The sequence below is a fragment of the Chionomys nivalis genome, chromosome 5 (assembly GCF_950005125.1).
Source record: "Chionomys nivalis chromosome 5, mChiNiv1.1, whole genome shotgun sequence".
Classification (NCBI taxonomy): Eukaryota; Metazoa; Chordata; class Mammalia; order Rodentia; family Cricetidae; genus Chionomys; species Chionomys nivalis.
In genome coordinates, this window is record NC_080090.1 from 20,157,781 (window position 1) to 20,291,268 (window position 133,488).

At 38.6% G+C, this 133,488-nt stretch overlaps 4 protein-coding genes and 1 pseudogene across 4 annotated transcripts; 1 reads left to right on the forward strand and 4 right to left on the reverse strand.

The window, feature by feature from the left end:
* Positions 1–7,860: 7,860 nt before the first annotated feature.
* Positions 7,861–8,817, reverse strand: LOC130874547 (olfactory receptor 10X1-like). The gene has a single exon (XM_057769926.1). The coding sequence runs from the start codon at positions 8,815–8,817 to the stop codon at positions 7,861–7,863; it is 957 nt and encodes a 318-aa protein (XP_057625909.1).
* A 14,306-nt stretch (positions 8,818–23,123) lies between these two features.
* On the forward strand, positions 23,124–24,071 carry LOC130874549 (olfactory receptor 10Z1). Its single transcript, XM_057769927.1, has one exon. The coding sequence runs from the start codon at positions 23,124–23,126 to the stop codon at positions 24,069–24,071; it is 948 nt and encodes a 315-aa protein (XP_057625910.1).
* A 3,192-nt stretch (positions 24,072–27,263) lies between these two features.
* Positions 27,264–99,154, reverse strand: Spta1 (spectrin alpha, erythrocytic 1). Its single transcript, XM_057769928.1, has 52 exons — positions 99,131–99,154; positions 97,736–97,972; positions 96,107–96,232; positions 93,471–93,611; positions 92,598–92,744; positions 92,103–92,236; positions 90,641–90,785; positions 87,604–87,758; positions 86,628–86,763; positions 86,414–86,515; positions 85,163–85,300; positions 84,030–84,140; positions 82,374–82,451; positions 81,632–81,787; positions 79,147–79,351; positions 77,605–77,786; positions 76,839–77,082; positions 75,927–76,049; positions 72,851–73,068; positions 71,950–72,042; positions 69,973–70,110; positions 67,822–67,973; positions 66,596–66,782; positions 65,667–65,768; positions 65,031–65,122; positions 63,899–64,043; positions 63,119–63,300; positions 62,663–62,762; positions 62,371–62,568; positions 61,124–61,267; positions 58,553–58,656; positions 58,142–58,304; positions 57,790–57,921; positions 56,863–57,000; positions 56,582–56,686; positions 55,375–55,583; positions 53,501–53,621; positions 52,809–52,930; positions 51,422–51,554; positions 43,402–43,500; positions 42,001–42,163; positions 41,424–41,500; positions 38,333–38,542; positions 35,927–36,223; positions 35,029–35,141; positions 33,945–33,962; positions 33,162–33,213; positions 31,981–32,168; positions 30,185–30,238; positions 29,561–29,707; positions 28,727–28,871; positions 27,264–27,653 (listed from the first exon to the last, which is right to left on the reverse strand). Exons 1-52 carry the CDS (start codon positions 99,152–99,154, stop codon positions 27,528–27,530), a joined length of 7,251 nt encoding a protein of 2,416 aa, XP_057625911.1. The 3' UTR covers positions 27,264–27,527.
* Positions 99,155–110,077: 10,923 nt separating this feature from the next.
* LOC130874551 (olfactory receptor 6K2-like) lies at positions 110,078–111,043 on the reverse strand. Its single transcript, XM_057769929.1, has one exon. It carries the CDS (start codon positions 111,041–111,043, stop codon positions 110,078–110,080), a length of 966 nt encoding a protein of 321 aa, XP_057625912.1.
* A 50-nt stretch (positions 111,044–111,093) lies between these two features.
* On the reverse strand, positions 111,094–119,719 carry LOC130874552 (olfactory receptor 6K3-like; annotated as a pseudogene).
* Between the last annotated feature and the right edge of the window lie 13,769 nt (positions 119,720–133,488).

The following is a 133,488-nucleotide window of genomic DNA, read 5'->3' on the forward strand; positions in this document are numbered from 1 at the left end:
TTTTCCTTCTTTTGCACCTCCAGTTTTCTTGAGTCATATTGTCTCAGTAGCTTACTATATGTGAGTAATCATTTCTCAGTTCTATTCTAAGTTTATGATATTGGGGATTGTATTTTAGGAAACCTTGGGCTTCCTTGTCTGTCATTTGGGGTAAGCCTCCTTAATACTGAACTCACTGTGATTCTTCCTGATTTCAAAATTGTCTTGAAGGTGATTGTTCCAGTCCCCCATAATTCGTTTTCTGTATTACTCTGGGTTTTCACCCATTACCTCAGGGAAAATTAAGTCCTACTAATGACCTTCTGCTTTCCCAAATATAAGAAACCTCATTTCTTCCGTCAGTAGAACATCTTACAGACCAAAGCCTTTAAACTTTCACTTTAGAGCAACTCTGTAAGTCAGTTCTAAGTATTCAAAACCAAAATGGTTAAATTATTGTACCAAAGATATACTAGAATGTATTAACAGAACAAGAAGCTGATTTAGTTTCTTGTGTATTTAGGACAAACTCTGTGATTATTCTATAACATACTATGTACAAGTAAATGTTAGATATCATTCAACATATATAATTCCCTTCCAACACAATCAGGGAATAGGTGTCTGCAAAGCCATCATTAATTTTAGAATTTTGAGATGAAAAGCCAGGCATGGTAGTATGTGCCACTAATCATAGAATTTAGGAAACCAACCCAGGGGTTGCTCGAGTTCTGTGCCAACTTGGGCTACAAAGTAAAGTCCAGGGTAGAATGGATAGAAAGCACTACAGTATGAAATCCTGTCTTTCCTCCCTCCCTCCATTCCTTCCTCTCTCTCTCCATCCCTCTCTCCATCCCTTCTTTCTTTCCTTTTTGTTTTTTAAGACAGGATTTCTTTGTGTAACCTTAGCTATCCTAGAATTCACTCTGTACACCAATTGGCCTCGAACTCACAGAGATTCACCTGCCTCTGCCTCCCGAGTGCTGGGATTAAAGGAATGCAACATCATTGTCCAGACCTTTCTTTTCTTTTCTTTTCTTTTCTTTTCTTTTCCTTTCCTTTCTTTTCCTCTCTTTTCTTCTCTTTTCTTTCTTTTCCTTTCTAACTGTAGCTTAATTTATTGCTCAGTGCTTATGAGCATTTTCTGCTATTCCAAGGGACCAGAGTTATGTTTCTATCGTCCATACAATGCAGCTCACAAATTCCTGTAACTCTTGCTTCAGGAGATCTTATTCTTACTTCTGGCTTCCTCATGGCGAGTCACATACCATGGCACACCACATTACATATAAGTAAAATAAAAATAAACAACAAATCTGAAAAATAAGAAATAAGAAAGAAAAATAAGTGAAAAGAAAAGAAGCAGTTTGAAATATTTTGCAATGTAAAGAATGACCGATACATATTCCACAATGTTGTTTTCCATATCTGGTCATTATCTAACTTCATGCTAGATGTTTTCTGGGTAAATCATTGATACTACAGTATGGCTTTCAGATGTTTGCTCTACTACAGGCATAGTCTGAATTAGGATGTGGCTATTGGATCCCACCTCATCTTCATCTCTCTCTGAAGTTAATCAACATGTGCCCATTCTAATTGTGTTACCAATCTATAGACAAAAGAATCGCATATTTTTTTCCAACTTCAAAGAGGCATGATGAGTGGGTGAAGACAATTCATTATTAATAAAAGAGAGGCACAGGATGTGAGCTGTGTCCTACCTTGGTGCTTCATTAGGTTACTAAGCAAATCACTTCCACTTCATGGCTTTTGTAGAAACACACGCTGTTCTTCACTCAAAAGAAATAAAAACTGAGTTATAAAAATCACTGATCTCAGGGTCTGGATTCTTTTATTACCGATTGTTTGATAACCTTAAGAAAGTTGCTCTACCTTTTGCATTTGAATATCTGCATTTGGCAAGGACAGAGTTTTCTGAGTTGGTGCAGCTTTACTTTTTCTGTGGCTCCTGAGTTGTGTGATATGAGGGTTAAGTGGTGAAGTAGCCTGAGCTCATCCCTCTCCATCCACTAAATGACTGCGGATAGAGCCTTGCTTTCTGACGCTGTGAGAAGCTGTGTGATTATTATCAAAGGCTGAGGCCCCCAGCTCTTGAGGTTTGTGTGGTTCTGGTTAGGAGAGCCCTGGAGATCCCTGTAGTCTTTCATCAGAGAAGGAAGAAAACTTTTCTTCCTCAACTTTGTAATTTGATCTCATTAGTTTTAGGGCTTTGTGTATCATGCGGCCTCTGAAACATTCCGGCAAATCCTCGGGGGGTTAAGGTATGCAGAATTCATCATGCTCATGAAAAATAAACTTTCAGCTGCCTGTACATTTTGTTTTGGCAAGAAGCCTAAATGAGAGTTAGAATACTAGTGCTAATTGAGTTCACTTTCATTGACAAAAATGCTGCCCTGAACTACACTTTATGACAAGACTTTAAAAACACTTACAGAATATAAGTCCTTGAAAGGACCTTCAGCATTGTCATCCACTAGCTAAATGAAAATTTAACAGTGTGACTCTACTAAATGACTATGTGAATGGCTAAGGTAAATAAAATGGTATGCAAACATTTTAACTATCTGTTCATCAGTTGAAGGCTCTCTAGGCTGCTTCCATTTCTTGCAATTGTGATGAGAGTAGCTATCTCTGCTGTAGGGTGTTGAGTCCTTTGGGTATAGGCCAAAGAGTGATACAATTTGGTCATATGGTAGATCTATTTTTTAGTTTTTTGAGCATCCATACTGATTTCCATAGCGGCTGACCAGTATAGTAGCATAACCAGTGAATCAGGCTTCCCTTTGCCCACCGCCTCATCAGTACCTCTTTTCAGTTGTTTCCTTAGTCTTAGCCATTCTGACTGGAGTAAGATAAAATTTCTAAGAAATATTAATTTTTGTTTACTTATTTTTTAAACTCCAGTTTACATTCTAACTAGAGTTTTCTTTTCTATCCCTCCACCAACCTCCCACTTGCCTCCTCCCCAACCTATCCACTCTTCCCAATGGGAAAGGGCTCTCATGGAGAGTTAACAAAGTCTGGCACATTAAGTTGGGACAGGTTCAAGCACCTTCTCCCTGCATTAAGGCTGAGTATGGTATCTCTCTGTAGGGAAGGGGCCCCAACAAGTAGCTCATGCACTAGTGACAGATTCTGCTCCTACTGCCACGGGTCCCTCCTATAGTCTAAGCTTCACCACGTATGGAGGACCTAGTTCGTCCCATGGAGACTCCACAGCTGTTTGTCTAGAATTCATGAGTTTCCACAAGCTTGGTTCAGCTGTTTCTATAGATTTCTCTATCATGATCTTGACCTCCCTTGCTCATATATTCCTTCCTCCCTCTCTTTGCTTGGAATCCCAGAGTTCAGCCTGGTGCTTGGTTGTACATCTTTGTATCTGGTTCTGTTAGTTGCTAGATGAAGACTCTGTGATGATAGTTGGGGTATTCACTAATCTGATTACAGGGAAAGGCCAGTTCAGGCACCTTCTCTACAATTGCTACGAGTCTTAGCTGGGGTCATCCTGGTAGATTCTTGGAAATTTCTCTAGCACCAGGTTTCTCCCTAAACCCATAGTGATTCCTTTTATCAAGATCTCTCTTTCATTATTCTTCACTCTGCTCCTCTCCCCTCTTGACCACCCCATTCCTTCATGTTCTCATTTCCCATCCCCTCCCTTTTATGGGCCCACTTGCCCCCAGTTTACCTAAGAGATCTCATCTATTTCCCTTTCTCAGGGAGATCCATGTGTCTTTCTTAGGGTCTTCCTTGTTACCTAGCTTCTCTGGAGCTGTGGATTATAGTCTGGTTTTCCTTTGCTTTACGTCTAATGTCCACTTGTGACTGAGCACATACTGTGTTTGTGTTTTTGAGTCTGGGTTATCTCACTCAGGATGTTTTTTTTTCCTAGTTCCATTCATTTGCCTGCAAATTTCATGATGTCCCTGTTTTGTTTTTGTTTGTTTGTTTGTTTCTCAGTATCACCATGCACAAAACTCAAGTTCAAATGGATCAAAGGACCTCAAAATAAATTCCAGTTACATTGGTAGAATAGAAAGTGGGAAGTAGCCTTGAACATACTAGTACAGGAGGACACTTCCTAAATATAACACCAGTAACATAGAAACTGAGAATAACAATCAATAAATGGAACTTCCTGAAACTGAAAAATTCTGTAAGGTAAAGGAGATGGTAAATAAGGCAAAACAACAGCCTACAGAGAGGGAAAATATCAACATCTGAAAGAGGGCTAATATTCAAAATACATGAAGAACTCAATAAACTAGACATCAAAATACAAAACAATCCAATTAATAAAATGGGGTATAGAGCTAAATAGAGAATTCTCAGCAGAAGGATTTCAAATGGTCAAAAGAGATTTAAGGAATCACTCAACATCCTTAATAATCAGGGAAATGCAAATCAAACAACTCTGAGATAAGATACCATCTTAAACCTGTCAGAATGACTAAGATCAAAAGGACCGAAGACAGTTTATGTTGGAGAGGATGTGGAGTCCGGAAACACTCCTCCACTCTGGTGGGAGTACAAACTCGTCAAGCCACTTCAAAAATCAGTATAGCTGAAGAACAATGAAGAAAATGTAGCACATTTACAAAATTTCTGAAAAATTTAACTTAAGTTTCCCTGGTTGCTAAGGATGTAGAACACATTAAAATAAACAATTTAGCCATTTTTATTTCTTATTTTGAAAAGTTTTTTTCCAGATCAGTAGCATGCCTCTCCTTTCAGCACTATTCTTTTGGTCAGGATTGCTGAAGCTGACCTAGAAATTTTGTTCTTCTGTAAGTTTGTCCCCAGTCTTTGAATAATGTCACATATAATTTGATTGGGATTGCATTGAATCTGTAAATTGTTTTGCTAAGATGATAATTTCCCCAATATTAATTCTACCAATGCACAAGCATAGGTTATATTTCTGTCTTCTAGTATTTATCTCAATTTCTTTAGTCACAAATTTAAAGTTTTCTTTGGAGAACTCTGTCATTTTCTTGGTTAGGTTCATTCTTGGATGTATTTTGAGGCTGTTTTGAATGGCAGTGTTTCCATGATCTCTTTCTCAGCATTTTTGTTCTGGGTTTATAGAAAAGCTACCATTTTTCCTCTAAGTTGATATTGAATTCTGACACTTTGATGAAATTGTTGATCATATTTAGAATTTTTTTCTGGTAGAATTTTTGGAATCTTTCATATAACACCATTTTGTCTGCAAATAAAGATAATTTGAGTTCTTCTTTTCCAGTTTTATTACTTTAAGTCATTTCTCTCATTTTGTTACTCTGTGGAAGGTGTCTAGCACTGACTGAAAGGGAGTAGACACCATGGACAGCTCTGTCTTACACCTCATTTTAATAGGTTTAATTCACGTTTTTCACTACTTATGATAATGTTGGCTATGCTTTTGTCATATATAAACATTGTTATATTGAAGTATGTTCCCTTCAACCCCATTTTCTCTAGTACTTTTATCATGATGCTATATTGAATCTTACTGATGTCCTTTTCTGCATCTATTAGTAAGATCATATGATTTCTATCTTCACGTCATTATTACATATATCTTGATTGTTGTAGGTGATCCTTTTATATTTGTGTACAGTTTTGTTTACAACTATTTTAACTAATTTTCAATGTGTTACTTATTTTATGTGTATGAATCCTTTGCCTTCATGTACTTACAGTCACTGCATGTATACTTGGTGCCTGCTGAGGTTAGAAGAGGCACTGTAACTGGAGTTGGGGATCTTTGTGAGGCACTCGGGATCTGGGAACTAAACCCAGGTGTTCTGTGAGAGCAAGTGTTCTTAACCTCTGAGCCATCTTTTGAGCTCCTAATTTGTGAGTATTTTGCGGAGAATTATTTTCATCTATGTTAGTGGTATGATGTATAGTTGTCTTTTTAAATTGTTTAAAATTTAATCAAAATATATTTATGTCACATTCCCCCTCCACTTTTCTTCCTCCATCACCTCTCAGGCCCACTCTCTCAGTCTTTCCATTTCCAAAACATACCTCTCAAATTCATATCCCCCTTTTCTTTGAGCATTATTGTTACATATGTGTATATAAACACATAAATGTATAAAAACATCCAGCTAAGTGTATTTATTATTGTTGCTGTGCCTATGATTTCAGGGTAGCCACAGTTGGGGATATCTACAACACCACTCCTGCTCCTAAGGCTCAGGGTACTTCATTGAAAAGGGAGGGGAAAGACTGTAAGATCCAGAAGAGCAGGAAGTCCATAGTCAGACTGTGTCTCCTAGAAATGGCAGGGAAACTTACCTATGGTACCTCAACTATATGGCTGCCTAAACAAGAGCTGAAAAATGGCAATACCAATAGACCTGCTGCTTCAGAAAGGGGCATCTCGTAGACTCTATGGCCAGAGAAAGAACTTCAGGTAACTGCCCGTTTGTGTTGAGTCTTTATCTGGAAGACACGGAGCTCTTTGACAGAAAATAACTGATAAAAAGTTTCAAAAAATTTTCTAGATTTTCATGACTGAATATTTTGCAAGATCTGTCACTATTCTTCTTTTACAGACATTATGCAGTGTTTCTGTTTTGTTCTTGGTATTAAACAAATGAAGGTATGTTCATCTTATTTCCTGTTCTACATTTTGATTACTCTTAAAAATCTTTGCTAAGTGCATTTTTGGTGAAATTCTTTAATATCATACATAAGCCATCAACACTTGCTTTTGAATATTCTCACTACAAAGATAACATAAGCGCATTCCTTATTTTCAACTTTAACAAAATGATAAAATGTGTAGTTATTAATAGCTTGTTTATTTACATGAAAGGTGTTGAATGGTTTCCTCTATTCTGCAAAGGTTGAAATCATTGGGAAGCAACAGTCTCATCCATATGTTACTGTTAAAACAATCAGTAGTGGGGCAAAGGCTAAGTATGATAAAAATACAACGCAACAAACTGCTAATTCTACAAGTTCTTGAAAAATGAAGCTAAAATGCAAAAATAAATTAGTAAACAGTGATTAGTATGATGTGACTATTTAACAAATGGGTTTTTGTTTGTGTATGTATATATGTGTGTGTGTGTGTGCACACATATACATATATGTGTGTGTGTGTGCTTTTACAAACAAACAGCCGTTGATTTTTTACAATATATATCTCCCATCAGAAATTTAGAAATAGCTTTTATTATGGGAAGTCCAACTTGGTACATGTTGGGAACAGTGAGACCCCAGATGCTGAATTTCTTGTAGTCTCCTGATCTGAATGCCTACAGCTGCTCTGAGCACCAGACCTTCAGGAGTTCCTGATGGCAGGAGAGTGGTTTCTGGTGGGTTTTGCTGGGGTGTGGCTATCTCTATATAATCTGCCCCTGAACACAATAAAGGGGGCATTCTTGGGGAATTCAAGGAAGACCCCTGTCACTGTCTCTCTGTCTGTGTGTGTCTGTGTATTTTAACCTCCAGCCCCCTTGCCCGAAGCTCGCGAACTGGGTACAGAGCACAGAGCACAGACACGGGGGCGCAGTGTGCGGCAGGTACATGAAAATATTTTCAGAAATATTTACTATTTGCATCTTTAGAAATTTAAAACATCACTCAGTGCAGTGGTCACATTACTGCTTTTGCTTCTGCTCTTTCCTCACTTATGAGAGGTACAGAATGCCCAGAAATTGGCAGAGTCTTCTTATCCAGGACATTATTCTTTTCATGGTAGTGGAAAGAAGAGGGATTGGATAACGTCCTGATCATGCTTAGAAAATGCCTGGGACAGGATAGGTGAAAGTCTCAGTCGTGTGCTCCTGGATTTCACCGTTCCATAGAAGTCACAGAGTGAATGTTCCATTGACTCCTGGAGGAAGCTAAACTACATTAAACCAGAAACAATAGTCCAAGGTTATTTTTCAAGAATACTGTCTTTCTTGTGATCTTTCTAAAAGCATTCTTCATATCCTTATTCCTGAGGCTGAATATGATGGGACTGAGGAAAGGGGTAATGATAGTATAAGGAACTGCTATAAGGGAATCATCTCCCCCGGAGGCTTCTGGCTTCAGATAAGCAATGGATGCAAAACCAAAGTGGATGATGACCACAGTGAGGTGTGAGGCACAGGTGGAAAATGCCTTTTGCTTACCCTCAGCTGAAGGAATCTTGAGCACAGAAGAAAGGATGAAGACATAAGTCAAGGAGATGAGCAAGAATGTACCCACTAAGCCTAACATCGACATTAGCGTTACAATGAATTCTGTGAGGTCACTGTCTATGCAGGACAGTCGCACAACTGCCCTCATGTTGCAGAAGAAGTGTCTGATGAGGTTGGGTGTGCAGAAAGACACCCTGAATGTTAGTGCAATTTGTATAAAAGAGACCAAAAAGCCTCCAGCCCAAGCAGAGGCCACAAGCTGTCCACATGCAACATTGGTCATAAGAAGAGGATATCGGAGGGGGTTACAGATGGCCAGGAAGCGGTCATACCCCATCAAGGTGAGAATGACACAATTTGTTCCACCGAGGCCCAGGAAAAAGCACATCTGCAAGCCGCAGCCAGTGACGGAAATGCGCCTGTCCCTGTCCAGGAGGTCTGCCAGCATCTTGGGGATGATAGTCAGGGTGTAGCAGGTCTCAGAGAAGGAGAGTGCACTGAGGAAGAGGTACATAGGGGTGTGGAGAGATCTGTCCACCCAAGTCAATCCCATGATGGTCAGGTTGCCCGCAAGAGTGAGAAGATAGAGGCAGAAGAAGACTACAAAGAGGAAGGTCTGTATATGTGGGTAAGCGGAGAAGCCTACGAGAATGAATTCCTTCAGGATTGTTTGGTTGATCGCCATTGCTTGGGTTCCTGAAATGTGAAAGAAGGAATGGACAAACCTTCAATCCTCCTCATTCTTTAATATTTCCAAATGAAATAAATGATGTGTATAAGAAAAATCTGTAGACTTACAACATATAACCAGTTTAGTAAAAACTTAGCTATGCATGTAGATGCCATGATTTTCTAATCATCCAGTCATTTCTTCATCAATAAATTATTATGATATGACTATGTACTGTGTGACCATTTTGGTCTTTTAAAGTACTTCGTTGGCTGGTAATTTAACATAGGTTAAATATCCAATTGATATTCAGACAAAAGTTGCTCAGATACATTAGCTGAGCTATATTTAGGTAAAACTCTCGACAATAAAAAAATGCTGAGTGAGTGAGGATTCAGCCTGTGAAACTTTTCAGTGGATAATGCATTTGCTGAACAATCATGCGGATGGTAGTTCAAAATACAACATCCAAATAAAAGTTGGACAAGTCTGTATCCCAGCACTGGAGATGTAGAGACAGAATATCTGGGGTAATTGGACATCAGGGTATATGGAGCTGGGAATCTCTGACTTCAGCAGAGACACTGCCTCAGCAATTGAAGAAGAGAATAAATGAGAAGACACACAATGTCAACTTTGGGCCTTCTTGTATATGGGCACTCATGTGTACCCATAAATGTATGCAAAAAATCATACTCACACATAAACATAAAAGTCGTGATATAAAATAAAAGAACATGCTGAAAGATAAAGGAACATTTAGGTATAACACAGACACTCATAAATAATAAATACCCTCTAAGCATTGACTGAGTAGAGACTGAGAGGGATTTCTAAGTGCTGTGGGTTACAGCTGTTGGAGAAACCTGAAGTGATCTTTCTTTTTGAAGAAGTCACCTAGGTCATAAATTATTAAAAAATGCTTTAAAAGTTGTTTTGCCTTTGATACTCTGAGAGGAAGGAAGCATAGAAGTTAAAATATCTAAGCATTTAACAAAACATGGCATATCAAGTTGCACTAAGTACCTCCCTATGTATTAATGCTGGGCAAGGAGACTGAGTAGGAGGGGTAGGTCTCAAAAACATGTAAAAGTGCTGGAAACAGTCCCCATTCCCACTGTTAAGAGTCCCACAAGAAGACTAAGCTACACAAGTGTAACATATATGCAAACAGCCTAGGTCAGTTCCATGCCGGCTCCCTGGTTGCTGGTTTACTCTCTATGAGTCCCTATGAGTCCCGCTTATTTGATTCTGGGAGTTTTCTTGTGGTGTCCTTGAGGCGTCTGGCTCCTACAATTCTTTCTCCCCCTCTTCTGCAAGACTTCCTGAACTCTGCCTAATGTTTGAATGTGGTAGATCTGCCCTTTTGTAAACAGAAATTGAGGGGAAGTGGTTGGGGGTGGGAATAGAGGGGGGATTTGGGTGAGGGACTGGGAGGAGAGGAGGGTGGGCAAGTTTCCCTGAGATGTAAAATAAAAGTAAATTTATTAAAAAGTATCTTAGCATTCGATTTGAAAAGAGTTATTTATCATAAAACAGTGCAGTTCCATATCGGAGATATATACATATATAGTTAGCATTGCCCCACCGTCAAGACTCTAGATACAGCACAGAAAAGGAGGCAGAAATAATGCAAGATCTGGACAATGGGGAGGATGCTTTGAGTTGCTGTCTTAGGGATATTATCTGGTGACTCCAATCATGATCTTACACCTGCACAGGATTGAGGCAGCCCAATTCCTAGCATGTAGAACTGATGATCTCCAGACCTGTTTACATTCTGATTGTCCATTGGCAGTGGATTGTTTCTGGAAGAGAGAAAAAAAATTAATCTTCGATGAATATATGGCCACTAGTATGAGTATGAGGTTACCCATACTCTAGTGGGAACATGCATGCTCATATGGGTAGCTCTAATTAGGCTTATTAAACTATAAAAAAGGAAGATGTGGGACAGTGTTCATATTCATACTTTATTATACTTCATTGCCTATATATACATACATATTACATATATATTACACACACACACATATATGCAATTTTCAAGAAATGAGAAAATAAATAAAAAGAACACCCAGGATACTCGGGATTAATAATTAGATCATGTGATATTGACAGACTCAGTATGTAAGTCCAACACAGAAGATAATGAGATTGTGCTCACTTTCTGAGTGCTCATATCATCACTAAAAAGAATGAGAGAGAGAGATGCTGTGAGTCTCTGTGTGGATTCTTCAGTAACTCTGATTTACTTAATCTATTCTCCCCTGACTTCCCCAACATGATGCCTGTCTATATTATTAATATATTCAACTTTTCTATTACACAGAGCTCATTTTCCTGTCTTGCACGTCAATGTATTTTATAAGTAGCATTTACAGAGTCTCCATTTTCCAAATTTTTTCAAATGTTTATTGGTTTTTCACTTCACTGCATAAGTATGAAGTGCATAAGGCAGCTGTGATCTGTGTAGGACAGCTGAGATTACCTTACTTTGGAAATAATTGTATCTAGGAAGAGGCATATTTGTAACAGGAAACATACTCTCCATTCTTTCCACTCCCTATTGTTTTCCTTTCAAGGATGTGACCATGATCATCATTTCTGTGTTTCTCAAGGTGATTCTGCAGAACACTTTAAGAAGACAGGAATTCTTAGTGAGTGTTGGATGGATAAATTAAGAATCAGAAAGTGACTAATCGGGAAACAATGTCTGTTTTACTTTTTCAGTACTGTGAGTTTTGAACATGTAGAATACAGAGCTTACATAGTCTTTAGATTTGTTCAGTATAGATTAAGCTTCTTATGGCAGAATCTGTCCTACCATTGTCAGAAGAGGCACAGAAAAATATTGTAAACATCTAAGTTATGCAGTGATGATATGCAACCCTGTGGGCTCCACCTCACATGTCTCTTTCACTCTTTTGTCTTATTACACCTGCTTCAGTTATCTTTCTTCCCATGCCATGTACGAACAACGTGGCCCTAATGTTTTCCTTTCCGTTTTCCCTTTGTCATGCTGTCTCAATACCTTCCTATCTATAAATAATCATTTCTCAGTTGGAAGGTAGGGAGTTTATGTTCTCTTCATAGGTATTTTACAGAGGCTTGTATTTTAGGAAACCCTGGCCTTCTTCAGGAGCCTTTCAGTGTACGCATTTTTAGTACCTGAAGATACCCTAAGTCTTCCAGGTCTCAAAATTTACTTACATAGTATTACTCAATTTACTGATAGGATTACTTTTATATAACATTCTGAGCTTTCATTCTTTCTCTCCCAGAGAAGTTTGGTCCCTGAAAAAAATCACAGAATAGGGGTTGTTTGCAAAGTTGTCATTACTATTAGAAGTATTTTCAATTGCTAACACTGGTGTGTTGGCTCAGGCCTGTTATACTGTAATTTTAGCTCACAAAAGGTTGAAGCAGGAGGGTTGTATGAGCTCAACAATTCCCCGGGCTAAACAGTAAGTTCGAGGCCAACATTGGTTAATGTATAATATCATGTATTGTTCATTATTATTATTATTATTATTATTTTGAAAATCTGGGAAGATCACTCAGCAGTTAAGAACACTTGCTGCATTTCCTAGGGACCGTAGCTCAGACTCCAGCACCCACATAAGAAAGCCCACAAATGACACTAACTCCAGCTCCAGTTATTAGATCCCACCTCATCTTCATATTTTGAAGTCTTCACTAAATCTACTGTCCACAGTTCAGTTTGGGTTATCTGTATATGGTGAAGAGAATTACATACGCTCTTCAATGCCAAATGGAAATAATGAGGAGGGACTTAGTGCTGTCCCACGGATACTTTCTTTCTGTGGTTACAAGTAATTATGAATGAAAGAGAGCCAGTAGATCTAAAATTCTTTCCTACCTTTCATTTAATTAAATTTAAGAGTGAAGTCACTGCCGTGGATGTATTCTTCTGGAAGATATTCTTCACAGTTTCTGTGTCATCATCTGTTGCCTCCTCCTAAGAAATAAAGGCTGAGTTATAAAAACCACTGGTTGAAGAGTCTGGATTCTTTTATTACCGATTGTTTGGTGACCTTAAGAAAAGTTGCTATACCTTTTGCATTTGAATATCTGCACTTGGCAAGGACAGAGTTTGATGAGTTGGTGCAGCTTTGCTTTTTCTGTGGCTCCTGAGTTGTGTGATATGAGGGTTAAGTGGTGAAGTAGCTTGAGCTCATCCCTCTCCACCCACTAAATGACTGCAGATAGAGTCTTGCTTTCTGTCGCTGTGAGAAGCTGTGTGATTATTATCAAAGGTTGAGCCTCCCCAGCTCTTGAGGTTTGTGTGGTTCTGGTTAGGAGAGCCCTGGAGATCCCTGTAGTCTTTCATCAGAGAAGGAAGAAAACTTTTCTTCCTCAACTTTGTAATTTGATCTCATTAGTTTTAGGGTTTTCTCTAACATGCGGCCTCTGAAACATTCCTGTAAATCCTCGGGGATTTGCTGAGTGCAGAGTTCATCCTGCCCGCAAACAATGCTTTCTGCTGCTCAGTGATGTTGATCTGGCAGGAAGCCCGAGTGGAAACTGGGACCTGTTGTGGGAAAGGGCAGGCTGTGTCCCGCCACCCGGCTCCTGGCCATCGGCTAGCTTTATACCCGAAATAATTACACGGAAACTATATTCTTTTAAACACTGCTTGGCCCATTAGCTCTAGCCTCTTACTGGCTAACTCTCACATCTATATTAACCCATTTCTAATGATATTCTTAACCTACACCCATCTCGGAGAGGAGAGCTATGGCGACTATCCGACTCCACTTCCTTTCTCCCAAAATTCTGTTTTGTTTACTCCGCCTACCTAATTTTCTGTCCTATCAGGGACAAGGCAGTTTCTTTATTAATTAACCAATAAAAGCATCAAATAGACAGATGACCCTCCTCCATCAGGGACCCACAGTGCTCATTGAGTTTTTTTGTCTCTGAAACAGGTGCTTCTTTGAATAAAACTTTAATAAGTCCCCTTCTCCTTATTTCTTATTTAGACTTTGACCGCAGGCTGCAATGGCCACTCTTGATTGGTCTATATAAGCCAGCTGTAGCAAAAAATTCTTGATATGTCAGTTCAGTGGAAAACTCCCATCTGATTAAATGTATCTACCGCTTTCCTCCAGGTGATGTCTGATTATCCCAGACTGCATTCAACAAGAATTCTATTAGATCAGTTTAGCAGGAATCCCCTTTGATCCAGCATATGTCGCAGTAATTTCTCGCCCACAGAAATCCTTCCCTGTGCCATGGCTACAGCCCTGCTTTTTCCATTCTGTATAAAACGTTGTGCCCGTGCTCCATTTTTAGGTGGATTGTTTTCTTTCTTGATGTTTTGCTTTTAGATCATTGTATATTCTAGATACTAACCTTCTCTCAGATTTATAGCAAGTAAATATTTTTCCCATTCTGAAGGCTGTCTCTTGACTCAAGTAATTGTGTCTTTTGCTACATAGGAACCCTTTCCTTTCCTGAAGTCTCTTCTATTAATTGTTGGTCTTTTCATTGTTTTTATTGAGCTATACATTTTCCCCACTCCTCTTCTTCCCTCCCCTCTCCCCTTCCACCTTACCCCTTGGCCCACATGATCCCAAATGACTTAGGAGATTTTTCTCTTTTTCTCCTTCCTAAGTGGATCCATGTGTGTCTCTCTAGGATTGTGAACTGTAGGCTGGTTATCCTTTGCTTTATGTCTAATATCTGCTTATGAGTGAATACATATTACATTTGTTTTTCTGGGTCAGAGTTACTTGTATCAATATGTTTTTTTTTTCTGTTTCTATTCATTTGCCTGCAAATTTCAAGATATCATTTTTTTTTTACTACTGAGTAGTATTCCACTGTGTAAATATACCACATTTTCCTTATCCATTTTTTTTTTTTTTTTGGTTGAGGGGCATCTAGGTTGTTTTCTGGTTCTGGCTATAACAAACAGTGCTGCTTTGAACAAAGTTAAGCACATATCTTTGTTGTATGATTGAGCATCCTTTGATTACATGCCAAAAGTGGTATTGCTGGGTCTTGAGGTAGATTGATCCCTCACTTTCTGAGAAACTGCCATACTGATTTCCAAAGTGGCTGGACATGGTTGCACTCCCACCAGCAATTCAGGAGTATCCCACGTACTCTACATCCTCTCCTGAATAAACTGTCATCAGTTTCTTTGATCTTGGCCATCTGACAGATGTAAGGTGGAATATTAGAATTGTTTTGATTTACATTTTTCTGATGGCTAATGAGGCTGAGCATTTCCTTAAATGTCTTTCAGTCATTTGGGATTCCTCTGTTGAGAGTTCTCTGTTTAGGTCTGTACCCAATTTTGTTTGTTGAATCATTTGTTCTTTTGATGTCTAGCTTCTTGAGTTCCTTGTATAATTTGGAGATCAGTCTTCTGTCAGATTTCAGGTTGGTGAAGATCTTTTCCCGTTCTGTAGGCTGCTTTTTTGTTTTGTTGATGATGTTCTTTGCTTTTACAGATGCTTCTCAGTTTCAGGAAGTCCCATTTATTAATTCCTGCTCTCAGTATCTGTGGTACTGGGGTTTTATTTAGGAAGTCGTCTCCTGTGCCCATGCATTGAGGGCTACTTTCCGCTTTCTTTTCTGTAAGGTTCAATTCAATGTGACTGATTTATGTAGAGGTCTTTGATCCATTTGAACTTAAGTTTTGTGCATTGTGATAGATATGGATCTATTTGCATTTTTACATATTGATATCCAGTTATGCCAGTACTATTTGTTGAATATGCTTTCCTTTGTTTTTTCCATTTTGTAATTTTAGCTTCTTTGTAAAAAATTAGGTATTCATAGATATATGGATTGATATTTGGGTCTTCAGTTAGATTCCATTAGTCCTCATTTTTATGCCAAAACCAAGCTGTTTTCATCACTGTAACTCTATAGCAGAGTTTGAAGTCAGGAGTGGTGATTCCTTCAGAAGTTCCTCTATTGTACAGGACTGTTTTAACTATCCTGGATGTTTTGTTTTTTCCTATGAAGTTGAGTATTGTTCTTTCAAGATCTGTGAAGAATTGTGGTGGGATTATGATGGGTATTGCATTGAATTTGTAGATTGCCTTTGGTAAGATTGCCATTTTTACTATGTTAATCTTCTCTATCCAAGAGCATGGAAGATCTTTTTATTTTTAAATGTCTTCTTTGATTTAGTTCTTCAAAGATTTAAAGTTCTTGTCTTACATGTCCATCACTTGTTTGCTTAGAATTACCCCAAGATTTTTTATGTTATTTGTGGTTATTGTAAAGGGTAATATTTCTCTGATTTCTTTCTCAGTACATTTAACATCTGTATATAGGAGGACTACTACCAATTTTTTTTGGCATGTGTTCATTTTGTATCCTGCTGCATCACTGAAGGTTGAAGGTGTTTATCAGTTGTAGGAGTTCCCTGGTAGAATTTTTGGGGTTACTTATGTATAGTATCATATCATCAACAAATAGCAAAAGTTTGACTTCTTTCCAATATGCATCCCTTAATATCCTTTTGCTGTTTTATTGCTCTAACTAGAAGTTCAAGTAATATATTGAATAAATATGGGGTGAGTGAACAACCTTTTCTTGTTTCCGATTTTAGTGTGATCGCTTTGAGTTTCTCCCCGTTTAGTTTGGTGTTGGCTCTTGACTTGCTGTATATTGCCTTCATTATTGTTAGGGATGTTCCTTGTATCCCTGATTTCTCCAAGACCTTTATCAAGAAGGGATGTTGAATATTGTCAAAGGTTTTTTCAACATCAAATGAGATGATCATATGCTTTTTTTTTTTTTCAGTTTGTTTATATGGCAGATTACATTGCCAGATTCATATGCTGAACCAGCCCTGCAACTCTGGGATGAAGTCTACTTGGTCATGGTGGATGACTTTTCTGATGTGTTCTCGGATTCAGATTGCCAGTATTTTATTGAATATTTTTGCATCAATGTTCATGAGGGAGATTGATCTCTAATTATCTTTCTTAGTTGTGTCTGTGTATGATTTGGGTATCAGATTAACTGCAGCCTCGTAAAAAGAGTTTTGCAATGTTCCTTCTGTTCTTATTCTATAGAATAATTTGAGGAGTATTGGTATTAGTTATTCTTTGAAATTCTTGCAGAATTCTGCACTGAAACCATCTGGTTCTAGGCTTTTGTTTGCTTATTTGTTTGAGAGACTTTTAATGACTGCTTCTATTTCCTTGGGGGTTATAGTTCTATTCAAGTTGTTTTTCTGGTCTTCATTTAATTTTAGTATGTGGTACCTATCCAGAAGTTGTCCAGTACCTTTATATTTTCCAATTTTGAGGAGTACCAGTTTTTTTCTGTTTTTCTCATATTCCCTTTTCATTTCTAATTTTGTTAATTTGGATATTCTCTATCTGTCATTTGGTTAATTTGGATAAAGGTTTGTATAATTTGTTGATTTTTCTAGATGAACCAACTCTTTGTCTCATTGATTTTTTTGTATTGTTTTCATTTATTCTATTTTGTTGATTTCAACTTTCAATTTGATTATTTCCTGCCATCTAGTCCTCCTGGGTAAGTTTGCTTCTTTTTGTTCTAGAGCTTTCAGGTGTGCTGTTAACTCTCTAGTGTGAGATTCTTTTCAGATTTTTAATATAGGCATTTAGTGCTATGAACTTTCCTCTTAGCACTGTAAGTACTGTAAGTTTGGATATGTTATGTATTCATTTTCACTGAAATTTAGGAAATCATTAATTTCTTTCTTTATTTCTTCCTTGACCAGTGGTGATTCATTGAGCATTGTTCAGTTTCCATTAAGTGGGCTTTATGCAATTAGTGTCATTGAATTCTAACTTTAAGTCATGATGATCTGATAAGACACAGGGGGGTTTCCAATTTTTTTGTGTCTGTTGAAATTTTTTTGTTACCTAGTATGTGGTCGACTTTAGAGAAGGATTCATGAAATGCTGAGAAGGAGGTTTACTCTTTTGTGTTTGGGTGAAATGTTCTATAGATATTTATTAATCCCATTTGGAGTATAACAGTTCCTTTATTTCTCTGTTAAGTTCTTGTCTGGCAGACCTGTGGTGAGAGTGGTATGTTGGAATTGTCTATTCTTAATGTATAGGGCTTGATGTATGATGTACGATTTAAGCTTTAGTAATATTTCTTTTACAAATGAGAGTGCCCTTGTAAGTAGGGCATAGATTTCAGTATTGAGACTTCATCTTGTTGTATTTTTCTTGTAATGAAATGACCTTCTTCATCTCTTTTGACTAATTTATTTTGAAGACTATATTGTTATATATTAGGATAGCTATACCAGCTTGTTTCTTAGGTACATTTGATTGGAATTTTTTCCAACCCTTTACTCTAAGGTAATGTCTGTCTTTGTAGTTGAGGTGAGTTTCTTACATGCTGCATAAGGATGGATTCTGTTTCCTTTTTTTTTTTTTTTTGAGACAGGGTTTCTCTGTAGCTTTTTGGTTCCTGTCCTGGAACTAGCTCTTGTAGACCAGGCTGGCCTCGAACTCACAGAGATCCTCCTGCCTCTGCCTCCCAAGTGCTGGGATTAAAGGCGTGTGCCACCACCGCCTGGCTTGGATTCTGTTTTCTTATCCAGTCTGGTAGCCTGTGTCTTTTTATAGATGAATTGAGTCCATTGATATTAAGGGATATTAATGACCAGTGATTGGTAGTTTCTATTATTATTCTTTTTGTTGTTGGTGGTGGTATTGTGTGTGGGTTTTTCTTTTTTGGAGTTGCTGGTGTGGAATTATCTATTTCTTGTGTTTTTGTGGGTATAGCTAAAAGTTCCTAGGGTTGAAGTTTTCCTTCTAGTATTTTCTGTAGGGCTGAATTTGTGGAAAGACATTGATTAAATATGGTTTTGTCATTGAATATCTTGTTTCCTCTGTCTATCATGATTGAAAGTTTTGCTGGCTATAGTAGTCTGGGTTGGCATTATGGTCTCTTAGTATCTACATGACACCTGACTAGGACCTTCTGGCTTTCATTGTCTGTTCATCTTTACTTGCTAGTATTCATCACCAGGAGTCCTTGGTCTGGACTGAGGCTCTGGTTTCTGCTACACTACTGATAATGGGCTCTTACTGGGGTCTTCTTGGGTTTCCTGTTGTTTTTGTCATTGAGATGCTGTTGTTTTGGATCTGAAGTTTCCTCCCTTCACAGGTTTATGCATTTGGTATGTCGGGGTGGGCCAATTCATAGCCCTTATTCTGGGCCTCAGTTGGTCATCTTGCTAGCTTTCCCTCATCATACAACATATTCTAACACTCACCTCTCTGTTTTCCCATCTAGAAGAAGTATAGACTTCACTCACTCAAGTTATGAAACTCCTTGTGATTTATAGAAAACCTAACTGAAACCGGTATGATTTTCACTTCTATGAAGAAGTATTTGACCCATGACTCCCCCTTAGTAACTGAAAGGAAGACACAGGAGCAACTTATGACAAGAAAAGGCCGTGTGAGGAAGCTAACCTACCCCTATGAGTCTGTAACAACAAGGCTCTTGTTGGAGTAATATTAAGTACAGATTACTATTAACTGAAGATTCCTGCAGGTAAGTCATTTCTCTTTCTGATTTTCTCTATGAGAAGTTTGTTTGGTGGAAACTGGTATTCCACTTAAACTTGGAAAGATTCAAGGAAAGTTGGAATTTCCCCACTCCCAGAGGTGCCTGGTGAACTGGAGACTGTTGTAATAGGAGCGGCCGGGCTGCGTCCCCGGCACCCAGCCGCCCACATGGCTAGCTTATGAACCAAAATAATTACACGGAAACTGTATTCTTTTAATCACTGCCTGGCCCATTAGCTACAGCCTCTTACTGGCTAGCTCTTACATATTGATCTAACCCATTTCTAATATTCTGTGTAGTACCACGAGCTGGCTTACCAGGAAAGATCTTAACCTGCGTCTGTCTGGAGTGGGAGAATCATGGCGACTCCCTACTCGGCTTCTTTCTCCCAGCATTCTGTCTGTTTACTCCACCCACCTAAGGGCTGGCCTATAAATGGGCCAAGGCAGTTTCTTTATTAAATGAAAGTAACTCCTCCATCACATTATTAAATCAATACTGTTTTAAAGTTCAGTTTTTATTTGCATACAGCAAAATGAGCAGAACAGGATTGATTTACGGTGGGAATGCTTTCACAGGACCAGAGTTCAGTTGTCATCATCCACACTAGAGGGCTCACAACTGCACAGCTCTAGCTCCAAAGGATGTGATGCCCTCTTCCAGCCTCCATAGTCACCTGCACATATGTGCCATTCATTCAAGTATACTTACACCCATATATTAAAATAAGCCATAAGAAAAACAAAGAAGTTTATTTGTTTGTTTGTTTTGAGACAGGGTTTCTCTGTGTAACAGCCCTGGCTGTCCTGGAACTCACTATGCAGATCAGGTTGGTGGCTAACTCAGAGATCTCTCTGCCTCTGCCTCCTGAGTACTGGGATTAAAGGCGTGCACCACCACTGTACAGCTCTGTTTTCTTCTTAATGATTATATTTTCATTAAGAATAAAATATCAAAAAAGAAAATATAATTTCTGACTCAAAAAAGCAAAGAAATGCTAAGGTATATTCTTTGAGCCAGAGAGGGGCTCGCCCATGAGAACTTGTTAGAGAAAAGCATGGAGACTGCTGAAATGATGGTCGTTGTGTGTGATTATACATTCTCTCTTATTTTGTTTGCGATGATTCATGTCTATAAACATTGCTATAAATAATTCCATGATAACTTTAACTGGCATGAGCTTAAAAATGCATGCTAAAATTCCAAGATCACCAACTAAAACTTTCAAGAAAAACGGTCATAAAACTTGAATTTATGCTAATACTTAACTTTATTTCAAATATTTCTCATCTTTTGCATGTTTATAACTGGTGGAAGGTTATCAGGAATAGTACTGAAGTAGAAAGAATACTTTTTAAAAAATGTCTTTATAATGTCTTCTTCAATTCTCTTGCTAATATGGCACCAGTTGACTTTCTTATCATAAAATCATATTGTAGGCATTGAATTTAATTTTTCCTTGCCTTAGTTATCTCTATTAAAAAAATAAAGATATTATTAATTGTAGTAGCAGGTAGCTTGTTCGTCCCAGCCACCCAGAACCGAAATAATCACACAGAAACTGTATTAATTAAATCACTGCTTGGCCCATTAGCTCTAGCTTCTTATTGGCTAACTCTTACATATTAATTTAATCCATTTCTATTAATTTGTGTATGGCCACCTGGCTGTGGCTTACCGGCTAACGTTCCCAGCATCTATGTCTGGCGGCTCCATCGCTTCTCTCTGACTTTACCTTTCTTTCTCCCAGCATTCAGCCCATCATTCTAGTGTTGAACTCATGTTACCAGCTATTATTATGGCTTCCATTGCATCAGAGAGCAGAGCCATATTCCACAGCTGCACATACTGAAGAAATGAGTTTTGAGAATGTCAGTTGTATACACTGATTAACCTATCCTGACTTTGGAGACTTTAGGGGATTCATATTATTCAAAGGGTGGGAAGTGGATGTAAATCTGGATATAGAGCTTTCGGCTTTGTAGAAAAAGAAAGAAGATGAAAGTAGGCAATGTTACTTAAAAAAAAAAAGTAGCAATGAGCAAGGGAAAGATGAGGGTAAAGGAATGTATTGACATTCAGAGATCAGGATCATCTTCCCAATGGCCTTGAGGCTGGACATATTATGACATAAGTTGAAACAAACTCCTCAATTCACAATAAGAAAATGTAAGTTTCTGTTTTCTTATATTTTATAAATTTTACATTTTATCTATGGATTTGAAAGCACAATTTCCAAGTACTAGGATCTTGGATGAGTCATTTTAACTTTGCAGGACTCATTTCTTTGTCCAGAAAATGTAACTTAACCTTCTCTTCATTATTCTAAATTTTAAAAGAGATTTAGTATGTACAAATAATATATTTATTGTATCCTACATAAACAAATTATTGTGGCTTGAATCATGACCTAGCTTCTCTTTGTTCACATCCTCCTTCACTGCTTTCCCCAAAAGGATCACCCCAAATGATAATAAGCAGCACAATTAGATGTGTTTCCTGAAACAGCAACCACTGGGACCTTCGAACCCTCCGAGAGAAGCAGATACAATTCACCACCTGGGGCTGAAGTTGAGGAAGGAAGCATCCTGGTATCACTTGGAGACATCACGATGCTCAGAGTAGGTGCTTCTGAACTGGACCACAAGTCTTACTTTTGCAGAGCAGTCTTCTGAGAGCTGTCTATGGCATGGGTACCAAAAAGCAGGACTCGTTCCCACTGTGAACTTCTTCATGTGAGTGAAGACTCCCCCTTTCTCCCACAACACAGTCTGCTCTCATTCACGCCTTCGCTCACAGCAAATCTGGGGGTGGGAAATGAAGTGGTGCTTGATGGCTGATCATAGGTTGATAGACGGCTGATGATGGCTGATCTTTGGTTGATAGACAACTGATGCACAACCTTTGCTTTACCCCATTCTTCCTCCAGTGCTTTGCATGTTGGTGACATGAAAAAGAAATCTGCTCCACTCAGGGAGGGGGTTTTCACAGGAGCAGAATGTCTTGGGGGGAGTAATTGTATAGATACAATCAATTTAGATTGTGCAAGGTACTTAATCTATACTTACTAAACATAATTATCCCACAGTGTCTGAATAGATCAATCATTGTGTGAGATAGCAATGTTGAAGTATAAAACAGTAAATCTGTTTTCTAGTTCTACTTTGCTTTGACTTCAAAAAAGTTACCTCTGCTGACCTTTCTTGCCAAATATACAAAACATTTACAAATCCTTTCACCTCTACTGTACATTTTAGTAGGCAAAGTACTTGTGTTTGTCTAAATGTATATTCCCAGGTATACGGTCAGGATGAATGAATACATGGTGTATGTATTTTCAAACTTGCCTATATGTGAATACATGTGCATTCATTACAAAAAAAGGACAACTTATTTGCAGTGTGGTAATTAATTGAAGAGGTATAACATAGTTTGAGTGTGAAATGCATATATATGTTTGTGTGTGTTCCTATATTTGCCTAAATGTACTTAGACATATAGGAGTTTATGTTAATTTGAATGTAATGATTGGCTATCCATAACATACACAGACATGTATAGGCTGTACCTATATATGCTTGTGTCTAATGCAGTACATATTTTTCTAAAGTTTAATTACAGTATAAATCAGAGATTCTTTTGTGTGTGTGTTCCCAATAGGCACAAAGAGAAAAGAATCCATCTCACCTGCATCTAAAGAGGCCAGACGTCTACTGGCATGGTGGAAGAAATCAACAGAATTAGCAGGACTATCAATCAGAATGGCACAGAACAATGCCACCTGCTGGAGGGGCTTTGTTTTCCTGGGCTTCTCTAGCTTTGGGGACCTTCAACTTCTGCTGTTTGTCTTATTCCTCTCTTTGTATCTTGTCACCATCACCAGCAACGTCTTCATCATCATAGTGATCAGGCTGGACAGCCATCTGCACACACCCATGTATCTCTTCCTTTCTTTCCTGTCCTTCTCTGAGACCTGTTACACATTGGGAATCATCCCGAGGATGCTCTCTGGTCTGGTTATGGGGGGACAGGCTATTTCTTTTATGGGATGTGCTACCCAGATGTTTTTCTCTGCTTCATGGGCTTGTACCAACTGCTTCCTCCTGTCTGTTATGGGCTTTGACAGGTATGTGGCCATTTGTGCCCCGCTACATTATGCCAGCCGTATGAACCCCACCCTCTGTGCCCAGCTAGTGGGCACCTCCTTCTTGAGTGGATACCTTTTTGGACTAGGAATGACACTAGTCATTTTTCGCCTCTCATTCTGTAGCTCCCATGAGATCCAGCACTTTTTCTGTGATACACCTCCGGTGCTAAGTCTCGCCTGTGGGGATACAAGACTTAGCGAGCTGGGAATCCTCATCCTTAGCCTGCTGGTTCTCTTGGTTTCCTTCTTTTTAATTACCGTCTCCTATGCCTACATTCTGGTGGCAATCCTGAGGATCCCTTCCGCGGAAGGGCGGAGGAAAGCTTTCTCTACTTGTGCCTCACATCTCACGGTGGTCATTATTCACTATGGCTGTGCCTCCTTCATGTACCTGAGGCCCAAAGCCAGCTACTCTCTTGAGAGGGACCAGCTTATTGCTGTCACCTACACTGTGGCAACTCCTCTCCTCAATCCTATTGTTTATAGTCTGAGAAACCGCGCTGTGCAATCAGCTCTGAAAAATGCTCTCCAAGGGAGTTTACTGGGTAAAGGAAGAAAATAAAAGACACTCCCCTTTGTGTAAGCAGGTCCTAGACCAGGTTCAATCCAAGGGGCCAGATATTCCAAAATTTTGGCAAAACCGCTGTACCCCAAAGCCCACATCTCTCCTCTGCCTTTCCTCCCAGGATACTTGAAAGAACAAGACAGGATTTCCTGTTCTGGTCACTGTGCTCAACTTGTTTTGCTCAAAATCTTAATATTTCCCTTCCGTCTCATGAATGTCACTCCCAATTATCAAAATTCAACAAGTCGTAGAAATTTTCTTGATTCATTAAGATCATTACAAATTTCCCAGCTGAGCTAAATAAGGTGAGGGAACTTCAGTGTTTAAGATCAAGGCTGGGCTGTCAGAATCCAGGTACATTGGAGAGAACTGTAACATGATTATACAATGAGAGTGTTTGACCAATAATGTTCTTCTAATGTCTGAAACTCAGCATGCAACAGTCCAGAAAATTCAAGGCAGACAGAAGCCCTGCTGTTGTATTTTCTTCCCATGCCTCAACCTAGCCTTCATCTTTCTGACTTTGTTGTTGAGCTGTTTATTTTGCCAGCTCCACCTTCTACTTGTAGCATTATATATATGTTCTGCTGGGGGTTGTTAGGGATAAATAAAAATGACTTCTCACGGTGCCCCAGCAGGAGTGTGATGAATACAAGCTCCTCTGCTCACTGTGCTAAACTGGGTAGGTCACTTAACTTTTTCAGCTTCGACCTCATTTGTAAAACAGTTATCTCATACTTTTGTGTTGGTGGCTAAACATGTTACACACAGATAAAGAATTTATCAATATACTCAAGTCATAGTCATTTTTTAATAAATGTAACCTGTCATTTTTAGTAAGGGATGTCGGGTTTTAGTCCATAGAAATTTTTCTCTAGGTAAGGACCCATGAAGGCTTCATGCCTAAGGTAGTATATGACCATGTGTTGCAAGAGGGCCGCTTATTGGTTCCTGGTTGCTCGATCCTGAAACAATCACACAGATACTGTATTAATTAAATCACTGCTTGGTCCATTAGCTCTAGTTTCTTATTGGCTAACTCTTACATCTTAATTTAACCCATCTCCATTAATCTGTGCATCACCATGAGGTTGTGGCCTACCCACAAAGTTTCAGCGCATCTATCTCAGGTGGCAGCTCCATGACTTCTCCTGACTCTGCCGTCTTTCTCCCAGCATTCAGTTTAGTTTTCCCCACCTAGTTCTATTATACCCTATCAGGACAAGACAGTTTCTTTATTAACCAATCATATTCACAGCATACAGAGGGGAATCCCATATCAACCTTGTTCCTAAAGAATGGGTGGGACATTTCCTAAATGGACAAGGTTGTCAGGATCCATTCAGAGAAGATAACAGAGTAACAGAAGCTGGGTGATAAGGCACTGTGGGTATGTCACAGAGCTGACTGAGCTGTTCATAAAGGATGAAGCTTTCCAAGATGGGAAATGTGTTAGCAGGGGGACTTTTATTGTTGAGAATGGTCTTCAGTTGAACCCCTCACTTGAGATATGATTCTTTTGCCAAGTGGAGGACAGGGCACAGTAAATGAAGCAGAGAGGCATCTGTGTACTGAGTTAGAAAGATTAACCCATGAGCAGGGGGAAAAACGTTTTATCAGAGAGAAATAAGAAGCAAGGGAATGAGGGAAGAATCACAGCTGTCACCCTAGCAGGGAAGGATAGAAGCTGAAATAAGCTGGAGGCTGTGAGAAGCTAAGCTCCAGGTCCTCCAAACTTAACAAAGAGACGGAAATATGAGTGAATCAAGGAATGAATGTAGGCAGATGTTACAATTTTAAAACAGGAGTTCACACTCATTTTCGACAATTATGTCATATGCCCCAATTGTAAAGATTTTGATTATTTATAGTTAATTCAGATATTGGCAGACAATCATTTTCAGGGTTTGTTTTGATCGTGCTATTCCACTGAAGTTAATGTGGCTTAGGGAAAATATTATAAAAATACTTGAATGTCATTTTCAAATATCTTTATTTGTAATCAAAATTATTTTTTATTTTTTAATTAAAATTTTTCATTCATTGAATACATCAGCTACAGTTTCTCCTCCCTCCTCTGTTCCGAAAGGGCAGACCTCCCATGGGAGTTAACAAAGCGTGGCTTATCAAGTTAAGGCAGGACCAAGCTCCTCCCACTGTATCAAGGCCGAGCCAGGCATCCCAGCATGGGGAACAGGTTCCAAAAAGGCAGCTCAAGCACCAGGAACAGTTCCTGATCCCAGTGCTAGGCTAGGGGCCTACAGTTAGACCAAGCTACACAACTGTCACCCACATGCGGAGGGCCTCAATTGTCAGTCTAGAGTCCATGTACTCCCACAAGCTCAGGTCAGCTGTGTCTGTGGGTTCCCCTGCTATGATCTTGACACCCCCTTGCTGATACATTCTCTCCTCCCTCTTTTCAACTGGACTCCCAGAGCTTGGCCTAGTGCTTGTAACCAAGATTATTTTAACTGGTTTTTGTGGTAGGATGTTTTTCTAAAGATTGAGGAGGGTTAATTTCTATGCAAGTAAAAGAATTGAGACTTACTATGGTAATTAAGGGTCAATATTCACGGGTGAGAAACTTTTTGAGTGAAATGCTAACAGTTTTATGTAAAAGTTTCCTAAAAAATGTTATCTGCCCTGAAAAAAATGCTAGATATAGTATCATATGCTCTTAGATTTCCCTTCTCTTTAGTTCATAAATTCTGAACAATTTCCCTTACTCTTAGAAGAAGATAGAAATGAATAAATACAAGCACTATTTGTATCATATGAAGATGTAAGAGAATATTTGGGGATTTAGAAAACAAGAGGACCTCCTGATATGCCAGAATTGTGTGTTTCTCAGAGCAGAAACACCCATTCTAAGGGTAAAATGTGAAAACAGAAAGAAAAGTTTTGTGTTATCTTTATGTGCTCTGCTTCACAGAAAAAAATAAAATGATACACATTTTTATTTTCAAACTGTAAGAATTTACACATACTCCAAAGCTCCAAACTGTAAATCACCTTGAATTTTATTTGCTACTTTATTATTGCCTTTCTTCATAGTATAATTAACTATTTGTATTTAGTAATAATATGTTCCCCAAATGCAGAAGCACAATTTTAGTTAAATTTCCCCTTTAAAAAGAAATACTTTTGTAATCAGAATGCAGAAAAATCCTAAAGGTGTGCAGAACACACACACACACACGAAAAACTTTAGCACCCTAGTTAGAGGCTAGGTACATTCAAATAATCATATAGGTGTCTGTCCTCTCTCTGCAACATCCTCTTCAACTTGACAAATTTTAGATTTTGCAATAAATGTAAAACACACATACACACACATACACACAAAACACACATGCTCACAAAGCATTATCTTCTCTCCTACACCTGTCTGTGCTTCTTCTCCCTCAACATTTCCTGCCCCACTATAATTTATGATCCATAAGAATCTTTTTATCAGTTGCCAAAGAATGAATTGGTGAAGCCGACATAGTCGTAGCCAGCAGGTTGACTTCGACCCCGTGGGTCCATATATTGCTGCATATGTATGGTGCAGAACGACACTTGTTCTGGTGTGAGAGCCTGGAAAGAGAAAGACAGTTACAGAAATCCAGCACTAGTTCTCTGTGTGGGCTCCCTACCAATCCTAAACACAGGAGATGGGGAGTCTTCAGGAGAAGCAGCCTTGTTCCTATCACTCCCCTCTCTCATAAATTTATTACCTCCAATGAATAAAATGATTCATATTTCTACCCGACTCTTTCTAATATCTCCTTCTTTAATTGTTTTTGATAAAAATGAATCTATGCTGCATTATGTTCATTATGGTCTTTCAAACACAATTTATTATTGTTGATCTCCCCATCCCCAATTCTTTTCCTCTACCTTCCTGCCTGTCCAGTACCCTTCCATTCTCAGAAGTCCTCCTCTGTTCACATGTCGCGTGTGCTCTGTCAGGCCCCAATTCTGCCTCAAATCCTCTTTCCCCCTCTTTGGTTCTCCTTCTAGTTTCTTGGTCTATCCCTATTCACACCCACCTATAAACATGCTTACAGACAACATCATCTAGGGCTCCAGGGTGAGACAGACTATTACTCAGACTAGCCTTTCTGACTCCTGATTGTCACACTTAACACAATAATTTTTAAATTCATTAATTTTCTTGCAAGCTTTGGATTTTTTCTTATGACCCGTATGGTCCAATAAATTTCATACACACACACACACACACACACACACACACACACACACACACACACCTACTATATCTATATCTGAAAATGGATAATAGATAAAGGTAATTATATAAATACATATAATATCATATTTTCTCATTATCTATTCAGTAAACAACGGGCATCAAAAACAAATATTTCTATTATCTAAGTTAGGCTTATTAGGTAGAAATGATAATAAATTGTTGAAAAATTGAGTTGTAGGAATTGAACTGACTATAATAGCCAGTAGAAAACCTTTAGAAGTTTTTGATCTGGAGCAAGGTAAAAGATTTAACTGAAACAAGTGATACTCTGTTAAAGAGAAGGTCTGAAGCAATGCAGGAGGTACATGGGTGGGAGTTTACGGAGGAAATAGTCAAGGCTAAGGTGACTCAAACCAAGGTTACAGGGTCAGCACGGAAGAAGCCGCAATCTCACCTGTTTCATGTCCTCTTTGGTAATATAGGCCTTGCCCTCTGCCAGGGCTTGGAATCCACTTTCTATGTCATCACTGGTCTTGATGTTCTCTGACTCCTTGTCAATCAGGAATGATGTATAGTCCTCCAGAGAGACATAGCCTTTCCTGTAGGAGAAAGAGAGCAGGAGCTGAGCCTTCTGAAGGCAAGTGATGTGTATTCCTTCCATCCTGTGCAGTATCTCAGGGCCAGAGGGAAGTCAGAGCCTCTGTAGTTATCTTTCAAGCAGGCTCTCTGACACATGAGTTCTTGTCTCCACTTTGACCTCCGATTACCCTTTACAAAATCTCTGAGACCCCAGAAGTGTCTACACGACTCACCAGCCATGGTTTTTGCTTCATTTCCTATCGGTGACCAGATAAAAATCCCCTTTCCACTTCCATCTTTAGAATCAGAAAGAATTAGCTTCTTACTGCAGCCTGGTTCTGTCACATCTACCATTGGCACCCAATACTCCACCATAAACTGTGGGCTTCGAACTACTAATTTCTCCTTAAGAGCTCACAGAAAAGAGAGGATACTTATTTTCTAGATCTTCTCTCAGGAACAGCTGGAATTTACAGAATAAATATAATCACCAGTTGAGAAAACAGTAGAGCTTGGGATTGAGGCCAGCGCCATTTACTTCTAAGCCACCCCAATAAGTAAATAAGTAAATAAATAAATAAACAAAGCAAGCAAGCTTCCCAGTTGTCTTATTTGCTTATTTTCAAGTAAGTTAATTTAGTGTTTCATAGACCATTTCACTCTTCGTTCATCTCCAGTCAAGTCCCAACCCCTAACCTCTTCTTCTTACCTCCCTGGATCCACAGCATTCAGGAATTTCTCAAACTTGGGCTCTGGTTCACCTTCCTCTACCATAGGCAGGTAGTAATTGAGTCCTCTCAGGCAGGACCTGAACTCTTTATGAGTCAAACGCCCTGTCAAATTCTCATCAAAGTGTCTAAAGAACAAAAACATTTTTTTTTTCAAGCTCAAGAAAGATCCACGATAGAACAAAAAAAAGATCAGGTCCTGTTATATTGACTAGATCTTTAATGCATGCCATAAGATTGCTGGAACACAGAGCAGGGAATCTGTTTCTCTGAGTGCTTTGTTAATCCCAGTAAAAGGAGAACTAACATAAACAATTCATAGGCATCTCTCAAGTTTTAACCTTATAAACAGCTCAAATTCACAGAGAAAACGTATTCACTTAGTTGAGTAATGTTTTAAAGACATGTTTTACTTTCAAAATCCAGGATCGCACAGATTATTAAAATCAGATATTAAAAACTAATACTGATGCTGATTAATGTAACTAGATTAGATCTTCACTGAAGATACCATCAAGACACATAGAGGGGGAAGTTATTATTTGCAATCTTACTCTGAACTTTCTAGAATACTAAAGATCAACCAACTGTGAATTTATACTCACTTATATGTGGTGCTAAATTCTTTCAGTGTCTCTTCACTCACACCTATGGTGTCCCTAGATGGAAAAATATAAGTTAACTTTGGAAATGAAACAGGAAATGTCAAAGGTCTGCCATTGAAAGGTAGAGGGATTGTAATGAACAATGTACCATTTGAGTGATCTAGTTCAGGGATTGCCAAGCTATGCTCCAGGAGCCAAGTTCAGCCTCTTCTTGTTTATAAACAATCCATGTTTCTAGAACTGCTCTAACCATATATAGTTCCCCCCTGGGAAGGAGAAATAGACAATATCTACTGACAAAATTAGGAGCATGAGGGTCGGGTAGAAGGGAACGCAGAAAGGGAGGAGGAGGAGGAAAGAAGGGGAAGGGGAAGGGGAGGAGAACTTTCAAGTTTGAGATGGGGGAAGGACAGAAATTGAGAACAAGGAAAGACATAGTTTGATTGAGGGAGCCATTATGGGGCTAGCAAGAAAACTGGCACTAGAGAAATTCCCAGGAATCCACAAGAGTGACCCCAGTTAAGACACTAAGCAATAGTGGAGAAGGTGCCCAAACTGGCCTTGCAGTCAGATTGATGACTGTCTTAAATGTCACCATAGAACCTTCATCTGACAACTGATGGAGATAGGGACAGAGACCTGCATAGGAGCACTGGGCTAAGCTTCCAAAGTACAATTGAGGAATGGGAGGACTAAGAATATGACCAAAGAGGTCAAGACCATGATGGAGCTAATGGGAGCTCATCAGCTCCTGTCAGATAGGGAAGGAACTAGCATAGGACCAAGCTAGACCTTCTGAATGTAGGTGACGGTTGTATAACTGGGGCAGACTGTGGGGCCACTGGAAGTGGCATCAGAATTTGTCCCTGCTGCTTGTACTGGCTTTTTGGATCCCATTCTCTTTGGATGTATACCTTACTCAGTCTGGATATAGTGGGCAGGGCCTTGATCCTTCCTTGGAGCAATATGCACTCTGAGAAGTGAATGGGGTGGGGTTGGATGAGAAAGTTTGAGGGGATGAGAAGAGGGGAGTGGGAACTGGGATTGGTATGTAAAATGAAAAATGATAGTTTTTCTTTTTAAAAAAGAATGTTTTTAGCATTTCTTTATAGTTGAACACAATCAAAACAAAAATATTACATGAAGCATGAAAAACATGTGAAATTCAAATTTCAATGTCTACAAATAAAGTTTTATTGGAATACAGCCATGCTAATTCAGTTACGAATTTTCTTTGGCTGCTTTTCAGTACATTAGCAAAACTGAAAAGCTTCAACAGAAATTTAATAGTTCGAAAAGACTTAATTATTTATAATGAGGTAATTTACAGAAAATTACTGTCAATTTCTAATGTACAAAAAAAAATTTCAAAGATGATTCAGACATAAACCTGTGATGATAGGTTTAATTTATCTAGGAAAGATTAATTTCTTCCCTTATGTCTCATTAGTCCACAATTTGAAACTTCCATCCCAGATATTATATCTTCAGCATAATTTTATAAAAGGGAATGATTTTTTAAAAGATTAAAAGATGTTAAAGGAACCCTGAAAACTGGATGGAGGACATGAATGCCTAGAAAGACGATGTGTACACACACAGGGAGGGGTGCATCTCTTATTTCATAGTAGACCCTGGTACAAAGATAATTGACCCACTTGTTGAACAGAAAAGAGAGAATATTGGGATGGTAGGTAAATCTCGCATCTCGGAAGTGTCCTAAGCCCAGCCTAGTTAAGCTGCTGCATCTAAAACCACCTGCCCCTCGCCTTGCCCTGGGTTCAAACCATCATTACTTGGCCTGGATCTGTTGCTCCAGATTGTGTTGCATTCGCATCCCCAGCTGGTGCAGCTGATCCCACTGCTGGGCCAGTCCAATGGTGCTGTATTTGATGTCAAGGATCAAGGCCTCTTCCATTTTGTCCCCAAGGTTTTCAATCGTAGTCAGATGTTTTTTCATTGCCTGGATCTCTTTTTGCTTCCTCTGGGAAAAAGACAAAGAAGGGAAGCAGTCAATCATGCCAGCAGTTACAACCTAAAAGGTAGGGAAAAGGGACTGAATTTCCCAAATTCGTTCATCTTCAAAGGTCTTCTTATTCTCTATGAAGCATGAGCAACTCAGGAAAACTACTTCACGTCCACAATCATCCCTTTGTTAAACAGTAGAAAATCTATAAGAGATGATGTCTGTCATCTTGGAACTCAGACACCACCAGGTCTAGTCATTGTACTATGAATTCTCTCCATCATTCACTGGGGCTGAGCTCTCTGGTTCATCTAATGCTCTCAGTGTATCCACTTCCTAGACTCCCTCATCGTCAGCGATGATGGCTTGATGTTACCTTCCAAGCACATTATGTAAAAATTTTCTACATTTTCTACATTCTAACAAAGGGGAAATGTTCAGCAAAGAGTGAATGGAAAAAGTGACTCTCAAGGATGGGTGAAAACTTCAGTGATATAAAGCAGACCAACTCTACCTGACATCTTATTTTTCTCTCATTAGGAAAAAGTTATATTTAACTATTTTTTATGCTGGAAAGAGGCAATAAAGCATACAAGACTGAGAAATACTCCTTAAAATCACTGCTTCCCTCAGTTGGAAAGAGAAGATTTACATTTAGTTATATCATCTGGCTACATCAAATAATAGAAATGTATTGATGCGCCAGGTTATAGGCTAGAAACATGTACATTTGCTCGTTTAGTTAAGTATATCTGCAATATTTAATGTATATATTAGCTCGGTTTTATTGTTGCAGAAATTGACACTCAAAGATTGAATTAAACTGAGGCCTGTATCAATAATGTGGTGGCCTATAGTTAAAATGCAAATGGGCATGAGTAGGACTCCAACCTTGGTTTTAACCTTAGGTAACCTCTACCTAAAATATCACTGGGTTGCTTCTATGTGGTTTTCCCTGTGCTTTTTAAAATTCAAGCCATGTCTTCTGCTAGCTAACAAAACATTACTCACTTTATTTGCTTCGAGCTGGGATTCCAGAGTTCCTGTTTCCTTGAGCAATGATCTAATTAAGAATCAAAAGAAAACATTATTTGTTATAACAGAAATCCATAATTCACAGACCCATTAGCTCAAAGCCTCTGCAGTTCATTGCTTCTGTTTCTTTAAAATGACACAGGCTCCATAAAATAAAGTTTCACGGAGCTTGATTTTAATAAACAAGCCTTCTGTCTGTCTATCCTTACGTTGAAAAGGAACTTAAAGCCAGCCCTAGTTTTCTGGGTTTACAAGAGGTGTCACATGTCTTTCTTAGTTCTACTCTCAAATGTAGTTATCCCTTGGTATCCTTGGGGAGCTCTATGGTGATCAACATAATGGATGTTGCAGTTACAAAATGGAAATGTGGCATGCAGTATGGGTATATAATCTTTATAGCTTATAATACCTGATGCAGTTTAAATAGTTGTTATGTACTTTAAAGAGAAAGATGACAAAAAATAATGTTTATATATTCAGTAGAGAGAGTTTTTCTGAGCATTTTCAGTCCATAGTTGGTTGAACATATAGACACAATTCTCCATGGATATGAAGGTTTTACATGTAAGACGTGTGAGAGAGGTACCACCTACTATGGGTGCAGGACTAGGAGAAAATATGACTTTTTATTCTGCCCCCCATCTTTAATTAGGAACTGCCAGATTATGATGAGATAGGATACTTCAGCCCCAAAGTTTCACTAACCAGTTATTGGAGGACAACATAATAAAATAAACACAATTACAGAAAAATACTGACCCATCCAGAAAGTAAGCCCTGGACATGATGGACCGGAGGATGAATCATGAGAAGAAAGAAGGAAAACATATGTTAGCACACATAATAATTCTATTTCTTCATGTTGATGAAACATTTTAGGTCTGTTTTGGTCACATAATAGGAACCCATCCATCTATATGCTGCTTCCAAAACCTCTGGTACTTTGGGAAACTCAGAGACTTTGTGAAGTTCTCCCTCTTGGGACAAAGCAATCAGTATGCTAAATCTCTAGCACACACTACAGGGTAATGTAGGAACCAAAACCAGGGGCAAAAGGGGGATGCTTTGATTCATACAGCCTCAGTCAGATGTATGTTTTTAGATAAAATGCAATTTTTCTTCTTCTTTTGTGTAGAAGCATTAATTATGGATCATCCATCCAAAACACTATACTTCAAAATATCACATTACTAACCTACTTAATGGGCATAGTCTTCATACTTTGGCCATTTGTTCTAGCACAGTATACTTTTTTATGTATCCCTTTTCCAGGTCATTTACTCAGAAGATGTGATACACATCATCTTTACATACATCTTGCACATAATAAATGAAATTAGGCTATATTATAGTACTCCACTTTCATTATGGCTTTAGTTGGCAGGCAACGTAATGGCTTGGTATTAGATGTTCACCGTAGATTCTGTTTTTGGTCTTGTCAATAAGTACATCTGTGACCTTGAGTAAGACAATCTTTCTACTTGAACTTTCCACACTTTTAAACAGAGGAAATAAGATACATTCTGCACTTTTCAAGGTTGGTCTGACAGTTAAGTACATAATGGCTCTTGAAGTACTTTATAAAGTGCAATGTGGCATACAGTCACAGGACTATTGTGTTGAAGTATAAACATACACAATAGGAGAGGAAGTATGAGTATCAAGAAGAAAATAAAAAGGGCGGGTGAGAATAATGGACAAAATATGGGATTGTGAAAGCAGATAAACAGAATCAAAATATGGCCATAGGGACAGAGGACATACTCCTTCCTTCTGCCACATATGTTATCCCTATCGAAAACACTATATGTGGGGATCTTGGTATGAAGAAAGCACAGCATACCTGGTCTCCTGGATCCACTTTAGGAAGTCACTGGCTTTCTGCTCAAACTCCTGGCACATTTCAAAGTTCTGGATCTGCCTAGCCTCTTCTTTCTTTAACTCCTGTTCCCGCTCCTATAAGCAACAAAGAGCAGAGCCGATTCACATAGAAGGAATAATTTTTTTTTATAAAAGAATCACTTTGTAGGTATAGGTACACATCTCTATTCCAAAGTGAACCTGTCTTCCACAGGTACACATCGATGTGCCCTGTCTGTCTGTCTGTCTGTCTGTCTGTCTGTCTGTCTGTATCTATCTATCTATCTATCTATCTATCTATCTATCTATCTATCTATCTATCTATCTATCTATCTATCTATCTATCTATCATCCACCTATATGCCATCTGTTATCTATCTATCTATCTATCTATCTATCTATCTATCTATCTATCTATCTATCATACACCTATATGCCATCTGTTATCTATCTATCTATCTATCTATCTATCTATCTATCTATCTATCTATCTATGTATCTATCTTCTATGTATGTATGTATATATGTATGTATGTATGTATGTATGTATGTATGTATGTATGTATCTATCTATCTATCTATCTATCTATCTATCCACCTACCTATTATATTCTTTTGCTTACTTCAGTCATTTTTTATTTTTCCACAAACTCCAAGACAACAAACCATAAGATATACTTATTGTGACAGAGATGTGTGTGTGTGTGTGTGTGTCTGTGTGTGTGTATCCAGTTTTCCTTAGATAGTTTTGGTTCTTGACTTCTGCCACAGGGTAACTAATGACAGCATTCCCCTCTTTTCCCTAAGACCTCCAAATTCCACATAGGTTCACTGGTCATGTTTCCTATAGCAGAAGAAGACTGGGTTGTCCCCCAAGATACCTTGATGATGTCAGGCAGGTGCTTCCAGATCCTGTCCAGCACCTCCACTGTTAACCAGGTATAAGGACTGCTTGGTTGATTTAAGGCTTTAATCTGCTGGTCTAGCTTCACTAAATGGTTGAAGTCTTCTTGAGCCCCAGCTAGAGAGGCCAAGAAGGCCTCGTGTTCCTTTTGCAACTGCCGAATCTCATTCAGGGAGACACAGTGCACAGGCTCTGACAAGTCCTCTTCAGCATTCTCACACCAGTTGTTGAAGGCTGAAGCCTTGTGTGCAAATTCCATGAATAGCTCCTCAGCCTACAGAGAAAAGACACCCTCATTGCTTCTGATAGTGTCCCTCAAGAGAAGAGACTATTGAGGATAAAAATATTGTCTTCAAATACTTGCAGAGCAGCAATCTGAATTTGTGAGACTGAAATTAGCAGGGATGCTGTGATAAGGTGAGATGGATATAAGTTAGAGGAACTACCAGGGTTTAGCTTTTTCTCATTGTGAAATTCTCTACAGATGAAGAGAGACTGGCTCACAATGTTATTTTACCTCCGTGACTCTGAGGGAAGCAATGGTAGTTTCAATCACCTTATTTCTTCTTTGAAAGTCTTTATCACAGTCCTACCTGGCATGGGATACACTTAGAAAGAGTTATAAATGACAATCAAAGAGAATGACTGATACAAACCAAACAACTCTGTTCTATCCTTTACCCACTCCCTCTTTTTCCCCTTCAACTTTTGTAGATGGTTTACCAATACAATTCTTTGACAGCACCAAGTCACTTTCCCACCTTCCTTTACAAACCTTGTGATCTCATGATGCCTTTAAATTTTGAAAGTCATGGATTAAACCCATCTTCTACACATTGACCTACTTCCCATGCATGACCTCCATGCTCCTACACTGTTGCCCAGAGCTACCCACATGCTCAAAGGATGCTAAATTTATGTGACTGGGAGACAGAAAAAACATAGACAGCTCCAAACAAGAAGTGATAAGGAATAATTCTATATCAAAAGTACACTATGGATTTTTAACTCAACATGATGTCTGCATGACTTGTCTGAGCAATTATGAAAATAAATTTTCTTCTTCCAATTTAAACTAGCTAGAAGAAAAATTTTCTAATTAGAGAAAGTGATTATCCTACACTAATTTAAGTAATTCATATGTTAAAATAAACACAAAGAAAATGACTAAGATTTATAGACCATTTCATGTTTTATTAGGAGTAGTATAGATTGATTAAATATTTATAATAAAAACTTAAAACATATTTTGTTATTCAAAATTAAGCAAAACTGAGTAAGAAAGTCAAGTAACTTTCATTGTTGAATGTATATATGCACAGAAAGCTGCCAATGTAATTGTTTTATATTTTCACTTAAGATTTATTTCTGCTGTGTATATCCTTTAATAGAGTAGGGATTAACTAGGGGTTGAGACTTTGTGAGTTTCCCTGCATTACATTATCTTCAAGTACAGTTGCTTCTCTCATCTAGAAATAGTAATATCACTGACTGTTCTGAATCAGTTTTTCTATGGTGCTGAAGACCAAAACCAGGGCTTTGTGCATACTAGGCTAGTGTCCTACCACTGACTTATGCACTGGGATTCACTACCAGTCTTTAAATTCTTTGACAGAATCTTGCTATACAATCCAGTCTGGCCTAGAACTCTTGATCCTTTTGATTCTGCCTGAGTCAGAAATCTGGAATTTTTGGCATGCACAACCACATCCAGCTTGGCATTTTTTTTATTGTTGATATGCCTTATGATTGTCATTTAATATGCCTCAGAGGTTACTATTGGAAAGAACACTTTATAGACTCTTATATCTACCAGACCACTGCATTCCTAGATCCATTATCTCATCTAATAGGAAGAACTCAGAAAAGCAGAAGGGATGAAAACGTCTTCCTGTCTCTTAAAAGGGCAGAACAAGGTAACACACTCAAGGACGCCCTCCTAGTCAAGGGGATACCCTGAGAACATGTTTTACAGCTACCTTTCCAGTGACCCTTTTATCTATGTTAGAGAAACATACAGAACTTGCTTCTGTGATAGTTATAGTTTTGTGTATAAAGGCTTTCCACACTCTGGTTCTATCCACCTCTCCCACTGTATGTGGCTGGCTTCCAGCCTAAGTCAACTATAAAATCTCTTAAACCATTGAAAACCAAACAAAAAGACTTTCTATTCATTCTAAGAAAATTAATTCCTTTTTGTTCAATAATAATGTTTTGTTGATCATTTTCTTTGTCCTGAAATGTCTATAAATTTTTCAAATTAGGTTTCTAGTCATTGTGTCTGAATTCTCTGGCTAATAACCAGATAATTGAGACCCTATCATACTTCATTGCATTTCCTTTTCACCTTACTCTGTTTTTGTTCCTTTCCCCCCTTTCTCACCTTCTGTAAAGGCAGCTGCTTCTCTAGTAGTTTCTGCCTGTGAACTTTAGAGGCTTCCAGCAGTTGCTCCCAGTGCTTCAGCAAGGCTTCATGTCGCTCTTCAATGGCTTTGCTTTGACTGTGCTCAGCAGCCACAAGCTGGTCCTTCAGATCGGTGATTTCAGAAAGTCGTTCTTGCTGGAAGCTCTGAAGACTGGCATCCAGCGTGTCCTTAGAAGATAAAAACAGAAGCAATGAACAGGCTCAGTGATGCATCCAAAGGACCACGCACATCTGTGCCCTAACAGACTTTTATCGTGGTTAATGTCAATTGTTAACTTGATAGGGTATGTTTAAAAAAATGTGGTTAGAAAGTGGTCTGAGGACAAAAATTGTAATTTTGAGAATAAATATCTGAATTTGGAATTATGGTTAAGTACTAGTGTGTGTGTGTGTGTGCGTGTACGCACACACATGTGTGTGTATATATACATATTTGTGATTATATAGTAGGAATAAAATTGTTAAGGGGATGGAACATGATGAGATATTTCAAATATTTACAATTAAAATGAGATTCTTCTTATAACATACATATGTTCTAAGATTTTTTTACATTGTTACACTCTACTCTTAGAGTAGAGGCAGTACACTGTTAGGGGCTTTGGGTACATAAACTCAAAAAAGCTCTGTACATTCTGGTTACAGAAATTAAATTTTTGCAGAAATGTTAATATCAAAGTCACAAAATTCAGGACTACTAAGTGAATTTTAACAGAGTGACTTGCATCAGAACACTTCTATTTTCCTCATCCTTCTCCTCCTCCTCTTCTTGTCTCTTTTTTTTTTTAATACAAGTTCTCACTAGGTAGCACTTATTGGCTGGAGTGTGTCACTATGAATATCAGGCTGACCTCAAACTAATACACATGTAGACATGTGCTGCTATGGGACAATGGTCTTGTACCCTGTGAGTTGTATTGTTTTACTAAAACGACAATTAGCTAGTATCCAGGCAGGAAAATATAGGCAGGACAACCAGGCAGGAAGTAGAGGTGGGACAAAGAGAACAGGAGAATTCTGGGAAGAGGAAAGAGTCAGTCTGCAGTCGAGACACAGAGGAAGCATGATGAGGATGCCACACTGACAAAAGGTACCAAACCATGTGGCTAACACAGAAAAGAATTATGAGTTAATGTAAGATATAAGAGTTAATAAGAAGCTTGAACTAATAGGCCAACCAGTTTATAATTAATGTAAGCTTCTGTGTGTTTCTGTGGGATTGAATGGCTGCAGGACTGAGTGGGACAGAAATCTCTGTCAACAATGTGCCCTCATCTGCCTCCCTCTGCCTATTTCTGTCTATGTCTCTCAAGTGCTGGGATTAAAGCCTAGCACCTTAGACTAATTTCCCCTTTGAGAATAATTAAAAATTTGATTTTTATCTATTTTATTATTTATGTGTGTGGTATTTTATCTGCACGGATGCCTTCAGAGACCTGAAGAAGGCATTAGGTCTTTTTGAACTGGAATTTCAAATAGTTGTTACCACCATGTGGGAGCTGGCAATTAAACCCAGGTCACCTGGAAGGGTAGTCAGTACTGTTAACTGCTGAGCCATCTCTCCAGCCCTTCTGAGATCAATTTCAAAATTATCAAAACATTTATTATTTGAGTAGACTCAGAATATAACTGAAGTAGTTACAAATGGAGGGCCTATGATGCCTGAAAGGAAGGGTATTGCAGCGATGTCAATATACACTCCACTTTTCCCTTCCAAGAATAAGCTGAGCAGGGTGAGACATTCACAGGACAGCACCTTTGAGCCTTTGCAATCACATGCCATTAAAAGGACAGAAATAGCCATTCTGGGGAATTGGAGCATCCAGTTTGGCAGATGCTATAGAAAAAGAATTGCAAGATTGTAGAGTCATTATTCCTCTGCATTTTAATATCAAGGCACTTTAGATGCCAAAACTGAGCAGGTGGTGTCCTAGGAGTCAAGCAGAAATTATATGAACAACCTCAGATGCTAGGCATGATCGTCCGAGAGCTGACTTCAGGATCTACCAAGCAGATGCTCTACTTAAAGTGCTTAGGAAAAGGAGCAAATGAGGTGTGGAAATCTTTACTCAGAGGATATATTTTGTATCCTTTTAATTCATGACCAAAAAGTAGAGAGTTTGGTGGAGCAGGTGTTAAACATCAAATGAAATTTGTGAATTAATTCGCTTGAATGTAATCAGATTTACCTTTCCAACAAAGCAATAAATCAGGAAGTAGCATGGTATTCAAAAATATATTATTTATTAAAGACACCATGTGAAAGGCTTCATCCTCTATGCAATAATGATGCTTTGGGTTCTTTAAGAGATAGTACTGAACAAGAGGTCCTTAGACCACTTGAACCAATGTGCACTGGAGAGATTTGCGTTGCTCCAGTATCTTTCCTACTTCCTTTATAACCTCATCCTTCCTCCCATGATCTTTCCATTTGCCAAGAAACCCTGTTTCTTGTACTGTTTGAACTAACAGCATTATACTAGGACCGAAATACTCTTTTTAAAACAAGCTATATGTGCACTTATTGGAAGATTGAACTCTTGTATTCTGTCTGTGTGGGAGTGTTTATATGTGTGTGTCTATGTCCATGCTGAGGCTATAGTTTGACATTAGGTGTTTTCCTCGTTTCTCTACATTGTCTTTTCTGAGAGAAGATTCTCTTGTTGAACGCAGAAGCATACATTTCCTACATCTTTCTGTCTGCCTCCCAGGGCTAGTGCTGGGTCTGATCTCAGGTCCTCACGTTTGTGAAGCAAGTAATTTACCCACTGAGACATCATCTCAGCCCTAATCGAACAGTTAATTATGGCAACAAAATGGCCTAATTACAGAAATTAGTAGCATACACAAATGGAGAAAATTAAAAAAGTCAAAAGCTGACTTTGACAAAATTCAAGATGACAAACACCTTGAGCAAGGCCTCGAGGGGATGGAGATAGATAGATAGATAGATAGATAGATAGATAGATAGATAGATAGATAGATAGATAGAGCACATTATATGCAAATTGAATTATAAATATTGGCCTCCCTGGCATCTTTCTCTCACATGCTTTGCTAGGAGTGTGAGGAAGGCAGTGAGGTCTGCACCGTTGGTCTTGGTCTTCAGACTTGCTTCCTTCTCACCTAAAAAACAAGGAGTCAGGAGGGAATATTAGATGATTATTTGTAGTAGTCAGTGAGAATGCTCTCTCCTTCTCAGAAAAGGTGACTCTGGAATACACATGCAGTGGGAAGAATGGCTCTGTCCTTAGAATAAAACTGAGACTGCTAAGTGCGGAAGAAACACTGAATCATGGAATAAAGAAAAATTGAAGATTGTTCATGAATTACCAACAAATAAGCATATAATGCCATTTCTTTCCTAGGAGATTTTGTGGAGGATTTTCCTTCCCGAATCATACATGAATTTACCAGTCCCTAACAACTGTGTTCTCTGGGTTTATAACACTTGATTCTCTAACATTGTGTATGTGTGCATGTGTGCACATGCACACATGTTTGTAATTGTGTCCAAAACGACTAAAAATGAGTAGTTTATCTCATTTCCTGAGATAAAAAAATCCAGAGACCATTCTTCAAATAGTATGCTTTGAATCAAGGATGGCAGCCCCAGCATCTCATACCTATCCATGATTCCACCACATCTGCCTTCCAGTTAAACTGCTGGAAGGCATGGTCATCATCCAGTTGTGACTTCCAAGCAGCTAACGCCTTGGCCAGAGAAGTTGCGTTTTCATTCAAAATTTGGATCTTGGTAGAAACCTTATCCTTGTTTTGAGTTTCCTCCTGTGATACCAAGGTTGAAAGAAGGAGTTAGGCAGACATGCTGAGGGGCTAGAAAAGTGATACTTTGGTACCAGTAAAAAGCTCTCAATTCCTTTTCCAAAACCCCCAACTACTATACTATAGGTCTACTGTTATTATTCAAGAATAATATTTCCATTTAGCATTTGGACAATAGTGACATATTTGTTTACTCAAGTGTGATTTAATTTATGAAGCTTCTGGAAGACACAGAGTAATCTCCATTTAAGGGATCAATGAGACGTTGTAAGGATAATACAAGCAAAAAAAGACTTGCAAATTATTAGGAGGTTCTCATGTTGTCTTCTTCTCAAGAAATCTAGCAGACAATGAATTTAAGGCTCTTGGGATACTCTATGGATGTATGGGCTAGTTTTATGTCAACTCAACACAAGCTAGAGTCACTTGGGAAGAGGTAAATTGAATTGAGTAAATGTCACACCCAAATTGCCCTGTGGGTAAGTATGTGGGGGTATTTTACTGATTGATGATTGCTGATAGGTGTGAGAGGGCCAAGGTCATTGTGGGCAGAAAACAGGCTAAGAAAGCCAAGGGGGGCAAGCTAGTAAGCAGCATTCCTTCATGGCCTCTTTTTCAGTTTCCCCCTCCCAGTTCCTGCCCTGCTTGAGTTACTGCCTGGAATTCCCTCAGTGATGGGCTGTTAACTAGAAGCATACAATGAACTAAACTCTTTACTCCTCAAGCTCTTTTGCTCCTGGTATTTACCACTGCAATGGAAATCCTAACTAATATAGTAGTCAGAACTAGTTTTAAGATTTACAGTGATTGGAAAAGATTCAACAATGTATTTTTATGGAAATCTGAAAGGGGAACATATAAGGACTTTAAAAATTAATTTTCAGAAAATACCAATTGAGTGGGCAACAGGCTGATGGAGAAAACAACTGAATTCGCCTTTGGAGAGGCTAATAAAATTCTGTGTTATGGGCTGAGCATGGTTGAGCACTTCTTCAAGTCCAGCATTTAGGAAGCAGAGGCAGAGACAGAAACAGAGCCAGGCAGAGTTCTGTGGATTTAAGGCCACCCTGGTCTATACAGCAAGTTCAAAGCCATCTATGAGATACACAGTTACATGTAATTTCAAAAGAATCTCCATATAATTCTTTTTTTTTCTTTCTATAGGTAATTTCATCACTGTTCTTGTTTCTGTATTTGGACCAAGTGCTTTCAGAAAAGGTCACAAACCCCTCAGAACTCACCTTACTAATAATATCCTCCCCTTGTGCACACACATTTTGTACTCGGATCTTATGAACAGCAAAGTCATTCTCCACAGCTTCATGCTTTTTTAGCAAACTCTGCATGAACAAATCAGCAAAGACAATAATGTTCAAGAATGGTCAACCTCCATCTTTGAGAAATATTAAATATTAAGAACACCCTAAACTAAGAACTATTCCTAAAGAGAACACAGTGTCATCGAATCTCATATCAAACCTTCTTTGTTGAAGACTGCTTTCTGGAAACGAGGCAATTTGTGCAGCTGACAGGATAGAAAGAGAAGTGAGGATGGAGCCTGAATAGTGCTTCTATCTTGTTATGAAATTTCCTCAAAAATATTATGCTGGCCCTCATCACCTCCATTTACCACTGCTACCACTGTCAATCTCTTGTCATATAGGCAACTTATTAATACTTATTTTTCCTATATAGCATAATAATGCAAGCTAATTAAACAAACATAATGTCTATACTTTTTCTAATTCCTAACTTGAAAATAAATTTCAACATATGAAGTACTTATGCATCAGAATAGATGCTTATTTCTTTTCAAATAATATAGGTTACATTGTGATTTTTATATCATTTATGAAAAAAATGTAATGGAGATTTGAAAGTTAACTCATATTGTAAAACTGAATGCTTTTTAACTTTGAATTGTGTGTGTGTATACCGTGAATATTGCTTGAAATAAAGACTCTTTAACGTTTTCATTTCTATTTCCAAATGACATGTAAGAAACTAAAATATAAATAAAATAAAGAAAAAGAAAGCTGATATCACAAAAGAGAAAGGATCTTCAAAAATAACTACCAACAATTAGATGAAAATAAAACACACACCATTGAACAGACAGATGATTCCTGGGAGTGTAACCTACCGGGAGTAAGGCATTAAGAAATACAAAGTCTGGACAGCAGTCAGAAATCAGAAAATGTCAGGAGAGCAAATCCTGGGACCAGATGTCTTCATTGGCTAATTCAACCAAACACTAAAATAAATAATGCAAACCATTCCTAAACTGTTGAAAATTTAAGAAAAAAGGACATCTCTCACTCTTTTATGAGGAAAGCCTTACAGCTGTCAGAGTCAGATGAAGACACCACAACAAAAGAAAGTTACAGGCCAAGGTTCTTGAAGAACTGAGAGGCTTTTGCTGTGCTGACATTTTCTGATTGCTGACTACTGACCAGACTTTGTATTTCTTAATGACTTACTTCCGGTAGGTTTACATCTCCAGTAATCTATCCACCTATGAGATGTTGTGCACACTCTTGATTAACTGAGAGGCAGACTCTTCAAAAGAATGCCTGCAAACTGAATATGCTGGGGAATCAAAAGGCTTTTACAGGAGGACAAGTGGAATTCACTACTTAGATGTCAACATGTCTCAGGTACGCAGATAAACGAATGGATACATCACATTAAGAAAAGAAATGAAAAATCACATCAGACCTCAATCAGTGCCAAAAAACCCTCACTTGACAAAATTCCAGAATTTTTCCACTATAAAAATTTTTGACAAAATAGAAACAGTGTATTACCTCAACACAATAAATTCCACATATTAAAGTGTACACAGCTAATGTTGTACCAAAGAGTTTATAAAAATTAAAACAAACTTTCCCTTTAAGATAAGGAACAAGATAAGAATATTCACTTGTCATTGTTTTTTACCGCAGAGTAGTACTCTAATATGTATATATTCCATACTTTCTTCATCCATTCTTTCATTGAAGGGCATCTAGGTTGTTTCCAGGTTCTGGCTATTACAAACAATGCTGCTATGAACATAGTTGAGCATATACTTTTGTTGTATGATAGGGCATCTCTTGGGTATATTCCCAAAAGTGGTATTGCTGGGTCCTGGGGTAGGTTGATCCCGAATTTCCTGAGAAATCACCACACTGATTTCCAAAGTGGTTGGACAAGTTTGCATTCCCACCAGCAATGGATGAGTGTACCCCTTACTCCACAACCTCTCCAGTAAAGGCTATCATTGGTGTTTTTGATTTTAGCTATTTTGACAGGTGTAAGATGGTATCTCAAAGTTGTTTTGATTTGCATTTCCCTGATCGCTAAGGAGGTTGACCTTAAGTGTCTTTTGGCCATTTGTACTTCTTCGGTTGAGAATTCTCTTAAATTTTGCATGCAAATGGATGGAAATAGAAAATACCATCCTGAGTGAGGTAACCCAGACCCAAAAAGTTGAACATGGGATGTACTCACTCATAATTGGTTTCTAGCCATAAATAAAGGACATCGAGCCTATAATTTGTGATCCTAGAGAAGCTAAATATTAAGAAGGTGAACCCAAAGAAAAACATATAGTCATCCTCCTGGATATCGGAAGTAGGCAAGATTGCTGGGCAAAAATTGAGAACTTGGGTGTGGGGTGGGATGGGGTAAGGGGAAATGGGGAGAGAAAAGTAAGAAGGGGAAGATGGGAGGAGCTTGGGGGAATGGAATGGTTGGGATAAAGGAAGGGTGGATATGGGAGCAGGGAAGTATATATCCTAATTAAGGGAGTCATCTTGGGTTTGGCAAGAGTCTTGACTCTAGAGGGGCTCGCAGTTGTCCAGGGAGATGTCCCCAGTTAGTTCCTTGGGCAACTGAGGAGAGGGAACCTGAAATGGCCCAATCCTATAGCCATACTGATGAATATCTTGCATATCACCATAGAACCTTCATCTGGTGATGGATGGAGATAGAGACAGAGACCCACATTGGAGCACCAGACTGAGCTCCCAAGGTCCAAATGAGGAGCAGAAGGAGGGAGAACATGAGCAAGGAAGTCAGGACCGCGAGGGGTGTACCCACCCACTGTGACAGTGGGGCCGATCTATTGGGAGCTCACCAAGGCCAGCTGGACTGGGACTGAAAAAGCACGGGATAAAACCAGACTCTCTGAACATGGCAAACAACGAGGGCTGATGAGAAGCAAAAAACAATGGCACTGGGTTTTGATCCTACTGCATGAACTGGCTTTGTGGGAGCCTAGCCTGTTTGGATGTTCACCTTCCTAGACCTGGATGGAGGGGGGAGGACCTTGGACTTCCCACAGGGCAGGGAACCCTGACTGCTCTTCAGACTGGAGAGGGAGGGGAAAAGGAGTGGGGGGAAAGGGAGAGAAGCAGGGGGGAGGGAAATGGGAGGTGGGGAAGAGGTGAAAATTTTTTCAATTAAAAAAAGAATATTCACTTGTGGTACTTTTATCCAACACAGTTCTGGAAGTAATAGCCAATACAATTAGAAAAAAGAAATAAGATGATCTAAATAAGAAGAGAATAATGAAAATAGTTTGCTTGAAAAATCAAAAGCTGTAGCATGTTAAAAACTCTATACTTCATAGAAACTGTGAAACCAACAAATCTAATAGAAAAAAATCAAAATAGAAAGTAACACATAAACACCTCATTTCTATATATTAATAATGAACTACATGAAAGATGAATTTAGAAATTATTTCTTATATAAATCTCATAGAAAAACAAAGAAATTCCTGATCATAAATTGAACCAAGAGAATCAAAAACGTATACATTGAAATTTAGATAACACTGATGTAAGAAGTTATAAACAATGAAAATAAATAAACTTCCCACTTTTTTTTACATTAGAAGAACAAAAATTGTTAAATCCACATATAATATGAAGAGATCTACATATTCAATATAATTCTTATCAAAATTCTTAGGAATTCAGGTTTTACAGAAATAAGAAAATCAATTCTAACACTCAGTTGGAAATAGTAAAGACTAACAAGAATCAAACCAAGCCTCAGAAGGAGACTAGTACTGGAGATCAAATGCCATGATTCAAAAGCATGTCACAAAACTATAGTAATGAAAACAATATGATACTGGCAAGAGGAAAGACATAAGTCCACAGAATAGAAATAAAACATGCAGTCAACTGGTCTGTAGTAGTCTCAAAAATACACCACAAAGATAGTATAGTCTCTTCAACAAATGTTAATTGAAATCCAGTATCTACCACTGCATAAGAAACAGATAAGCTCTAAAAGATTCTAACTGGAAAAATCTAATGAAATTCCACTTTCAAGACAGAATATTAATGGTAATGTACTTCTTATGTTTTTAAGCCCTAAAAAACCCATTTTCACTATAAAAAAGAAATAGATCAGTTCATTATTTTAAATAATAGTCTTAAAAATTCAGGTCAAGTCTATTAAAGACTTAAATATAATGATGAAAAGAATTTCACCCACACCCAGAGAACACATACAGACACTTGCTTTGGCAGTTGCTGCATGCGTTTTACAACAAAAGCAGACACAGGAGCCACAAGTAGAGAAGTAGGAAAAACCACATCAAACTCCAAAGCTCTGTGCAGCCACGGGACCAATCAACAGAGCTCAAGCAACACCTGCAGAATGATGATAAACCATTTATCTTATGGGGGTTAATTTCCAAAATATCCAACGAACTGCTTTAACTCCCCACTGAAATAAGTAAGTAGAGAAATAAATGACAGGAATATTAAAAAGAAATGCTCAATGGTTTAAAAATAAGATAACAATCTGAATAAAACTTCTTCAAAGAAGACATAAATAGCTCACAGGTGTATAGCATATCTATTCATGATGACTGTTCAGGAAGGAATGGAATTTAAAGCACATGGGGTATCTATTGCCTCATGCCTAGGAGGATGGTGACTGACAAAAGCAAAAGGCAAAATGTGTTACCAAGGATTTGGAGCCTTGGAGCCATGATATGATGTTGGCAGAGATGTAGACTAAACTGCTTTGAGAAATGTTATTGATATTGCTCAAGAAAATTTAAGTAAAATGTCTATATCATTCAGAAGTACATTTATTGTATATCACCAGGGCTTTGAAAAGACATTGGCCTTTTTATGTTCAGTGCAGTGTTCATCCCAACTCACACATTTACATGTGAAAAGCAATCTGAAAGTCTAGAGTAGTGATTTTCAATTTCTGGGTGGCAACTGCCATGGGGCCGAACAACCCTTCCACAGGGGTTGATATCCTGCATAATAAAATAATTACATCATGATTTATAACAGTAGCAAAATTATAGTTACAAAGTAGCTACGAAATGAAAATAATTTTATGGTTGGCATCATCACAAAATGAAGAACTGCATTAAAGGGTGGCAGCATTAGGAAGATTGAGAACCTCTAGTCAGATGTAGAGATAAAAATGTAGTATAGACTTTGATACACACATAAGATAGAACAGTTTATCCTTATGAAATTATGAGAGAGAAAACTTTATAATTCATAATGGCAAAAGATCAACACTGTATAATTGTGCCAAGTAAGATGTCAGCCAGTTATTTAAAGGCATTCTGTGTGACTTAATGTGTAGGGAAAATGCACAGCCTCAGAGTAGGATGGCAGTTACTGGGAACGAAGAAGGGAAAATATCCTGCTGCTAATGATTCATCACAAGTTTCCATAAAACAAAGAGAATGAGAATTTTGATACACCCTGTACCTATATTCACCAATAATATTTTGTGTATGTATAGTTTTATTAAAATGACATATTTCATATGAAATGCTATTACCAAAACAAGGAAGTTATCCATGTAGAAATGGATACAAGGTGGGAAGAGACATTTCACTGTGGAAAATATGTAGTTCTTAAACAAAAAACTACCGTTAAGGAAATGCCCATTAAAACCTCAGCACTATATCATTGTCCACTGCCTAGAATAAAGTAAAAACAATGACGACATACAATGCTGGTGAGTACGTGGAGAAACTGCATCACTTATGCACTGTTGATAAGAGTGTTAAATGATCAACCATGCTGGAAAACAGCTGAGCTTAATTTGTTGTTGTTGCAAAACTAAGCAGGTGTTAACATATACAGAGTCCAGCCATCCAACTCCTGAGCATTTGTCTCTGAAAACATCCACTTACATGCGCTCAAAAATTGTGCAACCATTTTAAAATAGACCTTTTCAAAATAGGCAAAAAGTACAACAACCCAACCCAGAAGAGTGGTTAAGCTGTACTACATTGCTACATTAAAGCTACTCAGGAATAAAAGGAATGAGGTTTGTTGCACATAACAACATGTACTAATTTCTATGCTGTATAAAACTCCAAACATCTTCAAGAGTTATGAATATCTATCTCCTATGTTTTCACATCCATTCTGTTGTTGTTTTAAAACAGCGACTCTTCAGCCTATGGTTTCATGTATCAAAACAGCAACTCATCTAGCCCCAAATGGATTTGAACTCATAATACTTATCTTGCCTCAGCCTTCCAAGAGCTGAAATTGCAGATGTGAACTATAATGCTCAGGCATTCTTGAAATGACAAAACTACGCAAATGTAATCGAGGGTCAGATATGGTGTCATAAGACTGTACTTCCAGCTACTTGGGAGTCTAGGCAGATGGATTATATGTTGAAGGCCTTCTTGGGCTGACAGTGGATTTAATACCAACATGGGCAACTTTATAAAAACTTATCTCAAAATTAAAATAAAATGGTTGGGAATACAGTTGTGATAGAGCACATTCCGAGTAAGTGGTAGGCCCTATTTTTATTTTCCAAGATGAAAGAGTTATCTGCATATATATCATCCACATCTATTATCTCCCTAGTTATCTATCTGTCTATCATCTATCTACCTATCTACCTACCTGTTTTCTAGAGAGAAGATTGAAAGAGTTAATATCAGTTAGAGGGTCAAAGAGATGGGTCAACTATTAGAAGCTTGATTCATAACCAAAACATCAAGAATAGCAGTTTGAGGTGGAAAGAATTGGTGACAGTTATAGAAGAGAAACGTAGGGGGCCTTTGTGATGATCATCTTGAAAGTGTGAATATTATGATACTATATTGCAGCTATTTTAAAATGTATACACAATTAGATGATGTTCAAAAAATGATATATAGTTTCTCTGAATTATTAATTCTAAAGTATGTAAACCTTTGATTTTCAAAATCAGACTTTGATAGTGCACAGTTAGACGCTAAGCACTTGGGAGGCTGCATTAAGACTGACATGAGTTTGGGGAAGCCACTGTTACATGAACAATCTCTGTCTCACAGAACCAAAACCCAAAAATGATTAATAAAGCTTAAGTTTTAAAAAGAGAAGCCTTTGGGAGTAATTGATATGGAACATTAAAATGCTAGAGCTTGCACAAGACATGTTACAAAATATGTTTTGAACTAAAATGCTGATAATTGGAGTCATTTGCCCCTCAGAATTTAAATGCTTTCCTGCAATTCTATGTCTTCCTTTACGACCTCACATAGACATGAACCATCTACACACAGAGCTCATAGCAAAGTCTGTGTATGTAAGGCTATGAAACACATTCAATGTCATGAGAACATTATTGTTCTGTGAAGGTTTCTCTACAGTTGCCAAAATATACATTAACTAAAGATCACACCCAGAACTCATTAATTTCTTTATTCCAAAAGTCCAATAAACGTAACTTAAAAGGATGTCTTTAAATCTATCTATCTATCTATCTATCTATCTATCTATCTATCTATCTATCTATCTATCTATCTATCTATCTATCTATCTCCCTATCTATCTATCTATCTATCTATCTATCTATCTATCTATCTATCTATCTATCTATCTATCTATCTATCTATCTATCTCCCTATCTATCTCCCTATCTATCTCCCTATCTATCTCCCTATCTATCTATCTATCTATCTATCTATCTATCTATCTATCTATCTATCTATCTATCTATCTATGGACTCACTGTAAAGTCTATGCCTATAAGGAAAGGTCTCTCACCATATCTTCTATGTAGACAGTTCACAGGCTAAGTTCTGAAGTCTGCTTTCATCCCTGTTTGGCTCCATGACTTGAGACAAGCCAGATCTTACTTTATCATATTCAAAATTAGCGGAAGCCTTCACATTTCTCTAACCCAGGAGACAGTCTTTAATTTTAACAGGTGAAAATATCATTTTCTTAATGAAAGAGATGACGCAGTTGACTCATTCTGCCTTTTCTTTACCTGAGTAGCAGCCAGTGTGTCTCCAGAATCCCCCCGGCTGACCATCGCATCCTTTTCACTCAGCCATGCTTCCTCTTCCTCTGCGTTCTCCATGAATTGCAGATACTGAAGAGACTCTTCCAACTGGTCCCCTCTGTAACAAGGTGGTCATCCCAACAGGAGTATGAAGGAGCAGGTACACTGTGTAGCTACAGTGGGGTAGCATAATCCCACCCCATAAAATCACTGGTTCTAAGGACAGGCACAGCTTAGTTGGGCAAGAACACAATCTACATCCTCCCTATTGGCCAGTGGTGCTGATCTCCCATGACACAGGAGAGCCTAGTACCCTTGAATTTTATTTTGCAATAGCATTGAAACTTTGACAAAAGAAGGAAATCCCACACAAACAAAAGTTTCAGGGCCATGGACACTCCACAGTGAGGCAGAGATTCTCAATAACAAGCACTGTCTTTCCTCTTATTTGATGAAAGATAAGATCCAGAAAAGATCCTTGCTTTTAAAAATATTTAATTTTTTTAGTAATGTGCATGTGTATATGTGATGTGGGATTTCCCTCTTTATGTTGTGATTATCATTTATAAATCAAGGAACTGCTTTGAGCCTATAGCAGAGCTATAAAGGAACAGAGCTAGGCAGGGAAAACTAAGCTGAATGCTGGGAGAAAGGAGGCAGAGTGAAGAGAAGCCATGGAGCTGCTGCCAGAGACAGATGTGTTGAAACTTTGCTGGTAGGCAGCAGGGAACCAACAAGTGGCCTCCTTGTAACATATATGCCTGAGTACTAATGCTAGGCTGGTCGTCCAAGGTGCTATATGAAAGCATGCTGAGCAAATCATGGGGAGCAAGCTAGTAAGCCGCATCTCCTATAGCCTCTGCATCAGGTTCCTGCACTGCTTGAGTTCCTGCTTTTTCTTCCCTTAGTGATGGAATGTGACATGGAACTGCAAGCCAAAATAAACTCTTTCTACTCCAAGTTGCTTCGCTTTATGAGGGCAGTAGAAATATTAACTAAGTCACCACACACATGCTGGTGACTGTCAGTCAGCAGACTGTACTGGATTCCCTGGAACTGGAATTACAAATGTTTGTCAAGCATTCAATTACAGATGCTGAGAACTGAACTTGGGTTGTCTGCAGGAGCATCAAGTGTTCTTAGCTGCTGAGCCATCTCTCCATTCTGGTAAATTCCTCTTATTCTCCAGAGAGAAATGTCTGTCCATAGCCACCAAAGGACAAGTTCATGGAGAACTTTGTGTTTGTGCCAGAATTACTAAAATAGATTTCGGTCTATAGACCATATTGGGCTGAAAGATAAGTGTCTTCCAAACACCAGTCTAATTTCCCAAACACAGGAGCCTCATTGGGATTTCTATTGTCCACCTCACCTGGTCTTGGCCAACTCTTTGAGCTTTTCCCAATGTTGAACAAACTGAGCCAGCCGCTCCTGGATCTCCTCCTTCCCCACAGCAGCCTTGTCTCTCAGGCTCTCTGCCGTATCCAGGACATTCTGAAGAACACATATTCCACATGATACTATTCCAGAATCTCCTCCTCTCATTTGGTTATAATTCATGGCAAAGGATCTAGTCTTTCCTAATGCCAGATTATCCATGAGCTCCTGGGACTCGGGTAGGTCCTGGGATACTGGCAAAATGAAGAAAGCTAGAGCAATATCTTCTATGCTAAGTGTTTCTAAATATATTGACAAACATCCCGAAACCCAGTAGGCTACTCTACTTGTTCTTCCTTATGGGTTATTCACAGTCACGTGGGTCTCTGCTGCCAGTTCTGAATCAGAGTTATCTTTTACAGGCATCTCAATCCACATCCCAATTGTCAGTGACTGTTCATCAGTGTCTGAATTAATCTTTCTAAGAAAGAAGTTGGCATCCTGTCTAGAACCTTCTATTCAGAGGGCACAGAATATGCCCAAGAGAAGAATTTCCTTGAACTGAATGAGGAATAGCTATGTCTGAACACTGCTTTTGCATTTTACTGTATTGATTTATCTAACTATGATATGAAGAACTGCTTTTAGGTGATTTGTGTCTCTTTAGGTCTGGCATTCAGTTCCTACCTGGACAGCAGGTTCATGTGCCACCAGCTCTCCCTCTAGGCGTTTGTGTTTCTTCAGTAAGTTCTGAACACTCTGAAGGTCTCTCCCATAGTCCTGGGAGCTCACTCGTAACAACTTCTCCCTGAGATCCAGAAAGAAAATGGAAAAATCAGAGATCATATATATCTGAGATCAACCCCGAGCAATAACTTTCTCATTATATGTGTGGCATTTAGATGATAGATTCTACCAACTCTGGTACTGTGGTGGTTAGTTTTATGTCAACTTGACACAGGCTAGAGTCTTGTGAAGAGGGAATCTCAGTTGTGAAAACACTCCCACAGCACTGGCCTGTGGGCTAGGCTTTGGTGCATTTGCTTGATTGCTGACTGATGTAGGATGGTCCAGTTCTCTACACAGAACTACGAGGAAAGCAGTACAAGCCTATGGTCTTTGCCGTCAGCTGCTGCCACCAGGTTTCTGACCTGTTTGAGTTCCTGCCCTGCCTTCCTTCAGTGAAGGACTGTGGTGCTTAACTGTAAGTTGAAATAAACCTTTTCCTCCCCAAGTAGTTTTAGGCCAGAGTGGTTTATCCAAGTAATAGAAACCCTTACTAATCTATGAACCAATACCACAAAGGCAAGCAGTGGGAGTGAATTTCAAACACTTGATTTCTATCAACAAAAGCTAAAATAAATAAAATAATGTCCACCGTGCAAGCAGTGGGAGTGAATTTCAAACACTTGATTTCTATCAACAAAAGCTAAAATAAATAAAATAACGTCCACCGTGCAAGCAGTGGGAGTGAATTTCAAACACTTGATTTCTATCAACAAAAGCTAAAATAAATAAAATAATGTCCACCGTGCATATAGCTGTAACAGCCTTACTCTTGGTACTCTAGAACATATATTAACGTTCCCTTTTTGAAAACAATAAAAATAATATTACTTCCATTATTTTTGTTTATTAGTATCAATAACAATATTTGGGAATATAATGTAGTGGAAGAGAACTTGCCTAGTTTTCACAAAGTCTTGAGTTTGATCTTTACCATTACAAAGTACATGAAATGTTTGAACACCAAAAGCTTATAATATTATATGACTACTCAAAGGTCCGACTTGACACCTTGGAAACCATTCTTCCATCTCATTTGCTTGTTACTTGTAAGAATCTGAGGATTGGCAGATGAAAAACATGAGAAACCAAGTAACTATAAAGCAGGCAAAAATACTGATTTGTTAAGAATTTTTCAACCATATTTAAAAGGATGGAATCAGCCATAAAACTATGACAGATAATGTGACTGCTTAGTGTCGTGTATTGTGTAACAAGTACAGAAAGAATAATGGGTGAGGGCTGGAGAGGTGACTCAGAGGTTATGGGCACTTGCTGCTCTGGCAGAGGACTGGTTTCTAACTCCCACATCAGGAGGCTAAAAAAATCACCTGCAACTCTAGCTCTAGGGATTCTATGTTCTCTTCTGGCCTCCATGAGCACTTGCATGCAAGTACACATATACACAGACCTACTCATGTGCACATAAATAAAAACAAATAAATCTTAAAGGAAACAATAATGACAATGTTGTGGTCTTCTGCATAAGCTACAAAGTATCTGCTATCCAGGCCCTAGAATTCAATGCACTAGTTAAAATAAATGTGTATGGTGTTTGAATTTTATTCACAGAACTACTTGGGTAAACTACTTTTTCTACCTCCCTCTGTACTGGATTTCTTGCCTGCATATACTGAAGATAAAAAGTGAAACTAATGTTTACTTTTATTGAGACAGAGTTTTAAAAGAATTATCGACATAAAAATTAATTACATATTGACTTTAGAATAAATTAAATCTGTTTGGGGGTTAGCCAGGGAGGTGGTGATACATACTCTATCCAGGCTTCCTCATCATCCAGGTCCTGGAAGAACTGGAACAAGGCATAGGTCTCTTTCAGCTTTTCATGGTGTGCAGCTGCCAAGCTCTGGACATTTTTGAAGCGCTCATTGACGCCATTAATTTTCTTTTCTATCTGGTCAACATTGAAAGTCCCACTGGAGATCAACTCCTTAGCCAGATTATTCAGATCTTTGAGAGGGTCCTAGAAAATCCAGCATCCTTAGTGAATGAAGGAATATGTAATTATATAAACTCTAGACTTCAGTCAATAGTGGTTCTACTAGACTCAAAAGATGGATTTGAAGACAATGATTTCGAAATACTAAGTGTTTCATACAGAGTAATTGGCTAAGAGGTGCATCAGCAATATAGATATCATGCCTACATTACTCAAGATCATGTTTATTTCTAGTCAACCTACTCCTTTGTTCTCTCCTGTTCTCACCAACTAGAATAACCTTCCCCACACACAACTATCTTCACAGTGCTGCACTTGATAGTTACTAAGCAACTGGTCAAAGTAGTCAACAGTGCTCTCTTTTGTAGTATTCTTGGGCTGACCCCACAATACATCCAATGCCTTTACCCTTGTATTCATTCTAGTGCTGCCCAATAATTATGTAATGGAAAATATTACAAAGTTCTGACATAACAAAACCAGAAACTTTTTGGCTTTTTGACTTCTTAATGTGTATCTTTGTTACTAAGTAAAACTAATTTTATATAATTATCTGGTATGTAATCAATAGTTAATCCTGTCAGAATTTTTTTACTGCCCCAGGTCAGGCTGTAACTGGAATCCTCCAGAGAACATACATATGTATTTATTTATGTGTTTCATTCTTATTCCATTCTCTCATCTAGCTTTATTTCTTTCCTTTCCTTTATAATGCCAACTTCTCTTTTCCTTCAAAGACCAGCTCAAGTGTGTAGCTTCAAAAAGTAGTAAGTTTATGCATCAGTAAAATGATAAAAAGATAACTTTCAGGATCCATTTCCCAGAGTCTGAAGTCTATGTTTCAGTGGCTTCAGTAATAAGTGATAATGATGTCACAATGACTCTGCCACCCATGGATTTGACCTGACTGCAATGGCTGCTGGTCAATGATAGCAAGGCTGTGTTCTCAAGTTCTCTGCTAAGATAGGAGGTCGTAAATATTTCCACCCTGTCCAGAGGAGTAAGATTCCACCGCTTCTTACCTCTCGTGCCAACATCTCTGCTTCCAGTAGCTGATGCTTCTTAAGTAGGTTTCCGGCTGAGGTTAAGTCCCTGGCCTGATCTTTCATGGCCAACAAGCCTTCTGCCTGGGACCAGAGAAATGGGAAGCAAAGATTAGATTCTTGGTGAAAACTGTATTTATTTAAGGAATGTTCTCAGATATTTACCAAGAAGGGTCAAGAAAATAATTCACATATAAATTAAATTACTTAATGGGTATTTATTAAGTTCTATTGTTCACATCATTCTCAGGTACAGTTACCTCTGAAAGCCAGAACTCAAAGTCCCGGATGCTGGTGTTGAACCTTTGCTGGCGACTAGCCTCGTTGAGCTTCTGCCCTTTATCAGTTGTTCTTTCTAAGAGAAAGTCCCATTTTTCTTTTAGCTTGTCCAGTTGCTCCTAGGTCCAAGAGAGTGAGAACTCATCATTATAGTCCTTGGAATTCTGGGCCCTATAAGAACTTGAAGGGATATGATGTGGGAGGTGATATATGCTGTGAATACGTTTTACTGCTTGGGTTAATAAAGGAGAGAGAGAGAGAGAGAGAGAGAGAGAGAGAGAAGTCAGAGTCAGGGAGAAGCCATATAGCTGCATCAGGAGACAGACGCTTCTGCCAGAGTTCGCTGAAGCTTTACTGGTAGGCCACAACCTCATGGTAATGCATAGATTAGTGGAGATGGTTTAGTTTAGGATATAAGAGCTAGCTAAAAATATGCTTAAGAAAAAAAAATAAAAAAAATAAAAATATGCTTAAGCTATTGGCCAAACAGTATTGCAAATAATATAGTTTCTGTGTGATTATTTTGAGTCAGGGCAGTCAGAAAATGAACTATTGGCCTCTGCCAACAGGGATAATGTGGGGGAGGATCTTGCTCTAAGTGCAATGGTGATAGTTGAATGTCATCCATTTCAAACTAGTAATATGAATCTGGGAAACAGCCGGTATGAGGTTGAAGGAAAAGTTTGAAAACCAGGATGCTGAGCTTCATTCATTGGCTGAAGTTTGAATGCCAAAAGGTACTTGGCAGATAAGAGAAAATGTCAAACAGGCATGGTTAAGCTGGAAACCTTGTTGGAATTCCAGTAAGTGTGCCTATATTTCTACTTCTACCCAGGAAATACTGAAGGCATGAAGGACTTCTCTTCACAGGCCTCTGGAGACCAAACTTAGCTCAGCACACACTTTACCTTCATGTTCTCTTCATCCCCGTCGCATACGCCCCGCTCAATCAGGGAGTTCCCAAGACTGATGACCCCATCAACCTGCTCTGCACGACCATTGACTTCATTTTCGAAGGCCTGATGTTTCAGATACTTCCTCTAAAAGCAAAGGGAAAAACTATATCAGCTGCTCATCTAGAGAAGCATTATTGGAGACTCATCAAGAAAAGCATGATTAGAGCAATGGGACAAAACAACCACTGTGCCCCCCCCAACAACAGCAGCAAACAATAAAACTAAACCAACCACCTACTGTGTGTCATGATTCAAACATCAGTGAGAGTGGAGAGATTTTTCACGATTTCTATTTTGCACTTGCCTGAATGTTAGTTGCGTCTTTATAGGATTCATCACACGCTGTGGGCAGCATCTCATCAATCCATTCCTCTATATCCTCATAGTCACGATAGAACTGTTTCAGGTCAGCGTAGTTCCCGAGATTTCCCAGTTCAGCAAGCAGCTGTTCTTTGAGAGCTTTCCATCTAAAAGATGAGGTCAGATCATTTTTTACCCAGCATTTTTTTTTTGCTCCGATGCTACATATATAACATTTCCATCTTCCAAATAACACAGCGGTTAAGCAAAGTAACCTATCAAGTATCTTTTATGCTTTTCATGCTGCAAGTCTAGAACAGGAGGTTTCCTAAGAAATATATGCCCAAAGGACAAGAATTTAAAGGTATCTCCTTATCATGATGCTGATGCCGAGAGAAGACTTTGCAGGCCTGACCTCTTTAGCACTTGTTGGAGGCGAGCAGCAATCTCGATTTTGGCATAGTGGTCATCATCTATGAGCCTTGTGGCAACATGCTCTAGGTCAGCAATCTTCCCTTCCTGCAAAAAAGGAAGTGAAAGAACACAGGTGCCTGGTGAGTAGGACTTTGATATAATTCCAGGATCCACCCTAAAGATAAACATTGTGTGTGTGTGTGTGTGTGTGTGTGTGTGTGTAGTACTAACTTCCCTATATACCAAACTTTTCTCATGGTTATTGTAAAGATGAATCCTGTGTTGTATAAGATGCTAAAATAGAGAGTAACATGAAGTCACCTTTAATTCTAAAACCTGTGTTTTATAATAATAGAGACCTTAATATGAGAAAGCCAAATGTCCAGACATAATTTTTCAACCTCTCCTTCCTGCTCCATCATTGTCTGTAAGAATCAAAGGTGACTTGGGGATTACGAGACTGCTGAGAGTAATGCCATCTACCCACACAGGTGACACCCATTCAAACTATTTTATTTGACTTTATTTTTTGATCAGCTTATCAAGTATCAAATTTTCCTGTGACTTTTTTATACATGTTTAGCTTTGGTTTGACCCTTATTCTAATCCCTTTCTCTTTCCCATATCCCTGTACTTTCTCTGTGTCTTTCAGAGTTTCTACCCCCATTGTTAATTCCTGCTCACTTTCATATCACATGTGATGTACAGGTGCCTAAGGAATCTTCCTTCCTCTCTGATAGGCATCATTCTACTTTTCTGGTTCTGTACATGTTCAACGCCCATGCAAAAGCACATGTACAAAAGCACATGGTCTCCAGCTGGGCGCTGGTGGTTCACTCCTTTAATCCTAGTACTTGGAAGGCAGAAGCAGGTAGATCTCTGTGAGTTCAAGGCCAGGCTGGTCTACAGGAGCTAGTTCAAGGACAAGCTCCAAAGTTACAGAGAAACCCTCTCTCACAAAACCAAAGAAGAAGAAGAAGAAGAGGAGGAGGAGGAAGAGGAGGAGGAGGAGGAGGAGGAGGAAGAGGACGAGGACGAGGACGAAGAACAACAAGAAGAAACTGCTAAAGGACGTTTGTCTAAGACAGGACTGATGGAGCCCAGCCCATCCCTAAAGATTTGTGTACATTTCTGTGGATGAAGGAGAGGTATCTGCTTCTATGGTGTAGTTACTGGTGAGGGCCTCTTCTTCGTATAAACAAGCTTACACCATGTTCCAGTCAACAACCTCCTGAATGTCACAGGTCATTAAAGAAGAAAAGAAAAATATATATGAAAGTAGAATGAATAAGGGTGAGCTGAGAGGGAAGACAGCAAATGTAGGAGTGGGTAGAGGACAAGGACAGGTAACAGGAGATGACTATGTTCAAAACATGGTGTACATACATGGATCGTCATAGGAAACCCACTATGACATATAATTAACATGCCAAAAAACAATGCTTAAAAAGAAACAAATGCAAAGTAAAATGCCTTAAAAATCAGAAAACTAGGTAAGGGCATATAGTATCTGTTATTATTACTAATAGTTAGCTGTGGTCGCACCACAGTCTGGGTTCCTTGAGAGTAGAAAAGGGTGTCAGGAAAAGAAGAATTGTGTCCGCCCACCAGATGAATTTCCCACAAATGACTGGCTATGAATACCTCAAATCGTGTTTACTTATACTTCAAAAAAAAATGCATGTCTTTTTCACCCTCCAGGGTTAACCTCTGGTAAAAATATATATGTTTTTTTTCTTACTTTTACATCAAAACAACTTTTAAACTAAAAACAATGCTCAATATTTTGTTAGCTTGGCTAAATATTGGGTCAAGCATCTCCTGTCCTTACAAAACTAAAAGGTGATAAACATAGGCATGCATTCTCAAGAACAACAATATTCAAATCTTAACAAAGCATGTTTACAGTCATGGGGGTGATTTGCCATGAACTGCTTGCATACAACTGGGTTGCAATTCTCTAACTGTTCCCTTTTTATAGAAAAGGGTCTTAATGCTTAAGTCTTTCTATAAGAAACCTGAGAACAATCAGTTACCAAAGAATTTTAGGGAAAATATTTGAGAAAAAAAGTGGGGTTTCTGGGAATGTTTCCATCTGTGTCCCATGAGCGACTGACAAAGGGAAACTAAAATCTGCCAAGAGCATCATCAACATTATGAGACAGAAGAGTGGCTGCAGGTCGCGTGGTCTTAGCAGTGTTCTGTGCTGTTTTGAGGTCTACTGGTCTTTGCTAAACGAGAGACCATTTCCACGGACTGTGCCTCTTGGAGACCTGTTGAACAAGCATTTATATGTTGATCTGAAACTAGGCCACATGGCTCCCAACAATAGTTGGAACTGGAAATTTTAAAAATGATTTATTTATTTTTATTTTATGCATGTTGATATTTTGCCTACGTGTATGCCTATGTGAAGGTGTCAGATCCCCTGGAGGCAGAGTTACAGGCAGTTGTAAGCTGCCATGTAGATGCCGGGAACTGAACCCAGGTCCTCTGAAAGAACAGCCAGCGCTCTTCATCGTTGAGCCATCTCTCCAGCCCCTGGTACTGGAATTTTAATATTGATTATTACCTGGGCAGCGATTGCTTTGTCCAAATCATCTCGTTTCTTCATCAGAGCTTGGAGACTGCTTAAATGATCCCTGTCGTCTGACCTTAGGGAATTCTCACGTGCCATCATCCAGCTCTCAAGCTGTTCACAGTTCCCTCGGAACAACTATAGGGGGTGAATAGGTGAAATCATAGGCAAACATACAGTTACTCTACAGGGGCCAAGGAAGTGACTTTATCCCTCCTCAGTGGCGATGACACAGAGCATCTTGCCAGACCTGGTATATCCTCTGATGAAGCATTCTTTTAGTGAATCTTAAATATACTGTCACTTTACTGTTTGCTACATGTTTTATAAGCCATAGTAAATGTAGTACATGTGAAGATACTGTCGCTATATGGTACATCTAGTAACTACTGAGTAGCTCTCTCCTTTATCTCCCCCTACCTCTTAAAATTAGAGACAGACTCTTAGCCTCAGATGACATCGAACTCAGTATGCAGCTGAAGATAACCTTAAAGGAACAATTTAAGTTCTGAGATTTTCCATGTATCTAACTTTTAGCTGGTTACTTCTTTAAAACTTTGTCAAATATTACCCATAGATGTGTCTGATATTTCCAAACACTCCCTCAAATATTATGATCACCCCTTCCTCTTTATCCTCAAAATATTCATACATTATTAGTAAAAATCCCCTATATTAGAATTTTCTGTACTTCTTACATAAAGAAACACACTCTAAGGATATTTGTAGTTCTAGAACCTGAACACAGAAGTTCTTATTGAAAACTAATCCTTCAGCTAATTACTTAACTGTATTTAATGACAATAACCTCATTTATGTACAAGATTGCTATCTTTTGCACACTCCTTTAAAAAAGCATTTAATTTTTAAAACTTCAATTATTTATTATTAGTAGTAGTAATGCATCTGCGCATGTATGAGAGAGAGGGTTGTGGGGGGTTGTGCATGGGAAAGTCAGTGGACAACTTTGTGGAGTAGCTCCCCCTCTACATGTCTTCTAGAATGTCATTCAGCTAATCAGGTTGTTCAGTAAATAGCTTTACCCACTGAGCCATTGCATAGACACTTGTTTGTCTCTTTTAACAGAAACAAGAGTCTAGAACATAAGGATGCTCAGTCTACAGCACAGAGTGCAGTGCGCAACAACCAAGAGACACTGGTGGCTCCAGCTCACAGAGTCTAAGACAGTGAATATCTGCAATCAGCGTCTGAAACCACTCACTATCTGGAGAATTCTATACCTGAAGTTCTAAGCACTGGTCTAGCATCTTCTTGCGGTTTTCCCAACCCTTCTCCAACTCGTCTCTCTTTAACTTAATATCATGAAGAGTATTTTCAATTTCAGGGCTGTTTCGGTGGCCTCCATCTATAAGGTCTGTGCCGAAGTCCTCTAAGGCCTGGAAGGTGGGATCCTCTCCCTTCATGTCATCATGATGCTCCTGTGGGGAAAGGAGGAAATGTGAGGGAAGGCGCTGGGGAAGACTAGGAAATTCTGAAGTGAGAAGAGAGTTTTACATCGCTGAATAGTCGTACCTGGTGTCGTTCCAGTAATATCTCTGTGCCAGTTAAGTCCTCAGCCAGCTCAGGTGATGATATTATGCCACCAATGCCTTTGATCCAATTCTCCAGATCACTGAAGAAGGAAATATATTAGGATCAATCATGGTTGTCCTTATTTTTCTTTGCCTCAGCAGAAAGAAACCCTATGCCCCAAACTCATCGCCTGGCAACACCTAGTATGTATTATATACTTTACAAGTGCTTACTCAGTTGGCCTGCTTACCTCACATTCCTTAAAGAAAACTGTATTTTAGAGCTTGAAGCATTAAACCTGGTTTTTCTGTGCCTCACTGGAGATGACACTTAGATACAGTCTTCATAACCCATCAGTGAATAACATGTATATCCAGGTTATTTCTAGTGTCTCTACACGACAATGTGTAGAAACTGTCAATCTTGCCTGGTGAATGTCAGCCTTTTGAGCTTTACCTGGCCTTGCTGAGGAAGAGGAAGAATTTATGGGCCTCATTCAGACTCTCCTTTCGATCATTTGTTAGACCTTGCAGGGTATCCCAGGCCTCATTCAGCTCTCTTCTCTGCTTCTGCAGGTCCTCAGTAGCATCTGGATGAGACTCACAGAGACGCTCAGCTGTCTCCCCCAGTGTGGTCACCTGGACAAACAGAAGAATTTTGATAGCGGCATAGTGGTTCTCTGAACCAGATAAAATTCTTTTTATGTTCTGTTGTCGTTGTTGCCTTTTAAACCAATTCTGCAAACTTCTGGGTCTTAATTCTTCATATGAAAACATTTGTGCTCTGTATGATGATTCCAAGTTATAGGTTGCCTCCAATGTATATGGAAAGTTTCAATCTTCCCTCTTCAGCTCTGAGGTAGCAATAATCTTATTTAATTAACGACTGAGGAAAAACTCCCTAATACCTAGACATAGTCTGATTCTACTAGGTATGAATATTCATTTTTCTCCTAGACATTTGTTTTCACGGTTGGTTGCAAGTCTATTCACTGAATATTCTCTAAAGTATTCATTTAGACAGTAAAAGTTCAATAGTTTTTCCTGTGTTAATGTATATAGGGCATGATACTTTAATGGTTTTTCCCCTGAGGGAGAGTGTACAAAAATTAGGATAATGCAAGATTTTAAAAGTGTATAAGTATAATGGATTTGTCAAGAGAACCAAAGAAAGGCACATTGCTACAGGCATCAACTTGAAGAAAGTATTGAGAAAGATTAAAAAGATACATCTCACCTTTTCTCCCAGGGGGATGATGTCTCTCTCAAAGACCTCATGCTGCCTTTGGAGGGCCTGGACACTGAGCAGGTCAGAACCAGGGTCAGCAGCACTAAGAGCCAGACACTTCTTATCAATCTGTTCCTTGATATCATCCGCTTCTCTGGAACACAAAAGAGTGAAGGACATAGGAGAATGATGTGTCCTAGAGGGCTGGCTCACAAGGAAGCCAGTACCACCACCACCTTCAAATCATCTCTTCCTTCGTGAAATACTGGCACTAAGGCTGCTTTGATCAAGAGACATAGATGCTGTTATTATTTCCATTCTATGTATCAGAACACAGGAGTTTAAAGATTGCTCAAGATGCTATCACTACCAGATGGTGGAGCGCAAGTTTGAACCTAGTATACTAACTGCAGAACCACATCGTTAACAATACATCTCATACTTTTGCGTTGTAAGCCATTTTAAACAGCCACAACCATTCTTGTCTCTGTTTTCTTTCGGCATCATCAAAACCACATTCATATGCATGAAAGTATTTGGTTTCTTTTTAGTTTGCTTTATCATTTACTTGTAAGTGTGTGTTTCTTAGTACAGATGTGGATGTGAGAACGAAGCATTACGAAAGTTGCAGGAGTAGCTTGAATGGTTGACGAGACCTGCTGTTTTTGAAGGGAAAATGGTGGAGCCATAAATCTGAGGAGGAAGAGAGGTGGGAGGAGCTGGGAGGAGTGGAGGGAAGCAAGGCTGATGTCATAATGTATTGAATGAGAGAGGAGTAAATAAAAAGAAAAAATATAGCTAAAGAGGTGTTATATCTTCTGCCATTCTCTTTCCATTTCTCGTTCAAGAACATAATGACTTAAACCCAATTTATCCTTCAAACTTGATTCTCTATTACGGAATGATAGAGAAATCTCAAATTATATGTTATGCCCAATTGAATATTGAACTTGATTATCTTGGGGTGTCTAGTGTGTCCAGTCAGGAAAATTTGCTGAAGACAAATCTGGTCTATTAGCAGACTGTCTCTTTTTGAAGAAGAGGCCTATCTACTATCAGCTCTTCCCCATAGGGACCAGACTTAAAGGTCCTTTGAGGGGGCTTCAGCAGAGCAGTACCATCCGAGTGTGAAGGTTCTTACCTGTGGAACATCTCAACAGCATGGGCGCTGCTTAGCAGCTGATGCTGCTCATCTGCCAGCCTCTTCAAGGAATCCCAACGGGTGTTCAACTCCTTAAAGAAGTAGACAATGTGGCTTTAGTCAGAGAGCTTCTTCAGACAGCTTAGTGCCGACAAGTCACTTCCAGCTTTCCTGTTAGCCCTTTCGAATGCACAAAGTTCTGTTTCTTTAAGATAGAAAACCATGTTCTTTGATGCTTGCTTGTTAAATGTGTTCTGGGGATCCAAAATTAGCTCTTCATGATTTGTTCAATAACCCATTACCAACAGAACACCTCTGTAGCCCCTAAGCATCCTGATACTGCCTTTTGAAGATACTATGAATTTATTCTTTCAGAATTTTTGTCCTTCACACTCCAACAACTATGTGTGAAAACACAGAAGTAAACACTAAGTAGATCTGTGTTATTAAAGTTCTCTGAGACAAATAAAAATAACTGGACCATTTATGGTCTCCTCTCATTGGCCTTTTCTACAACCGGTTTTACCCTGCCTTCACACTCTGGTCTTTGGAATAAGAAGTTAAATCAACCAATGTAAAACGAGGACTCCAGAACACAGTCTGGCCTTGAGCAGAAAGGAGGGAGCCTGTGATTACCTGTCGTATGTGAGCACCTTCTGGTGTGAGGAGCTTTTCAATCAGCAGTTCATCAGCTACCTTGTTGATATCCTTTAGCCGAGGTTCATTGCTCTTTAGATCCTGGAGAAGAAAATGCATCCAAAGTACTAGAACTCTTTTTCTTCGACTTTCCATTCATGCCTGCCACCTGGGTTCACAGTTAATTAAATGCTACTAAAGCAAATGCTTAACATCATTTGTGATACACATACTACTCTGTCATTTGGCACCGCACTGTGCCCATAAACACTCTGATACCAGGCAGCTTTCCAACACTCGCCAGAACCTTCAGTTTTTGGAGTATGAAGTGTATATATTTATCTTAACTTCCTTAAGTTATTTTCCATGTATTAATTTATATTATCAAAACATTTTAAACCCCAGGTATATGTCTACATGCCAATATATATGCATATCTCCACGTGAAGAATAACAAAAGAAAGAGACAGGAAGAAGCATATTTATACTTATGCTATTTGAGATAATAGAATAAATAAGAGTGAAGAAAAATCGATGAAAGGGTTCTCAGGAGGTAAATAGTAATTTTCTGGCTATGAAATTAGGTCACATCTCTTTTTACCTCAACTAATGCTTCATATTTTAAGTCCACACGAGTCCTGTGACATCCCATCTCAGTCTGGGATTCATTAGTACAGTATGTCACAGGGCAAATTTTGAAGAATCATGGAGGGCTTTCTGCACTCCCTAGTGAATTTTGGAGAGCCAGGAACTGAAGCTGAAAAGTTAACTTGACTAGTTTTAGACGCCCTTGCTTTCTAGTTATTAACAATCAGTGAGAGTATTAACTGTTGAGGTCTTAAACACCATGGAGGATATTTAACAAATACGAAACAAATGCCTCCAAAAAATAAATAAATAAACCATTTAAACAAAGTCCTCTTGCTTACCCTCTGAAACTCATCAAATTTCTTCTGCAGCTCCCAGACATCATCCATTTCCACCCCAGTGTTCTCCGCTTTTTTCTCTTGAATCCACTCCAGCATGTCTCCTGCCTCATAGGCCAGCAGAAACTCATTGTAGCGTTGCAGCAGGCGTCGTCTTCGTTCTTCTGCTCGGTCCAGGAGGGAGTGGTATCTGAGTGGAGGAATTAAGAAGGGAAAATAATGGGTTGAAAAATATAGAAAGCATAACAAATGAGGGTCAGGGTGAGAAAACTAGAAGAGGAAATGGATAGGAAGAGCAAATCAAAATGAGGTCAGTAAAAGAGAAGAGAAATAACATGGGAGTAAAACAGACATCAAGAGCAGAGAGATGAAGAATATTATACTTAAAATTAGAAGTGTCTCCCGCACCCAAGGCTCAGGGAATATCCTGGAAGAGATAGCAGAAACACTGTAAGAGCCAGGGGTCCTGGAAGCCTTCTCTGAGAATGTATCTTCTAGAAATTGCTTTTTAAACAAGACCTGAACAATGACACTATCAACAGAAAGCTAATAGAGAAAGAAAAAAAATCCCATGGAGTCACACACCCTTAGATAAAGAACTACATCAACTCATGACAACTTAGAGAGGAAGAATTAGCCTCTTCCAGGGAAAAGCCTCCTCACTGGCTATTCAATCCAAAATGATTGGCCATGAAATCATACACACAGCAAAAATATATGCAGCAGGTTTTACTTACATGCTTTCACATCTATATATCATCTATATATCAATAATCAAAGAAAAAGAGGCCATCAATTTGAGGGGAGAATAGGAGGACACGGAGAAGTTAGAGGGAGGGGACATGGGAGAGGTAGAGGGGAAAGGGAAAGAAACTGTGTAATTATATTTTAATTAAGTATCTTTAAAATATCGATAGATGAGGAAAATGTCTTTTGCCATCACTTTCCTGTTATAGAAGAGAGAAGTTTTACATGCAAGCTAGGTAGATATGGGAGTATACAACATTCTTATGGATGTCTGGAGACTTAGAAGGAAGCTGGCAGAGGAGTCGGAAGACATTGATTCATTAGGGTTTGACACTGAGACAATTAATGCTCCTGGGGTTTCCTTTCTTCATATATAAACTAAAGTGTGAATTTACATCTCTAAACTGAAAGCAGCAGGACTGTGAGAGAAAAGCAGGGAATATTTGTCAGCCTCCATGAAAGCCTCCATCCCACAAACTTACTGGTCCTCTATCTGCTGCTGGAGCTGGGGGATGTTGATTGGCTCTTCTCGTCGCTGCTGCGGGAACCCTGGTAGTTCATCGTGGGCCAGTTTCCTGACGTAGACCGCTGGCACAAAGCCCTGGTGATCATCAGCTTCAACCTTCCACCAGTCCTAAAGGGAGGAAAGGTTCACACTCCTTTCTTAATCCTTCCAAAGTCACAAATCATAGAGACTTCAACTCTCACCACATCCCCAGGAACAGGATCAGCTGGCTGTTAAGGGCTAAATATCACTCATAGATGGGACATAATTTCCATGCGTTATAGAAAGGGTAAAGGAGGAGTTGCAGGAGTTTGAAGGTCTGCTCCTGAACTTAACAAATCTAATATCTGATGTTAGATGGGCATGGCTCGTAAAAGCCAGGGCTGGGCCACTCTGCTCCTCAGGAATTGGGTCTTCCTGGGGTGGTGGTCTCTGTGTTTGATAGCAGTGCATAGGAGCTGATTCTTCACATCCCACTTCCAAGGCACTAAAATATAGCAATTTCACCGAAATTCATTAATACAAGTTCTTCAAGTGCTTGCACACTAACCACTCTGAAATCTCGTTTCTTAGAGAAAATGCTCTGAACTGTGACCCAGGCAAAGAGGAAGTGGAATTTACTTAGAGTTTCTGATATGAAAATATCTTGCCCCTCTAAAACATTTATTTATTTTCAATAATAGTAACAAAAATAAAAATTCTTCTTTTCTTATAAAGATCTTTAGGAGAATAGTTACATGTTGAATATTTTTATAAGGAACACATACTGTAAAATTCCATTCATTGTTTTAACACTGGCTTTATAAGCATATAAGAATTCAAGTCAATTAAAGATAAATTTCTTTCTCTTTCCTTCCTTCCATCTTTCTCTCTCCTTCCTTTCTTTATCTTTCTTTCTCCTTTCTTCCTCCCTTCCTTCCTTCCTTCCTTCCTTCCTTCCTTCCTTTGTTTGTTTGTTTCTTCTTCTTCTTTAAACATGGTGTATCTCTATGTTGCTCAGGCTGACCTCAAATGTTTGTGTTTGAATAAGTCTTCTATCTCATCCCTACAGGTGCCTGGGACTAAGGTGCACATTGCCTTTCATTGAGGCTTCTCCTAACCCTAAAGATGTTGTTTCATCCAATAGAAATCCTGTCACAGAAGGGGAATGAGCAAGGATATGGAAAGAAAAGATTAACTTAGTTCTGCAAGTACAATAATAACATAAGGTTGATCTGGGATTCCCCTCTGTGTGCTGTGAATACCATTGGTTAATAAAGAAACTGGCTTGGCCTGATAGGGTAGAACAGAGCTAGGCGGGGAAAACTAAACTGAATACTGGGAGAAAGAAGGGCAGAGTCAGAGAGAAGCCATGTAGCCCTGTCAGAGACAGACACTGGAACTTTACTCGGTAAGACACAGCCTCATGACGATACACAGATTAATAGATATGGGTTAAATTAAGATGTAAGAGTTAGCCAATAAGAAGCTAGAGCTACGGGGCCAAGCAGTGATTTAATTCTTGTGTGATTATTTTGGGGCTGAGCAGCCGGGGACATTTAAGTGGGCTCCTACAACATAAGGTTGCTTAACCCTTATATATCTTTAGGTTAACTCCTTAAGTTTTTTTTGATTCATTGTTTCATTAATGCTAAAATTAAGATTAGAATTTAAAAATTTCCAAAGGTATATCTATTATCTATCTATCTATCTATCTATCTATCTATCTATCTATCTATCTATCTATCTATCTATCTAATCATCTCTCTGTTCTTGTACAGTACTTTAAAAAACATTACTTAATAAATTATTTAAGAGAAAAATGATTAAATGTTGGGCATTAAAACACCTATCTGAGCCATGTGGCGGTGGCACATGCCTTTAATACCAGTCCTTAGGAGGCAGAGGCAGATGGATCTTTGTGCCTAGGAGGACAGTCTGGTCTACAGAGCAAGTTCTAGAACAACCAAGGTTATAAGAGAAACCTTGTCTTTAAAAACCAAAAGGCAAAAGGCAAAACAAACAAACAAAACCACAAAACCCTCCATACAAACAAACAAAACCCCACCTATCTGGTGGAATTAGGAGAGAGCTATGGAAGAGCCATAGCCATGTTGCAGATGGTAAAAAGTTAAAACAAAAAAATCACCTTGTTGATGGAACTGAGCAGAGTTAAGACATCATTCTTCTTCATGCTGACCTCTCTACGGCTTCGGGCTTCGAAGTCATATAGAGCTATGACTCTAGCTTCTCGACCAGCCTCATCCACTGGTGCTGCCTGCAGTTCCTGGAGCAAACAAACAAACCACACGTCAGTTACACACTCGAAGTCTTTCCCTGTACAGCTCACCAGTAGTGGGCAGTCCCCAGCCCTTCCCACGAGAGGGTAGCTGAAGTTCTGATGTGTCTGCTCAGTCTGACATTGGTGATCCTCGGGGATGCTGCGCCACTGAAGCGCCTATCAGAACACTGGAAGGTTGGAAAACACAAACATAATCATAGGCATGCTGTCAGAAGCACTGTTCCTTAGTTGGAGGGGCAATAAATGACTGATCTTTAATGGGACGGGAATATACTACTGTTTATATTGGCAGGAGCAATATACTGTTCTTTAGTGGGAAGAGACATATACTTACTGTTCCTTAGTGGGAGGGACAATATACTACTGTTCTTATTGGCAGAGGCAATCTACTACTGTTCCTTGGGTGGGATGGCAATATACCACTGTTCTTTAGTGGGAGAAACAATGGACTTCAAAAGGACCACACATGACCACATTTCAGAAACCTGAGAACATGATAAACCTTCCTCACTTCCTACTTTCCCTTAATCTTTACTAACAGGTTTCCCCTCCTGCTTGATCTTGCATTCATTTTGTTAAGGAATCGTGAAATTTTTACTTTAGAGATTTACAACCTACAGCACAGAGAAATTGACAGAATTTAAAAAACTGTGAATATAAGCATAGCATATTATTAAAATGTCTCTCTCTTTACAGAGATCACTCTGTTCCAGGATACATATTCTATTTTAAGTTCTGTTCAGTGTTGTTGTCTCCTGAGCATGTTCCCCGCGGGTTGATGTTAAAGGTGAATCTCATGTTATAGATTCTTTGACTTATTGCCCCTTACCTGTTGCATTTCCTCATGATATATGACACATCTATCTGTCTATATCCGGGCACCCACTGGGTACAGCCAGGTACAGGGGGAAGCAGGAGTGCTATAAACCTATGTTGACTTTCCATGCTCAGTGTGTTTCTAGTCTGAGCGTGCGAACTCTCAATCTCTCCTTAGAATAATTCCAAATCCATGTATATATGGAATATATATTTCTCTTTTCCTTGTACATAGCAAGCTTTTTTATCATTTAGTTAATTCCAAGTTTATCACTCTTGATCACCTCTTTCATTCCATTTCTCACATATACTTGAATGGCCTGTGTCTTTGAGCATCAATTCTCATGGATTATAGGCTATAAAATAGCCTTTCCATATCTTGATTATAAAAAATATTCTTTTCCTGGCACTTACGTTCCATGTGAACAGAGGTTCTTTTCTACTGTGGTCCCATTTTCATTTTCTGCTTATGTACGTATTACATAGGCTTTAAAAATACCCCTTAACAAACTAATTTTCTAATATGACTATTTTAATCAAAACCTGCATATTTATATTTAATAAATCTTGATATTCAAATAAATGCTATGTCACAAAGCAAGGAGATTAAGAGGATACAAATGAAAGGCATAGATAAAGGAAATCAAAAGAGCAAAAGAAAAAGTCATGATGTATATTTACCAAACTTCATAGTTACTGAAAAGTTCTTTTGGCATATATCTTTATAGATGCTACACAGAGTTTAGAATTCTTACCTAAAATAATTACAGAGCTAGTATTTTCTTTGCAATTCTTTCCTGACTTGTTGAAAGGGAAAAAATTACAGAGGAGTAAGCAAGAGAATTCCTTTTCATCTGTAGTAAGAAGAGAATTGCTTTACATATATAGTAAGAAAATTCCTTTACATCTATGGTGAGAAGAGAATTCCTTTACATCTATAGTAAGAAGAGAATTCCTTTCTATCTACAGTGAGGTAGGTGGCTACCATCAGAAACCAGCACTTCTTACCTGGCAGGTTTCTGCCTGGTCCCTCAGAGCCGTTATGCTGTTCCCAAATGCATTGAGATCCACCAGGAAGGCCTCATGCTTCTTGAGAAGGGCCTGCATTTATTGATGGAAAAATAATTAGAGCAAATATCAGAGAAACAGCAAGATTGCTAGGGAGGTGGTTCCACTACTATTATTTGTTAATGGATTATGTGATTGGGTTAAATCGCTTACTTCTATACTAGAAAACTCCTTTTCATATCGCATTTGCAAGACACGAGGAAATTTCAGTAAACAAATGAATAGCAATTTCAATGTATTTGATCAAATCGAAATTAACTAAGACTTACACACTTTTTAACTAAGACATATCACAACGGTGACAGGGTGCAACTGTGGACAAAAATATATGGGTAATGTTACTTTGCAGGACTCATATCAGAAAAACTTAAAACACACACTATTTCTAAGGCTAATGAAGTCTAAAAGGCTTTTTCTATGACACTGCACAAATCATAGTGGTGGATGTAAGATGGGCAGAAAGTAATTTATGATCCTTTAGGTTCTTCCTATCTCAACTTGTCTGTCTGATTTCATTTCAATAAAGAAATTCATATTCCCATTTTAAAGGAATAGTTAACTTTCAGAAGTTCAGGGTGACTTTGAAAAGTTCAGAATATAACCAAGACAGGTGTAGATCTTTGATCACTGACGTTGGATTTAGGTACTCTTTATAGGATCTACGGATTTCTATGACATTAGAAAAAAATGCGATGTTCTTTTGGTATCTTTTCTAACTTTGGGTACATCACAGCAGATCAAGGCAAAAAGAAACTAATCACTGCTGAAACATCAGATAATCTAGCATTTGATGGAATTTGGTGAGCTTTCACTGGACCATGGCCATTCCACCCCACCTTACCCCAGCTGCTTCCTCATCAGCTCCATAGTTTTTGTTGTCTACAATTGGTTCTTTCTCCTTAATCCATGCTTCTGCTTCATGCAGATCCGCCAGGTACTGTTGGAGCTGGACATTGGCCTTGAGATCATTCTCCCGTCTAACAGCTCGTGCATGGAGAGACTCCATATTTTTGTTTAAGCTCTCAACCCTAGATGCTATGTCTTCTGCAGCAAAGTGTCCTATGGAGTAGGTACATATATAGTGAGTATGACCCTCGTAATAGCTTTTATGTTCTAATCGTCATCAAACCTTGGAGAAAAGAAAATGGGCAAGATGATGCTGAATTTAGTCAGGATCACAATAGAATTTCTGGGAGCTGGGATGTCTTATAGGTGGGGTATCGATTCATGTATGTGATGGGGAGTGAGTAGGGATGAGCTGACAAATACAGACACAAAAACAAAACACCCGCGAATGCTGTAAGACTCAGGGTGAAAACCATGCTTTTCTAGATTCAGCAGAAAGACCAGCAGATCTCCACTCTCCTTTAAAAGTAGAAAACAGGTCAATATGGTAAGTATAATTAATTTTAGAGCATTAGTAAAAGAAAAGGAAAAAGCTGAGACATGCCCTAAGGATATAGCCTATACCCTGAATAATTTGGAGATTCTTTGCTAGGACACCAATCCAAGTTAAACCTGAGTTGTTGAGATAGAGAATGGAAAATGCAAGAATATGTGAGAAAGGAAACACAAGAGATAAGGTCTTCACAGAGTCATGGCTTCAAAGATATTCAGGTCCCTTTGGATGTCAGATTGATTCCTCATTTGCACACATGCAAAGAGATGATGAAAAATGATGTGAAGGCAGCCATAACACTATCCTTAGGACTCATCTAAATCTTCAGATAGTTAAAACTAGAACCCGATAAAAAGAAAGGATAAACACAAAGTAGGGTCATTAGAACAGTATTGTAGTACTAGATTATCTCTGAAATAGTCCAATAATACAATCTGTCTGAGAAATCACAACGAAGACCCAAGAAGTCCTATGACTGTCAAACTGAAGAAGCAAATATGAGTGATAAAGAGGAAAGTTTAAGGAGCTTGGAAAAGAAGATTCATGGCAGACAGTGGACAACATCAGATTTCAAATCAGAAACTGTGAATCTGAGGGTAGCATACTTGCATCTTTAAGGAAGCTACTTTGACATGTAATGAAAATACACTTGAAAAAATGAATGTAAAATAAATTAAGACAGTCATATGAACAGAAGCAAAGGGATTTATGGTTAGCTGCAAGGACCGACAGAGGAAGCTCATCAAGTAGGAAGAAAGCAGTACAGATAGTAATCCCAACCAGCACAAAGGAACAAAGGATAGCAGAAGCGGTAAATATATGGAGAAAACTTTCTTATTTCTCAATGTTATCTAAAGATAATTGAAATCTAAAGTAAAAATGATGTTAAAACATTGAAAGATTTATGATGTAACAAAATTAAAATGCATAATAGCAGGAGGGAAACGGAAGAACACACCAAAGGATGTTTCATTACAAATGAAATGCTCTACTATCTGAGGTTAAAATGTCATAAATTAAAATATGTATTTTAAACCCTAGAATAATAGCTCCCAGTGCTTTGCTTTCAGAATATCTATAAAAACTTAAACAATGTGTAGTACCCCTAATAAGCTGCCATACATATGATTATATTTACCAATAGTTCCCATATAAGAAGGTAAACATGAAATTTTGAGGTAAAAACTAATTAAAAGCCGGGCGGTGATGGCGCACGCCTTTAATCCCAGCACTTGGGAGGCAGAGGCAGGTGGATCTCTGTGAGTTCGAGACCAGCCTGGTCTACAAGAGCTAGTTCCAGGACAGGCTCAACCACAGAGAAACCCTGTCTCGAAAAACCAAAAAAAAAAAAAAAAAAAACCTAATTAAAAGACAAACCAAATGATTACATTAAAAACATGAATAGATTTCAGAAAAAGGAATATTTCTGGAAACAAAGATGGATATTTCATTTTATAGAAATAACAATTGATCAAAAAGACAAATACCTCAGCTAGATTTGCATATACTAGTAAGCTTTCAAAACATTGTAAAACAAAATTGATGACCTTATAATAAGAAATAGAAAAATATCAACACCTGTAGTCAGAGAATTAGAGAAACAAAAATTTACCATTTATGGTAAGATATAATTAAAAAACAAATGATTAAAAAACAAAAAAGGAAAATAAATTTCATTGGTTTGCATAACTTAGTTCACAACTGAAAATTTTCAGCAAAATTTAATTCAACCTAAACTTTTTTTTTTTTTTTTTGATTTTTCGAGATAGGGTTTCTCCGTAGCTTTTGGTTCCTGTCCTGGAACTAGCTCTTGTAGATCAGGTTGGCCTCGAACTCACAGAGATCCGCCTACCTCTGCCTCCCAAGTGCTGGGATTAAAGGCGTGTGCCACCACCGCCCGGCTTTCAACCTAAACTTTTTAAAACTAGATACTAATAATTGATTAGTTAACAGAGGGAAAATATTTTAGTGTAACCTGGATTGCTTTTCTATACCTGGTATATGATGCCCAAATCTAACATCTTATTTAGAGAGAATAGCTTTCTCATGGACAATAAGCATGCAAATAGTAAAGTTTCATAAAAGGAGAAATTTAAAGGAATGACCTTTCTACTATAGTCATATAATGTGTCCTTGAGAAGCAAGGCTTTTAGATATTTGGAAAGTCTTACATAGGAAAGAGTCTTGTGTTTTATAAGACTTTAGAACTTAGATTTGAATTCTGTATCTTCTCCAAAGAAGCGCATTGATAATTAGACTAAACTTGATTTATTTTAATGATTTTGAATTTGCAGTAGGGAGGATTTAATAATGTGTTCAAACATCTTCTGCTACAACATGATTATAAAAAAATACAATGTATACTGCTTTGTCAGAAACACTCAAAGGGAATTTCTTCATTAAATTGGAAAGTGATGTCATCTAGTTTTAAACTCACTTTAGGTACTAAGATTATCTAAACTTCTTTCTGAAGTCTGTCATAGTGGAGTTTGGGCTAATCAGTCAACGTCACACGTACCTTCCTCTACCATTTTGTTCCCCCTCTCTGTTATCACTCGAATGCGTGGCTCATGGCTAGAAATGTCTGCAAAGATGACTTCATGTCTGTTCAGAAGTTTCTTGGCTGCAACCAAGTCCTTGCCTACAGAGAAAAATAATTCAAGGTTTAATATTGTTCTTCTGAATGGAGCTTACTCATAACACATGTTTTATCTGTTGCCCAATAGTAATATCACACAAATATGACCACTGAGAATTTAATCCATCTCTACCATCCCTGCATACTCAACATGCTTAAACCCTCTAATTTCCAGACTCTCTTTCCTGTAGTTGGCACTAAGCTACTCTCAAGACACTCTCCATGCTATTTCTAAAGGTTTTGTAGACAGATCTCTCTATGGCCTTTCATTGAAGCTCTCAGTACATCTGATAAAGTTGTGTAATATTTGTGCGTGCTTTTCTTGTACATCAAGGCAACTATCCTGGAAGTTACACTTATGAATTAATAAGTTCTAAAGTATAAAACAATTGTACAGTTATATTTCACTTTTGAATCTTTGTGGTAGGTCACATAGTTCTTAAAGGATCACCAATAACCCAGACAAATAATTCACTACTTCAAGCACTAATCATTACTTCTCAGCAAAAAAGTATCAACAAATAATTTTTAGCTCAATCTTTAGAAAGCTAAGCACTCCAGATTTTCCTAAAGGACCAAGTTCATGCCATGGTTCATGGCTATCTTATAAGGCAAATTTGTTGACACAATTTTTAAGTATTAAAGCATGACAGAAGTCAGAACAAAATTTCATGAGTCTGGTGTGGAAGAACCAAGAAGAAACTCCTATTTCCCTCACTGTTGGATCTTGTTCTCTCAACCTGGAGACCTTGGTCCTTTCCTCCCTGCTCGGTCTGATGATGCAGCACTGACCGAGTTGGGTGGAAGCTGCTGAGGGCTCAGTCTCCTGGATCCAAGCCTCCTCATCTTCTGAATCCCTGCAAATCTGCTGTAACTTGAGTAGGTCTATGAGTTTCTTCTTCCTGGTGGCCAGCGGCTCTTTCAGAGCTTCAAAGCGGGTCACCAAGGACTCCTGCCTTCCACGTATGTTCCCAGAGTCGGGATGACCTATTTCTTCAAAATGTGCAGCCATGTCTGTGAGGGTATCCACTTGATTCTGATGGAGAAAACAATGTGTGTTAGGAAATTATATAATTTGTTAAGAATTAGATGAGATTCCCATGTGCTGAAAAGCAGGGGCCCCATTGCTTTAATTTTCCCTGTGATATTTTTTTATAAGGACTGGTAAGATTGCATGGATGCAGAATACCAGTATAGGAAGCTCTTACACTACGTGCGATAGTATTGATACAGAGTAATATGAAATGAGCTACAAGTGAGCAAATGCAAAGTAGATGTCAAGGTTGTCTAAAACATCCTAGGATTCTAGACTGAGAGAGTGGTGTGATATTTAGAAGAGTTAATAATTGTTTACGCTAGTCATCAGTTTCCAGTATGACTTGCTCAGAAGAATGAGAGGACTTGCGAGGTGCTGGGGAGAGGCAGTTTGCCAACTAAATTTTGAAAAATATCCTTTGGTTTCCTGATCACTTAATAGGAAAACTAATAATTACAGATTATAAATATCTGCTGAGTATATGTTCGGTTTTCTACAATTAGCAGAAAGCTAAAAACAAACCTGACGAGCGGCCACAGCTGACTCAAGACGGCTGTGTTTCCTCAGGAGATTCTGCACATCTGCCAGGCCTTTCCCGTAATCCTCAGAGGTAACTTGCCACTCCATGTCCTCTAGCCACTTCTTCAAGTCTTCTGCATTGTTATCAAACTGCAGAAGCTGGTTAGCTTCATACAGCTCGGTCCCTAGGAGAGGGCATCGGGTGGAAGACACAGAAAACTAAGGCTTTTTCTCTGCACAATGTAATACCCATCCCTCAGCTTAATGAGGAATATATTTGGATATTCCAAAGAGAAAAATAAGAGAACCATCTCACATTGCACTATAGAAGAAGCCATCATATGTTGGAATTCTGGTGGTATTTGGTTTTAAATACAGACTTGCTAACAAAACACAAACGATAAGTTACATTCTCTGGTGAATGTAGTTCTACTTGCTAGTTGTCAACTCTTTTGAGTATTTTCAAGTACCATTTGGTAAACAGTGTACAGACCATTCTTTGGATGAGATTTAAATTCAGACATCACATTTGCTCAGTCATGGAGCTGATATGTGTGAAATTCTGAGGTTGTTTGTAGTATGGCTGGCCTTGTAATTAGTGAATATCTTTCATCACACACAATGGTTCATCATTTTATTTTCTAGAATACATTGGTGATTCCCATTATGTTTGGCCAATTCTTTATTCTATTACCTTGGAGCTGTCTGCATTATTATTCTTCAAAGCAATTATTATGTCTTCCACTGTAAGAAGTAGCCATGACATCTTATTATTAAGGAAGATTATATTTTTCCCTTAATCAGGATGACATCCGCAAAAATCAATATGATTTCTTCTATACCCTTTTCTGTACCCAGGTCAAAATCCTGTCTTCAGATGAGAGTCAAAAAGTACCAATAACATACCAACAGAGAAAACATCACTTGTAAAAATTACTGACAGACAAAAGCTTAATTTCCAAATGTAAGAGGCAAGATAAAAATAGGTGAGAGATATGTATTTAAAAACTTATAATAGGTTCTGATCAGTTTTCATAGGCAAAAAGAAGCATTTTATTAAACTCTATAAGAACAAAATACATAGAACCATTGGGTGTGATACCAATAATCTTTTCATTTTTAAACTCTTAATGTCCATTTTAACATTTTATATTATGACCCATTTATAGTCTAGTTTATATAATCAAAATATGTTAAAAATAACTCTAGTATACTAGGGTTAGATACAAAGCCAATACTGAATTTGTGGCTTTCAATATTTCAACATTTATGTAAGAAAAAAATCTAGGAGAAAATTGAATGAAAAAAAAAGAAGTTTCAATGACAACAAAACTCCAATTTAAATAAAGGAAGCATTTAAAAAATTAAATATATAATGTGATATATTTAGACTAGATTTTAAATGTTGATAATCACATGACACAGGGAAGCAAATGGATAGGGTCCCATTTCAAACAGTTCACCAAATAACAAGGTAAGGACAGAATTAGTAGATTTTATAGTTTAAGAATTTAATTATCTTTTATCCAAACCTTTGTTTCTAACCTTTTTGTGCTGTTGCCTCCAACAACTCCTTCCAGAGGTTGGCAACCTCATTTATGCGAGCAGCCACAGCATCAGAGGCGTAGTGACCATTCTCAATCATCTCCTGGCCGGTTTTCTCCAGGTCATTGAGCATAATCCTATTAGCTGCCAGTTCCTCTTCAAAGTCCAATTGCTTCTGAACCCGGCTCTTCAAGTTCTGCACATCCTGAGAAAAGACAAGAAAATCAAGGATATCATTGCTTGAGGAAGGAGGGAAAACCAGAACTAGATGACGAGATGCTATAAAAATCAAGGTGGAACTGAACTGGAAGATTATCTCCATGTTCACCATTTTTCACTGCACCAGAAGGTACCAATCAGGCTAATAGATAGAAGGCATCGATGGTCTTATTCAGCTGTGAATCCCACTACAAATAACACTAACCTGCAAGATAAATGTTCCTAATAGTGAACTAGAGGGAGGACTGCCGTAGGGGTAAACAACTACTCTCTGTTTAGACCTGAAGATTGTTTTCCCAAAAGGAACTCACATTTGGTGCTGTAAAGCTAATCAAATGCTCGTGGCAGAGGAAGTCTCAGTCCCTAGGTGTATATTTAGTATTATTGTAAATTGTTATGGTGTCAAACTGTCTTGACATAAATATACATTAAACATACATATATGTATATATACTTATGTTTATACCTGTAGACAAACGTTACTCCCAGCCTTAATCAGAGAAGCATATCTGTGCAATAAATGATGGTGAATGTAGATATAGATAGTTATTGAAGATGTGGATAACAAATAAATTTTGAGAGCTTAGCCTTAAACTGCCTATAAGGCTCAGGGACCATCTCAAAAGAGAGAGTAAAAAGAATATATGAACTGAAGGATAGGGAGAGGGGCTGTGAAATGCTGGGCATGACACAACCAATACAGCCATGATCTGACAGAAAGTGTGACTGATTGTAATGGGGCTGCATTAAACAGAGCCAATCAACAATCAGTCACAGATCAGCAGGAACATATGGGGCATTACCCTTCACTGTTTAACTATTGGCTACTGATGGATCCTGGGGGAGATTATTTATTGTCTTCAGTAGTTCATCTAGTGAGGAGTTCACTAGTCTCCAATGAATACATAGTTCCAAATCCATGTTCACACAGATGATCCAGGTTAATAAACTCAGTGGCTCATGTCTCCATGAGTGTGCATGTGCACGTATATGTACACACACACACCCCTAAGGAACATAAACCTCAAACCAAACTCACAAACACAAAACAACAACAAAAAATTTTACAAATGTAGAAAAGGAGTTTGTAGGGGAAAGAGGTGGACTAATAGTGGTGGGAGAAAGATAAGGGAGGATGGAGGTTATAATAATAAAATAAAGAAAATGCATTTTATCCATCTATGAATTGTCAAAGAACAAATTCAATAAAAGTTATTTAATAGCTTATATTATTACATATGTGAGCGAAAGCATACATGGCACAATTCTAAGAGAAATTAGCAGCCCAAAGATTCCCCAGAAACTTTCACAGTCACAGAAACTAAGACTACAGGTCAAAATTTCAAGCCCAGGTTGCACTTGAGAGTCCAAACGCTTTCAATCTTTGTGGTAACATGCTCTACAAAACTAGCTATCTTTGGACACATTCCAGTTCAGAAGCTGTCTTCTTCATTCATGCAATAAAGGATTCATTCCTTCTAGTCATAGAGCTGAGGTCATAAGTCTACATTACCCAAATGCTTAAGTTACTTCTGAGCTGACTTTATCTTAAATTATCACAAATGAGAGAAGTATGGAGAGAAGCAGAAGGTATGCTAGAGGAACTATGAGCATCGAAGTAAGAAGCATCCCTATCCCTCATCCTGTTAAGGACACTAGAAGGAGGTCCAGTTGAGAAAAGAGAAAGAAATAGGGTATGAGAAAAACCAGAATCCTGACCTTTGGGTTTTATCTAAGTGTGTTGAAGGAGGCTGTTTGATCGCTTGTTCATTTCCTGGCCACCCAGACCCCCAAAATAATCACACAGAAACTGCATTAATTAAATCACTGCTTAGCCTATTAGCTCCAGCTTCTTATTGGCTAACTCTTACATATTAATTCAATGCATTTCTATTAATCTGTATATGGCCATGTGGCTGTGGTTTACCGGCTAAAGTTCCAGCATCTGTCTCTGGCGGGGCTACATGGTGTCTCTCTGATCACCCTTCTTTCTCCCAGAATTCTGTTTAGTTTTCCCCTACCTAGCTCTGATCCCCTATAGCTCTGCTGTAGGCCCAAAGCAGGTTCTTTATTCATTAACCAATAAAAACAACACATAGACAGAAGGACCTCCCACACCATAAGTGTACATTTCTAGGGAGCCATCACTTTTTTTCAAGATCTGTTTGTCATTTGTAAATGAAAAGTCAGTTGCCTTTGGCTCTAACCTACAATCTATGGAACAAACTGTCAATATGTATAAACAAGGTTGAACAAATCTCCCTACCTTGTAATCTTCATCATCAGCCAACTTTTTCTTCTTATTTATCCAGGTCTTTAGGTCATCCGAGTCTTGGTACAGTTGCTGGAGAAGCAGGGAATCTTCCAGCAATTTTCGTCGAGTGGCAGCCCTTTCACGCAGAGCGTCACGCCTGGCCAGCAGCTGTAAAACACACAGACATACACACACACACACACACACACACACACACACACACACACCCTTTAATCTGTGACAAGCTCACAGTCAACAAAAGCATATATAGATACGTGAGATTATTGCCCACCCTGACTATCTTTCCCTCAAAGCTTTTCCGGATCCCAGTGCCCAAGCAAAATATTGCTAGTTTTGGTCAGTTTGTACAAACTAGAGTCATTAGTGTCATCTGGGAAGTTCAAAATTTAGGAATTACCTCTATAAGACTGACCCTGTGGGCATATTTGTAAAGACATTTTCTTGATTAATAATTCATGTGCCTATTGTAGGCAGGGCCACCCTTGGTCAAGTGATCTTCAGTGCTGTAAATAAGTGGGCTGAGCAAGCCATAAAGAGTAGGTGAGTAAGAAGCATTCCCCAATGATCTCTGCTTCTGTTCCTGCCTCCAGGTTCCTACCTTGGCTTCCCTTTCCGGTGTATTGTAACTTGAAAACCAAATAAACCCTTTCCTCCCCCAAGTTGCTTTTTGTCACCGTTTCATCGCAGCATCAGAGAAGGACAGACAGACAAAGGCTCTGGGCCTTGGGCATACCCCATCACGAATAGTAGCAATGTTCTCAGAATCATAGTGGTCATTGTCAATAAGCTTCGTTGCAGTCTCATCCAAGGTCTGGAAAAAGAATACAATGACTTTTCCTCAGCAACACCTAAGTGAGTGACCCCAGTTTGAGTATCCCTTTAAGATAAAGAATACCAATGAGTAAGTCCAACAGTCTTACAGCCAGAAGGCCTGGATCTTAGTGGTGAATTCTGATACATCTGTACTTGCAAATGTATACTTGGGCTTGATGATAATTTTTTCTGCACTGTAATTTTACCAGTTTATGTTACAGTACATGAATTCAGACATCACTGTAAGTAAATACAGAAGTACTCCCAAGGATAGAGCCAATATCATTTTCTTACCAGCACTTCTATCTATCCTATCCCATAATCTTTTTTTTTTGGTTTTTCAAGACAGGGTTTCTCTGTAGCTTTGGAGCCTGTCCTGGAACTAGCTCTTGTAGACCAGGCTGGCCTCGAACTCCCAGAGATCCGCCTGCCTCTGCCTCCTGAGTGCTGGGATTAAAGGTGTGCACCACAACTGCCTGGCCTCCATCCCGTAATCTTATATTCTTCTGTAGCTACATCTCTGTTTATTGTTACATTGGGATAAGGAGACAAGAAGTGATGAAATAAAATTTTATCCATATTCATTCATCAGTCCCTCAGTCTGCTAAATCTCAGAATGAATTTATTAATTGGGATAGGAAACTATATAACATGATAAAACAAGAAAATAAATTACTCTATAGGCAACTTTTTACCAGTGAATACCTACAACAAGTACATGAATTAATAAAGTGTCACCTCATGTGTGATATTAATAGGGGAAAATCAGAAGACTTATAATTCAACTATTGTTTTCTGTGCCAGTGTTGGTGATGGTATATATACAATATATATATATTATATATATATATACATATATACATATATATATATAGTGTGTGCTTCTATATGTATACTACCCTAAGAAACAATTAAAAATAGATAGTGTATTTCATCATGCTCTTGAATTCCTTCTCCTATGTTGATAAATTTTATACAATATTAAAACATAGGTTCCACAGAAAATTTATAATAGCATTAGATAAAAATAAAAAATTAAAATATATTGTAACAAATTATTCCTTTGGGAAAAATGAATATGATTGAACACATAAACTTTCCAAGAGGAAAGTACATTAAAATATATTGAAAAGAAAAAAACACATTTTAAACATTTAAATGTAGATTGTATATTAAAAATAGACCTACAGTTTTTATTTATATGTCAAAATAAATAATACAAGCTATGTACTCCATTAGAAGAAATGATATGCTATCACCTTGAAACCCCTTTCTAAATATACTTTGTAGATCAAGACATTTAATGATAAAATGGGTATTATTATTATTTCTTCAGATATCCTCCCCCTGTTTTTTCAAAAGATAAATCTTGATTTGGTTTTCACTTTTACATTATAAGCATAGTGTTTGAAGACATGTAAGCAGATATTATCAATAACAAAGAAAGGGGTGGCAATTTGCAAGGAATATCCCTGATGTTAGGTCCTGTAGTCACAACAGTGATTCTGTTTAGAGGCATGTACAGAAACAGTATGTGTAAATAGGAAACAGATGTGCAACCACAACCATTACTTACTATAATCTTTTCTTCCTGGGCAACGAATGCTTCTTCGAAGTCATCATGCTTCTCAAGAAGAGCATCTACACTGCCCACTGAGTTCCCCAGGTCCTCATTTTCCAGGAAGGCCTGTAGAAGACAGAAAGACACTTCTCAGATTTCCTTATTGGCAAGACCCTTTCTTCTTGGAACTTCTCAGAGACAAGGACAAAGGAAGGAGTCTAGGGAACTGGAGAGTTAGCTGAGAATTAGCACAGATAAGAATATTATGCAGAAATTAACCTCAAATACACTGAACTTAGACTCATCATCTTTTAATACTTGCATGCAACTTTCTCACCTTTATCTCTGAGTCTATTTACATGAAATTCTCTCAACTAACTAAATGTTATTCAGAGTTCTCAAAACTACCTCAAGAAGATTAATTTCTTCCTCTAAGAAGTTGTTCATTCACACTGTCTGACTTACAAACTTTTCTTCCTGAGCCTGAACCAATTTGATAATTATTTTATTTTTCTTTAACTATAGTCAAAAATCTCTGTGCCACATACTTAAATGGAGCTTTTGAGATAGTGTCACTAGGTAGAACAGACTGCTTTTAAACTTCTGATTCTCCTGCATACTCAGCATCCTGAGGGTTGGGATTGCGTGTGTGCTGCAGGAACTCCTTTTGCTCCTTCAGCCAATAGCCTTTAAGATACCAGCCCACTTGGGCGTGGTCTCATTTGCTTTAAAAAACAGCGGTGGTGGGCGAGTTCTCTCCTCTCTTGCTTCCGGCTACTAGACTCCTTTCCTGATCATGCAGAGGGCTGTTTTCTGGGAGGGTGATCTGTAAGTTTTTTCCCTTTAAATAAATAACCATTTTATTAATCATAATTCCAAACTGGTGTGGGATTGTTTGTGATTTATGCCTTCACATGTGTGCCCACTATACCCAGCTTGTACTAAAATATTTTCTACACCTTTGCACATGAAATAGGATTGGAGCAGCAATCTTAGACAGCTTGCTCACTTTTTGCCACGGATCATCCTCCGGTTCCTGAGAAAACTTTGTACTCAAAAATGACTTTGAGGGTGCTAATAGTGGTCAAAGAGGTAGATAAAGAATGGAAGAAGTGATTTCTGAAGATAGATCCAGTGCCTCCTGTTACCTCCTGTCTGCTCATCCAACTATCCACTTGTTCACTGTCTCGGTAGAACAGGTGGAAATCCAGGGACTGACGGTACTGATGCTGACACTTGTCCCACAGTTCCAGCAGGGCGGCCCAGTCATTGGCTAGTCTTGTCATCTTAAGAAAGGAAGGGATGCTGTATCAGATAAAATTAACTAATACATTTTATCCTTCTTTTACTGAGCAGTTAATAAATGCAATACCATTAGAAAACTTCAAAAGTGAGTAAGAAGTAAGCTACTTTTTCAAGGTCCCAAGATTCAAGCAAATGAGTGCAGTATAGAAAGAAGAGGATAAATGTCATAAAAGAGATGTATCATGCTTTATATGGTTAAAACAAAAGAAGGTATTAATTCAGATAGGGAGAGCTAGGGAGTACAGGGAGTATAAAGACTGCTGTACTAAGAAATTTGCAGAGTTAATGAGCAGCATCAGAGATGAAGAAGATGAAGAATAGCATTCCCTATGGAGGGATACATTGCTCAGCCTAGATATGGAGGGAGAGGGCTTGGTCTTGCCTCAAGAGATGTGACAGACTTTGTTGACTTTCCACCGGAGACCTCCCCCTCTATGAGGAGTAGATGTGGGATGGGGTAGAGAAAAGATGGGGGGAGCAGACACGACAGGAGGGAGCGGTAACTGGGATTGGTATGTAAAATATGATTGTTTAAAAAATATAAAAAAAATCATAAAATGAAAAAATTACATTAGACCATAAGAAAATTATATTGTCAGGACATGAACACTTGGGTTATACTTTGCACTTTGAAGAAAAATGGAGTGGCTAAAATAGGTGGACATTTGATGATCCTCATCAGTGTTGAAAAATCAGCTTAATTTGAGGTTGTATAGAGGAGAGCAAAAATGATATCACTGGTCTAGGCATTGTAGGAGACCCAACGATTATCAAAGAATATGCGTCACTAAATTTGCCATCTAGAATTGAGTGTGAAGATGTTATAAAATAAAGCAATGACGTAAGATGGTATAAAGGTTTCAAATTAGGTGTAAGTCAGAGAATTGATGAAGTCATGCCCAAAGCAGAGCAATCGCTCCGGGATTTCAAGTGACTCAGCATAGTCAATACATATGTGATAAGGACTAGGTGGACTCCAGACAGCATTAACAGGCTTAGGTGTCTCCTTTCCCCTTCCCAAAGAGAGATTACCACATAAGCATAAGGTACATGAAGGCAGAATATATTATTGAAACTGTGTGTAAGCAGTTTACCTTCTCACGAATTTCCTCAGAAGCTTCGTGATTGCCATCTAGCAGATCTTGACCAGTCACATCAGCGGATTGAAATCGGTCATCATAGGAGTCAATCTCATGCTGTGGTAGCAAAACAGAATGTCCCAAATGCAGCAATAAACTGCCAGGATTTCTCAATGTTGAACAAAATCCCACTATCCTTTCTCCTACTAAGGAAGCCTTAGATCCTTACCTTATGCTGGTTGTGTCTGGCTAGTAGAGCTTCACCGCTGGCTACATCTGTGGGCAGCTCATCAGCATTGATCAGAGCAGTCTTTTCCTTCATCCATCCTGAGAGCTCATCATAGTCAGATAGGAACCGATGGTATCTGTGAGAAAAATAGCATAAAAAACAGGAAGTGGATGCCTGATTTGAAAGGACTATGATCAAAAATTATGGGTGGCATAACCAATGGCATGTAAGTTTCACCTTGTTCTAATATTATGTGTTTCCTTTCCCTTCTCTGGAGTAGGTTATGAAGCATTTCTACACAGGGTGGTAGATCCTAAAGTAGGTGTATCCTTGTGTGGGTTACAATTCTGTCACCTTAAGGTCACATGTACCTCAGAGTAAAATCTCATGATGCAGTCAGAAAATAGATACCTATTATGCAAGTATCAGTGTAAATAGAGTTGGTTTTTCCTCAAAAGTATCTTAGCTAATATTTATTCTACTAATCAAGAAAACTTGTAAGATCGTTATCTATTCAAAAAGTTAAATATTCATCATTTGGTTGTAAACCATAATGATAACTTGAATACTATATTCTATCTCCTGATGGTTGGATTACTATCTCTGATAATTAAATGCTAAATTTAAGCCTTCTTATCACAGATTTTTAAAACTTTTAGCTGGTAGTCAGGATACAATTCTGGGGTCATTTTGACTCTTTAGCTTGAAACTTTATTTACAACTTTTGCTGGAGTCAAGATCTTTCCAGTTTTATAGGCTACTTTATAAAATCTTACAACTACCCAGACAGGAAAGATAAAGGGTGATATTGAGGGGATGTTTGATACTGTGTATTATACCAGTTTGCAAAAGGGCTTCCTTTGGCAAATTAAAATTTCCTTTGCCTCTACAGAGCATGCAGGTTAACTGAGAGTCCTTTCAACCCTTTTCTGCTTTGGGACTCCCTGGAAGAAGTAGAAGATGTGCAATTTCTGACCCATAAGAAGCCTTCAGCTTTGCATATCTGTTAGTGGCCAAGGCACGGATGCGTTCCCAGTTGGAGACCAGCTCCACTTTCATCTGCTGGATCTGAGCTGCATCTGCAGGATGGGAAATCATCAGCTTGTCCGCTTTGGCACACAGTTCCTTCACCTGTGGAATAAGAAAGGAACCTCTTAAAAATTCAAGCACTGTGACTGCTGGCAGAGCTTTATTGGAGAGAAGGTAATAAAAAACAATCACATGAATAGTAATAATTAACATGTATGTTCATATTAACAATATATAATACAAATATATCCTATGTTAATGACAATTTTTAAACCCTTATTATCCATACTATGTTTCACACTCTACAAGCATTTTTTCATATTATGTTGTTCATTTAATAATATCATAAGAAATATTCTTTTCTTTTTTTGGAGAAATTATTCTTATTCCTACGTTATATGAGTGACAACAAAGAAGTATTGTTTTACTCATTCAGTCATTCTGCTCATGTCTGAAGCAAGGTTTGGAACAATGGTTATCCCTCACCATCTCTCTATGATACCTCTGTAGATGTTATAAATCTATAAAGTCAGAAAGGACCCTTTTGCCCCAAACCTTAAGAAAACCATAGAACTCCTTTAGAGTTTTAGGCCAGGGATACTATAGTAAAATGCAGACAACGGTAACTTTTCATATGCCGTCGTTATTTCTTTAGTTATTCTCAAACATAACCAGATATTGTTGAGAGTTTGAGATTTAGTTGTCATAACACATTAAATCCTATAGAGGAAAATAGACCATCAACAAAACAAGAAATGAAGAACAGCGGAAGTGGGACAGTGGAAATTGACCCAGGGACAGGCTTTATTCAAAGCAAGCAAGTTTGATCTTTTTGTACTCTGCCTCTTTGTTAAAAACCTATGGGAGTCTGTCTTAGTTGAAACTAAAGTTGTAAAATAGAGTATTATGGTAAGTTTTGATTACCAACATGATCGGCTAACAAATGCCTAACCTAATAAAGCATTTCTCTGGTGTCTGTGAGAACAAAGTGTTTCTAGAGACAACTAGAGCTCTAACTCGTCAGTGAATCAATCTCTCAATGGATTTATAATCTGGTTCCGTGTGAGTTTGTCTGTGTGTGTGTGTGTGTGTGTGTGTGTTGTAGGGTGGTAAAAGGTAGGAGGCTGGGTCTAGTTTGAGGAAGCAGTTCAAAGAAGGCATGTTCTTGGAAATTCTATTTAGCTCTATCCTTTTCCTGTATTCTCTTCTCTACTTCTTGATCAGTCATGAAGCGAACAACTGTCCTCCACTGATTTTCCATCCCTATGAAGTTCTTCCAAAGCACATGAGGCGGAGAAGCAACAGACTGAAATCTCCAGAATTGTGAGCCAAAGTAAGTGTGTCTACCCTTAAATAGTTTCTGCTGGATGCTGTGGCCACAGTGGCAGGAATATCAGTAACAGTGGAAGAAACAAAGGATGGAAAGTGTCCAGGAATGTAGGCTTGCTCTGAGTTCTGGTGTGCCTGGGTCTGTTTCTCTAGACATAGAAATGAGAGCTTTTCAGATTTTAGAAGGGAGTGGACTTGGGAATGTACCCAAAGGATGCTCAATCATACCACAAGGAAACTTGCTCAACTATGTTCATAGTAGCAATATTCATAATAGAAAGAAACTGGAAACAACCCAGATGACCCTTAAGAGAAGAAAAGATAAAAACAACGTGGTACATTTACACAATGGAGTATTTACTCAGCTGTAAAAAAAATAATATGACATCATGAAATTTACTGGTAAATGGATAGAATTAGAAAAAAATCATCTTTAGCGAGGTAGCACAGACCCAGAAAGACAAACATGGTATGTATTCACTCATAAGTGGATGCCAGATGTAAAGCAAAGGATACACTCCAAAGCTCCAGAGAACCTAAATAACAAGGAGGACCCTAAGAGGGACACATGGGTTACCCTGGGAAGGTGGAAAGAAATGAGATCTCCTGGGGGTAAGGGGTACAGAAGAGAGCATGAAAGAAGAGATGGGAGAGTGGGGAATGGACAGAGAAGAAGAACATTAAAAGAGATATCTTGATAGAGGGAGCTATTATGGGGTTAGGAAGAAACCTGGTGCTAGGGAAATGCCTCCAAAACCACAAGGATAACTCCAGCTAAGACTCCTAGCAATAGTGAAGAGGATGCCTTAAGTGACCTTCTATAATCAGGTGATAACCACCCTAAATGTCATTATAGAACCTTCATTCAGTAACTGATAGAAGCAGATACAGAAATCCACAACCAAGCACTGGGCTAAGCTCTGGGTGTCCAGTTGATGAGAGTGGGACCAGGATCTCTCCATTGTGCATGATCTGGCTTTTTGGAGCCCATTCCCTATGGTGGGATGCCTTTATCCTCCTTGATAAAGAAGGAAGGGGCTTAGTCATGCCTCAACTTGATGTGCCAGATTTTGTTGACTACCCATGGGAGATCTTATCCCTTATGAAGAGTGCATGAGGGTTGGAGTGGTAGAGGTAGGAGGGTGGAGGAGGGGAGAGAGGGAAACTGTGGTTGGTATGTAAAATAAATGAAAACTATTTTTTTATAAAAAGGGAGTAAGAAGATAGATTTAGGTTTTAAAATCTCTCAGTTTATTGTGAAAGAAGAAAATTCTTCCCTGATTTACAGTATAAAGGGCAAATCCAGGATCCAACTGCCACAGAAGATAACGTGTTAAGAGGGATAACTATAGTCCTATGGTATTTTACTGAGGGGAGATTAATTAATCATTCTTAGAGGTATTTTATTTAGTTGTAAAACATATCATAAAATATGAAAGCATGTGAAATAGATGTGTATGTTTAAATAGAAGTAGTGTGAATAAAAAATAAGGACTTGCAGGGTCACTGAACAAATATGAATTAGAATGAGGAGACATACTGTAATGCCACAGAAGAATCCATCCTTTATTGAAAATGTGACATTACTGTGCTTTCTTGAGTATCGTGTACCTTTTATAAGCCAAGGACCAGCCATTTCTCCATCAAAGGCTTACCTTGTCATCCATGACAGCAAGATTCCTCTCAAGCCCCTTGTGACTGTGAAATAGTGCCTCAGAACTAACAAGATCTTTGCCATAGTCCTCAGAGGTGAGTAGAGGCTCTTTCTCTTCCATCCACTGGATGGCTTCGGTGACATCCCTACCAGACAGTGTCATGAGCATCAAGAATCCAAGATGGCCGGCATGACAGGGCAAACAGACCCACAGGACCAACATACTTTTCTAAAGTAGCTACTGCTCTATTTTTCAAGAGGCGAGCATGAATTGATTTAAAAATTACTTGCATGTCAGATATTTTTTTTCAATGACATGTTCTACTCTAGGGGTTCATGGCTATTGAGCTGCCAGAGACACTTCCCGTATCTGACATGTGAGAAGCTATTCACAAATACCACTCATTCTTCCCCTCCAACTCCTCTAATTCTTACGTACCCTTTCAGTTTCTGCAGTACCCATACAGCAGTGCTTTATTTTTTATTGTTTAAATACCAAAGTCTAAATATTGGATATCAAGTTGATCTTTGTGTTCTTAAGTCATTTGCTACCTCAAAGGCAATGAAAGGAATGTCTTTGGCCTTTGAGATGTTCATAAGTAATTGCTGACAGGAGTAGACAGAGGCTAATACAAATAAATCTGATGCATGGCCATCAACAGGGTCCAAGCTCATACTTTTTTTTTTTTTTTTTTGTGTTCACTTCTTTTTTTTTCTTTCTTTTATTTATTTATTTTTTTATTTATTTTTATTCTTTTTTAATTAAAATTTCCACCTGCTCCCCGTTTCCCATTTCCCTCCCCTCCTCCCAAATATTGCCCCCTCCCCCCACTTCCCTCCCCCTATCCCCACTCCTCTTCTCCTCCCCCCACACCATTCCCCCTCCCTCTCGATACTGAAGAGCAGTCCAAATTCTCTGCCCTGCGGGAAGACGAAGGTCTTCTATCTACTTCCAGGAAGGTGAGCGTCTAAACAGGCTAAGCTCCCACAAAGCCGGTTCATGTATTAGGATCGAAACCTAGTGCCATTGTCCTTGGCTTCTCATCTGCCTTCATTGTCCGCCATGCTCAGAGAGTCCGGAATCAACCCATGCTTATTCAGTCCCAGACCAGCTGGCCTTGGTGGGCTCCCAATAAATCAGTTCCACTGTCACAGTGGGTGGGTGCATCCCTCGTGGTCCTGATTTTTTTCTCATGTTCTCCCTCCTTCTGCTCCTCATTTGGACCTTAAGAGCTCAGACCGTTGCTCCAAATTGAGACTCTGTCTCTACCTCGATCCATCGCCAGATGAAGGTTCTAAGCTCATACTTTTTGAAGTACTTATTCAGCAGTTTCCACTTGAGAAATGACTAGGATTATAGTCTGTTTGCCTCTACTACCTTACTTTAGATGGCGATGGGGACCCCAGCCAGAACCTCTGGTGCACTAGGCCTTTCCCACTGGTCTATACCTCCAACATCCTACCTTTTGAATCTTTGGAGGTCTGCAGCATTTGACAGATTTTCTCGTCTCTTGAGAGCCAGGTTCCAGAGATGATCCCAGGCAGCATTGACCTCATCCTGTTTTGCCTTGATCTCAGGTAACTTAGGATGTTCCTCCTAAGAAAAGAAACCAACAGAGATGACATCAAACCAAAAACATCACTTTAACAATGAAGTTAAACATCACACCCTGTCACACCGTCATATAAAGAAGCATGGCTTCATAAGCAATGGTGGACCATTGCCATGGCATGCGTGTGTGTGTGCACACACACATACATGCACACATACTACCATTTTCAAGTATTAGAAGGGTAGAATGTAACCAGAGGAGAGAAAAAGCTGTTCATGGCATGTTAGTGCATGCAGGCGCATCCCTCTATTTTCTCACATTCCTCTCGTATCCCACCATGAGTGAGCATGAGTTCTTTAAGACCAGAATCTTTTTCCTGGAATGCCTCTTTTGTTTCCACCTCACCTGGGCACACTCATTAGCATACTGGTTCACTTTGTCCACTTTTCCCTTCCGAGCTGTCAGTTCTTCCTGGAACTCTTCGAACTTCTTATGTAGAACTTCAGTTCTTTCCCAGTCATCACCCAGCTCCACTAATGTCACAATAGCTTCCTGTAAGTATGAAAAACATCCACAGATTCACCAGTAAAAATAATCCAGAGTTATTTTTGCAGATTCAAAGTCCCAAGACCCTGTTGATTTTTCAGGATAACTCATATGGAGACCCTTTCTGAGAAACAACAGAAGCAGGAGTAAGTTTGGGGATGACAACTTGATCTGGGGATTAGTGTCTTCTGGAATAATCCCTTCGTGAGATTAGGGGGATTGTTGGGAGAGTCTTTGAAAGTTCCTTCTATATGTTAGAAGACAAATGAACAATTCTTCCTACTCTGCCTCCTTTTAAATCAAGCATCTGCCAAAAGCCCAGCACTGAACTCTTGTATCAGACTTCAGCCCCAAATGGGGATTATGCTTGAAATAGTTGTAGGTACTGAGAAGCAAGAGTCGAAAATTAATTCAGCCAAGACCCAGAGTGTCAGGAAAACCTTTGAAGTGGGGCAGTTCAGCAGCATGGGGAGAGAAGGGTGATGAGTCTAGAGCATACTGAAATTACAGTGTTAGGTCTTGTCTTTGCCATAAACACAACCATAGATTTAGGTTACAGCATTGATCTTCAGAATTCCTCCCAAATCTTTGCCAAAATTTACTTTTCCCCCAAAGAATGAAGTTCAGAAACAGATTCTTCAACTATTCAAGACTACCTAGGGCACTGTAAAGAGTTACTATGGAGTGCTTGGACACAGCCATCAGAACACCCAAGAGTATGTGTGCCGTTACCTTTTCTTTGATCCACTCCAAGATATCTTCACAGTCTTGCGAGTATTGGTAGAATTTCAATGCCTGAAGCAGAACATTGCTCTTCTCTTGAGTCAGTTCCCAGAGCAGATCCCACACTTGGTGAAGTTGCTCCAGATGGGCCTTTAAGGGAGAGAGGCAGAGTGGCTGGGCTGGCAAATAACTTAGTGGGGAAAAGCATTTGCTTTGCAAACCTGCAGCCAGAATTTGAATCCTGAAAATCTTGGTGGAAGGAGATAACCCTCTGATTTCTCTGCAAGCACGCCATGCTACATACCATAAACACACACACACACACACACACACACACACACACACGTATGCCCACATACAATGATAAATAAAATATTATTTAAAAATAATCAATGAAGTTCAGAAATATGGGATAGGTGAAGAATAAGGCACTTTTGTAGAAAAATGACTGGATTGATAATTCCCCCTCCTATTCATTCATATACTAATTTTTCAAGAAATATCTAACAAGAGAATACACACACACACACACACACAAACACAGTTACTAAACTAAACCATGTATAATCTTCCATGGGAGGAAATTTTGTTAAAATGTCTTGACAAAGAGGGGAGGGTTGAGCAGAAGAATGTTCATTTTGACTCAGTCTTGAGGACAGAAAGATTCCTGGTGTATAGACAAAAAGTAGAGAATGTTCTATGTACAGCAAGCAGCCATAACAACATCATAGGAGAAACATTTGAACCCTTTTCAGAAAGTTTAAAAGCTACAATTCTGCTGAGTAACTGGCAAACTCTTTCATTAAAACAAAAAGATTATTTGGGGACTATATAGTTTTGACAACACGTAGAAGAATTCAAATACCAGATTAAACCAGAACATCATGTTCGACCAATCATGGGAAACTGGTTAGCACTGTGCCACCCTTCAAAAATCTCGTACTTTCAGCCCTACAGTGGTGGCACACACCTTTAATTCCAGCACTCAGGAGGCAGAGGCAGGTAGATCTCTGTAAGTTCGAGGCCAGCCTGGTCTACAAGAGCTAGTTCCAGTATAGGCGCCAAAGCTTCACAGAGAAACCCTGTCTCAAACAAATAAACAAAACAAACAAAAAAAATTTGCTATAAAACACTTTTCTCTGAGCCCTACTATAGTGTCCAGTATCACCTCAATGATGATAATGGACAGTTGTTTTAAACACCTCAGGCATTTTGATTTTGTTTTGCATTATAGTTTTTTAGAAAACAGAATCTCACTATGTAGCCCAGACTAGACTTGAACTTACCACACTTCTGCCTTCACCTCTTCTCTCTGGGGTTATAAACATATACATCATATCCAGTTTTAAATATTTTAAATAATGTAAGCATTTACCAAGAACATTGTAATAGAAAAGTTCTACTTTAAGTAAAACGACAAGACCTGAGATTTTCTTGTTAATATTTTCTTTTTTTTTTTGGTTTTTCGAGACAGGGTTTCTCTGTGGTTTTGGAGCCTGTCCTGGAACTAGCTCTTGTAGACCAGGCTGGTCTCGAACCCACAGAGATCCGCCTGCCTCTGCCTCCCGAGTGCTGGGATTAAAGGCGTGCGCCACCACCGCCCGGCTCTTGTTAATATTTTCTAATCAGATTATTTTTCTAGTTAAAATCATTTTTTTTTATTTTGCTAACACTAGCATGGGCTAGAATATATATAATGTATATAAAAAGACTAGCCTCAATTGAAAGTTATGCAATGCATATTGGTGATGTAATTTAAAAATGCATAAGATAAAATTTTACGCACACAAAAAAATATGCATTAGTCAGAAAGTAACGATGACCTTAAGAAAAGGCACACAGTGGTAAATAATTATTTAAGTGACTATGATGTTCACGTTTTGACATCCAAGAAATTTTCTGAAGTGGTTAGCTTTTAAGGATTTTTGTTTTGTTTTGTAAATAGAAAGGAAAGTATAAAAATGTTTACTGTCAGAAATGGGGCATGATGTGTGGGAAAAAAAGCAAACCTTCACTGGCAAATGGGAAGAATTCAAAGATTCAAATGGGAAAACATCACTTTGAAGTCAGAATTAATAATTATGAAAGAGTCTTTCTGAAAGTCATTTTATCTGAGGAATGTGGTGCTGTGGGAGCACATTCTGCTCCTTCAGCCAATATACCAGCCCACTTGGGTGAGGTGTCTTTTGCTTTAAAAAGCAGTGGTAGCTGTGCACTTGCTCTCTTGCTTCCAGCTTCCGCTTCTGGCTGTTCCTGGTCACACAGAGTACTGTTGTCTAGGGCAGTGATCTGTACATTTTCCTCTTAAATAAATAACCTTTTTATTAATCATAATTCTAAACTGATTTGGAATTGTTTTGTGACTGACGCCTTCAATGTGGGATAGGCTAAAGTGAGCTTGATCTTGACCCAAAGACAAGTATAATAACTGCCAAATCATATTTCTATACCATAGTTCTTTCTCCACCTATGATACACAAGAGTGATCTGTTATTTCTCCTGCCTCCATTTCAATAAAAACACAAGTGCTTTGTGCCCTTGTTCTAAGGCAGCTACATCAAAGTTTACCTAGCATAATCCCCTGAAACCCTGATGACACACGTGGCAAGTGGAGACTTGACTTTGAGACCCTACAACTCCTTTACCTTGGTGTCTTCATGGGCAAAATGATCTTCTGCAAATCGGGTTTCCCTGATTTCTTCCAGTTCAGGAAGCACCCTTGATTTGGCTTGCAGCTCCACTACAAAGGATTCGTGTTTCTGATACTTCCCCTGTGTTTAGAAATCAGAGATTTGAGTAACGGAATGCAATTTCATGGGAACACCAAATACTTTTTGTTCCTCCTCTCTATTCTAAGCAGACTTCTCACACCCAGACCTGTACTCAGCAATTTCCCTCAGCCATAGTAGAAACAACCACATCCTGAAACAAACAAGTATGCACTCAAGGTAGAACAGCTGAACACAACCCCTCAAACAGAGACCACACAGACGGTCTTTTCTTTTGTAAAATTATCGATAAAACAATATTCTACTCAAGGCTTCACAGACTCCTATGTGAATAAAACCATGTAATACATGGCGTCACTGAATTTGCTTTGAAAAAGTGCTGCACGATAATGAAATTATCCATTAACAGTTCACAGTAAGCTTTGCTCTTGTCTTGTATGAATTAATGCTGCACACATAGATAACCCAGATCTTTCTGCATTATTCCCTTTTTAATACTAATCACCAATTATGATCTTGCTTTGCAGTATGTCAACAGACCGATGTAGAACTTTCCACCAAACTTGTTCTACACCCTTTAGTTTGAACATAACAACAGCCATGAAGGACTATTTTGAGGGAAGTTAGAAAAGTCCCCACTGCTGAGGAGAATGGACAGCAGCTGCTTTAGGAGCACTAATGAATTTTTACTCTCTTATAAAAAAGTCAGTTGATTCATCATTAATGTCACAATACTGAAAGCACATGGTATGTCAAGTTTCTTGAGCTTTCGGCCACTATTTTGTGTAGCAAGCTCTCGAAAAATGCTGGTGTGTATGAGTATTATTTGTAGGTAAGATTCTGAAAGTTAAGAAGTAGAAGCGGGCATCATGTAGAATTAGAACTTTTGTCTCTAGTAAGTGGTCTAAGCTTTCTATGACATCTACATGCTTAATTATAAGAATGTGAGTTCTGAATTTTGAGACTTCAATGTGATGCAGTATGATTCTGTATTTTCAACAGCTGATACGCTGTCATTTCTTTGGTGTCTGTTTTCTTTCTTCTGTCTCATATTTCCAACATTATAAAGAAGGAACAACTTTAACCTTTTTCCTAACTGAATTTGTAAACTTCCCATTCCACCACTTTGGCTATGTTCTGTACATCGAATTAGGTTGTGCTTATATCCATTATTGCAATCTGCCCTCCTGGCCTGACACCTAGGTACCCTGTTCCTTTAAGAGACAAGCCCCGCCCACTACCAATTCCCAGCTCCATGGAGGCAAGAGTAGCTCCTGCCTCCTCTCTAGTCCCTCTCCACCCACTCTCCACTCCATATCCCCTTACCCATTAAATAAACTATACCCAAGCTCTCTGCATGGCATATCGTCTGTTTCCCAGGCAGTCAGACTCAGGCCTTCTGTCTCTACCCCTCCTGGGACCAGCCTTGGGACCCTGAATTATAAATGCTAACACCCACTCCTCAACATTAACATAAGAAAAGCTCATTTCATTCTTTAGAGAACTTAGGGTCAGTTTTGGGGAACATTCCTGTTACTAAGTCACCTGTATGTTCGTGGGTTCATAGCTCTTATCCTTTGCAATGTTAAGCTTCTCCAGGATCCATTTCTCCAGGTCATCTGCATCTCTCCTGAACACTTGATAGTGATAGGACTCTTCAAGCTTCTGACCCCTCTCAGCAACACGCTGTTTGAACCTGTGGTACTGGTCTAACACCTCCTGTCTTCTGTGCTGGATTTCTTCTGCTGTTTCCAAAACCTTTGGTCCACTGCTTTCCACAGCCTATAAATTAGAAAGTCTCTTCATGTTTTCAAATATTGTTGTGTATTCCAAGATACACATGTGTGGTAATGATGTCATTTAAAGATTATAAGAAGAAAAATAATAATGCCTCTGTTGCTACTTCTCATATTTATAACCCTATCCTTTTTATATATTCCAAGACATTGACCCACATTGAATCTGTTTACACATTCTTAAGCCTGTTAATTTATACTGTTGGAAGGGCTGTAATATAACTTATAATTTTTAACTAAAAATAGTTATTGCTTAAATTAATAGCTCTTAATCATCCAAAATATCCTATATAAAGAACAAATTTGGACTGATGGAGCAACATCAGAGAATTTCAGATAGAAAAAAAGAAATATTTTGTTTCCTTGTAAGACTAAACAACATAAATAATTAGTAAGTGCTAACCATACTGTAAATTTAAGAAATAGTCAGGGATAGTTTATAATTAATTTAATGAATCACACACACAACCATGAATATTTTTCTTCATATTCAAAAGTATAGATTATATATTATATACTCTTCTTATTTGATTTACTAAAGAAATTTTAAAAGCAAAAGAAAATCTAAATTCCACCAGTCTTCTCCTCACTTGTCACAACTGTAAATAATTACTGTTTCAGTAATTGACTTTTGGAATATAAAATGTTATATTATTATCAACACAAAATTATGTTTTAATTTAAAGAAATGAAGTTTGTGTGTAACAATATCCAGGAAAATTTTCATAGGGCCATTTCTAGAAGGCACTTCTTCCCTTTTTTCTTAGATCTAAAACATGCGGCACAGAGTTTATATTTTAATGTTTCTTTATTTTTCATAAATAGTTTTCCAAGGCCAGTAATTATAGTCATTCCACAGAGACACAAATTATTAAAGGTAGTATTTGGTTTCATATTACCTAGTTGTTTTGTATATGTTATATCTGACTTTAGCAAGTAATTGTTGAGTTTTTATTATTATTAAGTGTAAAGTTCTAGGTCATTTTTAAAAGTGAAACATTCATAAAATAATTAAAATCAATCTTTTCTACTCCTGTAGAGTCAAAAGATGCTATTTTTAATGACCCTGGTAAAGATGGAATAGAAAGTTCAGAGGAAATGGCTTTCCTAATTGCATCAGGGATGAGAATTCATTTGTACTCACGGCTTCCTTTGGAGGGTGCTCCATCTCTCCCCAAAGTCTAAAATTCTGCTATATGAAATGTAGTGAAGAGAGAAAATTTGTTCTTTGAATGTCTAGTCCACCGCAGATACAAATGTTGGAAACATAAATGTGGCAAAGAGCAAGAGAAAAAAAGTTTCAGAATCCCGCCAAGCATAGACAATCAGCATTATCTCCAGGGGACAGTTTCTGTTGAGGCTGTGGCTAACTTCCACAGACAAGGTGACTCAGCAGTTTTGGGGAGCTGTGGCTCTCATGACCTCAACAGGAATTTACAACAGAAAAGAAAACAAAGTTTTCAGATGCAAAAGTACAGATACAAGAGTGACAGATGAAAGGCAAGGGGCTGTGTTGGACTGTGTTTTATTCAGTGATCTTTTAAGGTAGGAGAATTTGTAAATCAGGAAGGAATTCCAGGTTGCTCCAGAGGAGAGGGCTGAGGGAATTCAAAGACATGGCTTTCTTGTTCTGATCTTTCTAGGAAGTACACACAACAACTTTGTCAAGACCCAGCTTCAGGCATTTAACTACCTTTTACTCAATAATTTATTTCAAATTTTGCTCTAGGGTATTTCTGAAAATTGAGAAATTTTATTTATGATCTCACAGATTAGATTCTTAAAAAAAATAAGATCTAAATGTACCTTTAATCATTCAAATAGAAAGTACAGGATAGTAAGATCTATGAGTGTGTTTATTTTAAAGTTAATTAAACAATATTTTAAAGTTAATTAAATAATAATTATTGTTGGGAAATATATATAAACTATTTATAGCACATTTAAACATGCCTATGAGTCAGAAACCAAATTGCTTTACATATATTTAAGGTGGTAGAACTTCCTTCCTATGTATAGTTCCTTTAGGTTACTTTACTAAAGAAAAATAAGAAAACAAAATATGATCATACAATGTTTATTACTCCATGACAAAGTACAAACGTGCTAGCCAGCTCCACCTTTATTCCATTTGCTCTTGTTGTTCATGTTATTGCTTCTTTATCTTTGAAATCATTGTCAAAACCTGTGTCATAAAGCTTTCTCCAGGTTTTCTTCTAATAGTTTTATATTACACTTAAGTCTTTCATATAATGAACTGAATTTTAATGTAATTTAGGATGCATCCAATATTTTTTTATTTATAAAAATTTTATTTATATAAAGTAGACATCAAAAAAATTCAAAATAGTAAGAGGAGACATTTTAAAAAGCAATAGCCCATTAGGCTGGAAAGCCTAAAAGAAATGGATAAATTTCTAGACATATATAGAAATATGCATCTAATTTTTTAATGTTTTTGTGTTGATATTCAATTTTCATAGCACTCTCTATTGAAGAACTGTTTTTTTAATGACACCCAGTCCAGTCAATTAGGTCACAATACGTGGTGCATGTGTGTGCCACTATAAGTTATTAAACTTCTTATACTTATGGCAAGATGGACTCAGAATGTAGAGACCAGAACAATAAATGTTGATGAACTATGAGAAGGCTGTCTAAAATCAAGGAGGAGCAGAATGCCATGATATTCATATTGGTGTGGTCTTGACTTATTAAGTGACCTCAACCATAACTACAAGATGTAACTTTATATTTCAGTCTCCTATTATGCTTCCACACATCCATTCCAGAATCCTATAAAGTTAAATGAATTAATCATATCAATATATATGGTAGATACTCAACAAACCTCTTGAATAAAAATAAAATATTTTCTTTCTCATTTCAACTCTAGGTAGTAGTTCCTGAGCATTGTGATACAACATATTTTCTCAATTGCTGCCTTTGTATTTCCTATCAACTTTTATTTGAATATATTAAAACTAAATAAAATCCCTAGAAGATAATATGAAGGGGCTTCGTGAAACTTCTAAGTAATGACTTCTTGAGTCTGAAAAAAAAAACTGCAGGAACCACAAAAAACAAGTGGCAATCAAGTTGAAAAGCCTCTACACAGTCAAGAAAACAATAAACAAAATCCAAAGGAAACAAGAGAAAGAAATGAATTAAAATATATTTGATGAAACCATAAAGTCATACCAATATGACTGCCTATACATGAGATGGACAAGAATGGTACCCAATAGTCACGCCAAAGTGGATGGGAGACTCACAAAGCCTCACCCTAACAAAGAATTACAGACAACTAAGGAATGTTGAGAGTGGGAAAAATAGTCTTCTCAGAAAATACACACAGGTAATATTATACAACATGAGCAAGATTATATTTAGGTATGAATATGTATATTCATATATGCATGTAGCAACAGTTAATGATAAAAGAAGCCATTAATTTAAAAATAAGCAACCAGGGGTATATGGGAGCATTTGGAGTGAGAAAAGGGAGGAGAAAAAAAGTTGTAACTATAATCTCAAAATTTATAAAAATCTTTTTATAAAGGTAATGCTTGGCAGGTCCCACAGAAAGAATATATGGTCAAAAACTGTGTTCAGTAAGTGAGATACATAAGGGAATATTAATTTTTAATTAAAAACTGAGAATGGATCATGTACATCTGGGTTAAAGAGAAGGCCCAGGAAGGGAATTATCTAATTAAAAAGCAGTGATTAGAGTAACGCACATATATTCAGATATAATTACAAGAAAACAGGCTTCGAATACCTGCAATGATCAAGAGTCAAAGTTAAACCTGAACTTCAAAAGGGGATTTTAATTTAAAAAGTAAATTTAAAATTTTAAAACTAAAAATTTTTAAATTGTTTATTGTTTTGACTCATTTTTAAATCAGACCTTAGGGAAATTATAAAATGAATAATATTTTACAGGAGAAGTCTTTGCTGCATGGGTGGGGTAATTTGGAGGACTGTCTTTCTGGGTCTTGGTTATCAGCCTTGGCCATATCTATATTCATACAGCATTAATCAGCCCTGAACAGCTTGCTTCAGCTAGGCTTAGGCGTCGGGACAAAGTGAGGTGTTTGATGTTCTACTCTTCGGCTCAGAGGATCCAAGAGCTTCATAGCTAAAAATTTACACTTTCTATTCTGTAAACTTATTTTCAAGTCAAATTTTTCTCTACTCATTCATCAACAAAGACAAATAGACTAATTCAATATGAAATAATATTTTCCCATAGAATAGAATAAAATTATTAAGCCATTCTCTTGAGATTTTACCTTTTATTTTGCTGGAGCTACTTCATATTTAAAATTTTCTTTGATTTTTGACTGTTAAGTGGGCTAAGACAATAGAATATATTGTTCAGAAAACAGAAAAAGCATTCTGTTTGAAGCACAGGATTTCCATAGGCATCTGTAAAACTCCAGTGGTACCTGTCCATTCATATTTATTCCTGCTCAAGTCACAAAAGCCAAGAAGTGGCCACAGCTTAGATTCCTATCAACTGGTGAATAGATAATGAAAATGTGTTACTTTTATACAGTAGAATATTATCTACATATTAAGAAAATTTAAATTATGAAAGCTACATGTAAAAAGTTGGAAAGAGAAGCCGTCATTCTGAATGAACTAACCCAGACTGACCCAGGATAACAAGCATAATGTTCATGTTGTCGCTCATTTGTAGGTGTTAGATTTGAATCTTAAGACACGTGTGTGTCACATGGAATACCTACTGAAATCAGGAAATTAGTAAAGAACTGCAGGAAGGAGGGCCTTCAAGAGAGGGGAGGAAGAATGCTGTAAAGAGCTAAGGAGGATTAATGAAGCAGAAAAGGTTAAAGCAGGGTGAAGAAAGCAGGAGAGAAGAGGGTTAAGGAAGGAAAACAAACACTGAAGATGCTTGAAGAGTCAAATGGAAACTATAGAAATGTCCGAAAATACATAGGTGGTGTGGGAGGTCCTTCTGTTTATGTGTTGCTTTTATTGGTTAATGAATAAAGAAGCTGCTTTCGGCCAATGGCTTAACAGAATATAGCCAAGCTGGAATATATGTGTGTATATATATATATATATATATATATATATATATATATATATATATATAGAGAGAGAGAGAGAGAGAGAGAGAGTAGGCAGAGTCAGTGAGAAGCCATGTAGCCCTGCTGGAGACAGACGCCAGACTTAACCTTGTGAGTAAGCCACAGCCATGTGATGATACACAGATTAATAGAAATGGGTTAATTTAAGATATAAGCATTAGCCAGAAATATGTTTAAGCTATTGGCCAAGCAGTGATTTAAATAATATAGTTTCTGTGTGATTATTTTAGGACAGGGCAGCTGAGAGCGAACAAGCAGCCTCCCCCAACACATAAGTTTAAATGGAGTTAATTCATATAGGAGGACAAAGCCCCTGTTATCAGGCCACAGGCCATCAAATAAAAGAATCCGGTGCCAGGAGTGGCTTTCTTCTTTTGGTAATCTTGGTGCTTTAAATGAGATGTCTTCCGTAGTCTTTGCTCCCTCATTGGTGGTGCTATATGGAAGTTTTAGAAGATGTAGCCTCACTGGAGGAGGTATGTCACCAGAGACAGGCTTTGAGAATTTTAAGACATACCACATCAATTGACGTTCTCTGCTTCATGCTTGTGGTTTAAGATGGGAATTCTCAGCTACTGCTCCAGCCACCATGCCTGAAACCAGCTGCCTCTGCTCATCCTTCATGGACGCTAACCTACTCGAACTGTAAACTTGCTCTTTGACAAGTTGCCTTGGGCATATTGTTTCATCACAGCAACAGAAAAAGTAACTAATACAGTATTGTTGTGAGTCCCAGACATTCCAAACTAGTGCCACTGCTTCTGTGATAGGCCCTTGGGAGAGTTTAGAGGGACACAGCCATTCTTAGGTGCATTTTGCTAGCAGCTGAGTACTATTACATGGTATGGAGAATGCTAATATTGATGAGTGGAACCTATTGCCAGACAGTTTACTTCAGATGAAACTAAATGTTGGGGGCTGGGCTGATGTACACTTTTGATTGACAATTGGTAGAACTTTTAGTTTTAGGCCTGATACTTTAAGCAAGCAGAGAATAGTTACCTGAGCTGCTTGTTCATTGCCTGCCAGATGCCATTGTAACAATCTGACTGCTTTGACTATTTCATGAACAGTTTGGGGAGCTACTGTCCAGGTGCAATGGATACTCCAGCCAAAATGCCTAATTTAGAAGACCTTGCTGTGGCCATGACCTTGCTATATAAACTATAATTAATTCACAGGTCTTAGAAGCACTGAAATCAAGACAAGCCTCTGAATTCCCAGGTGACTCCAAAGCTATTGTCATTCAAGGAAAATACCTCCTCAGTAACTCAGTAAGAAGCCAGTTGATTGGTGCAATACGTAGGACTTATTTAAAGCCTATGATTAGTCCATTTGCATATGTGATTAGTGTAAGAAGAAGCTTCATTGTTTGATACAAATGAAGTTTACTATATAACCAGGCCTTACAGTTCCTTCTCTGAGTCAGCCAGAAGGCATCCCCTTGTGTTGATGTGACATTCAGCTCAATAGAAGGCTTTTACCTGCTTTGGTGTGATCTATTTAATTGGCAGAGCATGCTAAGCTGGTAACACAAAGAGGAGGAAGTGATGTCAGCAACCACAACAGCTGAGAAGTAGCAAGTGTGGCAATGAGGCACTGGAAGAGCTCCAGGAAGCACCTGAAAACAGAAATGTCAGGGAGCAGAGACCGTGGATACAAGAATGGCAGAAGTTAAGGGTGGGCAGAAAGCAAGGAGTGTGGGAGGTAGAAAGCTGTGAAGTGCTGAGGATGAGAGAATACAAGTGCTGGTCCCTGGGAGAGTTCCAGAATGCCCAGAGATATGCCAACCCTCAAGAACAGAAGGTCTTAATACCATAGACCTGAAAACCATAATCCTAACCTGTCTTAGTTAGGGTTTCTACTGCTGTGATAAAACTCCATGACCAAAAAGCAAGGTGGGGAGGAAAGGGTTTGTTTGGCTCACACTTCAGCATTGCCATTCATCACTGAAGGAAGACAGGACAGGAACTCCAACAGGGAAAGATACCAGAGGCAGGAGCTGATGCAGAGACTGTGGAGAGGAGCTCTTTACTGGCTTGCTTCCCCTGGCCCTCTCAGCCTGCTTTCTTATAGATGAAGGACTATCAGTCCAGGAATGACACCACCTCCCACGGGCCTTTTCTTGTTGATTACCAATTGAGAAAATGTCTTATATCTGGATCTCATGGAGGCATTTTCTCAATTGAGGCTCCTTCTTCTCTGATGACTCTAACTTGTGTCAAACTGACACACAAAACCAGCCAGTGCGACTGAACCCCTGTCTAACTGACACATAATTGCTTCACTATTTCTTAATTTGTTTTTTAAACAATCTTTTCTCATTTTACATACCAATCCCAGTTTTATCTCTCTTCTCTCTTCCCACTTCTCCAACCTTCCACCCACCTTACCCCCCATCCATTCCTCAGAGAGGGCAAAGCTTCCCATGGGGACCCTACAAAGTCTGGTATATCACTATGAGGCAGTACCAAGGCCCTCTTCCTTATATCTAGGCTGAGCAAGGTATTCCGCCAAAGAGAATGGGCTCCTAAAAGCCAGTTCAAGCACTAGGGATAAATCCTGGTCCCACAACCAGAGGCCCCACAGACTGCTCCAGTCACACAACTGTCCCCCACATTCAGAGAGCCCAGTTTGTGCCTATGCATGTTCCCCCCTGTCAGTTTAGAGTCAGTGAGCTCCCACTAGCTCAGGTCATCTGTTTCTGTAGGTACCCCCATCATCGTCTTGACCCCCTTGCTTTTCCCTCTCTTTGATTGTTCTCTGGAAACTCAGTCCAATGCTAGCTGTGCATCTCTGCATCTGCTTCCATCAGTTGCTGGATGGAGGTTCTATGGTGACATTTAAGATATTCACCATATCAGTTTGGCTACAGTGCTAAGCCAGTTTGGGCACCCTGTCCTCTATTGCTTAGGGTCTTAGCTGGTGTCATCCTGGTGGATTCCTGGGAATTTCCCTAGTGCCAGGTATCTTGCTAGCCCCATAATGGTTCCCTCAATTAAGATATCTCTTTCCTTTCTCTCCCTCTCTGTCCTTCCCCCATCTTGGCCATCCTGCCCCCTTATGTTGTCTTTCCCCTTCCCTTCTCCCCTCCCCCTCCCCTTTCACCCTCTCTGACACCTTTTCAATGCTGCTGCTGTTCTTGGTAGTAGTCCCACGGTACCAGCATATCCAAAACTCTGATGTCTTCTCCTGAAGTTGGGCTGCACTTTCAACAGCTGTTCATAGGCTTTCTTCATGTGCCAAGCTTCAACTCCTTTACATGACCCCTTCAGTAACTGACCTTCTACAGCCACTGAGGATACACTTCACCAATGACCTCTCCTGGCTTCCCACAGTGCCAAGCCTCAGCTACTCTCTATGGCCCTTTCATGCCTTCAAAACCAGGACCACCTGGTGACTCTTACACGTTATCAGGTCCCACAACCTGGCCACCGCTGGAACATAGCTTCTCTCTACTCTCAAAACACTTCCCAGATTTCACCTCAGTGACGCTGGTCTCTTCTTACCACTGCTAATATGAGAGATTATTGGAATGATTTCCAGAATGCAGTCCAAAGATGACTAGCTCTGAAGCGAAAGTCCAAAAATCCAGTAGATGTTCAGTCCTTCGAAGCTGGGTGTCTCAACTGATCTTCTTTAGATGCTGGAATCCAGAAGAAGTAGACTCCAGTTCCAGTGGAGGAATGGATTATTGACAAGGCAAAGTCAAACAGGCAGAGACTGAAAAAAAGTTTCCTTCTTCCATCACTCTCATATAGGCTTCCAGTGAAAGGTGTGGCCCAGATTAAAGGTGTGCCTTCTAGCCTAGAAAATCAGATTAAAGATCTCAAGTTCTAGACCGCAGGTGTGCCCCTATTTCTGGATTGTAGTTCATTCCAGATAAAGTCAAACTGACGCCTAAGCATAGCCATTACATAACCTAAGAGTTGAGGGTTGATATGTAGAATTTGAAATCTCTTTCACTGGCCATCACCAACTGCTAATGAACTATGGGTTCAGTGAGTGCAGATCACTGCCAGTCAAGAACTATTATAGGAAGTCTCTGACTTGAAAAGCAGGTATTGTAAATTTCTGAACTCTAGATATTGGAGCTGCAAACTTCTAGTTCTTAAGATTGCAAGCTATAAGCCTTTGGAGCTCGTATTCAAGATCATGGGTCTCGGGAAAATCCTCTGAAAACCATGCCTTGGCTATTTGTGATTTGCATCATGATAGAGCAAATAGAACCCCAGTCAACTAATCTCCCAGGTAATATAGTACCTTTCTATTTTCACAAAGCAACAGTATTAGAAAATACTTCCTGGGTGGTTAAAGCAAAGCTTTTGGAGAAGGTTACCTCCGGATTTGAATTATAGCTTAGCCTTTTATAAAAAGTCACTTTACTGTTATAAACCAATTTTCTCTTTTATAATAGGAATGAGAAAAATGAATAATACAAATTACTCTTTAAAACACTATATTGGAGACAATTAATAGAGTGCTTAAAATATAAATGTGCAGTAAATAAAAAATTGCATTGTTAGTTTCAAAAAATACAAATACAAGTATGAATTCATATTTTTATTTTATTTTTGCAATAATATTGGGTTAATAAATGTAGCAAAATTTTTGTTAGACAAATATGTCAATAACTTAAAGTCAACAGAGAATGTATTAGTAGCTCCCATTATATCCAATCAGAAAGCATGTTTCTTGAATTTTGTATACTTATGAAGATTATATTTACAATGTAATGTACCATTAATGTCACCATACAACAAGTTTTAACTCCTCCCTTTTCTCTATTTTTCCCATGAGCTTGGAATAGTTTGTGTTAAACACATGCACACACACACATACACACACAGACACACACACAAATGCATGTGCACACACACATACAAACATACACAAGCAAGTTAATGAAAGGGCTATAATAATTTGTAGTGATTGTGTTTGACTGTGGAAGGTTTCTAGGCAGAGTAGCAAACTAAGATCTACAGTTCAAGAAAAAAACATTCTGCAGAAAGTGGGAGTCTTGGCTTCAGTGTTGGAAAGTGGGGAGGTAAGAATTAGTTAGCTATATTAATTTCTAAAGGCATTGACTGTGTCTAGAAAACAATTATGTAATACAAAATTTAAAGGTGTCATGGTCAGAAAAAGAAATGGGATACTTTTTTCATACAGCAGTTGAAAGCATAAGTTGAAATCATAAGCATCATTTTTATAATGATACTACCAAAAACAAGGGAATGGTGTTTGTTAAGTACTGAAGGAACATCAAAATATAACATTTCCTGTAAATTTTGTGAAATTGAAAATTTCAAGAAAATTTACAGACTTAGAATGTATAATATTAAGGGAGGTCACACATTAGCAGATAGAAAAATAATCACAAGTTCCAACAGCATTGCCTGAATCCCCTTGTTGTTTTTCTCTCATTTCAAAAATAAAGTATCCTGCGTATCCTTACTTTAACTTCTTCTACCCACAACATAAAGCTTTTTTCATTTTTCTCCTTTTCCCCAGTCAAGCTCAGCATTAAATGGCACTGGCTGTTGAAATATATGATCTTCCTTGTTACCTCTGTCTTTCTATGATTTTAGGAATGAAGGTGAAAGAGTATGACACAGAAGCAAGGAAAATAGGCTGACAGCTACAGGGTTTGTACTAGTGAAAGAAAGAGTGGTAAAGTTTTGCCAACATATAGAGTAATGAGCTTTATCCTATCCAAATTGAAGCATGGGTACTGGAGAAAATGGCTCCTACTGAAACACACATGCCAAGATGTTAGCAAATGAAGCCTTTAACACTGTACCACAGAGAGTATGGGATCTTGAAAGCCACGAGAATAAATGGATTTCTATTCAGTATGTTGACCTCTTAGCTGTAACATCAAACTTAGAGTGGTGATGCTGGTTTATTAGTTAAATAGACATTATTATAAACATTGCTTAATATGCATGACACACAAGAGTATACTAAAACAGATGAATTTTAATTTATTATGAGAAACTGATAATTTGGTGTGTAACTTAATTTAAATTCAAATACTCAATTTATAGGTTAGTGTTGTTCCTCAATTCTATACAGAGTGGCACTTCATTTTATGAAGACTCCACACTTAATGTCTAATAAGCAATTTGTTTGACAGGATCTCTCTATGTAGCCCCAACTGTTTTGGAACTCTCTAAGTAGACAAGCTTGCCTCGAACACACAGGGATGTGCCTGCCTCTGCCTCTCAAATTTTGGAATTAACGTTGTGCACCACCCCATCAGCCCTGTTGTCTTCTTTGTTGTTTATTTGTATTGAGGATAGACCTCGGGGCCCCATGCATGTTAGAGCAGCACTTTACCAGCTGAGTTTCATTTCACATTATAAAATAACTGTTCAGGTTATGTTCAAATTAAAGTGTTTATCAAGATAACTTCAGCAACATGAAGTTACTGTATATAACTTGAGTGACATAATGTTCAGTTGATGATGTTTGAAATGTAAGACCTTTCTTGGTACCTCTGTCTATACCCCAAAATATGCAGGGTAGGAGAAGATTAAAAAGAAGATTAAAGGAGCTGTGGAGATGGATGGATCAGGTGGTCAAATCCTTGCCATTAAACCAAATCAGGGCCCAGCAACTGCCATGTGGAGACAATGAATCATTAGGCTTCCTGGCTAGACAATTCAGCCAATGGGTAAGCTCTTGATTCAGTTAGAGATCCTGTCTGAAAAACAATCATGGAGAAGCAATTGAAGATGACATCTAACATGTACCTCTGACCTTGTCACACATGAACACATGCATTCCCAATACATGTACACATATCCATGAGTACATAAGAAAATCAATGATAATTCTAATTTAGTTGTTTGTAAGTATCATATATCAGGGACATTTGGGAAACACATTTCAGTAAAAGGCTGATAAAAAGATTTCTGAGAGGTGAGAATGAAAGAGAATCAATATGGCCTCCGAAAGACTCCATGTTATGTAAGGTTCCTGCTCTTGTGAATTAAGATGCTCACTTGACCTATGTGCTTTTTTATGGCTTCTTTTATCTCCTTGTTCCTCAGGCTGTAGATGATGGGATTGAAGAAGGGGGACAGAACAGCAAAGGCCAGAGCAATGGCAGTGTCCCAGAACAAGGAGTAGGTAGCAGAGAAGCGAAGATACATGAGAGCCACACTGCCAAAGAAGAGCAAAAAGACCGTCAGGTGGGAGACACACGTGGAAAATGCTTTGCGGCGGCCTTCAGCTGACCGGATGCGCAGAATCACAGCCACAATACCAACATAGGACAGGACAATGAGCATGACTGCTGTAATGATCTCAACAGCATGGATAATATCTACCACCTGGATCATGACAATGGTGTGGGTGTCTGTGCAGGCCAGGCGCAACACTGGGAGGAAGTCACAGAAGATGTGCTCAAGATGATTCGAGCCGCAGAAAGGCAGCGTAGCAATCCAGGCAATCTCAGGGAGGGGTGTGAGAAAGCCACAGACACAGCAACCTAGGATCAATTGGGCACACATTCTAGGAGTCATGATAGTAGGATAATGAAGAGGGCTGCAGATGGCCAGGTAGCGATCAAAGGCCATAGCCGTCAAGAGACAAACCTCACTGATGCCTGTAGAGTGGAAGAAATACATCTGCAGGACACAACCATTCAGAGTAATACTCCTTCGCTCACTAAGCAGGCTAGAGAGCATCTTTGGGATGGTAGCTGTGGTGTACCAAATCTCCAGGAAGGAAAGGGCACTGATAAAGAAGTACATGGGTGTGTGGAGGTGCGTATTTCTGTGGACCACTGTGATGATAACCAGGTTTCCGACAATAATGAAAGCATAGATGAAGAGCAGTGGGATGAAGCAGATGACGGAATCACCCCAGGAGCAAGGGAAAGCAGAAAAAATGAACTCCTGAGCAGTGGTCCAATTAGAGAACTCCATCTCCAAGTAAGGAGTGCAAGTGCCAGCAATTCCTAGTGCGCTCAAACTCTTTAGGAAGTGTATATTGTATTCCGAGGGGACACACACTTACCAAGCGCCAGCCTTTCAGAAGTCACCTGCACTGTGCCTGTAGATGAACAGAAATGAAGAATGAAATCATATGCGTTCCTCACTGGCCTTCAACTAACTTTGTCATAAGGGAAAAAATAGAAAACAAAACCTATATTTATACCGAATAATTCCAAAGCCTTAGCACTGCTCAGAATCAGTGAGTGGGCTGTAAAAGCTTAGATTCCCAGTGCCCTCAATGAAAGTTTTATTTAGGAGGTCTGAGATAGAGCCTGAAGATTTGCAGGTAATGTTTATCCACTGGTCAGTAAAATATATTTTAAAACCATCATGAAGAGGACTTGAAGAAACAGGAATAAAAATGATGATCATTCCTGAATTCCAACCTTATTGATTCTCTAATAATTTTTTCTGAGACAAGGTTTCTCTGTGTAACAGTGCTAGCTGTCCTGGAAATAGCTCTTGTAGACCAGACTTGCCTCGAACTCACATAGACCCACGTGCCTCTGGCTCTTGAGTGCTGGGATTAAAGGCGTGTACCATCACTGCTGGGTCTCCATCAAATCTTTACCTCTCACCTCAGTTCATCTGATTCTAAACACATAGTCTGAAATGATTTTTCTTTTATTGAAAATAGATTTTTTCACACAATATATTCTGATTATAGTTTTCCCTCCCCCTCCTCCTCTCAGTTCCTCCCCACTTCCCCTGCCACCTGGATCCACACTCTTTTTGTTTCTTGTTAGAAAACATATAGATGTCTAAGGGATAATAATAAAGCCATCACAGGGGATTTCTACCCACCTTCTGCCCTTTCTTCTAATTAGCTTACCTCCTCTTTCTATTATATACTTAAAATGATTCAGAGGATGAACTATAATGGCGTTTTGTGCTGTTGTTTGTTCTTTAAAGGATATACCACTCTTCCTCCTCCATCACTCTTCACCCCCTTTTAAAGAGAGATTTGAAGGTGTTTTGTCCAAGAAATGTTTGTCAAATGACATGGTTTGTGAATTGAATATGAATATATGAACTGTAAGGGTAGGCTTGCCCTCACAATTTTGTGGGGCACAGTGGGAAAGAAGAGCTGTAGAGTGCTACGGATTCTAGAACACAGCACAGGACAGGGCATTGTCTCTAGCTAATTATTTACTCTTCTCTCACAGAGATTTGTTTCACCTTCTCTACTGACTTATTTTTCTTTTAGGATGAAATATGTTCACCTGGAGGACAATACTTCTCTCTTTAAACTATTTTTTTTTCTTTTTATAAAGCTTGCTTCCCAATGCCTTGGGTAATTTTCTCTGATTGCCCCAAACTCTTCAAATAAATTATCTACCTTCATCTTTTCATATTTGCTTCTGCTCACTCCGAAGGCCAGGAATGCAATGTTCAGTAGCTGTCTGCCTGTCAAGACCATCCCACTATTGTTTCCCTTCCTGCATATTCCATTTTTATTCCCCAAGTATATAGATAGCTCAATATTCTATTCTTATTTTATTTTTCTCATCTCTATTCCATTCCACACAGAAGAGTCATTTTATCTCAACATTTTATTTATTCGAGATTCCCAATTTCCATTGACCTTTGTTCTTTTTAATTAACAATACTTTATACATCCCTGTTCTGAATCTCTCTCTTGGCCCCACATTGACCCCCCCCTCCAGAAGCTTTACCTTCACCCAGCTTTTAGTGCCACCTATTGTGTCCTGAGATCTTCCCTCTTGAAAACCACATGTTGAGTTTCTAACCCCCAGGATCTCAGAGTATGTTTGCATTTTCCCACACAGCATCTAAGAAAGTAATAGAGCTTAAATAAGGTGACTAGGCTTGATCCTACTGACTGGTGTTTTCTGTGAGAAAAAAAAATGGGATGTTTACAGTGAAAAGACTGAGGAAGACTCTGGTAATGATGGGCATTTTTTGTTTTAACCAAGCATAGACGCCTTTGAAGAAAGCAACTATATCAAAACCTCGAGTTGAACCTTCACTCTCAGACTAGTGGGAAGTTAAATTTCTTTTTTAAGGATACTCCAAGCTGGTACATGACTTCAGTATCAGCATTCAATAAGGTTCCTCGCTAACTTTCTTATTTTCGTTCCTGAGTGTGCCAGTCACACTCAGTTTATAGCTATCTTTCCATTGATTTCCAAACCACATCAATTGTCAAGTTATGCTTAATTTTTCTTATTGTATTAAAAATCTCTTTTAGTTTCACTATCAATGAACTCTGGATTATGTGATTAAGTCCCATTAAACTTCTCTTGTTTGCATACAAAAGCTATCATTTTCTTTTATGTATACTGAAAGTAGTTATTTTCTGCAGAAATAAAAGTTGCTTTATCTCCTGTTGCTATAGGAACTTGCTACTTAACACATTTAATTTAGAGAAGGGAATATTATTTTACTCATATAACTTATATTTTCTAGTTGCTAAATATCTGGAAGAGGAGTAACATTTTCCAGAAATATTCTGCTCTTATTTCCTTTCAATTCTGCTTCTTTTTTCTAACCAAGTTCATTTATTTCTTGAGTGTTTATTTCTGCTGTTCACTCCATTACTTGTGATATATGTGTATGTATATGGTAGGGGAAAGTGACTTATTTTGTTATGTGTGTTTATACACACACATACATGTCACATATATATGCTCATTATTTAAAGTATTTCTAAGTTTTCTTGATTTTTTTTTTCAAAATTTAAGTCTTGATGTTCTCAACTGTAGCCAGTACGTCTTGTAACTATGGCTCTCAGAACATGGTTCTAAAATGTGAATCATACACTTACTCAAGAAAGTAACTTCTAAGTAGACCCAGACCTTTCTATAATCTCTAAATTCACACTATTAAGGCACAGAAAGCATGAGGAAACCCTGAACCAAAAGCAGCAATATTTATGTGTACCCATTGAATTCTGTTCCTTCTCCAAATTTTGGTAGTGGTGAGTCTAGAGCAATTGCCAGTGACATTAACTTCCAAAACCCGGCTGGAAAACACGTATAATTATGGGGACATTCCTGAAACACTTCAGAAATCCATCTTTGTGCCTATCTATGTTAAATTTAAAGGGGTCCTCTGTATAGAGAAATCTACTAATGCAAACCTTTATATGTTGTATTGGCACTTTCATATCTCTTAAAAGCCATCCCACCAAAGGCCACTCACAGTATCTACAGACCTGGAGGCATTGTCCATTACTATTGTGGGTGTGTTGTTTTTTTCTCTATATTTCTCTCATCAACCTTCAAATAACTAATCTACTAACCTTGTTGCTGCTAGTGCCTAAGGTCAGAATAATCATGAACGAAGACTCTATCTTTGCTCCATTGATGTGTGTGTGCCACAGGAGAACGAACTTCCTTCACTAGGCTTCCACCCTGAGACCTCATTTTAAACTCAATTTCTCTCATCAGTCAGTGAAATAATAGATCTAATTCTCTTCATGGGTCTTCTCCCTTTTTCTTCCCCTGTTTTCTTTCTTAAAGATGAGTAAAATGATTGCCTCTCTTGGGAATTGTCAATAAATGACTCAACATTAGTAGAAAAACAATCATCCCCATAATGGCTTCAGTTGGGAAAAGCAGCTCAGCCTAGTAATTAGGAGAATCCCAGGTCCAAGGATCTCCAGCTCATTTCAAATGGGCCTGGGAGTTCCTGACATGGGAATCAATGAACTCTTTTCCTTTTATTATTATTATTTTTTGCCCTCCTTTCTGTGCCTCTGTAATGGTGTTAATGTTTTAGTGAATCAAAATGAGGAAGATCTAAGACTCAGATTTGAGTGCTGTTGGTGCAGTAAAGAAGGGGAGAGCCGTGAAACAAGGAAGCAAGGGGGGAGACTTGGTTTACTTCTGCCTTGTCCTTGGCCAGTCATCTTAGTTTAGAAAAATAATTTGGCCATTTGAATATTCCACCTACTTGCTGCTTATTGGAATTTAGGATAATTGTGTTGATTGATTGATTTTCTTTTGCTTTACAACCTTTGTGCATCGAAGTCAGGACCTCTCAATGGAGATAAACGACAGGCAAGGAAGGTTCCCAAAAACTAAAGCAAATTAATAATGAAATATGATGACTTTTCAAGACTGTTTAAATTATAGTCTAAACTGTCACAAAATCAACTGAATTTGTTCTCCTCTTAAATATCTCCTACCCTGTGATGCTATAAGGCCTTCTTTAAAAAAAACCTTCATTCTTATAAGGAAAACCAAAATTGAAACATATGTATGAATTTTAGGAAAAGAAATTACATTTTTTCTTTAAGTAGTATGTCAAAACATAAGTGAGGGTGAGAAAGATTTTTTTCTGGAATTCATATATTCAGATTGATAACTTTAAATTAATGTTAATATTCTGTTGGAAATGCTTATTAATCATGTGTACAATTTAACTTGTTTTATATTTGAATTTACTTGACTCTTAAATGACAAATGATTTTTATTTTTTATTTTAACAAAATATACCTCTAAATCATTTCAAAGAAAATGTGACTAGGAGACAAATAGTTACCCACAAAGCTCCACAATATTCCTCATTACATCTCAGTGATAAGACCTGATGTGGATTCCCCTCTGCATGGTGTGAATATGTTTTATTGCCATTGGTTAATAAAGAAGCTGCTTTTGGTCAATAGCTTAACAGAACATAACCAGGCTGGAAAAGATATATAAAAAGAACAGGCAGAATCAGTGAATAGCCATGTAGTCACCAGAGAAGAAAGATACAAACTGCCAGCCAGAACCTTGCTAGTAGACCATGAGCCTCATGGTAAAATATAAAATAATAGGAATGGGTTAATTTAAGATTTAAGAGCTATCTAAAGGAATGCTTAAGCTATTGGCTAAACAGTATTGCAAATAGTATAGTTTCTATGTGATTTTTTTTTTTAGAGTTCGGGTGGTCAGGAAACAAAATAGCAGCCTCATCCAACAAAGACCCCTTAAAAAAAAGGGCAAAGAATACTACAACTAAAAACGTCCAGTTCCATTACCACTGTTGATTAAGCAGGTATCCAACAGTATCTGCTACAACCTTTCCTATCCTTAGCCGTTATTCTCAAAGTAAAATTTAAATTTAAGACTAGAATATTTTTCATATTACATATGATTTCTGAGATTTTGAAAGCAAATAGTCTATTTACTTCAAGAAAATGCTGTTAAAAACGCATAACATTACATTATATGATGATTAATTATGTATTTAAATATTGGTGGTCTCCCATTTATACATAATGACACATCTAGGAAATTCATTAGTTGCATTTTAAATTTACTGAAAAATAAATAAATTACAATATTTAACATATATAAATTTTAATATACCATGCATACACCATTCTTTTAGATTTTCAAACATTGTGAGATTAATGAAATATATAGACTCCTCCCCCCTCCAAATTACTGTTTTAATAAGGGATCTTTTATATTTTGAGAAAAAAAGACTCAAAAAATCAGGCTCCTCAGAAAGGTATCAATAGTATCCTCTACAGTAAAAATATATAAAGACTATTACACCATTTTTAAAGGACACCTTTCACAAACCAAGTCCCACTCACATAGTTACATTGCTACATTTTTTTTTGCTGAAAAGTCCCCCAGGGTACTCATGGGGAATAATATACATTGCTTTAATTAAAAGTTGCTCTCAGCTGCTACAACTTACTCTTCATTATCACCCTCCACCAGCCCCCTTCTCTGATCTGACTCAGATTCCATCTTCGGTGTGGTCTCATCTATCCACATGAGCTGTTGTTCTGCACCACCTATGATTTATCATTTTCCATCTTGTGATTGTTTTTTCCACTCCTTTTCCATTATCCTCCTTCCCATGCTTTTCAGTATGGAATCCACTTTGTTTTATCTGGGTCAGCTTCTTCTCAATGTATCAAAGGCCATTTACTTCTGACTTTAAAGGCTTCAGAGAAGATCCAGCTGTGCATTCTTAGAACCGAAGTCACTTTTGCTTGTTTCCTTATGCATGATAATGTTTAGAGGCTACCGCAATAGAAGCAATAGGAGGAGGAAGAAAAAGAAGAGTGGAAACTAAAGAAAGAGGAAGAATAACACAGGCTGGATGTAAGGTTGAGAGTAAAGCAGCTGCCCTGGGTAAGCCCAACCAGGAAACAATATGTGGAAGCCTAGGATTGTCCAATAACTCCTCAATAGCCAAATAGGAGAAAAATCAATCTAAAGTTATGAGACAGGAAGATGTATACAGCCTGTTGAGAGCCTATCCATTTCAAGGTTATGAATTTATGAATACTTATACAAATGTGAATAACTGAACCCTGTATTTTAATGTATCAGAATTCTCTTTTAGTTATGCTACACCTTTACCTCTCCAATGATCAAATCAATAGGTTTAAATCTGATATGCAGATATCAGATTTAAACTTGTCACTCTACAAGTCCTACTGACAGTTTTACATTCATGTGTCAGTTATAAAACTGTTTAAGTAGTCAATGTTTAATCAAGAATGGTAAATATTTTTATAATTTTTTCTGTAATATATTGACTTCTTGAAATTTATGTTGAAGCATTGTTCAAGATTACAATTATTACTAGATTTATAAGACCACGATATGGAGAAAACCTGTAACATTTCAAGTTAGAGTAAATTTATAGCATATCAGTATAATATCTCATAACTAAGCTATAACAAACACTGTATAGATACACATATCTTAGTATAAAATTCCAGGTTTTGTAAATATGTGCTGTGAAGTAAAATATGTACAATATTAAATATAATACAAAATTATGTGTTTCCCTTTGCAACATCAAAGGGAAAAGATACAAAATATTTTAGAGTGATGAATGTAGTACATGCATTTATTCAGTCTCAGTTTACTCATATTGACTTTCTATATAATTCAATTCCTTTTTATAGTGATTGACACAATGCCAAACATAATCTATAATTTCCTGCTGATGAAACACATCACAGAGATACATGTGTCTTAAACAATTAGAACACTAATGGAAAGGAGAACAAGTTGAAAGGAAAATGTCTATAGTTTGGACACAAGGAAGGTTTCTTTCTCCACAACCTGTTCAAAGGCTTTGGACTAACCACTCAACAACAGAGTTGTTATGCACTGTGATGTGATGTGAGTCTATAAAGACTTCAAAGTTATTGTAAAGATAATAGTGTAGATAACAGTAGCCAAGAGATTGAGTCAAAAAGACAATGCATGTGAATGTTCTTCATAGTTGTAACCTAACCATTCTGGAGTATGTATATATGTTTATATGTATATTACATATATATATATATTATGTATGGGATATTTATACCTTTCAATGGTTGGAAAAAAATTTTAAAAATTGCTAATTTTACAATCTCTGTAAATTCTCAGAAGATACAATTTATGTGTCCATCCATCAGCTCATTTTAAAAAAGTGTTTGATCACAGGGCAATGGTGGCACACACCTTTAATCCCAGTACTCAGGAGGCAGAGGCAGGTGGATCTCTGTGAGTTCGAGGCCAGCCTGGTCTACAAGAGCTAGTTCCAGGACAGACTCCAAAGCTACAAAGAAACCCTGTCTTGGAAAGAAAGAAAAAAAAAATCAATTGCATAATCTTTTAAATTACAGTAATTCCTTGGGATCATTTTTTTTTGGGGGGGGGATCATCTTGTTTAGCTTAAAAAGGCATAAGCTAAAATTACATACCTGATTCATTGATCACCTTTTGAGGGCAAAAGAGTTTTTTAATTGCATCTTTCATGTCCTTATTTCTCAGGCTATATGTAATAGGATTGAAAAAGGGAGAAAATACAGAAAATGTAAGAGCAAACGTGTTATCCCAGAATGGTGTATAAGTGGCAGAGAATCGAAGGTACATAAGGGCCACCCTGCCAAAAAACAACAGGAAGACAGCAATGTGGGCGGCACAGGTGGAAAAGGCCTTCTTACGCCCCTCTGTTGAAGGATGCTCAGGATAACAATAATAATTCTTACATAAGATAGGAAAATAATCAGACTTGTTATCAGAATAGCAAGAGCATGAATCACATCTTGAACCAGAATCACAGAGGCATCTGTACAGGCTAACTTCAACAAAGGGGTGAAATCAGAGAAGATATGATGGATTTGATTGGGACCACAAAAGGGTAGAGTAGAAATCCACACAATCTCAGGTAGAAGGATGAGGAAGCCAAATATACAAGAACCAGCAGTAAGCTGAGCTACCAGCCTCGGTGTGATGATGTTAGGATAGCGGAGTAGGTGGCAGATAGCAACATACCTGTCAATAGCCATACAGTGAGAAGTGTCCCTTTAGTGTTTCCAAGTGAGTGGAAGAAGTACATTTGTAAGAGGCAGCCAACGAAGGAGATGGTCTTGTGCTCACTGGTCAGATTGAAGAGCATCTTAGGGATGGTAGCTTTTGAGTACCACATCTCAAGAAATAAGAAGATGCTTATGAAATTATACATGGGATTGTGAAGATGGGTGTCCAGCCTTACAGCAAAGAAGATCATCAGGTTTCCTGCCATAATAAAGATGTAGATGAAAGGTAAAGGGAAAAAGTACAGGAGGCCACCAGTCTGGAGCTGGGAGAAACCAGAAAAGACAAATACAGTCACTGTTGATAGATTTCCCATTCTCCATATCTCCATTTGAGTGACCTGTGGATGAGGGAAAGGTCATGTTCAACTAATATTGAAGAAGTTAAAGCAGCACAAATGTAAATATTGAGGCTTGGGGATAGATGGTTAAGTTGGTAAAATGTTTGTCAACCAAGCATGAGGACTTGAATTCAGGTCCACAGCATCCATGTGAAAATACTCGCTGTGGATACTCATGTTTATATTCCCAGTGCTGGGAGGTTGGCACAGCAGGATCCCAGAAGCTTTCTTGCCAACCAGCTACACACACAAACACTTATACATACACTTACACACACAGAGTAACAGACACTCACATACACATTCTATTAGGGTACAATTTACCCTTGATAGATGCTGGACACTTGGAAATAGCTTCTTTTGTAATGAAAACATTTTAATTGGACTTAAAAATGCAATTATAACCAAAGAAATCTGTAAAGGAGGCAGGCGGGAAGGGAAAGTGCCCTCATTTACACTCATGAAGCTGAGTACAGGACGAATAACTAACTGCTATTTCCTGCTATTTCCCATTCAATTCTACAGAGCCTACAGCTCCGAAGATGAAATTCTTATAAGCTCAAACCAAGTTTCAAATTCCACACCTCTAAAAGTTCTCAGTATTTGAACCCTTAGCGTTCTGTTACTGAGTGTCTCATTTCAAGTAAGAAATGAATGCACTCTTCTGACTTCAGGAGCCCCAAACTCACCTCTGTCAAGTCGGGCTTTTTTCACTCTATCCCTGGACCTCTCTGTATCTCTTCCTTCAGTATTTCTACAAAGTTCTTATAAGCATCCTTGAAACATCCTGAAGGGAATGGGAACTCCACTGAGGTTCTATTTCCTCAGTAATAGAAAGAAAACACTTCTCTCCTGGGGTCAATTGGCAGATTATCACACTCTGTGCTTTCTGTTTATTAGATCCTCAGGTAATGGAGAGCCAATGCCCAGTGGGATGAATTCTTACAGATTCTTCTGACAGTTGTCACTCCCTTTCTTACCAGTTTTAGGATCGAAAAAGCCATTCTATATTTAGATAAGGCACTAGGAGGTGCTGTGCCAAAAAAAAGGCCATAGAAGGATGCTGCCGTTGTCACAATTTTTTTAATAAAGAAAGAGTAAGTGGGGCAGTATTGAAGATGATTTTCTGGCAAATGTCATCAGTAAATTAATGAGTAGAATACAGAAAAATTTCTATTAAAAATTTAACAGTCAGAATTCAAAGAAGAAAGTGAAAATAACACATTTTTTTTCTTCTCAAAGGTTGTAGTAGGTCTGTCTAAATTTGTCCAATTGATCTGCTGAACTCTTTTTTAAAAAATTTATTTATTTATTTATTTATTAAAGATTTCTGTCTCCTCCCCGCCACCGCCTCCCATTTCCCTCCCCCTCCCCCAATCAAGTCCCCCTCCCTCGTCAGTCCTAAGAGCAATCAGGGTTCCCCGTCCTTTGGGAAGTCCAAGGACCTCCCACCTCCATCCAGGTCTAGTAAGGTGAGCATCCAAACTGCCTAGGCTCCCACAAGCCAGTACGTGCAGTAGGATCAAAAAACCCAGTGCCATTGTTCTTGAGTTCTCAGTAGTCCTCATTGTCCGCTATGTTCAGCGAGTCCGGATTTATCCCATGCTCTTTCAGATCCAGGCCAGCTGGCCTTGGTGAGTTCCTGATAGAACATCCCCATTGTCTCAGTGTGTGGGTGCACCCCTCGCGGTCCTGAGTTCCTTGCTCGTGCTCTGTCTCCTGCTCTTGATTTGGACCTTGAGATTTCAGTCCGGTGCTCCAATGTGGGTCTTTGTCTCTGTCTCCTTCCAACGCCTAAATGTTTTTCTTTGGGTTCACCTTCTTAATTAGCTTCTCTAGGATCACGCATAATAGGCTCAACGTCCCCTATTCATGGCTAGAAACCAAATATTCGTGAGTACATCCCATGTTCCTCTTTTTGGGACTGGCTCACCTCACTCAGGATAGTGTTTTCTATTTCCGTCCATTTGCCTGCAAAATTCATGAAGTCATTGTTTTTTACTGCTGAGTAGTACTCTAAAATGTATATATTCCATACTTTCTTCATCCATTCTTCCATTGAAGGGCATCTAGGTTGTTTCCAGGTTCTGGGTATCACAAACAATGCTGCTATGAACATAGTTGAGCATATACTTTTTGTTGTATGATAGGGCATTTCTTGGGTATATTCCCAAGAGTGGTATTGCTGGGTCCAGGGGTAGGTGGATCCCGAAATTCCTGAGAAACTGCCACACTGTTTTCCAAAGTGGTTGCACAAGTTTGCATTCCCACCAGCAATGGATGAGTGTACCCCTTTCTCCACAACCTCTCCAGCAAAGGCTATCATTGGTGCTTTTTATTTTAGCCATTCTGACAGGTGTAAGATGGTATCTTAAAGCTGTCTTGATTTGCATTTCCCTGATCGCTAAGGAAGTTGAGCATGACCTTAAGTGTCTTTTGGCCATTTGAACTTCTTCTGTTGAGAATTCTCTGTTCAGCTCAGTGCCCCATTTTTTAATTGGGTTGATTAGCCCTTTACTTTCTACTTTCTTTAGTTCTCTATATATTTTGGAGATTATACCTTTGTTATTTGTGGGGTTGGTGAAGATCTTCTCCCAGTCAGTGGGTTGCCTTTTTGTCTTAGTGACAGTGTCCTTTGCTTTACAGAAGCTTCTCAGTCTCAGGAGGTCCCATTTATTCAATGATGCCCTTAATGTCTGTGCTGCTGGGGTTGTACGTAGGAAGTGTTCTCCTGTGCCCATGTGTTGTAGAGTGCTTCCCACTTTCTCTTCTATCAGGTTCAGTGTGTTTGGACTGATATTGAGGTCTTTAATCCATTTGGACTTGAGTTTTGTGCATGGTGATAGATATGGATCTATTTTCATTCTTCTACAGGCTGACATCCAGTTTTGCCAGCACCATTTGTTAAAGATGCTCTCTTTTTTCCATTGTACACTTTTAGCTCCTTTATCAAAAATCAGGTGTTCATAGGTTTGTGGGTTAAAGCTAGGGTCTTCTATTCGATTCCATTGGTCGACTTCTCTGTTTCTATGCCAATACCAAACTGTTTTCAATACTGTAGCTCTGTAATAGAGTTTGAAGTTAGGGATGGTAATGCCTCCAGACAATCCTTTATTGTATAAGATTGTTTTGGCTATCCTGGGTTTTTTGTTTTTCCATATAAAGTTGATTATTGTCTTTTCCAGATCTGTGAAGAATTTTGATGGGATTTTGATGGGGATTGCATTGAATCTATAGATTGCTTTTGGTAGAATTGCCATTTTTACTATGTTGATCCTCCCAATCCAAGAGCAAAGGAGATCTTTCCATTTTCTGGTGTCCTCATCGATTTCTTTCTTCAAAGACTTAAAGTTCTTGTCAAATAGATCTTTCACTTCCTTGGTCAGAGTTACCCCAAGATATTTTATGCTTTTTGTGGCTATTGTGAAAGGTGATGCTTCTCTGATTTCTCTCTCTGCTTTTTTATCCTTTGTGTATAGGAAGGCAACTGATTTTTTGGAGTTGATCTTGTATCCTGCCAAATTCCCAAAGGTGTTTATCAGCTGTAGGAGTTCTTTGGTAGAGTTTTTGGGGTCGCTTATGTATACTATCATATCATCTGCAAATAATGAAAGCTTAACTTCTTCCTTTCCAATACGAATCCCCTTGATCCCCTTATGTTGTCTTATCGCTACTGCTAGAACTTCAAGCACTATATTGAAGAGGTATGGAGAGAGTGGACAGCCTTGTCGTGTTCCTGATTTTAGTGGGATGGCTTTGAGTTTTTCTCCGTTTAATTTAATGTTGGCTGTCGGCTTGCTGTAAATAGCTTTTATTATATTTAGGTATGATCCTTTTATCCCTAATCTCTCCAAGACCTTCATCATAAAGGGGTGTTGAATTTTGTCGAATGCTTTTTCAGCATCTAATGAAATGATCATATGGTTTTTTTCTTTCAGTTTATTTATATGGTGGATTACATTGATAGATTTGCGTATGTTGAACCAGCCCTGCATCTCTGGGATGAAGCCTACTTGATCATAATGGATAATTTTTCTGATGTGTTCTTGGATTCGGTTTGCCATTATTTTATTGAGGATTTTTGCATCAATGTTCATGAGTGAGATAGGCCTGTAATTCTCTTTCTTGGTTGGGTCTTTGTGTGGTTTTGGTATCAGGGTAACTGTAGCTTCATAAAAGGAATTTGGCAATGACTCTTCTGTTTCTATATTGTGAAATACATTAAGAAGTATAGGTATTAGCTCTTCTTGGAAGGGCTGGTAGAATTCTGCATTGAAACCATCTGGTCCTGGGCTTTTTTTGGAAGGGAGATTTTTGATAACCATTTCTATTTCTTCGCGACTAACCGGTCTATTTAGATCCTTCACTTGTTCTTGGTTTAGCTTTGGTATGTGGTACTTATCCAAAAAAATGTCCATTTCTTTTGCATTTTCCAGTTTTGTGGCATACAGCCTTTTGTAGTTATATCTAATGATTCTCTGAATTTCCTCTGTGTCTGTGGTTATATCCCCCTTTTCATTTCTGATCTTATTTATTTGCGTGTTCTCTCTCTGTCGTTTAATTAGTTTGGATAGGGGTTTGTCGATCTTGTTGATTTTCTCCAAGAACCAACTTTTTGTTTCATTGATTCTTTGGATTGTTTTCTGTGTTTCTATTTTGTTGATTTCTGCCCTCAGTTTGATTATTTCCAGTCTTCTACTCCTCCCGGGTGCTTCTGCTTCTTTTTTTTCTAGAGTTTTCAGGTGTGCTGTTAAGTTCCCAATGTATGCTTTCTCCGTTTTCTTTAAGTGGGCACTTAGTGCTATGAACTTTCCCCTGAGCACTGCTTTCATCGTGTCCCATAGGTTTGAGTATGTTGTCTCTTTATTTTCATTAAATTCAAGGAAGAGTTTAATTTCTTTCTTAATTTCTTCCTTGACCCAGGTGTGGTTCAGTAGTTGACTGTTCAGTTTCCATGAGTTTGTCGGCTTTTGGGGGGTAGCATTGTTGTTGCCTTCTAACTTTAATCCGTGGTGATCTGATAAGACACAGGAGGACACTGATTTTTTTTGTATCTGTGGAGGTTTCCTTGGTTACCGAGTATGTGGTCAATTTTCGAGAAGATTCCATGAGCTGCAGAGAAGAAGGTATATTCTTTCCTATTTGGGTGGAGTGTTCTATAGATGTCGGTTATGTCCATTTCCTTCATTACCTCCAACAATTCTCTTAAGTCTCTATTAGGTTTCTGTCTGATTGACCTGTCCAATGGTGAGAGAGGTGTGTTGAAGTCTCCTACTACTAGTGTGTGTGGTTTGATGTCTGCTTTGAGTTTTATTAATATTTCTTTTACGTAAGTGGGTGCTTTTATATTAGGGGCATAGATATTGAGGATTGAGACTTCAACCTGATGAATTGTTCCTGTTATGAGTATAAAGTGTCCATCTCGATCTCTTCTGATTGATTTTAGTTTGAAGTCCATTTTGTTAGAAATTAGTATGGCCACACCTGCTTTTTTCTTAGGACCATTTGCTTGAAACACCTTTTCCCAACCCTTTACTCTGAGTAGATGCCTGCCTTTGTGGTTGAGATGTGTTTCTTGCAAACAGCAGAATATTGGATCCTGTTTTCTTATCCAATCTTTTAGTCTGTGTCTTTTTATAGGTGAATTGAGACCATTAATATTAAGTGATATTAATGACCAGTGGTTGATTACTCTGGTTATTCCTATTGTTTTTTGTAGTAGAGTTTGTGTGTCTCCCTTCTTTGAGTCATGCTGGTGAAGGGTCGCTAGATGCCTGAGTTATTGTAGGCAGTGTTGGCTATATTGGATTCCTTGTGTTGTGATTTTCCTTCTATTACTTTCTGTAGGGCTGGATTTGTGGCTACGTATTGTTTAAATTTGTTCTTATCCTGGAATGTTTTGTTTTCTCCATTGATAGTGAACGATAGCTTGGCTGGGTATAGTAGTTTGGGTTTGCATCCATGGTCTCTTAGTTTCTGCAGTACCTCTATCCAGGACCTTCTGGCTTTCATGGTTTCCATAGAGAAGTCAGGTGTAAGTCTGATCGGTTTACCTTTATAAGTAACTTGCCCTTTTTCCTTTGCAGCTCTTAATATTCTTTCTTTAGTCTGTATGCTTTGTGTTTTGATTATAATATGGCGAGGGGATGTTTTTCTTTGATCCAGTCTGTTTGGTGTTCTGTATGCTTCTTGAATATTCAAAGGAATATCTTTCTTTATGTTGGGAAAGTTTTCTTCTATAATTTTGTTAAAAATATTTTCTGGACCTTTGAGTTGTGACTCTTCTCCTTCTTGTATCCCTATTATTCTTAGGTTTGGTCTTTTTATTGTGTCCCATATTTCCTGAATGTTTTGTGATGAAACTTTGTTGGCTTTGCTGTTTTATCTGATCAGTGCGTTTATTTTCTCTATGTTGTCTTCAGAATCTGAGATTCTTTATTCTATCTCTTGTAGTCTGTTGATTATGCTTGTTTCTGTAGCCTCTGCTCGTTGACCTAGATTTTCCATATCCAACTGGTCCTCATTTTGTGTTTTCTTCCTTGCTTAAATTTCCGTTTTCATATCTTGAACTGTTTCCATTACCTGTTTGATCGTTTTTTTCTTGGTTTCCCAGGGCATCATTTATGTATTTACTCATTTCATCAAACTTTTTGTTATACTTCTCATCCATTTCTATAAGGGTGTTTTTTACATGTTGTTTAAGGGACTCTATTGCTTTCATAAAGTCAATTTTTTCCACTTCTTCTGTGTTAGGGTGTTCAAGTCCTTCTGTTGTAAGATCATTGGGTTCTGGTGTTTTCATGTTGTTTTTCATATTGTTGGATGAATTCTTGCCTTGGCACCTGCCCATCTCCTCCTATCAATGCTATCTAATGGGTCTTTTAAGACAAGAACAGGTTTCCCTGCTGGCCAAGGGCCCTGCTTACAAAGTGCCCTTGCTCTGTTTCCTGGCTCCCGCTGTGGGCCAAGATCGCTCTCTCCACTCAGAAGGATCTTCAGGACCAGGACCAGGCTCCTTGTTTGCCCAGGACCTCATCCACAAAAGGCCTACCCCTTTGTAGCCCAGCCACCAAAACAGAGAAACTCCGGCTGTCCTCTGCCCCGAGCTTCCGACCCAGTGCCCAAACAGGCTATACTGGGTGATCCTGCAGCTCCGCAGAAGGGAGGGGGAGTGGAAGAGGGCCCTGGGCATAGGCTGGGATGTGCCAGAAATAGAGAGGTCGCAGCAGAGGAGGAGCAACCCCCGCAGAGGGTATCAGCCTTCGCAGGCTTACCAGGGCGGTGAAGGGGGTCTGAGAATGCTCCCGCTCTGTTTCCTGTGTCCCGGCGCGGACCCTGAACACTCTCCCCACTCAGGAGAATCTTCAGGGACAGGACGTGGCTCCCCGTTCACCCGTGGACCTCGCCAATAAAAGGCCTCCCTCTCTACAGGCCAGGCCCCAAAAAACCTACTTGATTTAATTGTGCGGGCCGGGGGTCCGCCGCTTCCGTCCGCGTGGGCCCGGGTTCCGCTGCTTCCCTGCTGAACTCTTATTAGTTCTTAATTTTCACTGAAAAATGCATCAATGGCTGGTCTCCTTTTACCCTATTGTATAGTGTCTTTCTATTTATTGTCTTCTTTTACTTCTTTACTTTGCCCCATTCCTAAAGAGAAAACAGCACCAACAAAAGATGGCTACATTGAATTGCCATCAGATTTGAATTGATTTTGTGCATCAAAGAATTATCATCATACAACATGTTCTAATATAATGACTATTTTGCCATTCAGAAGCAAATTCAATGAAGTTTAATTGTGTGTGGTGCGATGAGTAACATGTAAAAATAATTGGAAGGCAGAAAAGGACTAGAGGATCAGGTAAATGGCTGTGAGATAAAAAGGAGAAAATGAATGCATTTTGTATGGAAATAACAACTTATCAAAGGGGAGGAAGATTCAATTCAAGTATAATACTGTTATAAGTAGGTAGTGATAGCTACAAAACAATAGAGCATATTTATCTTTCAGTACTACTTTCAAAATGAAGGAATAAAGAGAAGAAACCAGCTTATAATTCATGAAAATTTAGGAGTAAACATGAACACGATTCAGCAAAGATTTTCTGCTTGTCTACATGTCTTAAAAAAAGAAAGCATTTAATTGGTGACTTGGTTATAGTTTTCAAGGGTTAGTTAATGATCATCACAGCAGGGAGCTGATTGGCATGACACTGGAGCAGTAACTGATAGCTTTACATTTTGATCCACAGGCAGCAGAAAAAGGAGAGAGAGACTAGGATTGGCATAGACCTGAGAAACTCCAAAACTCACCCCCAGTGACACACCCTCTCCAATAAGACCACACCTCCTCTAATATGACCACACTTCCTTCAACAAGGTCACACCTCCTCCAACAAGGCATGCCTCCAAATCTTTTCTCAAGTGGTCCACTAACTGAGGTCCAATCATGCAAACATATGAGCCTATGGGGACTGTTCTCATTCAAATATGCATTTCATATTTATAGTGTTCATATATTGTTCTTCAAGAATATAGCTTACAAACTATCTCTACCTCTTCATGAGGTGGATTTCTTAGTAAACAGATTTGTCCTGAAAATATACATTATGCTGTCAGGTCAGTATGTGTACTAGTGGATTTGTCAACAACTGAGCTCTGTACTATAGCTTTCCTATGGCTACTTGGTGGTAATTAAAGTCTTCAGGTACATTATGCAATGTGGAGGAATTGGAACAAACTGTAACCTTTGGGTAGAGACACTCATGTGACTCAGGCAGGTATTTTGCAGATAGCAGTAAGAAGCACACACAGTGTCTACATTTTAATTGAGAAACAATTTAAATGTTTTTTTAGAATAGAAATAGTCTTTTTCATGAGAAACAATTAAATTTCAGTTCCTAAATATCCTTTTTTCCAGCAATCCCAACTAATAATCATACACTATACTTGGATTGTCAAAATTAATGATATTAAAGCATGAGGTGGTATGACAGAAGATTGAAGATCTCTGTGTGTGTGTGTGTGTGTGCATTGAGTAACAAAAGGAAGAGAGTGTGAGAGAGACAAAAGATAGGGGAGGGAATATACATTTCTGACTGCAAAATATAAAGAGTAAAATTCAGTGACCCAAATGCCCATAGTAAAATGAAAGCCGGTCCCAGAGTCTAGGAAAGAAATGCCGGCTGTGATAACTTGCAAGTTTCAAATGTCTTAGCATCCTGGGAGCTAATGGATACATCAGCACTTCTCTAACGTGTGTTTCAACTTCTTCTCAGGCTTTTAATCTCAATAAATGCAAGTGGAAAGGTCAATTGTGAAATGGGAAATCCCACTTGAACTTTGATTTCGTTTTAACCACCGAGAGTTCCTCAACAGACCATTACGTCTCAATCTCTGATTATCCCTTTCAAGTGTAGTTTTCCTTCTGGGATCTCTTCCGTTTTCTCTTGTAATATCTAGCAGATGCTCCTTCCTCACTTAGGTCTCACTTGCGTTTGCACCTGAGGAAATGACGGCAATCACTTGAGGGAACTCACTTTCCCTCAAGGAATGAGAATTTTTTTTTTGTTTGACTTTATCTGCTGTAAAATTGTTGATGTTTTTCAAGTGAATGTCTTTGATTATTAGTGTACTATATAATAGAGAGAATTAAATAATGGTTTTGGTGTTTTGTCCAAAAAACTATTATTACTTTTCCATTTCTTGAAAATATAGGATTTTTGGCGCAGGCAGGCCCGGGCGGCGGAGGCACCAGCACGCAGGCAAGTCCGGGCGGCGGAGGCACCGGCGTGCAGGCGGGCCCGGGTGGCGGAGGCACCGGCAGTCAGGCCCGGCAGGCAGGCCTGGGCGGCGGAGGCACCGGCGCGCAGGCAGGCCCGGGTGGCGGAGGCACCGGCAGGCAGGCCTAGGCGGCGGGGGCAACGGCGCGCAGGCAGGCCCGGGCAGCGGAGGCACCAGCACGCAGGCAAGTCCTGGCGGCAGAGGCACCGGCGTGCAGGCAGGCCCGGGTGGCGGAGGCACCGGCAGTCAGGCCCGGCAGGAAGGCCTAGGCAGCGGAAGCACTGGCGCACAGACAGGCCCGGGCGGCGGAGGCACCAGCACGCAGGCAAGTCCGGGCGGCAGAGGCACCGGTGTGCAGGCAGGCCCGGGTGGCGGAGGCACCGACAGTCAGGCCAGGCAGGCAGGCCTAGGCGGCAGAAGCACCAGCGCGCAGGCAGGCCCAGGAGGCGGAGGCACCGGCAGGCAGGCCCGGGCGGCGGAAACACCGGCGCACAGACAGTTCCGGGCGGCGGAGGCACCTGCAGGCAGGCCCGGGCGGCGGAGGCACTGGATACAGGATAGTGCGGGCAAGAAACAGTGAAGCCTGCACTGAGAACAGATTGCCCCGCTACAATTAAATCAAACCCAATAGATAGCATCGGTAAGAGGAGATGGGCAGACGCCAAGGCAAGAATTCACCCAACAATCTGAAAAACAACATGAAAACACCAGAACCCAATGATCTTACAACACAAGGACTTGAACACCCTATCACAGGAGAAGAGGAAAAAACTGACTTTTTGAAAGCAATAGAGTCCCTTAAACAACATGTAAAAAATGCCCTCATAGAAATGGATGAGAAGTATAACAAAAAGTTTGAAGAAATGAGTAAATACGTAAATGATACCCTGGGAAGCCAAGAAAAAACGATCAAACAGGTAATGGAAACAGTCCAAGAATTGAAAACTGAAATGGAAGCAAGGAAGAAAACACAAACTGAGGACCAGCTGGATATGGCAAATATAGGTCAACGAGCAGAGACTACAGAAACAAGCATAATCAATAGAATACAAGAGATAGAAGAAAGAATCTCAGATTCTGAAGACAACATAGAGAAAATAAACGGACTGATCAAAGAAAACACCAAAACCAACAAATTCTCATCACAAAACATTCAGGAAATATGGGACACAATAAAAAGGCCAAACCTAAGAATAATAGGGATAGAAGAAGGAGAAGAGGCACAGCTCAAAGGTCCAGAAAACATTTTTAACAAAATTATGGAAGAAAACTTCCCCAACATAAAGAAAGATATTCCTTTGAATATTCAAGAAGCATACAGAACACCAAACAGACTGGATCAAAAAAAAACGTCCCCTCGCCATATAATAATCAAAACACAAAATATACAGATTAAAGAAAGAATATTAAGAGCTGCAAAGGAAAAAGGCCAAGTAACTTATAAGGGTAAACCGATCAGACTTACACCTGACTTTTCTATGGAAACCATGAAAGCCAGAAGGTCCTGGATAGAGGTACTACAGAAACTAAGAGACCATGGATGCAAACCCAAACTACTATACCCAGCCAAGCTATCGTTCACTATCAATGGAGAAAACAAGACATTCCAGGATAAGAACAAATTTAAACAATACGTTGCCACAAATCCAGCCCTACAGAAAGTAATAGAAGGAAAATCACAACCCAAGGAATCCAACATTGCCAACACTGCCTACAATAACCCAGGCATCTAGCGACCCTTCAACAGCACAACTCAAAGAAGGGAGACACACAAACTCTTCTACCAAAAGCAGTAAGAATAACCGGAGTTAACAACCACTGGTCATTAATATCACTTAATATTAATGGTCTCAATTCACCAATAAAAAGGCACAGGCTAAGAGATTGGATACGAAAACAGGATCCAACAGTCTGCTGTTTGCAAGAAACTCATCTCAACCACAAAGACAGGCATCTACTCAGAGTAAAGGGTTGGGAAAAGGTTTTTCAAGCAAATGGTCCTAAGAAAAAAGCAGGTGTGGCCATACTAATTTCTAACAAAACTGACTTCAAACTAAAATCAATCAGAAGAGATCGAGATGGACACTTTATACTCATAACAGGAACGATTCAGCAGGATGAAGTCTCAATCCTGAATATCTATGCCCCTAATATAAAAGCACCCACTTATGTAAAAGAAATACTGCTAAAACTCAAGGCAGACATCAAATCACACACACTAGTAGTAGGAGACTTCAACACACCTCTCTCACCAATGGACAGGTCAATCAGACAGAAAACTAATAGAGAATTAAGAGAATTGTTGGAGGTAATGAATCAAATGGACTTAACAGACATCTATAGAACACTCCACCCAAATAGGAAAGAATACACCTTCTTCTCTGCAGCTCATGGAACCTTCTCGAAAATTGACCACATACTTGGAAACAAAGGAAACCTCCACAGATACAAAAAAAATCAGTGTCCACCTGTGTCTTATCAGATCACCACGGATTAAAGTTAGAAGCCACCAACAAACCAACCCCCAGAAAGCTGACAAACTCATGGAAACTGAACAGTCAACTACTGAACCACACCTGGGTCAAGGAAGAAATTAAGAAAGAAATTAAAGTCTTCCTTGAATTTAATGAAAACAAAGAGACAACATACTCAAACCTATGGGACACGATGAAAGCAGTGCTAAGAGGAAAGTTCATAGCACTAAGTGCCCACTTAAAGAAAACGGAGAAAGCATACATTGGGGACTTAACAGCACACCTGAAAGCTCTAGAAAAAAAAGAAGCAGACGCGCCCAGGAGGAGTAGAAGACTGGAAATAATCAAACTGAGGGCAGAAATCAACAAAATAGAAACAGAGAAAACAGTCCAAAGAATCAATGAAACAAAAAGTTGGTTCTTGGAGAAAATCAACAAGATTGACAAACCCCTATCCAAACTAATTAAACGACAGAGAGAGAACACACAAATAAATAAGATCAGAAATGAAAAGGGGGACATAACCACAGACACAGAGGAAATTCAGAGAATCATTAGATCTTACTACAAAAGCCTGTATGCCACAAAACTGGAAAATGCAAAAGAAATGGACACTTTTTTAGATAAGTACCATATACCAAACCTAAACCAAGACCAGGTGAACGATCTAAATAGACCTGTTAGTCGCGAAGAATTAGAAACAGTTATCAAAAATCTCCCTTCCAAAAAAAGCCCAGGTCCAGACGGCTTCAATGCAGAATTCTACCAGAACTTCCAAGAAGAGCTAATACCTATACTTCTTAATGTATTTCACAATATAGAAACAGAAGAGTCATTGCCAAATTCCTTTTATGAAGCTACAGTTACCCTGATACCAAAACCACACAAAGACCCAACCAAGAAAGAGAATTACAGGCCTATCTCACTCATGAACATCGACGCAAAAATTCTCAATAAAATACTGGCAAACCGAATCCAAGAACACATTAGAAAAGTTATCCATTATGATCAAGTAGGCTTCATTCCAGAGATGCAGGGCTGGTTCAACATACGCAAATCTATCAATGTAATCAACCATATAAATAAACTGAAAGAAAAAAACCATATGATCATTTCATTAGATGCTGAAAAAGCATTCGACAAAATACAACACTCCTTTATGATAAAGGTCTTGGAGAGATTAGGGATACAAGGGGCATACCTAAATATAATAAAAGCTATTTACAGCAAGCCGACAGCTAACATTAAATTAAATGGAGAAAAACTCAAAGCCATCCCACTAAAATCAGGAACACGACAAGGATGTCCACTCTCTCCATACCTCTTCAATATAGTGCTTGAAGTTCTAGCAATAGCAATAAGACAACATAAGGGGATCAAGGGGATCCGTATTGGAAAGGAAGAAGTTAAGCTTTCATTATTTGCAGATGATATGATAGTATACATAAGCGACCCCAAAAACTCTACCAAAGAACTCCTACAGCTGATAAA

What these genes read in the sequence shown, in the direction of transcription:
- LOC130874547 (XM_057769926.1), bottom strand. Translation starts at nt 8,817, where the DNA reads ATGGCGATCAACCAAACAATCCTGAAGGAATTCATTCTCGTAGGCTTC.
- LOC130874549 (XM_057769927.1), top strand. Translation starts at nt 23,124, where the DNA reads ATGGCACAGAACAATGCCACCTGCTGGAGGGGCTTTGTTTTCCTGGGC.
- Spta1 (XM_057769928.1), bottom strand. Translation starts at nt 99,154, where the DNA reads ATGGAGCACCCTCCAAAGGAAGCC. An exon ending in AATTTGATGAGTTTCAGAGG is followed by an intron (nt 65,769 to 66,595) that starts GTAAGCAAGAGG and finishes TTTCTTCTCCAG; the next exon opens with GATCTAAAGAGCAATGAACC. An exon ending in GATGAGGAAGCCTGGATAGA is followed by an intron (nt 53,622 to 55,374) that starts GTATGTATCACC and finishes TCTGGATCTCAG; the next exon opens with GGAGAAGTTGTTACGAGTGA.
- LOC130874551 (XM_057769929.1), bottom strand. Translation starts at nt 111,043, where the DNA reads ATGGAGTTCTCTAATTGGACCACTGCTCAGGAGTTCATTTTTTCTGCT.